Here is a 139,598-nt window from a genome sequence, read left to right on the forward strand (position 1 = left end):
ATCTAATCAAAGTCTGTTGCATCCATGTGCACTTCATCTTCAGCTTTGAAGTCCTCTATGGTGAGATTGACATCTCCACCATCTTCTTCTTCTTCTGCAAGGAACACTTCTTGCTCTCTCAGGTCCCTATATGCCCTGTAGCTTGCAGCTAGTTCCTCGCTTGCCTTGCATTGCTTGAACCAATGCTTACTTGATCCACATCGATGACACTCATCATTGCGGTTGCCTCCCTTTAATTGAGGTGCACGTTGCGGGCGTTCCCTAGGAGGGTTGGTGCCACCACCACGACCCATTGAGCCACCATTACGGCTAGGGATACCACGACCCCCTATCCCACGTGTGGCATTACCACCACGTGTATCCGCACCAAACTTGCGGTTTCCTTCCTGGTTAGGGCGGTTATATGGGCTCATATGTCCCTCATGTCCCCCATTCTTAGGGTACCGCTCCTTGCGCCCTCCTTTGGGTGCATTATAATTCGCCTCATGAACGCTCTTAGTTCCAATGGGCCTTGAATTATAATTCCTCACGAGTATGTTATTATGTTTCTCAGCTACAGATATAATATTAATAAGCTGATGGAACCTCGTGATCCGTCCAGCATTGACTTCAGTACGGTATTGCTTTGATACCACAATGGCTGAAACGGGGAAGGTGGAGAGATTTTTCTCAATTAGCTCTTGCTCTGTGACAGGTTGTCCACAAAACCTCAACAAGGACTGTATGCGAAGAGCTTCTGAATTATATTCAGCAACAGACTTGAAGTCAGCAAAGCGCAGATTGTTCCATTGAACCTTCAAGTCAGGGAGGAGGGAATCTTGGACATTGCCAAAGCGCTCTTCTAGCGCTACCCATAGCTCTCTTGCATCCTTGATCGACATATACTCCAATCTGAGTGCCTTATCCATATGGCGTCGCATCAAGATAACTGCTTGAGCATGCTTTGTAGATGTTCGATTGAACTCAATATCCGGGTTAGGTGCCTGGATTATGGGTAATATTCCCTTTGAAGTGAGATGGTTCTCAACATCGGTTACCCAACTGTGGTAATCCGAGCCTGTTGAGTCAAGCATGGGAAAGTCGAGTCTAGGTTCATTCGACATCCTGAAAATAAGAAGAGAAGATAAATTAGTTTTGGAGTTAAACTTCCACGAAAACTAAAATAATAAGATTTCCGAGCTATGCTACCAAGAAATCAATTTCCAAGAATCTCTTTTGGATTAGACCAACAATAATGTTTTAATATGGTCACAATTTGATGCTTACGGACGCTCTTAGTCCAAGCATTGTGAACGCTCTTAGTTCACACGAACACTCTTAGTTCGTTTAATTATGAACACTCTTAGTTCATACGAACACTCTTAGTTCGTTTAATTATGAACACTCTTAGTTCATACGAACACTCTTAGTTCGTTAAGCGTGAATCCCCACAATTCCGCTTTGTTAAATATCAAACTCATTTGGCAACATATATTCCAATATTTGCAGAAAATAAAAGGAATTTAAATATAAGAAAGCAGCAACCTTAATTATAAAAACTTACGTGATTGTTCTTTGATTGAGGACACGCGCGTGTTGGAGCAGGCGTGTTTTTTTTTTCTGGGCTGTTGTTCTTTGGGCTTTTCTCTTTCCCTTTTTTTTTTCTTCTTTCCTTTTTTTTCTCTTTGTTCTTTTTCTGGCCGGCCTAGTCTTCTTCTTTCTTTTCTTTTTTTTTTTCTTTCTTTTCTTTCTTCTGGGCCCACTTTTCCTTTTCTTATTCTGTTTCTTCTTCTTCTTCCACGTTTTCTTCTCTTTCTTCTTCTCTTTCTTCTGGGGCCCACTTCTCCTTTTCTTCTTCTCTTCCTTCTTCTTCCACGTCTTTTCTTTCTTCTTCTGGGTTTTTTCTTCTTTTGACAGCAAGGGTTGCTGCTGCGGGGGCAGACTGCTGGGGCACGGGCTGCAAGTGCTTGGCGGGGTAGCTGCAAGTGCTTGGGCTGCTGGGGGCAGGACGCAGGGAGCAGCAGGAAGTTGCGGCAGGAGGTATGGCAGTGGGCTGCAGGCTTGCGGCAGGAGGCTGCTTGGATCTGCAAGGCGCGGGGATGGTTTAGCAGGCGAGGAGTTGCGCGGGGGCAGTGGGCTGGGATACAGATAGAGATGGAGGCTGGTGATGTGCGCGGCTGGTGTGCAGCGCGGGCTGGCTGGAGGCTGCGGCTGAATTTGTGAGAGAGAGTTTTTAGGTTTTTTCTTTTTCTTTTTGGGCTAGGGTTAGAACTCGTGCTGATAACGTGTTGTAGGAGAATAGAATTGTGTGTTATCATTGATAATAGGAGCCCTTTAAATAGGGAGTTACAAGGTACCAAAAGGTAATAGAATCCGATTACAATTGAATACCTAAAACACATTCCTATTACAACTCTAAACCCTAGTTTGTAGAGGCACACATTATGTCGATATCCTTCAACAGGTGAGACCTTGGCAAGCAAAGGGTATCAGTATTGTGACATTAATATTGTGGCCTGCGGCCTACCAAAGAATGACATGAATATGCCTTCACCTTTGTACAGATTGCAACACAAGTGGAAGCAAGGAAGTCTTAGAAGATCCCAACTTTTAGCTTCAGAATTGTTAAATCTCTGCTACAAGGCTGGCTGAGGACATGGTTGGCAAAATAGGCCTGGGGATTCTTTGCTTATCTTCAGAGAATAATCCAACAGTAGTTCAACAGCTACAGAAGATGCCAAGAAAATTTCTTTTTGGAAGGGTTCATCATTTTTCAATAGCTACAAGGAGCTGATGTGACTAACAATATGCAGTCCATTTTGAAATGCATATATATCACTAGAGTACTGATGGACATGCTATCACTGAATCACCCAAGTTTGCTGCTGAAAGAAGGAAAATGTGGCCAAGATGGGTGACGTTATCTATGGCCTGAGAATCTCAAGCAAGTCATTGGTGTAAATCATATTATTTCAAGCAGGCATCTACACTTGGTTTTAATGGCAAACTGATAAGAGAAGAAGATGCGAGTTTAGCCCTGCTTTGTGGTGAGCATTACATGGTCGAAGTATGTATTGCTACTTCAGTTAGTTTCAAGTAAATGACGCTCTATGCTGTTTTGGTTCCCAACTGTTTTGGCTTGTGAAAAAGCAAAAGGTGTATCAAGAAACAAATCTTGGTGAACAACAGAAGTCAAAGAGTGCTCCTGCTTGGGAGAAGAAACTACAGCAAACGACCAATTGCCATTGGTGGCAAGAATGTCTAATCCTGGCTAGTATGAAACAATTAACAGATTGAAGGCCAACTTGTCGCCTACTTATTTGCTCCACAAATCTACAGGGAGACTGCACAACGCTTCTATTATGCGTCATCAGTTGCTTATGAACTCCACAACTTTATGAGGCTGCCGATGGTTGATGATGCCAGGTCTGTGGTTTTGATCATGTCCCATCATTATTCTGATGCAGCTGTTATGCTCACAATGATAAACCAAAAGTACCTTTTACACAAGTCCAGTCATTGTTCCATTAATTCTCTGATTATGTACTGCTAAAATTAGAACACGGTGGATTGTGAAACGGCGACTGCTCAAAAGTTGTTGTATCTTGCAATGGAAGGTCTCTTCTTTCCTCACAGATTCGAGAGGTGATCAATTGATCATTATCTTACACATACAATATGGAAATATGCTTGCAGCCTCTTCTGAACATGAAGAGATGGAATACCACAATGCAAACACAATTGTATAGTTATCAATCCATAATTATGATGAGCTCCATGCGTCATGTTGGAATTATATGCTTCACTGCTTGTCGAGATAATTGTCGTCGAGATAACAAATCCTCATGACCTAGCTCGTCAAATTTGTTATACAACTTGCATATCAGATAAATTGAGTAGAAAAGAATACTTCAATTCAAGGTTAATTCGATAATTCTATTCATCCCACAATGAGGGTATATATATAAGTACAAAGGAGTAGTCTAACTGTAATAGGAAACAATCTTTCCATAATTACAGGATATCCTAATTAAATAAAATCCTAATTGCATACAGATTTACAGCGATTCTACACTCCCCCTCAAGTTGGTGCATAGATATCTATCATGCCCAACTTGTCAACTGAGCTGTCAAATACCTTCCTGGACACTCATTTAGTAAGAACATCAGCTAATTGCTCCTCTGAGTTTACAAATGGAAAGCGAATAACCTTTCTATCAAGATTTTCTTTAATAAAATGACGGTCAACCTCCACATGCTTTGTTCTATCATGCTGAACTGGATTATGTGCAATCTCAATGGCAGCTGTATTATCACAATGCAAATCCATAGGCTTTTTAAGCTTGTAACCCAGGTCCTTCAAGACATTACGAATCCACAATATTTCACATACTCCATGTGCCATACCTCGGAACTCAGCTTCTGCACTTGATCTGGCAACGACTTTTTGCTTTTTGCTACGCCAAGTGACAAGGTTCCCTCCAACAAAAGTGAAGTACCCAGATGTAGAACGTCTGTCCGTTTTATCACCAGCCCAATCTGCATCTGTGTACCCAACAACTTCCAATTCATCTTTTTTCTGAAACAGTAACCCTTTACCTGGCGCCCTCTTCAAGTACCTCAAAATACGAAATACTGCATCCATATGCTCTTCACTAGGACAATGCATAAATTGACTAACAACACTCACAGCATAAGCAATATCAGGTCTAGTATGTGAAAGATAAATCAACCTTCCTACAAGACGTTGATACCTCCCTTTATCAGTTGGCACTTGACCAGGATAGATAGCAAGTCCGTGATTCATCTCAATGGGTGTCTCGATGGGTCTGCAGTCCAGCATCCCCGTTTCAGCAAGTAAATCAAGAACATATTTCCTCTGTGAAAGTGAAATCCCCTTCTTAGACCTTGCAACTTCAATACCCAAAAAATACTTCAGTTGTCCCAGATCCTTCATTTCAAACTCCTTTGACAAATACTTTTGTAATTCATTTATCTCTTTCGGATCATCCCCTGTAACAATCATGTCATCAACATACACAATAAGAGCTGTAATCTTACCACTCTTGCGCTTGATGAACAAGGTATGGTCAGAATTGCTTTGTCTGTATCCAAAGGCTCTCATGGACTTTGAAAATCTTCCAAACCAAGCTCTTGGAGACTGCTTCAGGCCATACAAAGACTTCTTCAATTTACACACCTTGCCAACGTCACTTAGGTAATTCTTAACACCTGGGGGCACATCCATGTACACTTCTTCTTCCAAATTCCCATTAAGAAATGCATTCTTCACATCAAACTGGTGCAAGGGCCAATCTTTGTTTGCTGCAAGTGAGATTAGAATCCGGATAGTATTAATCTTTGCCACAGGTGAAAAAGTCTCCTCATAATCAATCCCATAGCGTTGTGTATATCCTTTGGCAACCAACCTCGCCTTGTATCTATTAATAGTTCCATCTGCATTAAGCTTCACAGTAAATACCCAACGACATCCTACAGTCTTCTTTCCAACCAGCATAGGTACTAGCTCCCATGTTGCATTCTTTTGAAGAGCTTCCAATTCTTCATTCATTGCCTTTGTCCATTTTGGATCCGCCAATGCATCCTGCACGTTACTAGGAATAGATACAGTAGATAATTGATCAACAACAAGTGCATGTGACCCAGAAATCCTATGGTTAGACATAAAATTAGCTATAGGGTATTTAGCTTTGGCTTTGATATCTGGTTCATATTGTTTCTTAGGAATTCCCTTGGTAACCCTTTGTGATTTCCTAGGTTCGACACTTTCTAACCCAGAAGACTCATTACAGTTTAGGGGTACCTGAGGTGGATCATTCTGACCGGGATCTTCAGTTGGTGATGCAGAAGGGGAAATATCTTGTGTGTGAGCTTCAGATATGTCTTGATTTTGATTCAAACTATCCAAAAAAGTTGTCTCTTCCGTCTCGGAATTCACAACACTCTGTTCGGCAGTTACATTTTCTATTTCGGAATTCGCGACACTTCGTTCGGTAGTCGCATTTTGTTCGGCAGTCACATTTTCTGTTTCGGAATTCTCAACACTTCGTTCAGCAGTCGCATTGTCTATTTCGGAATTTACAATGCTCTGTTCGGCAGTCACATTGTCTATTTCGGAATTTACAATGCTCTGTTCGGCAGTCACATTGTCTGTTTCCGAATTTCTACCTTCAAATCTATCCTCCAAATTTTCCAAGTCTTCAAAGACATCAAAATCAATAATAGAACGAGAACGAGGATTCCCTTCACAACCTCTCTCCCCCTGAAGGGAAGACTGAGAAGCTCCCCCTGAGTAGTAAGGCTCGGATTCACGAAAAGCAACATCAAGAGAGACATGTATAGTGCCAGTAAGAGGATCATAACATCGATAACCCTTCTGGAAGTCAGCATAACCAACAAAGATACACTTACGGGCACATGGATCAAGCTTGCTGCGTTGAGGCTTGGGAATATGAACATAGGCTGTGCACCCAAACACTCGGGGCTCCAAATTAGGCATAGAAGGGATGGTCAAAAGTGTATGAAGCTTCTGATGAGGATTCTGAAACTCAATCACCCGTGAAGGAGTACGGTTGATAAGATATGCTGCTGATTTTACTGCTTCTCCCCAATAGGATCGAGGTACATTCATACCAAACAAGGAAGCACGAACAACTTCCATCAACTGCCTGTTCTTCCGTTCTGCCAAACCATTCTGTTGAGGAGTATAAGAATTGGAGGTTTGATGACGAATTCCATGTGACCGGCAAAACTCAATCATAGGGCCATTCACAAACTCTCCACCATTGTCAGACTGAAACACTCTGATGGATTGTTGATACTGAGTTGCCACCATTTTGTGAAATTCGGTAAACATTCCAAATACATCACTCTTATTCTTCAGTATTGACACCCATGTCATGCGAGTGCAATCATCAATAAACGTTACAAAATACCGAGCTCCAGAAAGAGAAGGAATTTTCGCAGGACCCCAGACATCAGAGTGAATCTTCATAAAAGGAACAGGACTTTTATTAAGACTTGGTGAATATGAAATACGGTGACTCTTGGCCAGTTCGCAGATGTCACAGTGGAAATCCAAATCACTAATAACTGAAAACAATTGAGGTTGCAGCTTCTTAAGATAACGAAAGGATAGATGACCTAAACGGCGATGCCATAACCATCCAGCTTCCTTCGCATTCTCTACCCCGTTGATATGATTAGCATGTCCCAAAAGATGCTTCTGTTTCTTTCCAGTCTCTGTCAAATCCAGATAGTATAATTTCCCCCTTCTAACACCATAACCAAGAATTCGTCGAGTCAGAATGTCTTGAAACACACAGAAAGACGGATAGAAGGTCACAATACATGCAAGAGCTAAAATAACTTGACCAACAGACAAGAGATTATAAGCTAGTGATGGAACAACTAAGACAGATTCAAGGGTTAAGGTATCAGATAAAGCAATAGAACCTTCTCCGGTGACCAGAGTTGGAGTACCATCAGCAGTAGAGACAATGTCTTGAGGGGAACGTCTAAGGTTTTTCACAAGACTTGGGTCATTGGTCATATGGTCAGATGCACCTGTATCAATTATCCATGTATTATTCAAAGTAGCCTTACCCTTCATACCTGACTGCGCTACATTAGCGGAGGCATTGTCGAGATGCTCTTCCTCTGTAGTAGCAATAGCCGCCTTGCCCGGATTCTTTCGCGGTTTCCTGGTGAAGTCCCACCAATCAGGGTAGCCAATCACTTCATAGCACCGCTCCTTGGTATGACCTACTTCCCCACAGACAACACATTTTTTGTTTGCGTATGGGTTTGGTTTGTCATGAGGACGGCGTGGAGAAGGACCTGAGAAGCCTGGAGGAGGACTTGGTCGACGTTGAACGGCCATTGAGGAATTTGGGGTTTGTTTGTTTTGTTTTTTTTAGGTTTGGTTTTTCTAGGGTTTCAAAAATTCAGGGATGGCTTGATTTTAATGGTGGTGGTACGCAGCGGTTTGTGGTGTGATTTGAGATTCAGGATTCAGGATTCAGGATTCAGGATTCAGGATTCAGGATTCAGGATTTAGGATTCAAAGGATGCAGGCAAGTTCAAAGGATTGAACCTGCTCTGATACCAAGTAGAAAAGAATACTTCAATTCAAGGTTAATTCGATAATTCTATTCATCCCACAATGAGGGTATATATATAAGTACAAAGGAGTAGTCTAACTGTAATAGGAAACAATCTTTCCATAATTACAGGATATCCTAATTAAATAAAATCCTAATTGCATACAGATTTACAACGATTCTACAAATTGAGGGTCAGATATGCAAGATCAGCCTGATGTTCTTGGTTCAACTTTAGTTTCCAGTTGATTCTACAGCCAGTCGGTGGCTAAATTACAGAAGTATTACTACAAAGACAAGGGAATGAAAGACATTTTCACTCAATACTATACTCTGACTTCGAGGTCTTGATATAACAATTCCTCCCCCAGAAAATTAATTCAAGGAAGTCGAAACAACAAATTCTTATCAAAGTTTCACCTGTAGAAGGAATTTTTTTTTTTTTTTTTTTTTTTCCAAAAATACAGTTAATATGAATTTTCTGAGTTGCTTTGGTCATCTTTTTAGTAGTTAATATCATTGCAGAAAGCAAAGATGTTAGCACCTTTGCCTTTAACGAAGAGCTATATTGAGTATGCTGTGATGAACAAGTCAGGCAAGTCGGAAGGAGGCTAAGAGATTAAAAGCATACGGTTAATGTGTTGGAAGTTGGCAATTCAGAGATGCCAATACTTTATTATCTCTTCAATTTCAAATTACATTTGCAACTACTGTAATACATGGTGTGTACTACACTAATACATGCACTATAGCATAAAACTGTACATGTACTTCGCCTATATCATATCTAGCTTACTATTTCCCTCCACATACATCGCAAGCTGTAAACCCAAGACCTTCACAATATGGACACTTTGCTCCTTCATCGATCCATTCCAAGAACTGCTATTCAACGAGAATATTAGAAGTATATGGAGAATGCTGGAAAATAAAATGACTAGAACATACTGTGTGTATTTTGCAGTGTTATGTATGCCTCAGTATGTAAAATCCTCTCACCTGTTCCTCGACGTTAGGTTCACCAGTTCCATCACATTCTGCAACAAAGAAATACGGCTAAGCTAATAAGGATATTGACCATTCTAACTTAAAATCGCGAGGTTGCAATTTATCAAAATCAATAAAAAGCAATGGAAAAGTGTAAAATCAGCTTCCACGAATCCAGTATGGGTCAATGGCCTTCAGAATCCAGTTTTTAGGCATTCTGAATGTTCAGGTGTTCAGGCTTTTAAAAACAATACAATGGAACACAAATCAAGCCAAACTCAGCTGTCAATCATTTGAGAAATACAAATCATGCAGCTGGTCCTTCTTGATAGGTTCAGTCACAAATCCAATCAAACTTAAGCAGCCAGAATGTTAGCTGCACAACTTGTGAAAGCAGTGTTGGACTCAAAAGTGTAACTAACTGTTAACCTCAGTTAAGAGAATGTCTATAATTGGCAAACTGCTAGTCAACAACAGTGGAGATTCTGGCCATTCTAAGACTTGCATTGCAGTTGTACCAGTTCCAACAGGAAAAGGAGAGGTTTCCATGGTGATGGGCCCAGTTAAGACCTCAGTTAGATTTTGCTTCAAATACGATTTTTTCAAACACTTCTCCTAAATGAAGTAAGCAAACAGAAAGACTCACAATTGAACTATTGGAAATAGTAAAGATAATCAACTTAGAGCTAAGATTTTTTGGAGGGAAACCCTGAGAAGTGGGGGATCAGTAAGCATGAATGCATTGCGCAACAAGGAGTCGACAGAGGAAAGAAACCAAAGGGTAAATAGCCAACTTGACCCCTGCCTCAACATAGCATAAAAGGAAAGCTTATGTGTACCAATTATTTTCTTTATAATACTGTGAGAACCATTTCTGTGATTCTGTCCCACAGAGAAACCCAAAAAAAAAGAAAAAGAAAAAAAAAGGCTTCTCTTGGATATATTAGACAGTTCGTACCTGTGCACAATAAGCGACCTTCCCCACGGCAAGTAAGGCATGTTGTTGTGGTACCTGTTGTATTGGTTTCACTCCCTTTTTTCTTGTTTAGTCTTGAAGGTTCTTCCCAGCGGTTTTCTCCTAGAAGAAAAACTCTATGGTGAGATTCATCTACCTCTGCAGCATCTTCTTTCAATACTATTTGCTTCACCTCTGAAATTTCTGTTACAGACGTACCTGCAGCTCCATTTGCATCTTCCTGAACAACAAAACCCACTCAATCATAAATAGAATTTCTATACAACTTATCATAAAGTGGTGACGTTGCTAAAGGCCAACCAAGAAAAGAAAAACAATCAGCCAATCACATTCAGCTGTCTTGTAATGATATCTGAAATATGTTACACAACCAATGCCCCCAATCTGTACATCGTTTCACTAGAAAGACATCAAAGAGTCAAATTAATTGAGATATTCCCAAGTAATTATTGCACATAGAATTGACTTCAACAAGTTTTGAGTGTGCTACTATATTGCACTATGTTTGGCATTAGAAAGATGGCACATTCTACATTACAGATATACAATTTACACCTAATGGTACCCATTGAGATGGAAGACTGTGCTGTCCTAGTAGTCTGCTGCCAGTATCAAGATAAACCATTCAGAAACATGCACATAGTACTTGTTCCCAATAGATCAACCACTTTGGGGAAAGCTAAAAATCATTTGAAATCCCAAAAAGTTAGTAAAGTCTATTAATATGATAGGATTATAGCTCAGCGTAGTCCCTTGTTGAAGAGTGGAACTAGATATTTGGGGAAATAATAGATGCAAAACCTAAAGTTTCAGATTATATGATCAAACCTTAAATGTATAAACTGTTTCTCTTGTATTGTTTTTATATGTTATTGCCAGTTGAAGTGGGTGACAATTGGAGTTGTCCCAGATTGGAGAAAAAAGGCTTTGGTTAAGAGGTATGGGACTCCTATTTGCAATTGGTTTAAATAGGAACAGACTTTCACCAAAAAGATCAAGAGAAATAATACAATATATGGGTCATGGGACAACACTCTTGGTTCTGCATGTAGGGTTTACTCCACCTATTATGAAGTGGGACTTGGTTGGATGCTCAAAACTCTATCAGGAGTCAAGAAACCTCATGTAAGTTAGTGGAACACAGCACATTTCTTAATTCAGTATGCCTAGGATAGTGCTCTTGTTTGGCACTGTCGGTTATAAGTAGTTGCAAATTTGCAATGACTGGTAGGAAAAAAAAAAAGGACAAATTCACAAGAAATGTACAACAATGAGTTCTTTGTCCCTAATGAAGCATACTGTTCTCTGTTACCCAAGTGATTGCTTACACTACTACCACATGACTCCACAGGATGATATATTGGAGTTCAGACTCATGTATGCACTGTATCCAATTACAAGCGGTTGATTGTATGTCATATAGGAATCTCAAGGCTATGACAACAGTGTTAACCACGAACCAGATCAGCCTGACAACTAACTAACATGAATACTACAAACAAATGTATCCTGAAACCTCATGATTCCAACATACCTTTGTTTCAACAGCACCCTCAGTTTGTGGGTCAAATAATCTTTCAAGAAGTTCTTCGGTCATTATTCCATCTTCAGGCAAACCTATGGAGGCCTGCCAAACAAGATATTACCAATTGACCCCATGAGATGAATAGTCAAACAGCAAACCAAAAGCAGCTTTAACTAAAAAAGTTCCATTGCAAAAGTTATATTCCAATGGAGAAGTTTAAAACTTTATACTTCATCATAGAAACTTGAATCTTACTTGCCAAGTCTTGACAGCCCGTTCTGTCCCGCTTGAGAAGTTGGAAAATTCCATGTCTTCTTCACCCGAGTAAAATCCTGATTTTAGCAACGCTTCCTGTCCAATATCACCCATTTAGAACAAGTCAGAATGCAACTAGAAAATGAATGAACCACAGAAACCTAAATACAAATAGCTTAACATGGTATACACTATGCACACATTATACACAATACATTTCTAATCCCCAACATCAATTAGCACTACTTAAAGTTTGTGCAACTCAATTCAACCAAACTAGATATTACCATGATAAAAACAGAAGAGAAAAACAGTAAAACAGAAACCCGAAAAAATCAAAACTCGCCTTTCAAAAGCAGACCTGCATTGCTCGAACATGTTCTCCTTCGGAACCCTTTCTCAGAACCTCCTTTGTCTTCTTCTCCTTCCTCACTTCCGAAACAGCGAACACCTCCTTCACCTGATTATGATCTTCCAACTCCAGCGCTCTGGAACTCGACCCCGTCTCGGCAATCTGGTTCTTCTCCTTCAACGACTGCAGCAATCCGGCAATGTTGGCAATAGTCTCCGACGAGGCCCCTGCCTGGAGAGGGTTCTGGAGCTCCAAGGCCTGGAGTTTGAGCTTAAGGTCGGCGATTTCGCGGAGGAGAGAGTCGCGGTCACGCGCCCAGCGTTGCTCTTCGCGGAGCCAGCGCTGTTCCTCTCGCAGCCAGCGCTGCTCTTCGCGGAGCCAGCGGGACTCTTCGGAGGTGGCGTCGTGGTTGGAGTTGGAGTTTGAAGAGAAGCAAATGTGGGGTTTGAAGGAGAGGGATGAGGTGAGAGGGGAGAGGGAGTAGAGGTGGGGTTTGAGGTGGTTCAGACGAGGAGGATGAGGGTGAAGAAAGAGAGTGAGAGACGAAGAAGACATTTGAGAAGAAGAAGAAGAAGAGATGTGTGAAGAGTGAGAGTGGAGTGGATATGAAGTTGTGAATAAATATTGAACGTGTACGTTGAAAACCACACATTTGCCAACATTTGGTAACCGCCATTGCAACCGTCAATATCACTCAACGGTCAATGTCCTTTTCCTGCGGTTAAAGTTACTTATGCTCTTACTTTGGCTTTGGGGAAAATTTTTAAAATATCATTTTATCAATAGAGGCTCCAATGAAGATCTATACATGTCATCATAGGTTACATATTGTAGAATTTTCTCATTTCATTAAAGAAAAGTTGGATGCAAATATGATTGTCTTTCCTTTCATTCCAACGGAGGAACAACTAGTAGACGTACTACTAAAGTTGTGTCTAGCAAGGTGTTTCGTGACCCACTAGGCAAACTGGATGTTTGAGATATTTATGCACCAATTTGATGAGGAGTGTTGACTTGCGAGTCATTAATAGGAGAAAATCTGTGCTTAGTAGTTTCCTTGTAGGAGTACACTTTCTGTATTATACTAACTTGTAGTGTAATCAGATGAATATTATAATATAAGATTGTACATAACCATTTTACACGTTTCTTGAGTAACAAAATTGAATATTCACCCTCACCTTGACAATTAGAGAGAAAGAAAACCCTAGAAAAAACGCTCTCTCTCTAGGACGCCGTTGGCAGCGCTGGTACCTGTCCGGCTGCGCCCCGGCGTTGGCGAAGGCCTCTGGCCTAGCCGGCGAACGAGGTGTGTGGCCGGACAGGTAGATCGTTTGGTGGGCGTGCCTACAGCTCGGTGGATGGGATCGGGAGGTGTACGGCCTTTTCTCTCTCGGTGGACGGGATTGGCTGAGTCGTGGCTGCAGGCTGGGATAGGTGGAAGACTGGGATTTTGCCAGGTCGGAGCAGTATTTGGTGGGGGCTAGAGGTCGGCGGGCTGGGTTCTATGGATGAGATCGGGTTGGTCGACTGATGGCGGTGATCAGACGATTGCTTCGGATCGTGGGACAAAGTTTCTAGGCTCTGGTTGGTGTTGGGTGGGAACCGCGATGGTCGGCATCATTCGCCGATGGTTGGACGGCGTCGAAGTCGCGTGGATGATCCAACACCAGTGGGGGCGAGGCAGGTTTGGTGGAGGCGCATTGCAGCAAATGACTTGGGCCGGGAGGACTGGGTGCGGCCCACTTTCTGGTCTGACCCTTTGGGCTTGGGTACTGCTTGTGGGCCCGCTGTGGGCAGAAGATTAGGTTGGAGCCTATTTGGGCCCTGCCTTAGGTTATAGTTTATTTAATGTTTTTATTTACTTGCTTTGTTTAGTCATGTCACGTTTTATGCGAGCAATAAGTCCCCACATTGGCTATGTAGGGGTAGTAGGGCTATGTGCCTGTGTGTGCACTCTAAGTGCCTTGTCTGCTCTAGGTAGGCGGCGAGTTCTTTGCTTCGTCAAATGGTCGCTGCCTCCTAGTGGCAGGGTGAAACTTGATGTCACTGGAAGTATTTTCCAGTGGCAACATGGTGGGAAAGCTGTGAGAATGGATATTATGCTATGCTGTCTTCGAGTTGTCGACCAAGTTATCTTTCCGTTGTGTCACCGCTGGGAAGCAAATAGAACCGTCTGGAGCGCGTTCTTTGCTAGTTGGTGTGTATTTGAATACAATTGTTTAGTAGAGACTCAGGATATTATTTCAGGATGTACTCTAGGTGCTTATTGTAATCAGGGGTTTAGGCTCAATGTCCTCCCCTTGTATTTGACGGTTTCATTAATCAAGGCTTGTGGGTAGCCGCACCAGCCCTTTATTAAAAAAAAAAAAAAAATTGAATATTCACCCTCATATTTCTTCTTCTTCTCAATATTTGATTAATTCTTATTGACTACGTATTGCATTATTTTGTTAGCCAGACAATACATTAACTTTTTCATAAGTTACCATATAAAATTATTCCTTGCAAGATTAAGTTTATCACAACTAGGGGTGTGCAAAACATGGTACAAACCGGCCAAAACCGACCAATAAATATGGTTTGGTTAAGGTTTTTTAACTTTAAAAATTGAAAATTGGTTCAATACCCAACCAAACCATTTATGAATTGGGTTGGTTTGGTTTCTCTTGTACTTAAACCGCAAAACCTGAACCGACCGGTATGTTTGAAACATAAGAGAAAAAGTTATATATATATATATATATATATATATAATAAATATATATTTATTTGTCCGGTTTGTTCTAAGTAAGTTTTAAATCTCCAGTTATAACTTTATTCTCAAATGATATACTATCATATTGAATTCAAAGCTCAAAGGCCTAAAACCTTAGTATATAATCGCTACAATTTTTTTTATCCTTTCACATCACATCTCTGATCTCTCAATCTCTCATTCTTTGACCTTTAATACTATAATATTAAGCTAGTATTGATGACTAAGTCGTTAAATAAGTGAATCACTTTGAATTTAATTTAGGTTTTAGTTTTGGACTATATGTTTTTGATTTTAATTATTGAATTTTAAATTTAGATAATTTAACATAATTTCAATTCTTGAGATTGAATTTTTACTATGAATTTTTTCATAAATAGCATGTTAATATTATATAAGTGAAAACTGCCTAACCAACCAAACCAAACCATCTTTAACTGGATTGGATTGGGTCGGATTGAGTTTTTTTTTTTTTTTAATTTTTTTTTTTATGACCGGTTTTCCAAAATGCCTAAACCACTCACTTTGGCATAGAGACGGTTTGGAGTCAAAACCGATCCAACCCAATCTGTGTTCAACCCTAATCACAACATGCTAAATGGGAAGATGAGGATCTTATAATTCAAGATCTTCATAAACAAGCTTTTCCAGCGAATGGTTTGCAAACGAGTCAAGAGACTGAGGAACAAGAAAATTTATCCCTTCAAATTATGTATGAAATATAAGTTTCGATTATCAACTTATTAGTGCTCATCATGTTGATCACTTGAGCTTTGAAATGATTAATTGGTGAGATTTAAATTTGCAGTTAAGAGATAATGCAAGAGTTAATCTGCTTTGGAAAAGTTATATTAGTTCTAGAATGTTTTGGAGAATTAGTGATACATTGGTTTAATTATATTTTTTGGATTATGGTTTGTATTACTAGTCTACAAGGATAAAAGTCATAAAACCTTGTTGGTTGAGACACTGAACAATTCTGCAATATATTACGAACGTACGTTACTTGTATTTTATATTTGAGGAATGCTAGCAACTTTTTCCTCAAACCTTTCTCTTTTTACCTTTTCCATTCATTGCATGCAATTTGTATTCCACTATCTAAAAAATTCAAATAATTAATACAATTCAAAAACAAGTTTTCACTTCCCCTCTTTACCCTTATTTAATTTCACATGCATTTAATTAAGTAATTAATTTTAGCTTTTCAATTTTTTTTGTTTTGTGAATCCTTTTTATTTGCAATTTATATACTCTTGTGGGCTTACATACGTAAATATGTACATATTGCAAATATGTACATATATATTTAGGAACATACTTCAAATTTTTTCCCAAAAAAAAAGAAGAAAATAGAATTGAAACCAAAAAAATAGCCAAACATTTGCTTTACTTATATACATTTATCAAAGAGAATCTTTCAAAGAAAAAAAAAAAAATTTGTAGCTGCCATGTCAGTGAGCTTTATCATTTTATTTTATTTTTCTTTTCTTTTTGGCTTTTGTGGGTTTTATATAAAAAAGATGTTAAAAAAGTCTTAGTATTATGGACCATGACCAAATAAATAAAAGAAAAATTTTCGTTGAAGAACTTAGGAAATATAAGAAATGAAAAAAATGTTAGAAAATCAAAAGAGTCAAGAGCTTTTTATTTTTATTTTTTTTATTCATATTAATAGAGAGCATTATGGAATGAAATTAGTTGTTTTTTCAAGGTAGTAAATACATAAATTGTAATCATAAATGAATCCACATGGCATGCAATGAATGAGGAAGGTAGAAAGGAAAAGGTTGGAGGAGAAAGTTGCTAGCATTCCTCTCTATATTTGTATTCTAATTATCTATCTTGCTCTTGTTTTGCTTTTGCGATTACTAAAAGAGTAGTTTTAAATACACACCCCTATTTTCTTAATACACATCCCTATTATTTTATATTTCAAATCAGATTTTATAGGTAGGTTAAATGACCAAAACAGGCATCTATCATTAGGGAAAAAGAAAAAAAGAAAAAAAAACTGAATCGCGCCCTAGCCGTCTAACGTCTTCTTTTCTACGTCTCTTTTCCTAAACCTAGCTTAGACGTTGCAATACATCTCTTTTCTCCACAATTCATCACCTGAATTTCGACTATTGATATAATCACATGAATTCTCAATCTTCAACAGAGGTATGTATTCTTCATCTTGTTTAACATTCTCATGTTGCTTAATTGTTTCCAATTGTTGAGCACTTGAAAAGTAACCATAGCTTCTGGGTTGATAAATATTCTGCCCGTTTTAGTGTTAAATTCCTTCTAATCATGTGGTTATGGTGTTGCATCGATTCTTGGTCAAATAAGAAAGAAAGGTTCGTTTATAATCAAAAAACTACATCAAGAGTATATAATAGAAAGAAAGGTTCGTTAACAATGCTTCTAATCATTGAATTTTTGCTTAATATGATGAATTGTTCTCTTTTGCATTTTAGGATATATAGAACTTAATTTGGCTCCTTGTTTGCATAGTACTGTAACTTTGTTTCATCCTAATCAATGCTTCGAAGACCTCTGGTCATGCCTCTATGCTTCGAACTTTGTTTCATTCTATTTGTCATGCCTCTGGTAACTTTGTTTCATGCCAAATTCTGCCTCTGGTCATGCATTTTAGGATATATAGAACTTAATTTGGCTTAGAATTTCTAGTGCTGCCTCTAATATAGCAAGCCAACCATACATTAGAATTTGACTTCACCTAAATTGAATACAATACAACATGATTTCGATACCTAAATTAATAAGTTTGTGAGCATAAGCATGATTCTTGTAACATAGTGCTTTCTTTTGCAATACTCTACCTGCTACTATTCGGTCAAGAGGAAAAGTTTTGACATCTAACTTTTATTGTATTATAGCATGCTGAAGTCCAACAACAGGATGTCTCGACCATATATAGCAGAATTAGAGAAGAATGTTCACGTGATTATACCAATGAATTCACGACGTACCAGGTAATAATTGTTCAAGTTGGAATTTGGATTGTGAGTTGTTATGTATATTAGGTAGTAAGTTGAACGTGTTGTGTACAGGTATTTGAAAGCAAAGCCGCATTGATTCGATGGGTCCTTACGACGGGGAAGAGAAACAATTGTGTCATAGTGATACAGAGGTCCAATTTCGGAAACTCGGGCAAGAAAAGAAGGAGACCAAGAATAAGATTCAGTTGTGAGAGGGGTGGAAAGTTTAGAAAGTTTAAGGGAATAACCAAGATGGTTGACAAAAGTACCCAAAAATCTGAAGTAGATAGTAACAAGGCTGATGAACAACAACGCCCGAGGCTGACTTCTACAAAGAAATGTGAATGTCCATTCTTATTAAAAGCCTTTAATATTGGTAGGGATGAGTGGGTACTTGAGGTTGCTTGCGGAATCCACAATCATGTTGCCCCATCATATCTAGAAGGTCATTCCTATGCAGAGAGACTATCTAAAGAAGAACATGAGTTGTTGGTGGATATGTCTAAGCATTTAATGAGACCCAAGGATATATTGACTTCCATAAAGAGCCGAGATCCAAGTAATACATCAACGATGAGAACTATATACAATGCTAGGTATTTTGCTCGGATTATCGCTAGAGCAGGCAGAACTCAAATGCAACAATTACTAAAGAATTTGCGCGATCATCATTATATTGAGCATCATAGAAGCGAAGATCACGTGGTCACTGATTTGTTTTGGTGTCATCCATTCAGTCTTCAAATGCTACGTACATTCCCACATGTTCTTATCATGGATTGCACCTATAAGACAAACATGTATCGTTTTCCACTTTTTGAGATTGTGGGTATTACATGCACTGAGCAAACTTTCAACGTTGCGTTTGTTTACATGTCAAAGGAGGCAGAAGATAATTACAGATGGGCACTGAGTAGGTTAAGAACACTTATGGATGAGGATTCTATGCCTGGGGTAATTGTCACTGATCGAGAATTAGCACTTATGAAAGCCACTGAAAATGTCTTTCCCGATACTCATCAGATTTTATGTAAGTGGCACATTGGTAAGAATGTGATGAGAAAATGCAAAGGAAAATTCACAACAAAAGAAGGGTGGGAAGCATTTAATAATGATTGGCACAGCTTGGTGGATTGTAGCACTGAGGACGAGTATGTACATAGCCTTACAGCTTTTGAATCAAAATACTTTGCATTTCCTGAGGAGATAAATTATTTGAAGACCAATTGGTTGAACAAGTATAAGGAAATGTTCATTGCAGCATGGACAAACAACTACATGCATCTTGGTGCAAAGACTTCGAATCGGTAATATTTATACATTGCCTCATTTCAACTTTGTTATTCTTAATTAACTTTTTTACTTAATCAATTTATTTCTTGATCAGGGCCGAGAGTGCACATGCAAAGCTCAAGCGAGAACTTAGATCTTCCCAACTTGACTTCAATGTATCATGGGAGCACATCCACTCATTATTGTGTTTACATCATACTGAAGTTAAGGCTTCATTTGAAAAAAGTCGATGTTTTGTGCAACATGAGTTTAAGCATGCATACTTGAGAGAGTTGATAGGATTTGTGTCCATTGCGGCATTGAACAAGATCGTCTATGAAGCGAACAAGTAAGCACTCATTGAATTTTAGATTTATTATGTTGGCAACCTTCTATGGAGATAAATTTATACAATGCGAGGTTGTGTTTAGGTCTGATAGTAGGATTTTTTTTTTTTGGATTACATAGGGCTGATGATATTACATCGGAACTTGCATCATGTAATTGTGCCATATGTAAAACACATGGGTTACCATGTGCGCATGAGATAGCTGAATATAAGCATTGTGACAGTCCCATACCAATTACATCTGTGCATCACCACTGGAGAAAGTTAGAGATCGGGGCAATAGTGGAAGACTCGAAAGTGCACGAAAAGGTTCCTTTAAAAGAACAATTAGAACGATTGGCAGAATGGGCTGAAGAACAAAATGAGGATACAAGACGTCAAATCTTAGTGAAGATTGATGAGCTGATAAATCCGACCTCTACTTTACTTAGGGAGCCAGCTGAAAAGAGAAAGACCAAAGGGCGTCCAAGTAAGGAAGACAGTGGCACTCGTCGTTTGCCATCCGGATTTGAAATTATAAATACATTGTTGTCTGAGCGTGAGACCCATTCGCCTCTTCCAAGTGTTCAAAAAGTCTCACGTAAGTCAAATACGAAGACAAGTAATGACCACTCAGAGAAAAGTAAGGTACGGTACAAATATGCTTTTAGTAATATGTACTTGAACTTTATGGATAATTTACTAGTTGTTTTATGTATAGTATTATCTTTTCACAGGAAGATAAGCTGGCTCAGAAGGATATGAGGTTTGAGCTAACTCAGAAGTATACAACACAGTTCATATTTGGCATGCGGCCATATATTATCGGTTCAATGGATGTCGAAAATGATGGTAATTGTGGTTTTAGAGTTGTGGCATCGGCTTTGGGATTTGGTAGAAAACATTGGCGTAAAGTGCGAATTGATTTGCTAAATGAGCTAAAAGGCACGCCTGAGCTTTACGAAGCTCTTTATGGAGGACAAAGTGCTGTGGACAAACTTTGTAAACGAATTAACCATTCTGCGTCCAATATTGCACCTAAACGGAAATGGATGGATCTACCAGACATGGGGCATTTGATTGCAACTTGTTATGGAGTAGTGGTTGTCAACTTATCAGATGGTCAGTGCTTCACATTTCTCCCATTACGTGAATACAGCGAGGGAAAACCAATGGAAGCAAATTTACGTGAGATTGGCCTTGGATTTGTGAACAACGATCATTTTGTTCAGGTGAGGAGTAACATAGATCAATTTGCTGGTAAATTTCATATATATAATTTTATGTGACTAATGAAACTTCTTCTTTTTTTCAACACAGATATGTTTATTGCCTGGGCACCCATTGCCACCGGTTACACCAAATTGGATTTACCATGCAGATGATAAAGCTAAAAGTTTGTACTTGAAATATCAAGACCGTTTCCAACAATATGATCAATTGCCACATCCTGAAAGAGTGACTAATATATCCTCAGAAACAGTGCAACTTGACGATGACAATGAACTTACTGATGAAATTGTTCAACTTGGTGATGCCACTATATCTAGCAAAGAAGAAACAATGCATCTTGGTGATGACTGAATTGTTAGAAACGTACTGTTGGGTTTATTAGCTAACTGTTCAACTTATATTTATTTATTGAATTTGTATAACATTTTGTTTTTTTTTCCTATCAGTTTTTAGTTTTAATCTTGCAGACCATATTGAATATGTATACATGTTCACCTTACAGACCATATTGAAAGTGTGAATTTTGAAGGACTTCCAAATTAATGTTTGAAAGTTTATATTTTCAAATTTCAATTGATTGATGTCGTAATGGAGCTAGGACAAGCCAAAATTTCCAGCAAAAAATAGAACAAAGTATGTAAAAAAAAAAAAAAATTACGAAATGTCAATACACTAATATATAATAATTATATTAAATAATTGCCTTAATATAGTCAAATAATAGGATTAAAAAAAGTAAGGGTATTTTAGATACTTTGGGTTGTGTATCTAGTCAAATATTAGAATGAAAAATTAGATAGGTAGTGTATTAAGTATGGGATGTGTATTAAGAAAATAGGGGTGTGTATTTAAAACTCCTCTTACTAAAAAGTGAAAAGAACTTTTCATACATTCCTAAAAGCTTTAAGAATATATATATAGTAACATTCCAAAATGCTACTAAATAGTTGAAATGTGATATTTTATAGAAACAGCATTTTGTAAATGCTATTGAAGGATTAAATTAAGATAGCATTTCACATATGCTATTGAAGCATAGACAATAACATTTTATAAATGCTATTATAAATGCTATTGTATTATAGACGATAGCGTGTCGTAAATATTATGGAAGTGGAGTTTTTTTATATAGCATTTTCTAAAATGCTATAAAAAGCCTTAAACCTATTATAGTTTGGGCATACATAGCATTTTTCATGCACAATGAATGAGAGTTTATGGTGCAGTGAGTTTTTGATATACATGTACCTTTTGGTGAAGAAATAAAAAGTATTTCATTAAATGTCGCGTAATATTGGTGTTATATTTGTGTAGTTAATGAAGCTAGTTAATTAATATGGAGTTGTCAATATACATGTAAATTTTTGTTAAAGTATAAAAAATATTTTTATTAAATGTGGCGTAATATTAATGCTATATTTTTTCATCTATTACAAATAATTTCACAAATTTTAAGTGTGTGTGTACACAACTACAAACCATATATTCCAAAGACCAACAATAAAAATTGATTAGGTGATTGATATATTTTAAATATTTTGAACCACATAAGTTTTCAAAGAATTGTTCACATAAATGATATCCCACTAGTATATCAATGTAATTACTACATAAAATCAATAGAATTATAGGTAAATCTTGAAGATGTTATTTCGAACTTTTGTAGTTACTACATGGCAACTTGGTTGTAACATGAATACATCTCATGTTGAAGCCAACTCTTACAAAATAATTTATGAGACACAAAGCTATTAGCTAGTCACATCACAAACTATCAATCACAAAAGAAAATGTAATATTCCAAAATTAACCCGAGGAAAAAAAAAATCCCCTCAAAATTTGATTCAAAAGTATCTCGTTGCTTTATTAATATTAAATAGAAAAATTAAAATCAACTACGAAAAAAGGCTCTTGAAAAAGGATGGGGCTCTATGGACTACTCCTAAAGGACCTAAACCAAACTAAACCACAAATATTAGGTTTTCTTTCTTGATAAATAGAAGGTGTTCTTGGTATGACTAGAGGGTGTTATCGTTGCATGAGTTTCTTAACCCATATGAGGCTAGTGATACAGGACCCTCAGTACCATATTTGTGGGGTTTCCTGGTCATCAGCATAGTACTTGAGGCTAGTGAGTTTCACATTTTGGAAGGTGTAACTCGACAAAGTGTGTAATTCGGACGTGTCATGGTCATTCTCAAGAAACCGAAAATACATTAATCTAGTTACAGTTGCCTCCATATTTCAGCATATCACAGACCAAGAACACATTATACGGTGTCGGATATCGCACAGAAGCAGTTTTTTGAAACTTGGATTTACCTGGCGCCTTATTTTTTTTTTTTAGAAGAGATAATGAATTGCATTTATATGCAATTGAGATACAAGTACAGGATATAAGTATGGGAGAGTCAAAAATGATAATCCACAGCCTAATATGAAAGTCAGGAAACAAAAACGCACTCATTACTAACTAACTGCGCTGCCTGTAACTGTCATAAGAATATTTACTTATAACCAGAAAGCGGAAGAAGTGGAAAAATGTCTTCACTTCTTCTCTTAAACCTAATCTAGAAGTCAATTTAGATACATTACATGGGACTACCCACTAGACTAGCATTTGAAACTTTATGTGTGACCATGACCCGCATGAGTTTCGGGTACACACCACATGTTATGGATTTGGCTACTGCTACCTATCTTTTTTAAAGGCATCGCGAAACTTGACTATCATGGTAGGCATGTTGCAGAACAACACCCAGTGGTACTACGATATATATCCATGCAGTTATGGATTCATCCTAAAAAATAATCACTTACGATTCTCTCCCACCTATAGTCTAGACCATCTAAACAGTAAACACCATTACTCGCTTTCCTATCGTCGTTAACTAGGAGATCGACGATAGTTCATGCAGTGCGAGGAATGCATGCGATTTACATAGCCTCTTGTGGAGACACTAGAGGACATCGTGGTGTTCAATTTGCCAGCGACCCCTTTACAGTGAGAACTTGCATCAATACCCCAAGGAGATATTTGTCCTCTATGAGTGATCACATGCAAAAAAGGTTAATATTTTTTTAGGTATATATACATGCATTAAGTTCAGTTTTATGTAATATGTCGAATGTTGTTCTAAAAAAATATATTTATTATAGGTGTAGTTGCTTCACTACTATCATGCGTCATTTTCGTTATTATACGCAGGGGCGGATCCAGGATTCCAAGTTTGGTGGGGCTTGGACTTCTTACCGGTCATTGCTCTCACTGAAATTACCGGTCATTGCTCTACCCAGTTCAAAAGATTCACTCTTGATTGGAACTGTCACAGATTTGGCTACATCATTTACGGAGGTAGTTGGGAAAGTTTGAGCTTTTTTGGAGAACTGTTTAGCAGCTGCTCGTGCACCAGCTATGGCTGCATTGAGACTCAAAGATCTTCCAGCTTCAGATGTTCTAGATTGATCAACGTTTGCAGATATAGACCCCAGCTTGGCAGCTTCAAGGAAAATGGATATTGTGGATTTGGAAGGAGAGGAGTAGTTCCCAAACAAAAAAAAAAAACAAGGCTATATACCTAATATTTTTTTCAGGCACAAAAAGCCCGGTGGGGCTTGAGCCCTACCCAGCCTGTGGCTGGATCCGCCCCTGATTATACGGTTGAGAAGGTTTAGAGGGCTATTAATTTGGGAGGCAGATTATCTAGAGAACAACATTAAATTAGGTTATGTGAATGGTGCGTTGCATTGCAAAATTAAAAAGTTCCAATGCAACATTAAATTATCTAGAGAACAACATTAATTTGGGATTTAAATTTACTCACCACCAATACTTTGGTGGTGATACCACCACTCAATACAAAACTGTCATGTGTTATAAAACACAATTATGGTTAATCATGATGTTTTATTAAAAAATAATTTCAATTAATTCTATATGACGTGACAAGTTTTAATAGGGTGGTGATATCACCACAAAATAAAAGTGGTGAGCAAATTTGAATCCGAAGAAAATGAGCTTTTCTTGGTATATGAGTTCATGGAGAACGACAACCATGATTATCATTAGTTTGGTAAGAATAACTCTAACAGCTTTCCTATAATTTCCATATAATAGGGAAACAAAAGTCAAAGTTTTAGTATCTTTTTCTTCTCCAACTCCAACAGATTCTCTATTTTACAGCAATCTCTAAAATCTCCATATTCTTCCTTAAAATTTTAGAGATTACTGCAAATATAGGAAATTTGGTTTTCACTTTCCTGACTTTCCCTAAAATAGAGATAGTTATAGGGAATCTATTGGAGCAAAAGAAGCTCATTTTTCCTTAAAGTAGAGAAAAATCAAAATATGGGAAAGCTGTTGGGGTACTCTAAGCATAATAAGATAGAAGTAAATTATAGTCGATGTTGTAATTCTATACATAATTTGATTGCTAAAACTAATTTGTAAATTGGCAGGTCTAGGAAACGATCAATTGAAACATGATTGGCATGCAAGGCAGAAAATATGTGTGGATGTGGCAAAAGGTTTAGCTTTTCTCCATGAGGGGTCACCACTGAAAGTGGTACACGGGGACATCAAGGTTGCAAACATACTGTTTGACAAGGACTTTAAAGCAAAAATCCCCAACTTTGGACCAGGGCCAAACTTGAGATTTTTAGCCTTGAGTCGAACTTTAAAAGTTCGACCTCTAATCACAGTATGCATTCAATTTTTCTTTCATAAGAATTTTTTGAAAATAAATCCATAAACTTAAAATCCAACAATGAATAGCAAACACAACATAATATCTAAAATATTTATCTTCGAATAATAAGGCATGAGATGTTCCAAACCAAAATTTCAAAGAATAAGTGAAAAATATTCAAAATTAGAACTATAAAGAATAAGCTAAGATCATCTCCAACAGAGCACTTAAAGCAAAGTTAAATATAACTTTTTGTAAAATGGGTAGCTGTGTATTTAGTTACGAATTTTGAATGGTTATATTTCTATCTCCTATTTTCTTTGCCCTTTATCCAGATGGAAATCTATGATTTGATAAAATATTTGAAATAAATAGTATTGCTGGAGAAAAATTGTTAAATTTATAGTTATATTTCACTTTTTAGTTATTTTAACTCAAAATCTAGCTTGTACGACGACTTGGCAGCACTTTTGGCTGCAAACACCGATATTCATATCACATACAAGGGTAGGAATGCTAATATGGTAGCCCATATCCTTGCTACTCATGCATGCAGTGAGCCCCAATATTTTTTCTTCTTTTCTACACCTTCTTTTCTTCAAGCTGCTATTGCAGCTGATGTTTGTTTGAGGTAAGTTTCTTTTGTTTATCAATAAAGGGCTGACCTCCATTCATTAAAAAAAAACTTAAAATCTAGCTTACATTGTTGAAGATGCCTAAAAAATATTCTACACCAAAAGTCAAATTAATAAAGTTTGAATGGTAGACATAAGGAGAGATTTAATTTTCTATGACCTTTGGATAGTTGTATTGTTGCATATAATGTGTATATACTTTTCTTTATCCTATAAATATAATTAATCTTTTTCTCCTTAAGGGTGATTGATCTTTTATTTAATATATATATATATATATATATATATGGTGTAAAAATAGGATAGAGAAAAAAAAATTATATCATACCATTCAATCTGTTATGTAAATAGACAAATGCTCATTTTGTTGTAAATATTAATGTGGCTATTCATATTATAGCAATTAGTGTTGCATGATTTACACCAATTTAGATTGATTGGTAATCAACAAAATATAATTAGCAATTGATTGATCTGTAATTAGATGAGTGATTGGTGTAATCATTAATACTTATCTTTTTGTATACATGAGGTAGTCCTATATAAACCTCATGGTGAGATGAATAGAAAGACATCCCGTTCTCTGTGTCATTTCTCTCTTCTCTCAAACTCTCTGACTTTATGTTTTACAATACATTTCCATTTATTGATAACAATAGTATGACCGATCATTGTAAGACTAATGGTTGATGCATTGTAAAATATACGAATATGAAAATAGCACAATGGTTCCAGAGAAGATATTTGAACTATTTATGTTGCTCTAACTTATGAAATTATTTAGTCTTTTGTGTGTAGTGGGTACATGGCACCATAGCTTGTTTTGCACAGTCAACTCGATGATAAGATCATAAGATTGATAATAATAGTTTGGACTTTGGACTACTTGCACTAGAGCTCATATCTGGAAGGAGTCTTCACCAACAAATGCTCGTTTCTATTTTTTGTTAAATATAGTATGCTCGATCATTTATAGTTACAATGGTAGACGCATTCTAAAATACGATATGAAAACAGTAAAATGGTTCTAGAGAAGATATTTGAACTATTTTGTTGCTCTTCTCGATCTTTTTTTTTTTGTGTAGTGGGTACATACCAGAGTTTGTTTTGCACGGTCAATTCAATGATGAGATTGATAATTACAATTTTGGAATACTTGCATTAAAGCTGATATCTAGAAAGAGGCTTACAGATTTTTCAATAGGTGAAGGCCTTGTATATATGTTGGGTTAGATATTCATTAGATTTATTTATTTGGTTATTTTTCTTCTTTGTCTTGTTGGATGTTGCATCTATTGCTAATTTTTGCTTAATGTTGTAGGCTCATGATTTAAGAAAAAGGAAAACCTACTGCTGTTGGTGGATCCAAGTTGCAGTGAAAACTACAGAAAATACGAAGTGATTAGTGCAATCAAATAGTGCTCTACTCTGTATTAGTAGATCACACGAGCAAAGACCTGCAATGATCGAAGTTGTGAAGATGCTTTAAGGTGAAGTTACTATGCCTGAGTTGGATATGCATTTTGATAATGATGTCGAGGTTCAGTCTATCTTTGCTGGGATATTGGAGGAGGGTCGTATGACAACTGAATATAGACAACTAGATCCTATCTGCAACACGTCTGATTTTTTCTCATGGTCGTGAATTGTGTTGAACACCATCAAGAGATCAACCATTTTGTATCTATCATTGTAAAAAACCTTTCCAATTCTACTCTTATTTTTCATTTTGTATGTTTCAGTGGTATATGTTTGAGCCTATAATCAATTACTACTTTGATAAAAATTCAGCCATGGTAACTGAGGACGAGAGGACACATGATGACAATTTTCCTTTAACCTCTTGAGCCTAAATTAAGCATTTTCTTTGTGAATCCATCACATTACATCATCTCACATTAAAACACACACACCTGAGGCGAGACTCAAGAGGCAGCTGACTGAGACCCAAAAAATTTTTTAGACCTTGTTAGTATGTTTATATATATATATATTAAATGAAAGTCCAATCTTCATCGTTATTTATTTTTTTGGCCGAAAGTATATAAATTTAAGAGGCTCAGAACTTATTTTTACATCCAGTTAAGCTGTTACGAAAATAGGATAGAGAAAAGTGTATATATAGGAAATGATGATGATTAACCTTTTAATACACACGTGCGCGCACCCACACACATATATATCAAATAAAAGCCTAATCACCATTAGGGGTAAAGATTTATTATATTTATAGGATAAAGAAAATTTTATATACATTAAATTTCTATATGTATATACAAGATTAAAGAAAAGTTAGGATAAAGAAACAGGGCCGGTCCTGACATTTTAGAGGCCTGAGACGAATAAATAAAATGTGGCCTCACATAAAAAAATTATATAATAGAACAAATTATATATATAAATTATACCCCTACATTAATAGTATTTTTTTTATAAAAAAAAGGTGTTTAATTCTAAAGTAATTTTTCTGTTAGAAGTTGAAAAAATTCAAAAAAGAACAAAATATATTTAACTACAAAAGAAACAAATGAAAAACAAAGGGCAAATATATTAGTATTCAATTCCAATATATTCTTTCCATAGAAGCTGGAAAAAGAATGAACAAAAAACGTTTTATTACAAAGAAACTAATTGAGAAAGACAAAAAAAAGAGGTCATTGTGTTTCGAACCTTGGTGCTCAACAGCAGAAGTATGTTGCCACTGCACTAGCACGGCTACATAGGTTAATATGAGGAAAGAACTATATATAATTATACAACATATATATGTAAGGTTAAAAAAAAAAAAAAAAACTAGCGGAGGCCCGCTTGAGAGGGGTGGCCTCAAGCAGCAGCCCTCAGGGCCGGCCTTGTAAAGAAAAGCCATGAACCCTAAACGCGCGCGCATACACACATATATTAAATAAAAGCCTAATCATCATTGGGAGTAAACAATTTATTATATTTATAGGATAAAGAAAAGTTTATATACATTATATGCAACAATACAATTATTTCAAGGTTAAAGAACAGTAAATCTCTCATTTTTGTCGACCATTCCAACTTTATTAATTTACCTTTTAGTGTAAAATATCTTTTGAACATCTTCAACAATGTAAGGTATATTTTAAGTTCAAATAACTACGAATCTAAAATATAGCTATAAGTTTAATAATTTTTATCCAGTAATTGAAATAATGTGATCTCACGGACAAACTGTTGGCATGTTGTGCATTCTTAGTTGTAACATTAACTGTTATTTATTGAAAATTCAACAAGAAAAACTAAGAAGATACTGTTTTAAATATGATATTTTCTCTTTATTGAACATTGAACATGAAAACTCATCAACAAAGAAAAGAAACGGATGATGAGCAACCACCTGTATGATGTTTAATCAATTCCATTTAAATCAATAGTCATACTTCTTGGTGCCTTGGTTAAACTGGCATGGGCCACTAGGTAATATACTCCATGAAACAGTACATCTAGTTGCTGTGCATTCTGGCTTCTCACGGGATTGTATGAAGATATTGAATTTATGAAATACGCTGTCCCACTTCCAATTACAGTAGATTGCGGTGGAGAATCGAAAATCGTACTGATACGAGCCGTGAGGGGGCAACATATGGAGACCGAGATCACCTTCTCTGTCGGAAGTTTCTGCTTGGGAAATGGGACTTCTCCGGTGCACATGCTCATGAATTGGAAGAACAAAATTGTAAGTAACAATAAGAATATATAACATCCAGTGGTGAAAGCCATGCTTAGTTCCTCGATGAAGAAAGATGGTATGTGAAGGAAGAGTTATGGTAATGGTAACATGATTTAATTACTTTGGTTTTCAAAGATTGTTTAATTGTTAGGGTACGTCAACGAAAATATTACATTTATGGTAGTGGTAGTAATATATAATTAATTCATTGTTATATTATCAATGGTCAACAAATTTAGTTGCAATGAATCTCAGCGAATTTAATTCATAACATTAGGCTTATTTGTTCGTTGAGTCTTAAAGAGTCTTCCGAATACAGTGATGAGGCTGAGCTTTACAGAAAGTTTTATGGTTACAAGTGGATAGCGTTTCAAGTAATTGTTAATAAATTTTTATAATTATCGTGCTCAGATCATTCTTGCACCATATAATTCGATTAATGTGGTGATTAGAGATTAATTGATGCATGCCAACTTGCTAAGATAAGTAGTTCACTCAATTTGACCCTTAACTGAGAAATTGGGCTTTATTTGCCTTTGTTTCTGAGTGACATTCAATGTTCTCATTATCATTTCAGCGCGCGGGCACATACATTTTTTTCTTCTCATTACTGTTCAAACTTGCAGAAGTCGGAAGTAAATTCTTGTTCCCTGTTTGATTCGGAAAGTGGGAGGGCAGCTTTAAGAACATGAGGGGCAGCAAAGGGCAGAAAATTATCATCATAATATTGAATCAGTGTGTTTATTAAGAACCGAGATAGATACAATACATGTCCAAATCTAGATTTAAGTCCACCAAATACATGAGTTGAATCTTCTCAAAATTCCTAGTGCCGTAGCCCAAAGCATGCTTTACATAAAAGAAACCCTGAGATGATAACTGAGTAACCGTTCCATGAACCCATTTCCCAATTCACGCCACTAATGCATAAATGAGACCCTCTGATTAGCTAGAGAAACCTGTTCAATATCATGGAATCAAAGCATCCCAGCAACAATGTTAACAGGATACATATCTGAAGACTTCTATAAGAAAACATCATATTAGGTACAGTGGCAACCTTGGCCTCTTCTGCCACAAACACGCATGGATTAATATCTCCTTTCATGCCTAGTCCAGCTTGACATTAGAGTACAGTAACGTATCCCTGGTGATTGGCATATTCAGAAGGAAGTATACCTACACAAAAGCAAAAATCCTTAACCACTAGTTAACTGCATTTCATCCCCGACAGCCAAACATTTACTCTTATTAAAAATACAGGATCAGTTATGAACATATTGAAAATCCAAAGATCAACCTTACAGCCTAGTGTACAAAAGATATTTGATTATATTGATTTGACAAAGATCTGAACTTCTCAATTTTTACCTAACAGCAAATCCTTACATCTATTAAGTCAATAAAGATGCTTCCAGTAGAATCAGTATGAGAATATTAAGTCAATAAAGATGCTTCCAGTAGAATCAGTATGAGAATTTTCGCCTTACTTTTGCATTTTTATTGACGCAAGTCAAGTCAAGTATGATAGACAAATGGTCATGGATCATTTATACTCATTCTTATTTTCCCTTTGTCTTCTTTGGCTGTTACTATAACTTACCCCTAAGAGAGTTGCAATGAGAAGGATAATTCCTGTGATCCAAGCAATTGTTTTTCTAACCAATAGCACTTCCACAACAGTTGTATTTGTTGGGGTCTTTGTTTCTGCCAGCCAACGAGCAGATGGTCGACTGGTAAACACCACATTCAACATCTTCCCTGATTCAACAGGTGCTACTCCATCAAAGAGGATAGCTCCAACAATTTGACCTGCCAAATTGTCAATTTACTGTCACATTCAATGACAAAGGAGAAAAGCTTCAACCAATATATTAAAGAAAGAAAATACAGTTACTCGACAATATTCAATATACAGTACAAAGAAATTTTAACTTCGAGAAGCAATAGTTACACAAATTTTAATAAGTGAAGACTGTTACGTAACATCAAGAGTGAAGACTTTTCTTTCCCAGGCATAGGAAAATCTAAAAATCATAACGCCAGAAAGCATAAAATCAGACAATACCTACCCAAAATAAAAATGTATATTACCTTTGTATGCATGTTCGAGTAAATCAAATATCTTAGTCATTACAGCAACTAGCACTTCCATTCCATGTTGAGCAACACCGTCAGATCCATACTGCTCTTCTAAAACCTATCATAATGTTATAAACTATTTATCAAGCTATGAAATAGTAGTCATAAGAAAATACACTAAAACATGCCCTATCCAAATAAAATAAAGAAAATGGAAAGTGCATATACTTATGATGCAAGTGTGTGCGAGTGGCTGCTCATGTCTGCACATGCACCAAAGACACGTAAAATATGGAGAAAAAGACTATCAGTACTCTGAGCCTCTGTTTTGCAAAATAAGAGACCAGTGGAGAGATGCCTCCTCCTGATAATACCATGAGTATTAACTCAATCTTGAGCATCCAACCTACTTCCATATCATGTGATAGGGTTGAAAATGGGGCGACTTAATCATTAGCATGCTAAAATGAGTAAAACAAGAATCTCAGAGCCTCAAGGTTCCTACACTTCTCATCCAGTCCAAAAACTTGTGGGAAACAGTTTCAAGCTAAAAGAGACAGAGAATAAAGCACCTTGACTATTGCTCACAAAATCTATACCTTCTTCAATCCCTACCATTACTTGAAGCTAAAGATAAAAAATCAATACTCTCTGGAATGTCTTTTCAAGGACTTTAACTCAACTTGATGAAGTTTCAGGCATGCTAAGTGGCAATAGATAAAGATGATGTAAATTCCAAATTATTCGGAAATTTAAGCAAACAGGAAACATCCAAGCTAGAACGTCTGCTCTGCTGATCATAATTCTCGCTTCTGAAGTTTGGCTAGTGGATTGCTATTGATTTTTACCGTGATCTGCTTCTATTTGTTTTCTTCTGACTAATCTAGCTGCAGGTGGGGGAGTTGTTAATGATGGTTAAAAAGTACTCCCTTGTATAATTATTATTGGATTTAAAGATAACGGGCTAATGCCGGGTTGTACTTCCTTATGTTATGATCCTCACGATAACTAAATGTATACATATGCACACAACAACAGCACCCTAGTCACTTAATACTTCGACATAATTCACGCAGGTCACAAATAACATTGTCCTTATCTAAACTCTTAAACTACTAAGCTATAGAGTATATAAGTTTCACTTCTACCAACAAGCACTTTGCAGAACATTTGCTACCATGCGTTCTAAACTTTGAAGTTACAATAAATAAAACAATAGAAGAAAGCAACACCTTGATGCCATCAAAACTGCCTGTTAATAGCTCAGCTGGGCTGTGGATACTATGCAACAAATCTTCATGCAACTCCATTGCCCTTCTAAAATTGTGGATGAGCGCCAAATGGCTAGTAATGAATTTTCTGTCTGCTTCCTGTATACATATAAAATTCAACCCTCCAATATATGAGGTCAAGTTGATTGGCATATGTATGTAGATATAATCAAACACTAGACCATATGATACTGACTGCTAAAAGTACCTTGGACATATGAAGCTTCAACTGATCACCATTGGCCAAGGGGATGGCCAACTCTCCGTTTAGCGCTTCCAATGTATCAGGAACATATGATCCGCCCATCCAAGAGGCCTAAAAGCAAATTAAATTAAAGTGGAAGAATAAGTTCATTTTCATGTAAACAGGAGAAAACTGAGGTTATGGAAGAGATGGACAAAATGGACAAACGAGACAATGAAGAAAAACTCGATGCATGACTTACAAAATTGCTGATTTCATTGTCATTATAGTCTGCTGATTGCTCATCCAAAGAAAACACAGATACTTCACTTTCATCTGCAGTAATACACATTGAGAACAAACTAATGTAATTCCAGATGAGGAATGGTAATGTCTAAGCATTTGTTTGCCAATTTATAAACCTAGAAAAGGATCACATACCAGGAAGCTCAATCTCAACTTTCTTCAAGCCAAGGTCAATCTTGGTTTCATAAGCACTTTTAAACATGGAATTTTGTTTGACAACAAGAGTAGGATCTGCATATATAAGACATCCATCTAGTTATTAAGTGCACAACATAAGACAACATAGCAGACCAATAGAGTCAGGTTAATAGGCCTAAGTGTAAATACCAGCAATTCCTCTGACTTCGAGCACGAAAACAGCGCGAGGTCTATTAAATGGATTGGGCTCAAGAACCTCATTTAACTACCAAAAACAATAAGAAAATATCACGAGTTAGACCTTGGAGTAAGGTTACGATAAGCAACTAGAGAAGGAGTTAAAGCACCTTAGATGAACCAGCAGCTGAGAGTGAAGCAGGCGGCGCAAATCCAAGCAAGACAGACACGGCGGCACTGACTTCCGGCAGCGACATTGAGTCAGGCTGTGAAAGTAAAAGCATCTAATCTTAGCAAACAAACTAAAAACACTAATATAGATTGCGAAAAAAGCTACTTCTTGCAACATGAAATAAACACATCAAATGCTAAAACAGTCCCAATTAGGAGCAAAATCGGAAACAGATCGATGAATACGATTGAATTTGTAGGAGATTCAGCCTGGTTCTAATCCTATCTAGCTTAACAAGTGCATTAAGTGGAAATTCGATGAAAAGAATCAAAATTGGCGAAAACAAACAGGTAGAAGAGAAGCAACGGCATCAGCTGGTGGAATGATTACCTCGACTACATCGTTGCTGCGAAGAAATTGATGAGTGGAGCTATCGATAAAGAAGACGGAAGCAGTACCTTGGGCCTGGATCAAAATCGAACCAATTCTCAGATCAACAACAACAACATCACATCGATAGATATACATATACAGATACACAGAAAGAGACGAACCCTAGCTTGCGAGAAGAAGAAGAAGGAGGAAACTGTGAGCAGATAGAAGCAGACGAATCGTGCGAGCGAATCCATGAGGGTGAGATAGAGAGAGAGAGAGAGAGGATCTGATTGTGGTTCAAGGAGAGTTGGAGAGAAAGAGAACTGAAATTTCGGTTACCGTGGTTTTACCGAAAAGTCCTTATCACTGTAAAAACAAACCGACGTCGCTTTGCTTTTTACCCTTTTTCACTTTACCCGTGGAAAGCGGCGTCGTTTCGGATGCGTTCTGTAGTTCTATAAAGTATAAACACGGTCTCCTTCAGCAGCAACAGTGAGAGAGAGAGAGAGAGAGAGAGAGAGAGAGAGAGAGAGACAGCCCTTGTGTGATTGCTTCCATCTTCAGAGCTTCATATCGGTCGCCAGTTTTACCTTCCAAAAGTTTCAGACTCAGGTTAGAGTAGTTCCGGGCTTCTTTTTTTTTTTTTTTTCGAATTTGGAATCGAATATGCGACATTGTTTTTTTCTATTTTGGATTTCACTTCGGGGATTTTGTAGGGGTTTATTGAGGCTTTTATGGCTTCAAGGCTTCGCAAAGCTTTCATTTTTGAACACTCTATATTGGTTTGTATGATATTCTGCTGATGCTGTTACTTGAAAGCTTTCATTTATTGAGCTCTGTTACTGTTCATTGACTGAAGATGGGATTGGAGTGTCAATTTGATTTGCTAAATGGTTCGAATTTGTTGTTTTTGGTTTTCTAGTACATTCAGTTTTGCTTTCTGATTTCTGGGTAGACCTGCATCATAGTTAGAAGGGATGCAGAATCTTCAGCAAAATATAGTAATGTGTGTTAAAATGCAGTGTATTTGATCGATTCTGGAGTCTTAATCTGATTGTTGACGTTCGTCCTAGTATTCTTTTCGATTTTTGTCAGATTAGGGGCGCATTTTATCAGTAAAATATATGTGTATATTGTATATTGATGCGCATAATATACACAATCAGCAAGAAGTGTGTTTGTTTTTGTACACTTGGGTGGTGTGTGTTGATGGCTTTGTCTCTGCATTTCATTTCTTTTATAGATGGATACACAACGACGATGGGACGAGTTAAACCCTGACTGTTTACTAAACGTGTTTGGAAGACTTGGAATGGAGGAACTGCTCTATGATGTCCCATTTGTGTGCAAGTCATGGCATAGAGCAAGCCACAATCCATCGTGCTGGCAATCTCTCATTTTTCCAGACATTGATCATAATGCTGTTGACGAAGATGAGAATATCAAATATGATGCTTCCTCTGCGGACAATGAGTCCAAACCTCAGAGTTTTGGTGCTTTCTATGACAGATTCATGCATGAATATCAAATTGACAGCGGTCGTTTCTCAATCGGTGGTATTATAAAGGTTGTCATCAAGCGCGGCAACGGACTTGCTACTGTTCTTAAGCTACCTCAAAACTCCACAGAAGAAGTTCTTACGTCTGTTTCAGATGTGTAAGTTTTCTCCGAACCAAACATGTATTCTTTGTAGATTGCATCTTTCCATGAAGTAAGTTTCCATTTCCCCCACAAATACTTCATGGTATACTACTGTCGGTTGCAGGTGTCCTGGACTTAAGTTTTTGTCTCTATCGTGTGACTACAAGTTCTCAATCCTTTCAAAGTACTCCCTTGCAGTTCTGGAACTGATTACGAATTGTACAAATTTGGAGACATTGTCATTGGAAAGCAGTTGCCACCGCTACGGCAACCAGAGATTTAATCATGTTGCACTTCTGGTACAGATCAGCATTCACTGCAAGAATGTTGTAGATTTGCGCGTGTCGAATTCCCAGATATGTAAATATGGGACACGCTCGATTACCGCATTGCTGCCTAAAATAAAGTACTTGAGCTTTAGGAAGTGTGACGTTGATCAAAAAGATCTCATCAGCTTACTGCTGAGGTGCAAAGAGCTAGTGCTTTTGGATATGAGAGATTGTGTAGGTTTTAAGGTTGATGATGAAATATCTAAGCTTGCTTCTCATATCAGTACATTTGTCTATTAAGTGTTCTGTAGACGCAGTTGTCAGCTATCAATTGAACATGATTGAATTGATGGAGACATATAACTCAAGACTGAGGTTAGAGTTTGTTTTTGTGTTGCAATTGAAGATGTAACAAGTACCTCTGTTATGTCATCGGATATGTATCAATATGTATCAATTTGATATTTCTCTGTGACATCTGAGTACATTTGTGAGCAAAAAGTGTGTTTGAGTACAGATCCTTTGTGTACTGTGACATTAGAAGATTACTTTCATTTTATTTCAAGGGGATTAGTGTGATTCTGGCCATTTAACATCTATCCCATGAAAGCCTTCCACATCTGACTTATTTCCTCTGGATATTTAATGGAGTATTGATGTGCAAAATTAAATGACATTGGCACTTGAATAAAACAATTTCTTCTACTGTTTTGATAGAACAAAGCAACACATGAACAATTACCAAGGCAAGAGCTTTTGCAACCCTCCAAGTAAGTTCCTGAAGAGGGTGAAACAAATCCCAATGCAAAATAATAGAGCCCATCACCAGCAGTTGTAAGCATTGTAGAACCCTTTGAACATGAGGTGACACTCCCCGACTTGCAATTCGCATGGGAGCTAAGACCTGTAGGTCACATTGTTGGAGATTGGTTCGCTTTGAAGTTTCATTCCTTCCTGAGACTCCTGGTTCCATAATAGAGTATCAGTTGGATGACTAGAACTCTACCAAACTACTCCATTGTCATCCCCAAGCAGAACCAAATTTCCCGAGTCCTGCAACTCCGTTGCAGTAACTGTTTTGCCACCAGTATCTATAGACCAAACCACACTTCCACCCTTTTGCAACGACACACTACACCCTTATCATCAAACACAAATTTATCAGAATTAGAAACTGGGGAACCCCTATTTGCAGTCCATACTATATTCCTGCTGTCCACGTAGACAATACAAAGCAGGAACAAAGTGAGTGGTGACAAAGCCAAAAGCAAAATCGGATTGATTAGACGAGAAACAACCCATCATTGTCAAACCAATTCATCTGAGCCCCTTGAAACCCCGGACTAAATTTCCCAAAATTTCTAACACTAGCCAGGCATGTTTCCTACTAGAGGAGAACAGACAACAATATGAAGTCTCCCATAGCTACTCTAAGAACCAGTATTCAGCTAAGATTCTGAAAATCAAAGATTGAAGAAGACAGCACAACCAACCAAAGAATAGACTAGAATTCTTCACACCAGAAAAGGAGGGTGTGAAAAAAAAAATATGAGGTAGCTAATCACAGATTCACAGGATCAAGGTTCAGAAACTGAATCTACCCAATTTCAGTATACATATAATCCCAAAGTTTCTAGAAGAAAAAAGTCCATTACCAAATAGAAATTGGGGAAATGAAAATGCATGCACTTTAGAAATGCCATCAATGGCTTCAAGAAATTCTCTTCTCGTGTTCAGCAAATGTTCATCTTGGTCCAGAAAGATGCTCTGCAGACAAATATGCATTACTGTTGCAGCACGTTGGTCCGGAGGAAGTCATTGTTGAAGAAATCATTGCTAAGGAAGTTGGAGGCTGAGGAACAGGACAGACCCCTTCAAAGATTTGGACAACCTTGGCCATCGACGGCCTCAGAGACATGTCTTGCTGTATACACCACAATGCAACAATAATCGCGGTAGAAACCCTCTCATCGGCATCATCTATCTTCAGCTTGGAGTCGACAATGTCCTTCATTTTGCCTTCTTCTAGCATCTTGAAGGCATAGGATGGAAATTGAGATTTTTCAGAACTTTCTGATCGGTCATAGTTCTTTCTCCCACCGATAATCTCTAGCAACAGCATTCCATAGCTATACACATCACTCTTCTCCGATATAGCGCGGTTTGTGATCCACTCTGGCGCAAGGTAACCCCGAGTTCCTCTAAGTGTTGTGAAAACATGGCTCTGCTCCTTGGTCATTAGCTTTGCCAAACCGAAATCTGCGACTTTGGCATGGTAATTGTTGTCGAGGAGCACGTTTTGAGGCTTTATGTCACAGTGAATAATCTTTGAATCACAATCTTCATGGAGATAAGCTAGTCCTTTGGCAGTACCCACTGCTATGTTGAACCTTTTCTCCCAATCCAATAAGCATTCTTCATTTGTTTTCTTGAAAATCCATTTATCCAGGGAACCATTTCCCATGTATTCATAAGCAAGAAGTCGATGGCTTCCTTCCACACAGAATCCTTTGAGCCGGACCAAGTGAAAATGACGGATACAGCCAATGGTGGTTACTTCAGCTCGGAACTCTTTCTGCCCCTGACCAATTCCTTCCAACTTCTTCACAGCCAGTCGGGTTCCATCTGGAAGAACTCCTTCATAAACTGATCCAAAACCTCCTTGCCCAAGCTTCTTTGAGAAGTTATTCGTTGCAGTTTGTAGATTCTTGTAACTGAAACGGATGGGCATACCAGTTAAATTTTCCAAGAAATTATCCTCTTCTGAAGTATCTTCAGGAGATAGTGGGGCATCTCTCTTCCTCTGGTAGTATCGGTATCCTGCAAAGAGTAGGCCACAGATAACAACTACTGTCGAAACAGCAATCACAATATAAGGGAAGTGTTTCTTGCTTCCGCTGCCTCCATCACTCGACACTTTAACATAAGAAACAAAGCCCTTGTCGGACTTTTGGAAGCTGCCTATCCTGTCAAACATATAACAATTTCTTGTACTGTTTTGATAGAACAAAGCAACACATGAGCAATTACTAAGGCAAGAGCTTTTGCAACCCTCCAAGTGAGTTCTTGAAGAGGGTGAAACAAAATCCAATGCAAAATAATAGAGCCCATCACCGGCAGTTGTAAGCATTGTAGAACCCTTTGAACATGAGGTGACAATCCCCGACTTGCAATTCGCATGGGAGCTAAGACCTGAAGGGCACAGGCAATTGTTGTTGCTGAAACATTCAAAATATGGATTACAAGGTTCGGGGGTGCTGCATGGGTCCCCTGGTATTTTCGCCGTTGAAGGACCATTTGAATCTCCATTCTGAAGATTGGAAAAGGAAATAAATCCATCATTTCCCAAAACTGCAATCCATGTGGCATTAACATCAACATTGGATGAGAAAATGAATTGCCATAGTAGCACTTTGGAACTATCATAGAACTTCCATGAATTTGCACTGATAGATGCCGAAGTGACTGCCCCACCATCTGTGTTGATTGTTTTACGGCTTTCCTTCCCCATGGACCAATAAGGCTGTGGTGTTTGGAAACCTGCAGAAAGAATCAAGTCGCCGGACTTGATTTCAAGAATGTAGGTCACATTGTTGGAGCTTGGTTCGCTTTGAAGTTTCATTCCTTCCTGAAACTCCTGGTTCCATAAAAGAGTATCAGTTGGATGACTAAAACTCTGCCAAACTACTCCATTGTCATCCCCAAGCAAAACCAAATTTCCCGAGTCCCGCAACTCCATTGCAGTAACTGCTTTGCCACCAATATCTACAGACCAAACCACACTCCCATTTTTTTGCAAAGACAAACTACCCTTGTTATCAAACACAAATTTATCAGAATTAGAAACTGGGGAGCCCCTATTTGCAGTCCATACTATATTCATGCTGTCCATGTGGACAATACAAAGCAGGAACAAAGTGACATCTTGAGGAGTGGTGACGAAGCCAAAAGCAAAATCGGATTGGTTCGACAAGAGAAACAACCCATTATAGTCGATCCAACTCAGCTGAGTTCCTTGAAACCCCGGACTAATTTTCCCAAAATTTTGAACACTAGCCGCCAGGCAGGTTTCAGATAAAAGGAGAACAGACAAAAGTATGAAGCCTACCAAATGAATGAGATTCCAACCTCCCATGGTGTTTAGCTAATATTTTGAGACTCAAAGATTAGAAAAGAAGGACGCAGCTAACCAAAGAAGAGTCAAGAGACTTCCAGTAGAAAGGACCATAAAGAAAAGGAGGACGTGAAAAGAATATGCACTTCAACTGTTTGAATAGGTACCCAATCATCTAGGTTCAGAAACTGAATCTAGAACATCTCCACTGTAAACATAAATTTAGCAAAATGACAATACAGTACCAAAAAAAAAAGAAAAAGGAATTACAGCACCAAAAGAATTATAAGAAAAGACAAACCAAGCTGAATCAAGAGAAAAGGTGTTGTAGCATACAGGAGTAGAACATAAATGGCTAGCCGATGGAAAAGAAGGAAGTTTCACGACTTCACCAGTAAGAAACGAAGCCAGAGAAGAGGAAAACCAGACCTTATATCATTCTGTGTTGAGAGTATATATAAATTCAGCATTAGCGATATTAGTCTTTAGCTTCAATCAAACTAGTGGCGGTCAAGGCAATACCCGCCAACGCAGGGCCCGGTGTTGAAGCAAAATTCAATGATGGGCCCTAAATTCCAGAAAGGAAAACTAGTAGTGTCCTCTTCGACAAAGATATGTGATCTCTGTAGGGCGTCTATTTTTTCATTTGGTCGAGGTAGGGGATGGTTTGGTGCAAATTGGGTTGATGAGGGAAGAGACGAGGATGGTGGTTTTCATTTTGATCCATGATTTAGTTCTATGAGCCTATGATAAAAATGTTCATGCATAACAAAAAGCTGATTTCTCGAGGTATTGTTCTACCTACCTCCAAGTATTTCAGCACCTTTTTGATGTCTACATGCTATAACCTATTGATCTACTTTTGAATACATGCTATGATGCTAAGCAATTGAACATGTAAAATGTGTGCAATAAAGTAAATTCAATGAAGTAAATGAGACAATTGAGGCTAAAGAATCAGTTAAGAGGTTTTCCTACACTGAAATGATGGGGAGTGTGGCTCAGTGCTTCTCTCTTGAAAAAAGTAGTGGAATCGATATCTCTATAAATCGTTTTGGGAATAAAGATTTTAAGTTCTTAGGGTCTATAGACAGTAACTTGATCTTTTTTTTTTTTTTGAGAATAAGATCCTTTATTAAAATGAAACGAAGTTACATAACACGGGAATGACCGGTGGTGGACAAGAATTCCCCACTCTCCTCCCTAAAACCTAAACCAGTTACGGGTCCGTCACCATAAATGACTTCCATGAGCTGAAAGAGCCCAACCCCTAACCACCAATACCGCCCAACGACTCGGGCTACCGAGAATCCCGAGAATATCGATTCCACCTCATAGACAACCGCTAAAACAACCAACGCCCTTTTCCACACCGTGTCCCAAAAATGCCAGACCACGTGCAAGGATCGCTCGTCAGCACATTGACCATAAGACAAAACCAACAATAAACCAATTCGTCCCCAGGAAAAACACCACATCCATGGCACCTCAATTTGACCCAACCCTAGCTCAACAGAGTAGGGACATGCTAAAAACCAGAAAAACCTAACCAAACCCCTAATTGAAATCTTGACCAAGAAAACTACTTTAAACAAAATCAAAAACCAGCCGCCGCGACCATCTTCCTCCTCTTCAGATGACCCGCCTGCAGACCACCCCCATAAATCCTTCCCGTCGAACTCGCACCGCCGGAAAAACTCCAACCACGCAGCAAGCCACACCAACCTCAACTTTTGTCGGCCAGATCCAGGCGTAAAGCCAGATCTCGATGAGCCCACACCGAGAATCAGAGAGAAACTCGCCGTGCCTTGTCGCCCGGCTTCGTCCTTCCGCCTGAAAGTTCGACACCCTTGTACTCTCCTTCGATCGACCAACCCCGGAGATATAGTCAGCGCTGTACGATCCATGGAAAACCGCCGCCACGATCCAGCCTCTGACCACTTGCTCCAAGCCTGCGTCGATCGCCAACCATCCATCCTGCCCGCCTGCACCGCCGCCTGAGAGGGACGAAAAATCATACACGACCAAGAAGGTCGAACCGGATACCAAAAATTGGAACCCCAAGCCCCCACAATCCCGTCCGGCAACATCCTCCACTCATCGATGAGGCCTGGACCTATGGTCGATGCTGGGACGCCGCCGGACAGGCAACAGTCGCTTCTGTGCGTTTCCAAAACCCTAATTTTCGTCCCTCTATTCTCGGAGCTCTTTTTCCGAAATTCTTCTATACCATAAGTTCACAGTCTGTAGAAAATTATTTTTAGAGTATACAGTAACTTGATCTTGATGGGCCGACTACGAGTGTGTTATTATGTATTATTTAATTGCCCTCTTAACAACGTTTTTATGAATTGACACCTTGATCAAAACTTCGAGAAAATTTATAGTTATAGTCATTATAATTGAACTAAATAAATAAATTCAATTCCTGATTATTTTTAAAAAAATCTGTCAATGAAGTGGCTTACTTATTTGCCTCCCATGCTTTAAATAATAGTTATAGCCAAACTGAGTTTGTAAGTTGAGTTGTAACAGCTCCAAATACCATTCGAAACAATACTAATCATTTTATTTTATTTTTTATCACGGTGGTAGAGGAAAATCAGATATTATAGTCATTAATTGATTTAATGAAATTATTTTAAAAGAAAAAAAAAAGAATAATCACTTTTTTAATATATATATAAATATACAACTGAACTGGGGTGCAACTGCTCAGTCATCCATCTCTTCCCTTGTGATGGTCAGAGATGGACTCGACAGTTGTGCCGTCGTCTTATTTTCACAATTGAAGCAGCGGGATTCCGTGGGTCGTTCGCGTTTCTTAAGGTTTGCTTCCTCTTTCTCTCTACATTTACACTTCTATGAGATTCTTACTTGACTTGACTTGTCTAATCTCAACTTGGTTTACTAACCAAGGCCAAGGATGATTCTTGGTCTTTTTTTTTTTCCTCTGAAAATTATAATGAAGTAAGTGGTAAACCTCTAAAACATTGGGGACGCTATCCGGTACCCGCTACGGTACTCGGATCGAGGTATTCAAGAATTGAGTGTTTAAGCTATTAACCCTTCATTTCTGTTAAAATCTCTCTGTTTTGAGTATCAAATGGCATTCATTTATGGGCATTGGGTGTTTAAGATCCACTCAAGCACTTGATACAGTAGCCTATAGCGTTAACCATTCTGGCAAAAGTCCCAAATCAATAAAGAATGATGCATGGGGTTTTAGAGTCTTCAAAGATCAAGTTTTTGGACTAGCAATATGGTCCTCTTGTCTTGTTGATGATAGGTTTAGCCTTAGAGTTTTGGTAAGTATCAATCTTGCATATCATTAAAAAGAGAGATTAATGGGAGGAGCAGTTCACAAAAACTTTGAACAAAAGACACTCAGAAGAGATAGTGAGTTCAAAGAGCCTCCCTTTGTTTTGAGATGTTGTTGGCAATAGCAACCCCATGGCGATCAATGGATTCTTTGAGTTTAGGGCGAAATACAGATGAAGAGAAATGAAGAATAAGAAGGCTTTACCTCTGTTTATAAGCTTAGTAGATCTCTTCTCCCCTCTTCTGGACGTTCTCTTTCTTTAAGGAATAATTATTTCTAATGTAGCAACACATAATGGATTTTCCATGCCAAGAATATATGATAAATGAGTCTCCTTTGAGTTTAGAACTGACATAAAGATGATTGGAAATGAAGAATAAAAAGGGTTTACCTCTATTTCTAAGCTTAGTGGATATCTTGTTCTGTACATTCTCCTTTTTTTATGAATAAAGTGTTACCTAATGTTGAGCACCTCACATTCATTCTATTAAGGTTCGACAGTGAGCTTCGTTAGCCTCCATTCTCTTTTATTCTAAGATTGAGCTTGTGAGGTGCTCTGAAATTGCAAACAGGCCCTTGTTGTATTCTTCCCTTATCCCAGCTGCATCTCAAAGTCAAAGTGGTGGAAAGGTCAATGGATACTCCATTTGGCGTATTCTGGCTGCTTTGGTTTCTCTTCCCTAACTTAAATATATGTTGGCCGTATGCTCCTTAGCTAATTCCAGAACGAGCTTGAGTAAAAGATGTGATATGGGGTTTTCATATTTTTTAGACTACAATGACCGATCACATTTGGCCACCATAGTGTTTGGACCTACTCAAGATCATAGTTGGGAACTGGAGTTCAAGCGAGAAAGTCAACTTCTGACCTAAAGGAAGGGATATTTCGGCCGGTATCAATTCTCTATATTAACTGCATTGCAGAAATTCAGCACCTCATCTAAGACTTTAAGTCTAGAAATTTTTAGGGGACTTCTGGTTCTCTTCCTCTTTAATTAAATTTGGAATTAGGTACTTCTATTATTTCTGTTTTATAATTGATTAGGGTGTTCAATTTTCTTATCCTCTACTGGTCCTAAACTGTCTCACTCTCTCTTCCTCCTTTGTGAGTTGTAATGAATGAAAAAAGTGCCTTGTAATCTCCCATATTGTCCTCTTTCCTCTTCCCTTTTGTTCTCTATCTCTCATCGTGTCTTGAAAAAATACAGCAACTATAGAGCTTCTTCAGGTTCTAAATTCGTTGAAAGTTTGTATCCATCTTAAGCTCACCACAACCCTAGACAACAAATAACTGTTCTTTGTGTTTGGGTTCTTTATCTTATTAGTTATCATTGTTATTGTTATTGAATGTCATCAGTTCATTGGAGATGCTATTATTAGAAAGCAGCACCTGTGGAACCAATTTTTACTATGTTTTTTTTTGTTCATGCTACAAATTGCGATGCCTATATTTACATTGAAATTATTAATTTGAACAGATGTGTTGCATTTTTCCAGATACAAACGATAAACTTCAAATTGAACAGAATTCTTGATTGGATTTTGGCTTAAAGAAATTATGGCTGAATTAAACCTGGGTATACTAATAGATGTTGTGGATGAAGAATGGATGAAAGACACTCTTCCTGATGACGGTATCAAATTTGCTTTTCCTTTTTGTACCTGCAAATGCATTAAATCAAAAAAGTCTTTATCATGTTACTTCAATTGTTGAAAGTATTTTGTTTGTTGCAGATCTTCCCCTGCCTCCAATGCTGGTTATAAGGACTGATGACACCGAGGATTCAAGTATGTCTTTTACTGCACTATACTTTTTGTTCAAAACAATACCATTACCATCTGGAGAAACATACGTTGAAATTCCATATATATCTGGCCTAGTGGCCTTGTATCCTTTGGAAGCTTTATTAGCTGAAGTATCTTCCTCTTTAAATATAGTCAATACTATAGCAAGTGAAGATATTCTCGTGTTCAGCAACTATAAGGAGAATCACTTTTGGCTTGCTCATTTGAAATATTTCGGAGGGAAATGAATGATAAGAATAGCTTAATTATCATTCTTTTTATTGCCGTGGCGAATGCAATTATGTTGGTTCATCTTCCACTATAAGAAAACATACTCCAAAGGATTGAGAGGGATTTTGGACTTTGAGCACTATTGTTTAATATATTATGCACTTTGGAAAAGATTTTATCATTTTTACTTATTTCTTTTTCCATACTTTTTCTCAAATGTTCAGATCAGGAGACTCGAAAAGTTGAGGGAGATGGTTGGCACGATCTTGCATTAGGTTCTCAATAAATTTTCTTGTCAAGGAATTGTTTAAGCAGGTGCTTCATTCAAAGTACTTGAACTGTTGTTGTATGGATGTGTATATTTTTAATTGGATTATGAATGTCATATAGATTTGTTGGACCTCAGGCTGTGGAGGCTATGTTCCTTTCCTGAAGTTGTTGTGTTAACACTAATTCTGTGAATTTGTGAGCCGCTACTAACTGGTTTTGATGTGGAGGCTAGGTTCCTTTCCTGAAGTTGTTGTGTTAACACTAATTCTGTGAATTTGTGAGCCGCTGCTAACTGGTTTTGTATGTTATCATTTTTCCTTCACTATAATATTTAGTGGCCAAATTTGGAATCTTAGTATTGTTGTTATGCCAGAAGATTTTCCAAAGTGCATAATATATTAAACAATAGTGCTCAAAGTCCAAAATCCCTCTCAATCCTTTGGAGTTTGTTTTCTTATAGTGGAAGATGAACCAACATAATTGCATTCGCCATGGCAATAAAAAGAATGATAATTAAGCTTTATGTGAGGTTGCAGAGCCAATTTAGCTAGCGTGTGAGCTGCTGAATTCGATTCTCTGAGAGCAAGAACAGACGTGGATCCAGGAAGGGACACTTTGAGAGCTACAATTCGTCCAATGCTTGGCAAATCATCCTTACCATACTGAATGGCTCAAACAAGCTTTTGACAATCAGATTCAAGGATGACAGGAGCTAATCTGTGCTCCACCACAAGCTATTGTATTTTCCGACTCCACCTCATTAACGTACAATACATGCAAGAAAACTAATATCCCACCGATGGTATATCTTCGAGCCAAATTATGAATCTGCTAGTTGATTGTGTGTGAATTTCACTAATTTGTGGTATCAAGATAATAGACAATATATTGACGTAGTAATTAATCAAGGTCCAATGATGAGCCACACTTCATACTCTGCGCAAGTGGCCTGTGACTTTATTTTAATTAAGCTTACTCTTGAGATGTTTTGTATAGATGTTTTGTATAGCAATAGTTCTCTTCATTTCTTAAACTGTAATATCAAGCTCGATCAGTAGCTGTAAGAGCTAGTTGTGGAGAAGCTTGATCAGTTGATGGTGAAGCTGTAAATGCACTTTGTTGGTGATGGCTTCTAAATTACGAGAGTCGAGGTCTTTTTCATTGAAAAGTTTGAGCACAGCCCGAATCCTTCCCCATGTAGATACTCTTGAATCAGGGTGGATCAAGACGTGCTGGTGCTTGTATATGAATGAAGCTACAAAGCTGATGAGAGCGAGCACCGAAGCCAATCCGACTATGAGGAATAGGCCCCAAAAGCTGGCAAGGTCAAGACTGATGCCAGAAACTGTTGGTGTACTCAATTCTTGGCATGTGCTTCCCTTCTTGTATTGTTTATTTTCGAACTCTAGTATATTCTCTCTCTCAGTCACACTTCCGACCGCTTAGGAAATATCATGTAGAAGAGGGGAACGTTTTGGAAATACCTGTAAAGTCATCTCAGCAATTAACAAACAACATATAGTGAGGAAATTTTCACACTCCACTTTCAGAATTTTTGACATTAATTTGCACTCCCTGATATATATTTTACCATTTTTACATGTAAAGTGTAGTGTTTGGTATGAAAAGTGTTAAAAATAAGGAGAGAAATCTTACGAATCCAAACCCAACGGTTTTGAAGATGGGTCCTATCATGGTATATTTAGAACAATATTTTCAAGAAAAAGCGTCATCGTAGGCTTTTCATCAACGATGGCAGCAATTCCACCATTTTTACTTCCTCTCGAAAGAGCTTCATCAAATCCTTCCATAGAGCTGAAGCCTCAAGCTTGGAATCGTCAAAACCCAACTGTTTCAAGATACCATACAGATACGCATCTGTTGCGTAGCCAACACTCCCCGTTCCTTAAAATGTCCCTTATAATGGTAACAGTTGGTTGTAATTGTTGGACCGTTAATACTGATGCCAAATTCGCTGTGTAACTTTGTGTCAGCATTAACATAACAAATACCCATATGATCATCACGAATCTTGCCAAGTTAATGATAACTCTTTCACCTGTACAATGTGCAAGGAAACCGTTATTTCAAAGAATACAAGGAGTTACTATATGTACTAGGAGAACTATTGAAATTCATAACTGAAATAAAATTAGAGAGAGGTTACTAGATGATTACTGTGTGCAAAAACCATTGTTGAGAATGAGAACCAGAGGCTAGTGCCAACTTGATGGGAGGGAGTCCCACGGAAGTCTTCATTAATTTGATGTTCAAGAACCCAAACCACAAAACCAATAAAGATGAAGAAACAAGAGGTCGTCAACCGAAGATCCCTTGTAAGAAAACCCATGCATTTCTTTTCTTGGTATCTGTAATTGGCACAACCATTACTATACTAGAATCTGTAGATGGCATTGTAAAGTCCACATATAGAGACTTATTTGCTCGAATCGTTATATCTCCTACTACCGCATCGAAGTTCTGTAAAGTAATATTAATTAAGCTGAATCAGATTATAGAATTCAGATATATCAATATTGAATATACAGAGCAAGTGATATATGGGTTGCAATCAATTAAAGATAGGACAAGAAAACTAGAAAAGTTACCCCATGATGTACTTGATATACCAAATCATTGTCAGTGTCAGCGCTGGTGCCATCAGGCTTGGCAAAAGGAATTAACTCGTAAGCTAATAATTTTGTTGCAGCCTTAAAGACGTCAACGGCATACCCTCTCACTTCTGTTGTGTTAGTATTTGGATCTTTGATGATCGTAAGGAACTCTTTGAATTGAACATTTAGAGGAACACCTATTCTCAACTTCTTGCCGTGAATTGGGATCTCTCATCCCTTCGGCACAGAGCTAGAGTCTCCGGGCCATACAATGGGTTCAAGTTTGGTCTCAGAATAAGTTGAAGGTATGGTTCTATTTGCTGAATTCAATTTGTTCTCAAGACCATTTTTTGTTGTCCAAATCCAATTGCTCTTGCTCCATCGTCATTTATGTTTACCATCTGAAAAGTTGTTGCTTGAAGTAGCCCATGAATGAGATTGTAATGTCCAGCAATGCCTTCGAATCTAGAAACTAGAAAGGCTTGACTAAGTTTTGTACCGTATTTGGAGACCTCAAAACTATGAGGATCGGCTGAGTTCAAGTATTCATTCGTCCTTGGGAAGCCAACGCTTGTAGTTCCAACTTTTTCAATTGCCATGGCTAGTGCAATAGTTGCATCATACGCCTAAAGTCCAAAAAAATCCAATTCAACATCAATATTATTTATTGTTCGGTTGTTTGGTTAGATTCGCCTTTTCCACGGTAGCATTAATTTTTCAAGCAGTATTGTTTTGCAACATATGTTCGTACACCTAATACACCTTTCATGGAATTGATGGATAAGGAGTTCATCAACTGCAAGCTATTAGTTATCCCATTGGTGAATAGCCAAATATAGCCTTGGCTCATCATTCCAATCTGATCTTTTGCTTTGGAAAATATCCTTGTCGCTAGATTGGTCGTCATGTGGACAATAAAGACTCTGGTTTGCATCATCATTAACTTGCGAAGCTCATTGAGAATTCGATCATCATTAATTGATGGGGAAATAACACTTCGGTAGAGAACACGAGCATCAACTTCTAACAAGGCATCTGTTAAATAAGGTATATATGACTCCTCCCCCAAACTCATCATCTATGTAGACGAGCACAACTTGGAGAACGAGCACAACTTGTCTCCATCCAAAAGCTTTTACAATAGCAGTTAGGGCTGTTACTTGAGATGCATCATTTTGTGTAAATTGGAAGAAGTAGGAGCTGCGAAGCGAAGTAGACTTGTCGCAGAAAATGATATAATGGGCACATGAGCTTGCTCTCCGAGATTGATGGTGAACCTTGTTTGCATTGATGTCATTGGCCCCAAGATGGCTTGTACTTGTGCATTCTTTATCTGATCTATAGCTACTTTTTAAAAGAAAAAGACAAATAGGTAATTAGTTTGACATAATGTCATAATTAATCCAAACAGATCCAAAAGGTGAAAGTCCAGATCGCCATTACGCCGGTATATTATACACATTCCAAACTGCAGACACAGCTCTAATTAACTAGGGACATTAATAATCGATTTGTACTGTTAGGGTAAAGGGCTCTAGCCGCTCTAGCGTTGAAGCTGGAAATAATGACAGTCATTGTAGGTAGAACTAGCCGTAGAGCCTTAAGAGGGAAAGTGAATATTGTTAGAAATTTTGTGATTTAAAATTAAAATATATTTTATTTATTTCTTTATTTATTGTGGGGGTTATTTTTAATATTAGCCTATTTAAGGGTGCACGGCTAGAGTTGGAAGGCACAATGTGTAGTTGGAAAGCATGTGTAGTTGGACATATTGTCGGATATGATGGTCGGATACATATGAGGGATATCGTGAGAAGAAAAGACACTCTAGAACATCACCCTATCTACCCAAACTCCTCTTATATATTATACGATATATCTATTTTAAGTATACACTGTCTTGAGTGCACAGGTGATTAAAGTTTAATGCGGCTTCTTAGCTGCATGACAAACCTCAAAGAATTGTTGTATATATCTTGGGAGAAGTTATCATTCAACCATGTGCAGTAAGGGACAATTATTCTCTTAAGACAATATGCTTGCACACCTCAACTCGATAAATTTTTCCTCTATAGAAATCTATATATTATATTTCTTTTTTATTTTATTTTATTTCCTATCTATATCATTGAAAAATAACAAAATATATATTAAGTTTTGTACCGTATTTGGAGACCTCAAAACTTTGAGGATCGGCTGAGTTCAAGGGTTCATTCATCCTTGGGAAGCCAACGCTTGTAGTTCCAACCTTTTCAATTGACATGGCTAGTGCAATAGTTGCATCATACGCCGAAAGTCCAAAAACATCCAATTCAACATTAATATTATATATTGTTCGGTTGTTTTGTTGGATTCGCCTTTTCCACCGTAGCATTAATTTTTCAACCTGTATTGTTTTTGCAACATATGTTTGTACACCTAATACGCCTTGCATGGAATTGATGGATGAGGAGTTCATCAACTGCAAGCTATTAGTTATCCCATTAGTGGATTGCCAAACATAGCCTTCGCTCATCATTCCAATCTCTTTTGCTTTGGAAAATATCCTTGACGTTAGATTGGTCGGCATGTGGACAGAAAAGACTCTGGTTTGCATCATCATTAACTTGCGAAGCAAATTGAGAATTTGATCATCATTAATTGATGGGGAAATAACACTTCGGTAGAGAACACGAGCATCAACTTCTAACAAGGCATCTGTTAAATAAGGTATGACTCCTCGGGAGTGTATTCCATGCACTGTCAGTGCATGGGTACTTGCAATATAAATGGATGTAATTTTTTTGATATTAAAATATATAAAGGAGTGGATTAAATGAGTGACTGTTATTTTTTTAGAGATTAAAATAACCGTCAGTGCACTTGCACTGTCGGTGCGTACAATCCTCTCCAATGACTCCTCTCCCAAACTCATCATCAATGTAGACGAGCACAACTTGTCTGCATCCAAAAGCTTTTACAATAGCAGTTAGGGCTGTTACTTGAGATGCCTCATTTTGTGTGAATTGGAAGAAGTAGGAGCTGCGAAGCGAAGTAGACTTGTCGCAGAAAATGACATAATGGGCACATGAGCTTGCTCTCCGAGATTGATGGCGAACCTTGTTTGGATTGATGTCATTGGCCCCAAGATGGCTTGTACTTGTGCATTCTTTATCAGATCTATAGATAGTTTTTAAAAGAAAAAGACAAATAGGTAATTAGCTTGACATAATGTCATAATTAATCCAAACAGATCCAAAAGGTGAAAGTCCAGATCGCCAAACTGCAGACACAGCTCTAATTAACTAGGGACATTAATTATCGATTTGTAGTGTTAGGGTAAAGGGCTCTAGCCGCTGTAGCATTGGAGCTGGAAATAATGACAGTCATTGTAGGTAAAGCTAGCCATAGAGCCCTAAGAGGGAGAGTGAATATTGTAGGAAATTTTGTGATTTAAAATTAAAATATATTTTATTTATTTCTTTATTTATTGTGGGGGTTATTTTTAATATTATCTTCATTTATCTTCTTTATGATTTTAACTATTTTCTATATTAATATGTAATGATTATTGACCGTTATATGGTTAATGAGGCTATTGATGATCATAGTAAGTATTTTACGTGACCTATTTAATGGTGCATGGCTAGAGTTGGAAGACTCGATGTGTAGTTGGAACGCATGTGTGGTTGGACATATTGTTAGCTGTACGACGAACCTCGAAGAGTTGTTGTATCTTGGGAGAAGTTATCATTCAACTCTGTGCAGTAGGAGACAAATCTTCTCTTAGAACAATATGCTTGCACGCCTCAACTCGATAAATTTTTCCTCTATAGAAATCTATATATTATATTACTTTCTTATTTTATTTTATTTCTGTTGTAGAGAAACTGAATTTGGGAGAAATTTTCTGTGTGTTCTCATTGATAATAGGGGCCTCTTTATATAGAGGATTACAATGCATAGAATCTCAATCATACAAGGAAAGTAATTCTACATTGATTAGGATTCTAGATCCTTCTAATTAAATCCTATTACCACTAGGTCAAGTAACCTAGAGTTTGGGCTAAACACAAATTAGGTTTTCCTTCAACACTCCCCCTTGTGTTGCCTAAACGCGGTGCTTCTCTCGTTGCCTCGTTAAAAACCTTGCCGAGTAACAAAAACCCAGTGGGACAAAAATAACCTCGGTCGAAGGGGAAAAAGAGCACAACACACCCTTCACGATTCGAGACAAACATGTAGATATCTCCCCCTGATGTCTGCACCTCCCCCTGATGAATACAATCATGGGAGTTCAGATAATTTCCGCAAGCCAATCCTTGCCACATGTTTCTCGAATGTGGATTTGGGCAATGACTTAGTAAACAAGTCTGCCACATTGTCCTCAGATCGAACCTAGTTCACTTTGATCTCGAGGAGTGTCTGTTGTTGCCGATTATGCTTGGTGTTGTCGCTTTTGATGTAGCCTTGCCTCATTTGTTCAAAACAAGTAGCATTATCCTAAACGCTTGTAGGCTCATCTGTGGTAGACTTCAAACCACAATTGTTCGAACATGCGTAATTATGGATCCAATCCATATACATTCACGAACCACTTCATGAAGAGCAATGATCTCTGCATTGTTTGAAGATATAGCGACTACGGTCTGTTCTGTAGACCTCCAAGATATCACGGTCTTTTCCCATGGTGAACACTTAACCGGATTGGGAATGACCATTGTGTGGGTCAGAGAGATACCCAACATCAGCAAAACCTTCCAAAACACATGTCGTTTTGGGATGGGGATAGAGAACGCAGGCCAGTGTTGGCGGCGTACCTGGTGTGTGATGGGTCCGAATCCATCATCTCTTTGTACGGATAGAACAAGCCCATATCAATCGTACATCTCAAATATCGAAAGATATCTTTTACACCAATCCAATGGCGTCGCGTTGGCGCAGAGCTATATCTAGCTAACAAGTTCACAACATATGAGATGTCCGATCTTGTGCATTGAGATAAGTACAATAATGCGCCTATTGTACTAAGTAAGGCACTTCTGCCTCTAGCACATCTCCGTCATCATCCTTTTGACGAAGAGGATCCTTTTCAGGATCAAGACTTCGGACGATCATGGGGGTGCTTGAAGGCTTGACCTTGTCAAAATGCCTAAGCATCTATAGACACGATGCTCAAGTTCCAAACTGAGACATAATCGTGTTCTCCCAAAATCCTTCATCTCAAACTCAGATTTCAAGTGTTCAGCGGTTTCTCTTAACTCTTTAAGGGCTTCTAATGAAGATCATGTCCAACATGAACCGCGATGGAATCCGAAACTTGTCATAGAAACGCGTGGGCATATCCCTTCCCAATCAAGTAGTCACTTTAGTGAGCGTTTCAACCTCTTTGTAAACGCGCTCCATGGTCTAGAGCCACTTGATTTGGGTAAATGAAGTTCACCATGAACCTTCATGTATATTCCGTATCTAGATCCCTATAGAGATACGTAGTGACCATATTTGTAAGCTGCATGTTCAGTTATTCGGAAACTACCAAACTGACAGGGTAGTGGAGTGCAATGACATCCATTACGAGAGAATATGTCTCATCGTAGTCGATTCCAGGGCGTTTTGTGAGAAGCCTTGCGCCATAAGGCGAGATTACCATATCTTTTTCTCATCACGCTTTCTAACGAAGACCCATTAGTCAACGGGTTTTATGTTAGGAGGTGTTGGCATCTCTAGCTCGAAAACCTTCCTCTTCGTTAGAGAATCCATCTTAACCTGGATCGCATCTTTCCATTTAGGCCAAAAACTCTCTACGTTGGCATTCATTCATCAACGGAGCGTGGTTCGATATCATCGGACTCAGCAAACTCACGCGCAACAAAATGCGTAACTACATCATCAATTATGATGGAGTTTCTATCCCACATCTCATGTACACTAGTGTAAGTTTCATAGAGCTCTATATTCTCAGGAATAGGTTCTGACGTTGAGGCGTCCCCCAACGATAACCATAACCCTGAAGATACTCATGAGACGGATTTTTGAGTCTTGATGATCAAAGGATTGGAATGTGCCAAAGTATCCTTCGAACCCACGGGCCTCTCCACGCATCCTAGCTGGGGCCATGGCCTATAACGCCAAAGTGCCACATTCTTTGGCATTGGCGCCATGCCTACCTCCGTGTAGGGTGGCGCTACGTCCTCCCGTAGGGACGTCCTTCCTTGCAGACGTGTTTGCAGCATATTTGTGTGATCTCGTCACTTTAACAGGGATCAAGATGAGACATAGTGGGGACAGACTACGACAATTCCTGTCGTTCCTGTTGAACATTCGTGTTCTTATCTCCCCCCTAACGACGGGAAGACTGTCTCATCAAAGTGACATCCGCAAATCTAGCGGTAAGGAGATCGCCTAGCAAGGGCAGTGAAGTGGCGGACGATTGTTGGAAGTTCAAACCTAACGTAGTTGCCCATTCGTCTGTAAGGACCCATCATAGAGCGTTGTGGCTACGCAATTGGCACATAAATGGCTCACTCAAATGTGCGTAAGTACAAAAGACGTGTACCCAGTCACTAGCTGTAACGCAGAGGTACATTGAGTGGCGGTAGGTCGTAGACGAATTAGCATAGCTGCATGCGATATTGCGTCACCCCAAGCGGATGTAAGAAGATTGGTGCGCATTACCAATGTTCGGACTACCATCGTAGTCGTGTCCGCGAGACCAATTGGGTGTGTACATGGGAATGTGATGTCCAACATCAAGCCCATTGCAATATCCATCGAAAGTGTTCGATGTAAACTCTCTAGCATAGTCAAATCCAATTGACTGAATAGGATGATTCGGGGAGTGAGCCCGTTGTCACATGATATGTGCTAGGAGTGTAGCATAAGTAGCATTTATAGGTGGACAATGGCAGAACACGTGACCGGCGTGTTTGCGTGTCAACCAACATCATAAAATATTTAAGCGTCCGCAAGTTGGTTGAATCAATCCACAAAATCCCTACAGATTCTTTGTAAGAACATAATGAGTATTGTCATATCCTTTGCATAGGACGGTCTCAGTCCTAATTTCCCTAAGGGACGGGCTTAGTAAAACGAGCGAGAGGCTTTAGAAGCAACCAATGAGAATTATGGTTAGGCCTGAGCGTCTGAAACGCTATTTTGAAGCAAGTTGGTGATTGCAGCATCACCTAGGGTGCCATCACCATGATGGACGCCATCCATGGAGTCATGGATAGGGACTACGCCAGCCCTAGGCTGGTGGTGGACGGAGGCGGTGCCCTAGGCAGCAACGTCGGTCACACTTAGTCTAAGAATCAACTTTTGATTCATGCTTCATTTCGCTCGAAAGAAATGATGTCCATGTGAAGTCTTTTTGTAGACGGATCATCATATCATGACTAGAATGATCTATCCTGTCGTGACAAAGCCAATATGTGTCTAAATCCAAGAGATCTTCTCTCATAACTTTATTGGATTTAATAGCTCGAATAGTAACATAAAGTCCACTAGAGCGACACATAAACTTCTCTAAGATGCGTCTTTGTTCAAAATCATTAGAGGTAATGCAAAGGAACTCATTTCCGTTCTCTACATGCATTTTCGCATGGAATTCGTTGGCTATTCATAGGGTACTATTTGCCCTAAGAGCGTAGAGAGTTTCTGTGACAACTGGAATCAAGGTGCCATTTGGCAAGTGGAACTTGGGCTATTCCATGTCCTTGAATTAATATTGATGGCCTAGCCATCGTAGTCACAAAGTCATATGCTCAGAATCAAAATTGAGTCATAATGAAAAGAACTCGAAATTTTATTCATAAGCCAACGAGATACATCATTGTTTCTATGATCAAAGAAAATCTAATCCAATAAAAAGGAATATGGCAATCGCCTACATCTCTTGAAAATAAAGACTTAAACAGAATTGGCGATCTATTGATCCCAGCCAGATTTGTAGTCTTCAACCCTTCACTCTAGATCATCTTCTTGATCTTCTTGTTCCACATAGTGAGCTTCTCTTGCTTCACAATATGCTTTGTAGGCTGTGACCAGTTCTTCACGAGCTCTACAAATGTGTGCCCAATGCTCAGACACTCCACATCGAGAACATACATCTCTTTGCTCGAACTCCATTGATTGAGGCGCTTTGAAAGCGTCATTTAGATGGCTCTTAGTGTTGGTGGCGCCACCAACATGGCCAGAGGCATTGCCTCCCTCTCTCTTTCCACGTTTACCTCTTCGGTTCCGTGTTCGCCTATTTTGGCGGTTACCTTCCCAAGTAGAGCAATTATATGGATCAGAATGTCCAGGAGTATACCTAAGATTAGGGTTTTGCTCTTGGCGCCCTCTCTTAGAGGTGCGACTATAATTGGATTCTGGAATATGCTCTGTTTCCACGGATCTCGAATTATAGTTCTTTACAAGGATATTGTCATGCTTTTCAGCGACATTCATAGCTCCAATGAGCTCATGAAATCTTGTGATCTGTCTTGCATTTACATCGATTCGATAGTTCTTAGCAACCATCAATGCAGAGACGGGGAAGGTAGAGAGAGTCTTCTCAATCAACATCGCATCTGTGATCTCTTTACCACAGAATTCCATTAAGGATTTAATGCAAAGTGCTTCCGAATTATAGTCAAGAACTGACTTGAAATCACAGAAGCGGAGGCTATGCCATCTCACTTCTAGGTCAGGAAGCAAGGAGTCACGGACGTTGTCAAATCTTTCTTCGAGTGAGACCCACAGCCTTCTGGGGTCTTCTTCATTCATATACTCGTACTGGAGCGAATCATCCATATGACGAGTCATTAGGATGATGGCTTTCGCCTTATTTGCCTCTACGGCTGCTCTATTTGCTTCTAAAGCTTGAGCTTGCTCAACAGTTAGCACGTCCTGGCTAGGCTCGAGAATCATATCCAGGATTCTATCAGCCTTGAGATGTTGGCGGATATCACGAACCCACCTGTGATATCTAGAGCCAATTGTTCCCAATGGAGCAAAGTCCAATTTGTTCAGGTTACTCATCCTGAAAGAGAACAAGAAATTAGGGTTAGTTTCGGAGCGAAATAGGCTACCACGAAAACATATGAAATTTCTGAGCGTAATCGCTTCCAAGAAATTAGATTCCAAGAGATATTGGATTAGATCGAAACAATGATGTGTTTGTGGTCGATCATAACTTCTCAACAAACTCTAAGTTTGGAGGACTCTACAAGCTCCAAGCTTGGAGTGAGCGCGAACCCCCACAGTTCGGCTTTTGGTCTCCCCTATGTAGAGAAAGGGGGGTAGAAGAAGGGATTTCGGAAGTCCCCGAGAAAAGAAGAAGAAATTAAAGGAAAAAACTTCAAAAACGGGAACTTTTAGAAAAGTTTACCTTAAAAGATGGCCGGGGAAAAATGTCACCGAAAAGTACTATAGCAGTCGGAAGTACTGTAGCTGACCGAAAAGTTGTCCAGAAAAGTCGGCCGGAAAGTTGTCGGAAAAGTCGGCCGAAAGTACTGTAGCAGCCGGAAGTACTGTAGCACATACTGTAGCTGACCGAAAAGTCGCCGGAAGTCGGCCGGTAAGTGGTCGGAAAAATCGCCGGAAGTACTGTAGCAGCGGGTACTGTAGCAGCCGGAAGTACTGTAGCACGTACTGTAGCTGCGGAGGTTTCTGGGATTTGAAGGCTACGATTATAGGGTTTCAGGGTTAGGGCTCGTGCTGATAATGTGTTGTAGAGAAACTGAATTTGGGAGAAATTTTCTGTGTGTTCTCATTGATAATAGGGGCCTCTTTATATAGAGGATTACAATGCATAGAATCTCAATCATACAAGGAGAGTAATTCTACATTGATTAGGATTCTAGATCCTTCTAATTAAATCTTATTACCACTAGGTCAAGTAACCTAGAGTTTAGGCTAAACACAAATTAGGTTTTCCTTCAACAATTTCCTATATGTCTATATCATTGTACTTATTTTTCAAAATATATATTATGATATTATTTATGTTTTAATTTTACAGAAATTTCGTCCCATATTTTTTAAAACAAATATAAATAGGTGTTGATTATAAATTGAATCATAGGTCTGTAAACCAAATTTTAGAGTCACTCAATTGAGCGATTAAGGTTGTAAATCTTTCTTCTCGATTATCACACCAACAACTTCATCATACTTCTCATTACTATTTCACTATTGTGTGTGTGTGTTAGTGTGTATCGTTAACCTCAAGCATCAATTAAAATACAGCTACGAACAGTTGACCAAAAATAAGAACAAAACAGCAATATATGAGGAGGTGTGAACCTGCAGCTGCTCACCAAGAAAGTTTTGGTTAGAGTTCCTCGTGTTCAAAACCATCCTAGTCTTGTAAGGAGCATGCGAAGCGTAGAAGTCTGGTGAGGCCGTTTTGATTCACCTCAACCAAAACTTCTCATATTGCGTATTAAGGTCAAGAACGACTCCCACATTCACAGGGATGATTTCAGTTTGGACCATGGAGCCTAAGGAAATCGATGACCAAAAATAGAAGATCACAAAGATAGAGAAACCAATCCTAAGGTTCGGATGGTAATATTTCTTGATCATATTTGATGGAATGTTTTGAGAGTAAGCTGACTGATCGATTTGTCCAGTTAACTTCCATAAAAAAAAATTGGGGAGAATTCTACAAATGGTCACTCAACTATGACTCATTCGATACTTTGGTCACTCAAGTTTCAAATATATCACTTTGGTCACTCAAGTATTACACTGTCATTCACAAAAGTTACTTTATTGTGAGAAAAATGCCCCTTGGGTGACTTTTGTGAATGACAGTGTAATACTTGAGTGACCAAAGTGATATATTTGAAACTTGAGTGACCAAAGTGTCGAATGAGTCATTGTTAAGTGATCAAAGTGACTATTCTCCCAAAAAGTTATTTATACGTGAAAAGAAATCCATGGATCAGATACTTCTATTTTCAATTAACGCACGCGGAAATAGACCAAACAATATTCACTAATACATATACGTGTGTGTCTATATATATATATATATATATAATCTAATTCGAAACATAAATGAGTAAGTAATGCATGTGGACAATATAGTATTTTTTTTGTTTTTTTTGATGTAATGCATGTGGACAATATAGTATTACATACACGATATGTGGGATCTGATTCAACCCTAGCCTGTAATATTATTGTATATATATGTAGGTCATATACTCATGAGATTTCTCAGAATATGTAGGAGTATAAGACCCGCTATATGTTTTGAAATATATTGCGGTTCAATCTATTTAATTAACGTAGAATGAAGAAGTCATCATTACAAAATCCTTTTAATTAACTAAACTCTTTCAAATTTATTTTATTATAAAATACACTTAATAAGGTAGTAGACGATGGTGGGTAGTGTTGGTAATATAGCCTAAGCTAGTGGTTAATTAATTGTGTTTTGTTTGCTAAAGTTTTAGTACGTATTAAAAGAGAAAACATTCTCCAAGCCTCCAATGTAGCTTTGGTGTTCTAGATATTGTCTGAAGCATTTGGATTCATCTAGGTACTCTTTATTTTTCCTGACTGAAGAAGAAAGATTTATTAAAGGGCCCTTTATTAAATTCCAATTTCAGAAAAAAAGCAGAAATCTCCTTTAAGATATTTGGAAGACACCACCTCGATCCATTCCGGGCCTCGATTTTCTTTTCACACCTAGGAAAAACAATTAGGTACGGTGTATCCCACATTAGATGAACCACATTATTCTCAGCTCTCTTATTTTTAATAATGGATGGCAATTTTGAGTATCAATACTATTTTTAACACTCAAACATTTTGCTCTTTTTTTTTTTTTTTTTTTTTTTGAGTTCTTGTACACCACCAACTCGATCACGTTGAGATGATGACCTAAAAGATTAAGGTTGTTACTGTTGACATGGGATAAAAATTTGCTAAATTCATTTAAGGTTTCGTTTGGTTCGTAGAATTGATGACTCAGGAAAGGAAAGTCATTACTTTCCTTTGTTTGGTAACCACAAACTCCAGAAATATTTTTCCCCTGTCAAGAATGTAGGGGGGGGGGGGGGGATCATTCCACTTAGACCCCATATGAGATTGATTTTCCCTTCCCATTTCTCAGCATTTATTACAAAAATTTTGGACAACAATACCTTGTCTTGCATAAAAAATTGGTGTACTTTTGAATTTTTATGATGTTTTTATTTTAAAATACAAGGATCTTATTGAAACATTGATATATTTTTATTTTCCTTTCCTGCACCAACCAAACACCGGAAAGGAAATCAAATGGCCTTTCCTGAATGGAAAATGATTTGTGGCCTTAATGAGGCCTAAGATTTATGGCCTCAATATTAGGTGTCATGCCATGTCACCTACACACATCACCTATTTGTCAAATCATGCCATGTAATTCTTGAGAAAAATACCATTTTAGCCTTCTAAAATCTAATGACTCTAAGTTATTTTGATTTTTTTTTCCAAAAGAAAAAATTATTTTGCCTTTTTTTTCCTTTTCTTACACTCATGCTTAGATTTAAATAACAATGTCAAGAATAGAAAAAATTTCATGTAATTCAATCAATAGATTTGCACATACATTTGATCAATAGATTTGCATAACACATGTATATGAGTTCAACCTTTGTTGCGTTTCTGTAAATTTTGAAAATATAATGTGAAAAATACATAGTTATATCATTATATATGTTCTTATGTTCATTCTTTTCTCTTTATGTAGCTAGGGTTTAAACGTTATATTTTAGTTTATTATTTTCTGTTTGTTTATTTTCCTTATATTTAGATTGTAGATGATAATTAATGAATGCTACTAACATGAAATTTTTTTTCTTACCTCTTAATTTAGACATATGTATTTTCCAAATTCAATTTATTAATGCTATTTTTTTGGATGAAATTAATCAAAAAAGTTAGAGCATCTCCAACAGAATACTTATTTCAAAAAAAATTTGAAATTTAACTAGTTTTAGACTAAGTTTGATCTCCAGCAGACTAGCTAAACAAAAGCTAAATTTAGCTTTCGCTAAAAGACCTAGCTATATTTAGCTAGAGAGGAGAGAGAATTTAACTAAAAGTTAAATTTAACTTGAGATTTAGGTATTTGCTGGAGCATAACTCAATATTCAACTAGCTATATTCCAATTTTAGCTACTTTTAGCTATCAAGATAGCTATCACTGTTGGAGATGCTCTTATTGCCTATTTCTTGACACCTAATTCAATATATTTATGCTATTTGGAAAGAAAAATTATAGGAAAGAATTTAAATAAATGAAGAAAAATATTGGTTAAAGAATTTGTAGACATATCTCTTAAATTAATACATAATTAATAGGTGATTTTTTTTCGTCGCCTAATTAAATTCATTAATGTAATTCATTCACCCCTAACATCTAAAAAGAAATATATATAAAAGGATAAAGTTGGTGTTGCAATAGTATGATGTGACAAGATATATTATGTGAAATTGAAAATAAAATTAGTATTTGCTTATATGGCATGACACCTAAGATTTGATGCCATAAATTTTAGGCCTCATTGAGGCTCTATATCATTGCCCTTCCTGAATATTTTCCCTGCTTTACCAAACATATGAAATGAAACCTGACAGGAACTTTAGTATTTCCCTTCTCCATGGGAAAGACAAGAGATCAATTATTTTGTGAACCAAACGAGGCCTAAGTGTTTTATTCCTTTAATGCGCTCATATATATAAACGTCATCTTTTTAGCAAAACCAAACTGAATTCTAAACATGCTTAGCTAGTTACGATAATGGAAGTCTGGCAATTGATCACGTACGTACACGGTACACCACCGTAATGAACACTTATCTTCAGTTTAAAATTAATAAATTGACAGTGCTAGATAATGGGGAAATTATATGTAAAATAACAAAATGATTCCCATGCACAAAGAATACACTTTTCTCTTCGTTTGCATGAAGATTGAAGAGGACATTCATAGATTGAACTAGAAATTGCAGTACTAAAGAGGAAAGAAGAATAAAACTCCAAAATAAGGAACATTTATAAGGAACGTAGCTAACGTAGCTAATCAGCAGTCGCAGCAGAAACTCGCGAGTTAATTAGCTAGTGACCGCCGCCACCTCCGAATCCAGCTCCACCACCGAAGCCAGCCCCACCACCAGCACCAGCACCAAAACCACCTCCGCCACCTCCACCAAATCCCCCACCTCCACCGCCACCAACACCTCCTCCGCCCCCTACTCCACCACCAGCTCCAAACCCTCCTCCAGCACCGGCTCCACCACCAACTCCTCCACCACCCCCAAACCCACCCCCTCCACCAGCACCACCTCCAACACCTCCTCCAGCCCCGCCACCTGCACCACCGCCAAAGCCTCCACCTGCACCACCTCCCGCTCCACCTCCACCTCCAAGTCCACCACCTCCTCCAGCTCCACCGCCAAGGCCACCACCTCCTCCAGCTCCACCACCAAACCCACCACCGGCTCCAGCACCGCCACCGTGGCCAAGTCCACCTCCTCCACCTAGACCACCACCGTGGCCAAGTCCACCTCCGCCACCTAGACCCCCACCATGTCCAAGTCCACCTCCGCCACCTAGACCCCCACCGTGGCCAAGTCCACCTCCGCCACCAAGACCCCCACCATGTCCAAGTCCACCTCCACCACCTAAACCTCCACCAGCACCTCCGCCTAAACCACCTCCAGCTCCTCCGCCTAAACCGCCTCCTGCACCGCCACCAAGACCTCCACCGCCTCCCAACCCACCTCCAGCACCACCCCCAAGACCACCACCACCCCCTAACCCACCTCCTGCGCCACCGCCAAGCCCACCTCCGCCTCCTAGACCGCCGCCAAGTTTACCTCGAGGAAATTTTCCATGCCTAAACCCCTTCCTATAAATCCCATGCCCTAGGCCACCTCCTCCACCGAGGCCTCCTCCTCCACCAATGCCTCCACCGAGACCTCCTCCTCCACCAATGCCTCCACCGAGGCCTCCTCCTTTAACAAAATGCGGGACTGGGCGCTTAAAAAACAAGTGTTTATCGTCCTTAACCTTAGGATCTTCATCACCCACAACCGAATCGCTCACAAGAAACACACACAGGAGAGCCACCACAACACAGCCAGCTGAAATGTTGACCCTCATTGTTACTTATCAGCGCAGAGCTCACTAGCTAGTTTCAGTGCAGAAGCTAGTGCAATGAGGTTAGGGTTTATATAGTGAAACGAGAAAGAGAGGCGGGTTAGATTAATTTAATAGGTTCAAAGTGGATTAATTGAAGGAGATCGAGGTCCACTACTAGGTACAATAATATTGACCCAACTGTCACGCTTGAATGGAGTAAATGAACCTCATCTGCCATTGGGGCAGCAGGTAATAAATTTATTTATGTCTCCAACTGTCCTTCACCCTCCAACTCAAACATAGAGGCCCTCTTCTTCTTCTTGTCCATTCGATTTGGGTTTCTTGATGACTCTGCATATATAAATTATATGCCTGAATCTTATCTCCCAGCTAGCCTCTTCTTCTTTCCCCACACTTTTCGCTTGTAGGATACATAAGGATCTAGCTAGGGTCAACTCATTGCAGCAACAATTTCCAAGTTCGAGCTGGAAATTTGTAAAGTGAAAACTCGATCAGGGATACGTTGTTCACTTATTCTGGGTCTTCGCTAGCTTCTAATAATGTGAATGTGATTTCATTCAATGGGTTACTTACGGTACCATTAATGCTGCAACCAAACATTTACTATACCCTCTCATATATCTTGCACCAGAAATAACTTCATCTCTCTCTCTCTCTCAATGAATTAAATAAAATCTATATATTTGTGATTTTCATAGTAGATTGATCACATTTAATAGTTGATAAGTCTCCCACTTATCAACAATTTAGTTCCCATTACCACAACTTAGCGTAATTAAGTTCTAAACTGAGATCACAAACAGCCCTGCATTATATATCATATATATACACGTATTAGGGCTAGCTTATGTGTGTAAAAGGACTTGCTAGGGTTTCATGGTCTCTTCTCTCCACATGCAGCAAAGGCATTGAGACTGTTCTCTCATCTGGGTAACTTGTTATATTGAAGGCCGGGGATGATCATTTGGGTTGATCGGTCGATTAAGAATTGGAAAGGGATGGTTTGGGTTTGATGAAACAACCAAGTTGAAGATGCAAATTAGAATTATAGTGAGATTTTATGTAAACATGGAGCCATGGAGGAGGACATTCGATCAGGGCCTCACAGTGTTGAGATGCCGGCTATGTTCCACGGGGTTGCAACAGTACTCAACATCATGATTATAATTCTCTTCCTTAGTAGCTAGGGTACTGAAAGACAACATATATAGCCATCACCACTATCCCGGATGGATAATTTATCCCCGAGTTTTGAGAAAGCCACGTACGCCATTATTTCTATATAAATCCCAACACCTCTTTTGGGCGCAATGAACGACCTACCAGGTTCATGACCTATTCTCATCGGCAATTGGTAAACATGGAGAAGTAGGCCGGATTGGTCATTAGTGGCAGCCAAGAATGCACCTTATTTGGACTACTTGTGTTTCATAACCAACCTATTAAAACAGTACAAATCACGCACCACATAAACTGATCAAAGTATAAAACATCAAATGTATCTATAGCATGATTCAGGCCTGTTTTTACATTAGTGTAGACTTTTTTTTTTTTACATTTGAAATGGAATTTGATTGAATAAATATATTTAGTTTTGTTTAAATACAAAGCCAATGCCAATAGGTACATTCTAACAGATATTAATATCCAAAAATTTTTTTGACCTAACCGCTCCTACGCTAGGTTTACTTTCTTGAGCAAGAAAGACAATTTGAGCGTCCATGGATTTGGATATACTTAGCTGGAATTGCAGAGGGATCTGCAATGATGCAACGACGAGAGCGCTGAAGGATTTGTATTCTCAGAATTGTCCACAGATTGTATTCTTATGTGAAACGAAGATTAGCAGAAAAGATGATTTCGAATGTCTACGTCAAGCATTAGGGTTCGCTCATGCAGAGGAGGTGTTGAGCGCTGGTCAGGCTGGGGGTTTAGGGCTTTTCTGGAGTGATGATGTGAAGATTCAAATCGGGACCAAATCGGCGCATCAATAGATGCAGTGGTAGCGGCGGAGGCTGGGTTGCCGTCATGGCGTCTGACTGGCTTTTATGGCTTTGCTCGTACTGGGGAGAGAGATAGGTCATGGCAATTGCTGCGTGATCTCTCCGATCTTGATACTTTGCCTTGGGTGGTGATAGGGGGTTTTAACGAGATTCTGAATAGCCGGGAGAAGATAGCCGAACCGGTGCGACAGGAGAGGCAGATGCGTGGATTCCGGGAGGCGCTAGGGTACTGTGAATTACTGGATCTAGGGTTTCAGGGATCCATGGCCACGTGGTGGAATTCTGATATTTTGTTGCGACTGGACCGAGCCGTATGCACCCCTTCATGGATTGACATTTTTCACCATGCTAGGGTTATGCATCTGGCGCCGTCTGATTCTGACCACGTCCCGGTTTTACTACGAGCGAGTACTACTGCTCTGATGGCCACATGAACTAGGTCTCACCGCTTCAAGTTTGAAGCGTTTTGGTTGCAGCATCCTGACTGCGATGGAATTGTGAAGGAAGCCTGGAGTACAGATGTTGTGGGCACTCCTATGTTTTGTATTATGAAGAAAATTATGCATACTAGAATTCACCTAACCAAATGGAAAAAGGAGGTCTTCAAGGGTAGGCAACTACAGATGTTGGGCATCTGTGCTAGGTTGGAAGAGCTACTAAATGTATTCCCATCAGGGATTGTACAAGATGAGAAGAAGGAGCTGACAGATAAGCTTCAGGACTTGTTGTTTCAGGAGGAATTGTTTTGGAAGCAGCGCTCGAAAATTACATGGCTCAAGGAAGGAGATCGAAACACCTGTTTCTTTCACCGTAAAACAGAGAATAGGAAGCGTAAGAACTCTTTGCAAGGTTTGTTTGATGAAGCGGGGCAATGGCAGGAGGATGATAACGGGATTGAGAATGTGATCACTGCCTATTTTTCTCAAATGTTTAAAGCCTTTGAAATAGATTTTGATGCTCTGAATTTAACCCTGGAGGCTATTGCTTCTTGTGTTACTCAAGAGATGAATGATCAGCTTTGTAAAACGTATACCAAGGAGGAGGTGCGCTTTGCTCTTTTTCAAATGTATCCTACTAAATCCCCAGGTCCTGATGGGATGCCTCATCTTTTCTTCCAGCACTATTGGGACCATATTGGAGATGATATTTTTGCCGCAGTTCATAGTTTTCTTCAAACAGATCAGTTGTTGAAGCAAGTCAATTTCACTCATATTTGCCTTATTCTGAAAGTGAGTAATCCAGAGAACATGTCAGATTTGAGACCCATTGCCCTCTATAATGTGATTTACAAGATTTGTGCTAAGGTTATTGCTAACAGACTGAAGCTAATTTTACCAGAGGTGATTTCCCCTTTTCAAAGTGCCTTTGTCCCAGGTAGGCTAATTACTGATAATATATTAGTGGCAAATGAGATTGCACATTTCGTGCATAATAAGCGGGATGGAGATGATGGATTCATTGCTTTGAAACTGGATTTAAGTAAGGCCTACGACAGGATGAAATGGTTTTTCCTAGAAAGGGTGATGATTCGTTTTGGTTTTGCAAGAAGTTGGGTTTCTATGGTTATGCAATGCATGAGCACGGTGCGGTATTCTTTCTTGATCAGAGGTAAACCACATGGATTAGTTACTCCTAGTCGGGGAATAAGACAAGGTGATCCATTGTCACCTTATCTTTTCCTCCTGGGAGCGGAAGGCTTTTCAGCTTTACTACAGTAGAAGTTGGCTGCAAGCTTTCTACCAGGTATTGTGGTCTGTGCTAATGCACCTTCAGTAAATCCTTTATTATTTGTGAATGATAGCATGCTATATGCAAAAGCTTCTTTGGAATCCTGTGGTGCCATACAGGAAGTCCTAGATATACAGGAAGTCCTAGATATTTATGGGAGAGCTTCAGGCCAGGTGGTTAACTTTGCTAAGAGTTCGGTGGTGTTTAGCAAAAATGTACCAGTTGAGGTACAGGCTGACATCTCTGGATTTTTGGGAGTGGAGGTTGTGGATTCACACACAAAATATTTAGGCCTACCCACTTATGTAGGTCGAAAGAAAACTGCTACTTTCCAGAACATCAAGGAGAGATTGTCAAAAAAATTAACTTCTTGGCAAGGCAAGTTGTTGAGTGGAGCAGGAAAAGATATTCTGATCAGGGTGGTGGCTCAAGCGTTACCTAATTATGCGATGAGTGTCTTTCAACTTACTAATAGTTTTTGTGAAGATCTGGAACAGTAGTATGCAAGGTTTTGGTGGGGGAGTACCTTAGATAAAAGGAAAATACATTGGAAGAATTGGAATGCTCTTTGCAATCTGAAAGAAGATGGCGGGTTAGGCTTTCGTAGTCTATCCAATTTTAACTCTGCCATGCTTGCCAAACAAGCTTGGAGGATCTTGAATAGCCCTTCTTCGCTTGTTGCAAGGATTTATAAAGCAATATATTTTCCGGATACTTCTTTTTGAGAGGCCATTCCTCATGCATCTCCCTCATATTCGTGGAGAAGCATTTTCTCAACTCGGGAAATGCTTAAAGAAAGTTGTTATTGGCAGGTAGGTACCAGAGAGAATATTAGTATTTTTTCTGATAATTGGGCGGTGGCATTACCTTCTGGGCGACCTATCTATTCGGGGTTGGCTGGGATTGAGTGTCGAAAGGTGAATGAACTTATGAGTGCAACTGGTAGGTTCATGGAACTTACCCTTGTTACAGGAGGTGTTCACAGTGGAAGAAGCAGCTGTCATTACTGCCATTCCCTTGAGTAGGAGAGCAGTGAATGATCGGCTTTGATGGAAGCTTTCGAAGGATGGAAACTTCTCAGTTAAGACGGCCTACAGGTTTGCTTTCTCGAAGTCTTCCTACTATCATCCACTGCAACTCCCAGTGGGTCCGGTTTTTTGGAAAAAATTGTGGAAAGTGGTCATTCCTAATAAGGCCAAAATCCATGTCTGGAGGGCGTGTTTGGATATGCTCCCTTCACTGGATAGTTTGGCTTCGAAACTAGTGGTCTTGGACTCGCAGGTGTGTGTCTTATGTGAGACTTACAATGAGACGACTCTTCATTTATGCAGGGACTGTCCCTTTACAAGGATGGTGTTGCACAAGAATGCCTTGCTTCACCAGGTATGTTATAACCCTCACAATATGTTGGGGGATGTCCTTAGCTGGTTGAATCGGTGTGCTATGGACTTGTCGTTATCTCAGTTTGGTGAACTCTTGTTCTATCTATGGGGGATTTGGAAGGAAAGAAATGATCGAGTTTGGAACTAAAAGAGGTGTGAGGCTAGGGATTTGTTTGGGGATTGTTTCCAGGCTGCAGGAGTTTAGGTTTCATAATTTGAAGCCTTCCTAGCCCAAAACTACATGCCCAGCTGTGTGGAGAGCTCCTCCAGTGGGGCTGGTTAAGATCAATGTGGATGGTGCCTTCCATCATGCTACTAGGAAAGGTGGTTTGGGTTTTGTGATCAGAAATGAGTCTGGGATGATGTTAGGGGGAGGTGCTTGGCCCTTGAGTGGTTTGATTTCTCCGGAGCATGCTGAAATCTTGGCCTGTAAAGCTGCGCTAGTGTTTGTGGGGGAGCACGATTTTGGTCAAGTTATATTGGAAACCGATGCTATGGAGGTTCGCGTCAACTTTCATTGCATGACACTGCTATTCTATCTTTACTGGGCAGAATATATGAAGATGTAGTGGCTCTGTTGGAAGCACAGAATGTTGTGTAGGTGCTACACGTAGGTCGCCAAGGTAATGGAGTAGCACATTTGTTGGCTAATCATGCCCATTCCCTTTGGCAGAATGCTTTTTATTTTTCAGTCCCATAATTTTTACAAGCTGCGATTGCAGCTGAGCTTTGTACTGTGTAATTTTCTTTTCTTTTAATAAATGGCTGACCTCCGTTGATTAAAAAAAAAGCCAATGCCAATAGGGATAACGAGTGTATGTGCTAACCTATAGCTTAGCGGTAAACATGAGAAATTCCAAAATTAGGATGTGCTTGCAGCAAAAACTTTAACTTGTGCCATTTCTAAATTACAGATTTCAAAGATATTTTGAAAAATATATATATTTTTTTATCAATAATTTTTTTTCGTTATTGTTATTTTGACCTCACTGATCCGATATGCTAATGAGATTCGAACTTATGAATCATGAACTTCACAATCTTGATTGTATTAAATAAATGGATGATTGATCATTAGACTGCTAACTTCACAATAACTGTTCATTTTTTAATGCAATCGAATAAGTAAACGATTTTTGTTTGCATTCATTTTTTGCAGCCATGATCTTTACAGGTTGATTTAATATTTGAACGGTTAAATTATAGATTTACGTTGCTATGCAAATAATTAAGAGAGAGTTCAGATACTCACATACATACTGGTTTGGATGTAAGTATTTTCCTATTTCGACTTGAATATTAAACCATGGGGATAATGGGGATACACACATATTTGGCTAGTAAACATATTTAAAAACTCCCTTGGTCCAGTCGGAGTGAAGTCTGCAGGTTGAAGGTATTGTTGTCCAGGGCGCTTGGAGAATTTAATGGCAAAGGAAGGCAGCGGGGTGATGGTGTTGTTGTTCAGGACGCTTGGAGAATTTAATGGCAAAGAAAAGCGGCAGGTAGATGGCTGGAAGGCAGGGCGGGAATTTCGAGGCAGTGTCGTCGGATCAGAGGTCGTAGATGGTGATTACCGTATGGTGGCATTGCTGAGATCCACTAGGTTTAGATCGAAATTGTTGAAACTGATAAGCTTTGGTTGGTTTGGTTCGAATATGAGGAAGGACGGTGCGACTAGCTAGCGTGAGGTGGGTGGCGATGATGCTACTGCTGGCGGAGGTGCATGCGGGATGGTGGCATGGGTAATATAGATAGTGTTGGATGCACTTTATTGTTTTTCAGAAATGTTGATTTTTCTTAGAAGATAATTATTTTATCAGCCAGAGAGGTAAGTCATTTTGTATAATCTTCACTGGATTACAAATAAGTTTACATTTTTTAATAATTAAAAAAATAAAAATAAAAAAAACTCCCGAAGCCAGAGGTGCCCTGGGTCAAAGGCTCCAAGGCTGAGGTTCGGAGCTAGCGAAGCTCGGCTAAGGTTCGGAGCTATAGCGAAGCTGAGCTTCGGTTGATGTTCAAATTGCCCCTGCTCACTTCACTCACTCCCTAAAACATGGGAATGTTTTGGAACTCCATGGACTTAGTAGTAGTCATCACAATTCACTAACCCCACCTCACCTCATCTCAATTCCCAATTCCCAATTCCCAATTCCTCAACACTTGCAATTTTGGGCCACCAAAAACAATTCCGGCAGCAAATGCTTCATCCACGACGACGATCGTCCTTCCTGTAGCCTCTGATCCATCAATTTCCTCTTCCCCAGGTTTGTTTCGATCAATGCAATCCACTTCGAATTCATCGAATCGCCAATTCAATTCATTTCAACAACCAAATTTCAATTCTTTATCTTTCTGATGATAGTCTTGGATTTCTTGATTCCGGGCAGTTTGGCTTGTATTTGACCTCAAGAAATGGCCCAGAGTAATTGGGAAGCAGATAAGATGTACCTACTTCACTGTGTTTAGATGCTTTTAAGTTAGGTTTATGGTGTTGGTTTTTGCTGAATTTGATAAATTTGATATCTTTTATAGGCTTGATGTGTACATTTACGATTATCTGATGAAGAAAGAATTGCATGCCACTGCTAAGTCTTTCATGACGGAAGGGAAGGTTGCGCCCGATCCAGTAGGTAATGAATATGCTAATCTATAGCTGAAAGATTCCATCTTTACTTCTCGTTTATGGTTCTAGTTTACTTTGGTAATGTAATCCAATCAGTGCGAATGGTCCTATTCTCTATTCTGCTCAGTTTCGGTTATTGAAATGCAATGCTAGGAGTAGAGAGTTTAATTGTTATGTATAATGTGCAGCCATTGATGCACCTGGAGGGTTTCTTTTTGAATGGTGGTCTGTCTTCTGGGACATTTTTATTGCGAGGACAAATGATAAACATTCCGAGTCTGCGGCAGTTTATATCGAGGTGACTTTTTAGATTCGATGGTATAGATGTGGCCGCTAGGTTAATTGTTGTGCTGCTAATGTTGAGCTTTCTCTTGACCTTTTTTATCCGCTCATATGGTGTTGATGTGCAGGCACAACAAATTAAAACAAAAGAGCAACAACAGCTGCAAATGCAGCAGTTGCAACTTATGCGCCAAGCTCAGTTGCAAAGAAATCCTACTAATCCTCCCCTTGGTGGTCCACTAAATTCACTAAGTTCTGAAGGAATGCTTGGGCAATCTACTACTAGTGCATTGGCTGCAAAAATGTATGAGGAACGTATGAAACACCCCAATCAAATAGATTCAGAGACATCCCAACCACTCCTCGATGCTAGAGTGGCCCTGCTGAAATCAACAACAAACCATCCTGGGTAACAACTTGAAGATCTTATTTGTGGACAGTTTTCTGATAGTTTTTTTCATTAGCTTATTTCTTTTCTTGGTTTCATTTGCTAAAACAGTCAGTTGGTTCAAGGGAACCCTGGTAGTGTTAATGCGGCATTACAACAAATCCAAGCTCGAAGTCAACAGACCGCTGTAACTACTCATTCAACATCATGTGTACTGCTTTTGTTCCTTTCTTTCCTTTTTTGTATTATAAAGCTTTCTCTCTTTGTCTACAGGACATAAAGAGTGAAGTTAACATGGTTGCCTCTCAGAGATCTTTGCCTGTGGATTCTTCAATTTATGCACAAGGAATGATGCAGCCAAAACCAGGAATAGGAAATGCAGGTATGATTTGCTGGATCCTTAAAAGAATCTCAGAATTTTGAGAAGAGCTATAACATTTCATAGTATACACGGTAGGAGATGAAGAACTACAGACATTTTAGACTCTTTTTGTTTGCTTATCTCACTTTCTTACTTTGTTTGGTTCTTTCCTCATCATTCCTAACACCATTTTCCATTTCATGTGAGGTAGATGTGATGTAGGACAAATCAAGGGAGGGTGTCAGTATGGTTAGGCTTAGAAGATAAGAAGATTTACATTTAGAATAGTTTTTCAAGAAAGAGAAGGTTTATTGCTACTGTAATTTCAGATTACCTTTAAGATAACTTAATTTTTGTCTATTCCACTCTAGTTTAGTCTAAAAGATGTAGTCTTATTTATAGGCTTCAGATACATCTCCCTTTGACTCATAAAACGCCAAAAGAAGTATTAAAGAGGCGTTAAATAAAGAGACCCTTGGAGTACTAAATGTAGTTAGACTTACACTAGGAATTAAGACTCTTAAGAGTACATTACTAAAATAGATGATCTTAATAAAACTCTACATTAACTATTATAACATGGAGACTTCATTTTGGATTAAAACGGCCCAGGTTTTACTGCTATGGGATTAGTCTTGTGATTCCATAACTTCTCTTCTAACCAAGAAGAGAATACTTTCAAGTACGACTATATTGCTCAACTGATCATTCTGTGTATAGTCAGCCTTTCTTTTATAACAAAAGTAATTAGAACAAGTCTTAGAGACTTGTGGAAAATGTAGATGAATTTTCCTAGAGATCCAGGTGACTTACTAGCTGACAATCCCTCATATTTATGTCTCGATGCTGTGGTACCAGCAGTAAATAGTAGGCCAGGCTCTTATTTGGCATGTCTTGGTCCCCAAGTATCTACTCTGAACTAGACAACGTTCATTTATCTTATGTGAAATTGAGTTAACATGCAACATGCTTCTAGATATGTTAAAGAAGTCATATCTTTGTGTTGTTTCATGTCACAATTGACTGTATTTCTTAATTTTCTCATTTTGATTGAAATAACTTTTTCTTTTATTCTTTTCTTTCCTTTGAATACAGGTTTGAACCCAGGAGTCGGTGGTCTTCCATTAAAGGGATGGCCCTTAACAGTGAGTTTGATTCTGCATCTTGTGTCCTAGGGATTCATGCCATAAATATGAGTCAGGACTGATTTAAAACTGAGATATCTGCTGATATATACAGGGCATCGACCAAATGCGGCCAGGGTTAGGTGCACAAGTTCAAAAACCTTTCTTGCAAGGTGCAACACAGTTTCAGATCCTCTCACAGCAACAACAACAGCTTTTAGCACAGGTTCAGACACAAGGCAATGTTGGTAGCATGCCTGGCTATGGAGATATGAGGGGATTGCCCAGGGGAAATTTAAATTCTAAAGATGGCCAATCCATCACAAACAATGGATCTCTAGGTTCTCCTATGCAAACAACTTCGCAGGTAAGATGTCATCCCATAATTCACCTGAAAAGTTTAAGAGTATTCTCCTTCTGTCGGATTAATCTCAATCTCAGTAGAATCTTCATGCCCTCTTCTCTTGCCGTCAATGCAGTTCATGACTTATGCAACTACTGATATTTTGGGCCTTTTTTATATACGAATCTAATCTGGCTAAATCCTATGTAAGGCATATCTAGATAGAATGAACTTATAATCTTTTGTTTGTAGTGTCAACAAAAGATGAATGCTGTCATCCAACACAAGCAGTCAATAATTGAGCATGAGTAAACTCTCTACAAAATTTGGGTCCATAGTAAATAACTAAATACTGTGTGCCAGAGAGAGATGTGTGGAAATTCTTTTTCTTGTTGAGAGGACTGGAACAATATTGAGATTAGGTTTTAAGGACAGGGTAACCTACAAAATGGGTGTATATAGACTTGAGCTGTGATAAAAAGCAGGTTGAAATGCTAGTTGTCATATTGTTGATTTATGATTTAATATGTGGACTTTACAAAGGTTAGTGAAACCTAAGTGGAGTTTGGAGTAGAGGCTTGAGAGATACAGGAACGAGAAGACGGGGGATTCAAGACTTGCTCGCTTATAATTTCCTTTGGCATCAATCTAGGGCTGATCCATCAAAATGAGCCGTAGAAAGATAAAATCTGCTAGGAAATTTTCTCAGACTTGTTCTCTTTGAGAAGATAGAAGTGCACTATTTATGTTTATGTAATAGTACCCTAATATGTAACGGCTTGAATTTGACTACTAAGCTGGAACCAAACACTAACACTTATATGGAACCTGATGACAAATAACCCATTAAATATCCTTTGAACATAGTGGTGATGTTTCTCTGAACTCTTGTTGTGTTTCAACCAGATAAACATGCCACAGATGCAACACTCTTCTTCTCAACAACAGGATCCTTTGCAGCCTCAGCAAGTACAGCAGGTTATACTTCCTTTTCTTGAATAATAATTCTTTTATATGCCTTATTGCTAGAACTTAAAGAATTATTAAAGGTCTTCTCAAGAAAGAAAAGAAAAAAAAATTGATAGGTCATGTGTTGAATATATATATTGTCTGAGACTCTGAGTTTATACATGAACCTCATTATATTCTAGCAAGTCTACACACAAAAATGCCCTCAACTAATATAGGATAAAGTAATGACTAATGGTTTTTTTTATCACTCAAGAATAACCGCAAAAGGAAAGGGCCTTCATCCTCTGGAGCTGCTAACAGTACCGGTACAGGAAATACAGTTGGTCCTTCATCTAATTCCCAACCATCAACTCCATCCACTCATACCCCTGGAGACGGAATTGCTATGGCTGGAAATTTTCCGAATGCTAGCAACGTTCCGAAAAGTTTGATGATGTATGGCACGGATGGAACAGGTGGCCTTGCATCATCCACAAATCAGCTGGTAAATAAAATTTAATAGATGTAACTTTCATGATCTACAGCTGGAAGGATAATCTGGATATTCATGACACCACACATGTTACTTTCCAGTTTAGATCCAACAAGCACTACTCTTTGCCTTAGATAATTGTTTAATACAAGAAATTAACACTTAATTTCATACCTTTACAATAATATATTGATTGAAACATGTATGAATGATGGTAAAGAAACATAGTCCAATTATTTGGGTATGTTTATTTGGGGCCCATGTTATGCTGGGTGTCAAATTGGTAAAACTGTTTAGTGTAGGGAGTTATTAGCAGGAATTTATTCTTATCTGAGATTTTAAATGACATTTCTTAAAACGCTTTATCCTGTGTTTCACTACAAAGGTTGATGTCCAGATTACCCTGCATATCCATTTTTTTCCTTCATGTATACCTCTACTATAACATTGTGTCAAATTGGGATTCTCAGTTTAATGGCTCAAGTCTGTCTTCTACTTGGTTTATGTAGTATGGCTGCTTTAGCATATTTTCAGATATTTGTACTTACCACTGTGAAATAGGTTTCTCCAATTCACTCTGGAAAATCCTTTTGACTAAATTTTCAATTGCAGGAAGACATTGACCAATTTGGAGATGTTGGTTCCCTAGAAGACAATGTGGAATCCTTTTTGTCACATGATGATGGAGATGGAAGGGATTTGTTTGGTACATTGAACCGGAACCCTGCACATTCCACAGAAGCTTCAAAGAGTAATATATGACTTCATGCTTTAAGCAGTGTTAATTAATCCAAATGCGTGCAGCAATGACTCTTTTCCTTTCATCTCAGATTTTTCCTTCAATGAAGTCAGTTCAATATGTAAAAGTAATAGCAAAGTTGTCTGCTGTCACTTCTCTTCAGATGGAAAATTATTGGCTAGTGCTGGACATGACAAGAAGGTATAGTTTTGTTATAATGAAATTATTTATTTGTGAAATTGGTTTAACTACTTCTAATCTAATAATTGTTACAAGCTGGCTAGAGGTTAATATTATTTCGACAAACAGAAATAATAATCTAAATTATCTTTTCCAAAGGCAACAATCAGATGACAAAAAATGGTTAACAAATATTCCATAACAGACTCTGCATACTATTGACTTCGTGACTGAAACAACTAGAAATTATACTAATCAAAAACTTCTTTAGTAATAAGAAATAGAATGATTTAGACTCTGATCTTCTTTTTTTTTTTTTCAATGTTAGTAGGTTGTTGTTTGGAATATGGAAACACTACAGACTGAAAGCACACCCGAGGATCACAGCCTGATAATTACTGATGTTCGATTTAGACCAAATTCAACTCAGTTGGCAACTTCTTCATTTGACACAACTGTGCGACTTTGGGATGCTGCTGAAGTAAATTCTATGCTTCCATTACTTTCTAATGTTGTTAATTTTACCATGAATAATTTTTTGTTGCTCCACATGGTTCTTCATTTCTTTTCACAATTGAAAACCGGGATTGTGACTGAAATATATTGTTCACCTTGGCTGAATATTATTTTCTTTGATTTCTGAAGTGTTTGAGTTCATTATTGCAGCCAAACTTTTGTTTACAGACATATAAAGGACATACCTCGCATGTAAGGTCACTTGATTTCCACCCTAAGAAGACTGACCTTTTCTGCTCATGTGACACGAACAATGAGATTCGCTTTTGGAATATTAATCAGTATTCGTGCATTCGTGTTTCTAAGGTCAAATTCTGGGCTCTACTTTTCTTTGAAAGTTGCAAGTAATTCTGGTTTCTTTTTGTTACTAAATCTCAGTAATTTAATGATGCAGGGAGGTTCTTCACAGGTGAGGTTCCAGCCAAGAATTGGACAATTTATGGCTGCAGCATCTGGGAATGTTGTGTCAATATTCGATGCTGAGAGTGATAGGCAGACACATTCACTGCAGGTATGATTAGCTGCTCTTTATTTCACTAAATTCTTAGCGGTTTCATTGATCTGTTTACATGCAAAAAGTGTGTTATACTGTCATAAGTTACTAATCAGACAACACAATATTTTGAACTTTACAGGGCCACTCCACGGAGGTGCACTCTCTTTGTTGGGATACAAATGGAGATTATTTGGCTTCAGTCAGTCAAGAGTCTGTTAGAGTGTGGTCATTATCCTCTGGGAAGTGCATTCACGATCTCAGTTCTAGTGGAAACATGTTCCATTCTTGTGTTTTCCATCCAAGCTACTCCACTCTCTTGGTCATCGGAGGCTACCAGGTGAGTTCTGCTTTGTTTTGGTGATGTGAATGAAATTTGATTTGCTCACTAATTTTGTCTAGGTTTGAGATATCTTACATTCTTAGGATATCATCTGGCCACTGTTTAATTGCGTCAAGAGATCATACAGAAATTAAACAAATCGAATGTGATTTATTTATCCAAATTATGTAAAATAAAGTGGAAACTACCTATGCTGTTCCGTATACATTTGTGGGGGGATCATCTCTCTCAATCATCCAGACCAACTTGTTGATGCTGTTTTTTCTTTATGCTTGCAGTCAATGGAGCTCTGGAACATGGCTGAGAACAAGTGTATGACGGTTGCTGCTCATGACTGTGTAATATCAGCTTTGGCACAGTCACCAGTTACAAGGATGGTCGCTTCAGCCAGTCATGATAAATCCGTCAAAATCTGGAAATAAAGAGAAATATTTTGTGCAGTGTAGATCCCGTGTTAGATGTCTGCGATCATTTCAACTGCAGAGAAAGTCGGAATAAACTTCAAAACATAGAAGCTCATTATTATTATTCTTTTTCCATTTAATACTTGTTCGTCGGTATTCATGTAATAAGTTTATGGTTAAAATTAACTGTGTTCAAAAGCGATTTATACATGTAATTTCCATACTTTTTACATGACATCTCCATTTGAGAAGCGTGATTAGGAAGAGAGTTGTAATGCTGCTTTAGGTGAACTGGATAGAGGTTCCTACATAACAACGCGACGAATCCGAAAACTTTTGTTCAGGGTGATCAAGACTAAAATTGAACTGCATGTCCTTCAATACAAATAACAATTTGGTACCTCCTCTTCCACTTTACCTGCCATCTTTTGCTTAAATATAAGAAGAAAGTCCCAAGTCATCATCTCCGAATAAAGAAAAAGAAAGAGGAAAAAAGGGTCGTCCGTCAGAAGATGCCATATGATTCGGAGTATAGTAACTACATTTTTAAAATAAATTTTCTTTTTTTTTTAATCAACACCAGATAATTTCCTTGTTCCATCAAAGCATCAAAGTAATGATTATCCAAGTCTTCTTAGTCATCGCCTCTGAGAAAAGAAAAAGAAAAAACAGAGTTCCAAATGCAAGTCAAAACGTAGAAGTGAAAGAAGAAGCTGCCTGGCAACTTGGCAAGTGCGCCTCGCCTCATTCACATTGCAGCAGGCACTCAGAAACTACCTACTTGAAAGTTGAGATCTCAGATGTACAATACAAAAGCACTCTAGGAAGGCAACATTCTACAGACAGATGTGTAAAATATGGCTTCTCTGACGAATGCCAGTTCTTCAACTGACCAAAAGCATTACAGATACGAGGTCTTCCTGAGTTTTCGAGGCGAGGATACACGCTTTAATTTTACGGACCATTTGTATACCGCTTTGTGTCAGAGGGGAATCAAGACCTTCAGAGATGATGGGCTCATAAGAGGAGAAAAAATATCAGCGGCACTTGTCAAAGCAATTGAGGAGTCCAGAGTTTCAATCATCGTCTTCTCTCGAACTTATGCTGCCTCAAGGTGGTGCTTAGATGAACTGGTCAAGATACTTGAATGCAGAAAATCAAAAAGACAAGAGGTCATACCGGTTTTCTATGAAGTGGATCCCTCAGTCATAGGTCCGAAGCTGAATTTATCAAGGAGATTGTTGGGGACTTGTCCGCCCGAATAGTAAACCCTTCATGTGTGTTGCAAGTAGCTGCAAACCCAATTGGAATAGAATCTTGTAGACAAGATGTCAACAGACTTTTAGATGTTGAGGAAAATAACATGCTAGGCATATGGGGGCCTGGTGGAATAGGAAAGACCACAATTGCCAAAGATGTGTTTAATTCAATTCGCCCTAGGTTTGAAGGTAGCTGTTTCTTGGCAGATGTCAGATCAAAATCAAGTTCAAATTCAAGTTCAATCGACCACCAATGCCTAGCCCAAGTGCCCAACTGCAACAGACACTTTTGTCTGATATTCTAAGGGACCCAACTTTGAAGGTGAGTAGTGTTGATCAAGGAGTCAGTTTTATAAAGACAAGGCTGCGACATCTAAGAGTTCTCTTAATCCTTGATGATGTGAGTGATTCGAATCAATTAGAAAACTTAGCTCCATTCTCTGATTGTTTTGGGCCGAGCAGTAGAATTATCATAACAACAAGAGACAAACATCTGTTAACAGCTCATCAAGTTCAGTCGATATACGAGGTCAAGATGTTAAAGGATGCTGAAGCTTTGGAGTTGTTTAGTTGGAATGCATTCAAGTGCAATGGACCTCCAGAGGATTTCATGAAACTTGCAAAGCGGGCATGCAGTACGCTATGCCCAAGGCCTCCCATTAGCTTTGATAGTTGTGGGCCGTCATCTATGTGGTATAAGGAAAGAGCAGTGGGACGATGCATTGGATAGTTACAAAAGAGTTCCTCACAAGAATATTCAAGACATTCTCAAAATCAGTTTTGATGCTTTGGAAGAAGAGTATGTAAAAAAAAAATTTTCTTGACCTCGCTTGCTTCTTTAAAGGTGAGTATGTAGAGCACGTGCTACCAATACTAGTAGCTTGCGACCGCAATCCAGTGATTGGTATTGAACTACTCGAAGAAAAGGCCCTAATAACAATGGTCGGACGTGTGATCTGGATGCATGACTTGATAGAAGAAATGGGTAAAGAAATAGTGCGTCAAAAGGGTGAGCTCGGTGAAAGCAGTAGATTGTGGAACTATGACGATATCGACCATGTTTTAACAGATAATACAGTAAGTATCTTATCCAATAAGTAATATTTCTTATTGAAATCTTGATCGAAGCTAGGAAATTTTGAAAGACAGTACGCTTATGTACTAGCTTGTGCTTTCCTAATTGCTACATATGTTAATAACTGCTTTCTTTCATTTTGCAGGGAACAAAGAAAATAGAAGGCATCCAAGTAGAGGGGCAGGAAAGAAAAAGGATATGTTTGAATGCTAAAAGCTTTTCTAAGATGAAAAATCTCAAATACTTGGTTAGCAACTATCCTGTAGAGTATTCTGGAGACATTGACTATCTATCCAACGAGTTGAGGTGGCTTGATTGGTCTAGATTTTCAATGCAGTCATTTCCTTCAAATTTTCATCCAAGAAAACTTGTTGCGCTCAAAATTCCTGATAGCCCTCGCATCATACGGTTATGGGAGGGACTTAAGGTACTTTAATCTAATAATCTATTTTTGTTTTAAGGAAATTGTTTGTGTGTGTGTTTTTTTTTAAATAATTATATATATATATATATATGTATATATAAATAATATGTTGTAAATTACTAGTGCTTTAGGTTGGTTGATCTTTTCTTTTTTCCTTGCCGTACAGAATTTTCCAATTCTAACATCTATGAGTTTAGAAGGTTGTAAATCCCTAAGAGAACTCCCAAACTTCACCAGAATCCCCAACTTAGAAGAGCTGAATTTAGTTGGTTGTGAAAGTTTAGTTGAGGTTCATCAGTCTGTTGGATCCCTAGATAAGCTTGTGACCTTAGATCTTGGAGGCTGCTCTAACCTTGTTAAGTTGCCAACCGAAATTAGCTTGAAATCTCTCCGTGTTTTGTATCTTAGTGGTTGCACTAGCTTGAAATATCTACCATTCAGCATTTATGGGTTGCAAAATCTAGAGACTCTAAATGTGAGTGGATGCACAAAGCTTGTTACATTACCAACAAAAGCAAGCATTTCACATGATCATGACAGTGGTTCACTAGTGCTTCCCAAGCTCCGTGTACTCAGAATCAATGGATGTAATTTATCAACTGCTGATTTCATTGTGAGTCTTGATTGCTTGGAAACATTAACTGAACTTGATCTCTCAAGTAACAATTTTGTTAGTGTTCCTGCACTTTGCAAATTTGTCAACTTGCCAAGGATTGACTTGTATTGTTGCAAGAGACTTCTAGAAATTCCAGAGCTTCCACCAAATATACTCGAGGTAAATGCAAGGGATTGCAAATCACTGGAGGGATTTTTTATATTGCCCAAGTCTTTGAATATGCTAGAGATGCTCTTGTGGAATTGCCATAGATTTAGTTACAGTCTGTGCTATGACATGATGGAAAATATTTTGCTGAATAATCAGGTTTGTTTATTCTCTCTCTCGTTTTGGTTTATGTAATTTCAGTACTTCATGATGCATACACCTTATTAATATGGGGTGCGACCCGCCTATTGCTGAGAGAATACGTGCAGTATTGACAATAGTTGACATTTTTATTGCAGAACAACTCCCCGTTTAAGCTTGGATTACTCGGTTGTGAGGTTCCGAAGTGGTTCCATTTTTCGAAGGAGGTTGCTGCTTATGAATACGGCCTGTCGAGTGCCTGTGCAATTTCTTTTGAAATCCCTAGCAAATTGAATTGGGAGAACATAGGAGTGGCTTTTTGTTCTGTTGGGATAATTTCCACTTTTTTTATGGACCATCGAGCTGATATTTCTATCAAGGGGTTTTTCATAGATGAGAGATTCTATTGGCGCTGTCCCCGCAGTCCAACGCCAATTGGCCATATGTGGCTAACTTATATTCCATTAGCCAACCTATCACAAACGATGGATATCTAGATTCTCCTATGCAAACAACTTCGCAGGTAAGATGTCATGAGTATTCTCCTTCTGTCAGATTAATCTCAATATCTGTAGAATATTCATGCCCTCTTCTCTTGCCTTCAATGCAGTTCATGACTTATGCAACTACTGATATTTTGGGCCTCTTTCATATACGAATCTAATCTGGCTAAATCCTATGTAAGGCATATATATCTAGATGGAATGAACTAATAATCTTTTGTTTGTACTTTGTAGTGTCAACAAAAGATGAATGCTGTCATCCAACACAAGCAGTCAATAGTTGAGCGTGAGTAAACTTTCTACAAAATTTGGTTCCATAGTAAATACTGTATGCCAGAGAGAGATGTATGGAAATTCCTTTTCTTGTTGAGAGGACTGGAACAATATTGAGATTAGGTGAAGGCGGGGTAACCTAGAAAATGGGTGTATATTGACTTGAGCTGTGATACAAAGCAGGTTGAAATGCTAGTTGTCACTTGTCATAATGTTGATTAATGATTTAATATCTGGGCTTTACAAAGGTTAGCCAAACCTAGTTTGGAGTAGAAGCTTGATAGAAATAGGAAAGAGAAGACGGGGGTTCAAGACTTGCTCGCTTATAATTTCCTTTGCAATCAATGTAGGGCTGATCCATCAAAATGAGCCTTAGAAAGATACAATCTGCTAGGAAATTTTCTCAGACTTGTTCTCTTTTGAGAAGATAGAAGTGCACTATTTGTGTTAATGTAATAGTGTACCCTAATATGTAATGGGCTTGAATTTGACTACTAAGCTGGAACCAAACACTAACACTGATAAGGAACCTGATGACAATTAACCCATTAAAAATCCTTTGAACATAGTCCTGATGTTTCTCTCAACTCTTGTTGTGTTTCAACCAGATAAACATGCCACAGTGGCAGCACTCTTCTTCTCAACAACAGGATCCTTTGCAGCCTCAGAAAGTACAGCAGGTTATACTTCCTTGTGCTGAATAATAATTCTTTTATTTGCCTTATTGCTAGAACTTAAAAAATTATTAAAGGTCTTCTCAAGAAAGAAAGAAACAAAAAAGAAAATTGATAGAGGTCATGTGTTGAATATATATATTGTCTGAGTTTATACATGAAGCTGATTATATTCTAGCAAGTCTATACACACAAACACCCTCAACTAATATAAGATATAGTAATGACTAATGATTTTTTATCACTCAAGAATAACCGCAAAAGGAAAGGGCCTTCATCCTCTGGAGCTGCTAACAGTACTGGTACAGGAAATACAGTTGGTCCTTCATCTAATTCCCAACCGTCAACTCCATCCTTCAATGAAGTCGGTTCAATATGTAAAAGTAGTAGCAAAGTTGTCTGCTGTCACTTCTCTTCAGATGGGAAATTATTAGCCAGTGCAGGACATGACAAGAAGGTATGTATAGTTTTGTTATAATGAAATTATTTATTTGTGAAATTGGTTTAACTACTTCTAATCTAATAATTGTACTGAGCTGGCTAGAGGTTGATAGTATTTAGACAAACAGAAATAATAATCTAAATTATCTTTTCCCAAGGCAGCAATCAGATGACAAAAAATGGTTAACCAATATTCCATAAGACTCTGTATACTATTGACTTCAGTTGACTGAAACAACTAGAAATTATACTAATCAAAAACTTCTTTAGTAATAAGAAAAAGAATGATTTAGATTCTTATCTTCTATTTTTTCTTTTTTGTTCGATGTTAGTAGGTTGTTATTTGGAATATGGAAACACTACAGACTGAAAGCACACCCGAGGATCACAACCTGATAATTACTGATGTTCGATTCAGACCATATTCAACTCAGTTGGCAACTTCTTCATTTGACACAACTGTGTGACTTTGGGATGCTGCTGAAGTAAATTCTATGCTTCCATTGCTTTCTAATGTCGTCAATTTTACCATGAATAATTTTTTGTTGCTCTACATGGTTCGTCATTTCTTTTCACAATTGAAACCCTGGATTGTGACTGAAATATATTGTCCATGCACCTTGGATGAAAATTATTTTCTTTGATTTCTGAAGTGTTTGAGTTCATTATTGCAGCCAAATTGTTTACAGACATATAAAGGACATACCTCGCATGTCATGTCACTTGATTTCCGCCCTAAGAAGACTGACCTTTTCTGCTCATGTGACCCGAACAATGAGATTCGCTTTTGGAATATTAATCAGTATTCGTGCATTCATGTTTCTAAGGTTAAATTCTTGGCTCTACTTTAATTCTTTGAAAGTTGCAAGTAATTCTCTTTTTGTTACTAAATCTCAGTCATTTAATGATGCAGGGAGGTTCTTCACAGGTGAGGTTCCAGCCAAGAATTGGACAATTTATGGCTGTGGCATCTGGGAATGTTGTGTTAATATTCGATTCTGAGAGTGATGGGCAGACACATTCACTGCAGGTATGATTAGCTGCTCTTTATTTCACTAAATTCTTAACGGTTTCATTGATCTGTTTACCTGCAAAAAGTGTGTTATACTGTCATAAGTTGTTACTAATCAGACAACACAAATATTTTGAACTTTACAGGGCCACTCCACAGGGGTGCACTCTTTTTGTTGGGATACAAATGGAGATTATTTGGCTTCAGTCAGTCAAGATTCTGTCAGAGTGTGGTCATTATCCTCTGGGAAGTGCATTCACGAGCTCAGTTCTAGTGGAAACATGTTCCATTCTTGTGTTTTCCATCCAAGCTACTCCAAGAGGTCATCGGAGGCTACCAGGCCTGGGTGCAGTAAATATCTTTGGCCACTCTAGCAAATCATTACGGTGAGACATGGAAGCCATTCTTGTTTGTATTTTATTTTGTGGTTTATATTTTGTGTTTGGCATTTGTTTGAATAAGCATCATGTGCAGTATTGGAATGTTTGTAGAGAATATATGTATGAGACTTGAAATGTTTTAACACTAACTTTTTGATGTCCTGTTATGATTTTTGGTTTTCTTGATAATGTCTTCAAATAATCGTTGATATATTTCTTTTACGAGATTGAAATTAATTTGTTTCTGATGTGTCTCGGCCATTGTGGGTTTTGAAAACAGGTGAAGGAGATGTATGTGCAACTGCATCTGCATCTGCATAGGCCTCCAGTTTTGGTCAGGTTACATGGTATGATGCTTGAAGATTTGCGGAATGGTATTGTGGATGAGGTGCTTTAATCTACACATTATTTTGTAAATGTCATGTTTGGATATCTTACATAATTGAATGCATAGGTTGCTAGATAATACTTCACAGTGCAAAATTTAATTCTTCTTTTCTTGAACTTCAGGTACTGTGAGCACGTTGCCATTTGCTTTGAAAGAGTTTGTCCATATCAAAGAAGGGTTGCAATTGTGGAGAAGAAATTTTTCTATTTCTGGATGTATTGGGAAATTTTAGTTGGTGAAGTTGTTGTATGATGCATTTTTGAATATAGTATACGGCACATGAAATGTAAAGGTGCCAAATACTAGTATTTGCTAGTATTTGGCACATATTTTTTTAATCCAGCTTAATGATTTTGCCACTGATATCAGTGGAATTCCTAAGCCACTGATGTTTGGATCAGTTGCTTTGGCACTGATTGAGATGTAATTTTGCTTTGGTTAGAGGGATGACACTGTTAAATTATTAGTATGTAATGCCCCAATAGCACCTGCAATAGAGGGGACTGATTCCTCATTAGTGGCTGCACAGTGGGTAATCTCAGTAGCCATTCTTATCAGTGTGTATTGGGACAAAGGGGACTAATTCAGATCAGTATGGAATGGGGAAATTTCTAGTAGTGAGGTGAGTTCTGCTTTGTTTTGGTGACGTGAATGAAATTTGATTTGCTTGCTAATTTTGTCTAGGTTTGAGATATCTTACATTCTTAGAATATCATCTGGCCACTGTTTAATTGCATCATGATATCATACGGAAATTAAACAAATTGAATGTGATTTATTTATCCAAATTATGTAAAATAAAATGGAAACTACCTATGCTGTTCCCTATACATTTGTGGAGGGATCGTCTATCTCTTTCAATCATCCAGAATTCCAGACCAACTTGTTGATGCTGTTTTTTCTTCATGCTTGCAGTCAATGGAGCTCTGGAACATGGCTGTGAACAAGTGTATGACGGTTGCTGCTCATGACTCTGTAATATCAGCTTTGGCACAGTCACCAGTTACAAGGATGGTCGCTTCAGCCAGTCATGATAAATCCGTTAAAGTCTGGAAATAAAGAGAAATATTTTATGCAGATCCCGTGTTAGATGTCTGCGATCATCTCAACTGCAGAGAAAGTCGGAATAAACTTAAAAACATAGAAGCTCATTATTATACTTTTTACATTTAATACTTGTTCGTCAGTATTCATGTAATAAGGTGATGGTTAAAATTAACTGTGTTCGAAAGCGATTTATACATGTAATTTCCATACTTTTTACATGACATCTCCATTGGTGAACTGGATAGAGGTTCCTACATAACAACGTGACGAATCCTAAAACTTTTGTTCAGGGTGATCAAGACTAAAATTGAACTGTCCTTCAATACAAATAACAATTTGGTACCTCCTCTTTCACTTTACCTGCCATCTTTTGCTTAATAAGATGAAACAAAGGTTGGTGTATGGATTTTGGAATGAGCCAAACCAACAATAATAAGGCGTGCATACATGCATAAACATGATGCCTACATTACCTACTTGTCAAATCTATCACAATAAAATCAATAAAACTTGCAAATAAAAGTTGACAGAAATCTAAGAATTCTCGAGTGCTCGGTAGCTCTTCTTTTTCATAAAAAGAATCATAGCGTCTTCTTCTTCTTGAACAGTGTTCTTCTTCCTCTTTACCCCGTTTCTGCCACTTCTACAGAACCAAAGGTCCTCCGGTCTTCCCAGGGCCGTATTTAGAGAGATCATCCTAATAATTTTTTCCATTGACAAAAAAAATTGTCAACAAAGCAAAGTTCAAACTAAAACATAGCAAATTATATAAACAAAATAAAACAATGCCAATAAAGAACAATAGAACCTGATTTTTAACTACAAAATTTTAGACTTCAAGCTTTGACGGTTTGTTACAATTGTATCAATTATCTGAATTCTGATTACGAAATTAGAACAGAGGATGAAATTCAAAATTGAGTGAAAGGAAGAGAAAGATTGCTTCTATACATCTGTGAGAGTCTGTCAATAGCTTAAATAGACATAAAAGGAAGAAATGTTACCGTTTATCTTTGAAAGAATTAGCGGGGAATCAAAAATTCATGTTTTAGCAGCCAACGTTTCATTTTTGCCAAAATTTGTGAAGTGAGAGCAAAACTTTTGGTTATCTTCTTTTCTAGTCCTAGAGTGATGGAGAAAGAGAAAAGCTTGGGGTGTTTAACTTACAAATACAAAAGAAAAAAGAGGAAATTTTGAGGCCTCACGGAGTCATGGGTTTGATTTCAACGGCCTCGGCATTGTCTTCTACAGACTGTAGTTATGCATTTTTTTAAAATATATACACACACACACACTTTGAGACGGAGGCCTTTCCCAAACTGAGGCCCAAGGCCACTGCCTTGGTTGCCTTGGTCAAGGGATGGCTCTGGGTCTTCCCACCCTTAAACTTCTTAACCAACTCAAAAATCGAGGTTGGACGATCATACAATCTTCTCTGGCACCGTCGACCACTACTACTGTAAGTCCCACGGCGACTGCAACTTTTGAGAGATAATAGTTTACTCGATCGGCTCCTTTGGGCTTTCAGGTGAGTTGTTGATTAATTACTTTTTATATTTGGTTTGATGCAGTTTGTCTGATTGTGGGTGGGTTGAGTTTTGGTAGATTGCAAAGTATCTGAGGTTAACTGAAGAGTTGAGATATCAGAAGAGACAGAGCCGGCCCTAGGGTAGGGCAACTGGTGCAGCTACACAAGGCCTCGGAGGCCTCCAATCTTATAATTAATTTAGTAGATATATAATAAAAGAGGTTCATTGAGGCGATTATTTTTAAATTTTTATTTTTTTTAATAGGAGTTTGGAACTCAGCCTAACTGGGAGGCTCTGCCCTACGTCTGTACATATTATTAATAAATGAAATAGAATACACCGGGGAGGACATTAGACCAAAGCCCCGTATAGAATCAACGACATCCTCGTAGAACACATCCCGAATAATAACGGGTGGCTTATCTAACCAAAAATCATCTACACATCTAACACTACCAAGGTGTGCCAAAAGACTGGCCGCACCATTTGCTTGTCGATATATAGGGGTGTGCAAAACACGGTACAAACCGACTATACCGGTCAAAACCGTCCGGTAAATATGGTTTGGTTAATGTTTTTTAACTTTAAACATTGAAAGCCGGTTCAATACCGAACCAAACCATTTATGAATTTGGCTGGTTTAATTGGTTTCTCTTTTGCTTAAACCGTGGAATCCGAACCGACCTATATGTTTGAAATATAATAAGAAAAAGTTCTAAATTTATATATATATATATATATATATATATATATATTCATTTGTCCGGTTGTTCTAAGTAAGTTCTAAATATTCAATTATAACTTTATTCTCAAATGATATGGATATCAAATCCAATTTCCAAAGGCCTAGAAGTCTAATATATAACTGCTACGATTAATTTGATCCTCTCATATCAACTATCTCAATCTCTCATTCTCTAACCTTTAATACTACCATATTAAGCTAGTATTTATAGCTAAGCCATCAAATAAGTCAATCACTTTGAATCTATTCTAGATTTTGGTTTTGGATTTTATTATTGTATCTTAAATTTAGATTATGCTTATTTAATATAATTTTTATTATTTAGATTGAATTTTTCTAGAATTTTTATCATAAATAGTATGTTAATATAATATAGATTAAAACCGCCTAACCGACCGAACCAAACCATCTTTAATTGGATTGGATTGGATTGGGTTAAGCTTATTTTTTTTAATGACCGGTTGTCCAAAAGGCTTAAACCACTCACTTTAGTATAGAGACGGTTTAGATTCAAAACTGATCCAACCCAATCCGTGTGCAGCCCTATAGATATATATGGCGGAAGTGAACCGCCATACCTTTTACAAACATCCACTATCCGACCCAACTAATTGGTGAGAAATCATCCTCCTCCTTTGACATGAGGATAACAAGCGTAGCACAATCACTCTCGAATTCCACTTCAGTGAAGCATTCATGAATAGCAAGCAATAATCCAGCCCGAAGAGCCTCGGCCTCCATATGTATTGCAGAGCTTGCGTAATGGATAGTCCTTGTCATGGCCACAACAAAACTTCTCAAATGATTACGAGTGACAATACCAATTCTTGATGCCAAATATTATTCTAAGTGGAATTGACATCGCAGTTGATAGAAATGGTTTTGGGTTGTACATGGGTTCAATTCACTACCCCAGCACTCTCCTCTCAATTTTGTTTACTTTTTCTTCTTTTTTCTCACTATTAACGCAGTTGATAGTATGTTGAAGCTTGTTTATTTAGTTATGAATAAATAGTGAACATGTTAGTTCAACCCTAGCCAAACTTGATTGTAATTGATGTCTTGTTTATGATTTGATGAAATTCATGTTGTCACCTTCACATGCTAAATCAAAAAGTAAATAATTATATCTGAATTTGATTAGTTTAAGTACAATGCATTTGTCATGTCATGATTAGTGTTTTGGGATTAGTCATCTCTAGACAATAAGAGCATGAAAGCATATCATGTGCGCATGTGAGGATAGTGAGCTAGAGATAGAATTAGTTGCTTGCTTGGTTATCTAAACTCTAATCTTTATGCATCTAGAAACAATGAGTTGAGACTTATCTGGTAATATGATTTGTTCTTAGGTAGTTCTAGACTTATCTAGATAGAAGCGATAAAACCAAAGGAGTTTAGACCTTAGTAGTCATATTAGGATGCTAAGAGGGTAATTGGAGAGTAAGTGCATCATTTATCTTCAATTGCATTGTTGCATGAAGGGAGGTTGGTAGACAGTCTAAACCCTAACTCCTATCCATTTAATAACAACTTCAGCTTAGTCTAATATTTTATTTTCATTGCATTTAGGCTTTATTTGTTTCGCGAAATTGTGGGCTTGGGAAAAGAAATTTATTCCTTTCCTATGTTTGGTGTGCATAAGAAGAGAATATATGGGGGAAATTGAATCCTCTCATCCTCCAAAGAATTCATTTCCCTTCCACTTTCCCTACATTAATTGTGCATTAATTACACAGTATAAGTACGTACATTTATATCTTTCTTGAAAATTATTATTGACAATTTTATTTAAATAGTTTGTGAGATTTATGTAACTATATATGAGGATATAAATGGAATATTGGTATGATTTTGTTTCATTTCCTTACACAAACCAAACAGTAGAATGGAAACAAACATATATTTTCTCCTTACTTTCCCAACGTTTCCAAACAACGGAAAAGAAAGTGGGAAATTTTTTCTCTCTTTTTATAGAATTTCCTAAGGAATTGATTTCATTTTCGCAAACCAAACGAGGCCTTAGGTCTTGTTTGGTTCGCGGAATTGAGAGCTTGAAAAAGGAAACTTATTCCTTTTTATGTTTGGTGTGCATAAGGAAATGAACAACTTTCCTTTAAGAAGGAAAAATATGGGGGTAAATGAATCCTCTTATCCTCCAAATGATTCATTTTCCCTTCCACTTTCCCTGCATTAATTACATAGTATAAGTACATTTATATCCCTCTTGAAAATTATTATTGACAATTTTATTTAAGAAGTTTATGAGATTTGTGTAACTATATATGAGGATATAAATGGAATATTAGTATGATTTTGTTTCCTTTTCTTATACAAACCAAACACTAGCTAGAATGGAAACAAACATATAATAAATGAAAATTAATGGGAAGTTTGTTTTCCTTTCCCATATGATTTCCTAAGGAATTGATTTCCTTTCCACAAACCAAATGAGGCATTAGTGCAACCTTTCAACCAAAAATCTCAACAAACAATTCACTAATGATTTCTGCATATATCATTCTTCACATGCCATGCATATCTTGTCATGAGTTTTGGTTTGGTGAATTTGCAAATTGTGTGCATTCTTTCTAGTTTTCCTGAAATTTTCCCTAGTTAGAAAAGGATTTGCCAATCCTTCTGGGTTCTACATATTTACGTAATCTCCTATTCTATAACTTGTACATCTTGTAGTTGAGGGTGGCTTTAATATATACTAACAATACCTAAAAGAACAACAATCCATCACCTATGTTCGCTCATAGAGTAGAAGTAACTATCCAATGTATTGATGCAAGTTCTCATTGTACGAGGGTTTTGTTTGCACTCATCGAAGTGGTCATTTTCTGCAATGAATGCATAACTACATGGGTATCTTTTGTAATACCACTAGGTCTCGGTCTAATCGATTCCCACCCTAACGGTCAAGTTCTGCACTGCCTTAGAAATGGATAGGCGACAACAACCAAATTCAGAACACATGGTGCCCTTTCGTAGGTGGAAGTCATCTAGGCTATCATCACATCTAGAAGTGCAATAACTATTATAATTGAATTTCCATAAGCCATGTCTTTAGTAGTTATCATGTTCATCTCTAAAAGTTGTTGTGTACCATACTCGACGCCGAAGCTGCTATTCTTTGCCTGAGATGTCTTGAAATATAAAGGCTATTCTTTGTGGTACCATACTCGGTTTTCTGATCAATAGCTCACTGAGTCTCGTTCTGGAATGTCTAAGTTACACCTCCTAAGATGTGTGACTCACTTGCCTTAGGAAGTATGTTAGTAACTTGACAGCCCCAAAAGCATGGTATCGGGGGTCCTGTACCACTAATGAAACAAAAACTTTGGAGACTGATAATATCCTTTGGTTACATCAAAGGGATACAGTATGGACACACTACCATACCAATCCTAGTAATGAGGTAGGGCTTGGGGCAGTGTTCCTGAAGTTTCTAGGAGTAGTAGTAACAAATCTAGAAGAAATAATCTCATTCATTCAAAGCGGAATATGGGTCAATAATAAAACACATAACCAGTAGAATATAAATAGACCAACACACTAATTTTACGGTGTGAATCTATATAGATGGATCAGCACTCTGTTTTTCTCAAATTAAGTATATTTTTTTTCAATAGACATGTGTATGAAGGGGGTATGGTTTGTATAAAAATAGACTAATTTTACTGCCCTAATTTTGTGGTCAAGATAGATTTTGGGTCATTAAAATGAGAGCTGAAGCAGCACATAACTAGTTGAATATAATAAGACAAAGTAACCAACCCAAAGTAGGTCTGAAACACATGAACTGAAACAAATATACATTAAAAATATATCCAACTAATTACAAACATAAATAGGTAAATATATCCAACTAATTACAAGCATAAATAGGTAAATATATCCAACTAATTATAACTGAAAATCACCAACTAATTACAAACATATAGCTAAAAGTATCCCTATTAATGTAATGGTATATCGAAAATGGCCAACTCCCACAAATAGGTAATTATCCCGCTAAAAGAAACCATTGACTGCTACTATGAATAGCACACAAATAGAAACAGAAGGTTGAAAGTTACCTCAGCTTCGGTGATCAACGCCAAGATCTGGTACTAATGACAATTGACATAGAACAAGTTGGGGAGGGGTGGGGCGGGGGGTGTGGAAGCTATAGATCGAAGCTAAAACCTGTGTGCATGTTTCTATCCGGCCACTTCTTTACCTTTGCGATCAGCTACTTTTGAATGACCTGGAACACCTTTGACAACTTTCATATTTGGAAACCGGTTATGAGATCATCCTCAGGGCACCTCTTCCGGCCAAGCAGGCCTAGACCTGAGGGGAGGCCAAGAGGTTGCTTCCTCATGCTCAAATTTTAATTTTTTTTAAGATGTTATAAGATGTTATATAATATATATATATATATATATATATATATATATATATATATATTAGTAAATGAAACCCCAATCTCTCATTTTTTGTGAAACCCTAGAAACTTAGGGGTCCAAAATTCTTTTTTATACCTTGTTAAATAGAAACACAATCACCATTAGGAGTAAAGATTTATTTATAGGATAAAAAAAAAGTATATATACATAATATGCAACAGTACAATTACCCCAAGATCAACAATACTATATATATCCCCCCATATATTCTACAGTTTCATTAATGATCAAGACCTAAGGGCAGCCGTTCCAACCTTTCCTCAAAAAAAGAATATGCAACAATACAATTACCCCAAGGTCAAAGAAAAGTAAAACCTCTCCTTTTTATCGGCCATTCCAACTTTATTAATTTAAATTTTGAGGTAAAATATCTTTTGAGCATCTTTAATAACGTAAGCTAGCTATACAATTCAAAAAAAAAAAATAACGTAAGCAATATTTTAAGTTAACAAAACTAAAAAAGTGAAATATTATAGGTTTAACAATTTTGCTCCAGCATTACTATTTATTTCAAATGTTTTATCAAACCATAAATTGTCGTCTAGATAAAAGGAAAAGAAAATAGAAGATATAAATATAACTATTCAAAATTCCTAGCAAGATATAGCTACCCATTTTACTAAAGTTATATTTAACTTTGATTCAACTATTTTGTTGAGATACTCTTAACTTATTTTTTATAGTTCTAATTTGGAACATCTCTAACTTAATCTTTTAAAATTTGTTTTGGAACATCTTTGGCCTTATTATTTGAATATAAATATTTTAGATGTTACATTTTATTTGCTATTTAATTGTTTGATTTTGAGTTTCTAAATTTAGGGGGGGGTGTATTCAATCTAGATTTTAAATGATTTTGTTTGACTTTTTATAATCCTTGTATTTTGAAAATCCATAGATTGTTTTAATTCCATATGGATTTTAATAGATTCTAATGTATTGTATTAGCAAGATTTGTTTGGATTCTGTTAAGTGCATAGATTGTTTTAAACCTACAATGCACTAGAAAATATTTGTCTAACAATATAAAACATTTTAATTAACATGTTACACAAAACCAACCAATTGATAAAAGACACGATATTCTATATACATAAGATCATTGTTAATCATCCACACAAGGAGTATAACATGTTTTTTCAGTTTGTGGAACTGATAGACTCTGCTTAATCAAACATTGACAAGTCTTAGTAGACAAAGCAAGCTTTTCAATTTTTATTTTTTCCTTTCGGTACACAAAAGGCAAGCATATGCATACTGCTTAGCTATGCTGAGATCCCATTTCATGAGACTCCCAACAACTGTCTTTATGCCATGCTGCACAAAAAGTATGATATCAAAAGGTTATGTTGCGCAGACACAGGAAAACTCATGATCGATCAACTACACTAGACAGCAGAGGCAACATAAAAAAATTAAAATTGGGAACCAGACATCTGATTTTTACCTTAAGGCTAAGAGTGACAGTTGTAGGGTAATAGCGATCAGAAACTTTCTCATCTGTCAACTAGAAACTTGGAAAAGTTCCACTGAATATCATCTCCAAAGACACCCATTTGCCTAACTTCAAGAACTTGTTGAAATGACTATAGGGGAAAATCAGGTATAAACTTTCTAAACTTGCAATTGTCAAAAGGAATTACAAGTAAGCGGTCATTTAGTACAGTCATTTGTTACTACTATTCTAGTACTCTGATCTGACCTAAGACTTATAAACAAGGCTATCCTCTAAATAATGGGAATGAGTTTTGCATGCTCATAGATGGAATCATGGAAATGCAGTTCCACATCATTCACAGAAACAATAATGAGCTTGTGGTTGAAAAACCATATGACTGGCAGAAAATTGTAACATGTGTGAGCAACGAGAAAGTTAATGTTACAACATGTTCATGATCAACATTGTCAAATATCGGAAATTCTGATCTGAAACGAGGGGAAGACAAACTCTTCAATCTGTTCATTACTTCTGGGTTCCTGTGCAGCAAACTTATTGCAAGGGAAAGCCAGTATCTTGACTCCTACATCAACCCACAGCGAATCACACAAAAAGGACAAAATAATGAAAAATGTGGATTCATAACTTTTGAACTAGAATACTAGATATAATACATTTGAAAATGAGATTTCTGATTTACACTAGGAGGATTATTGTTTCTCTAATAAAATAAGACTATTCCATATGCAAAACAGTGAAAATTTATATGAAAGTTAAACAAGCAGCACAGCAGTTGTGCACATTCTAGAGAGGAAGTCAATGGAATCAAGAAATGTAACCCACATGATAAAAGTAAAAAATTCGATGGTGTCACCTCAAGAACACAGTTCCTAAACTAGTTACCATATTACAGTTTAACTGTCCTCAAAATGATAGGCATGAAAGAACAATAGTAGTTCAAAATTCAAACCTTGATCTTTATACTTTTTATATAGTTGATTCAGCTAGTTTGAGTTTGTTGGTCCACTGCAGCAAATTAGAGGAAAAAGAAGTGAAAAGATAATAACTTTCCTATTTCTTAAAAATAAGAGAAAATGTGAGAAGCTACGGATGTGAAGATACCATTTGGAAGCAACTTTGACAATGAGCAGAACTTTCCCTTATAAACGCTATGATCAGCATCATTCTCCTTTGCATCCTGTACTAACATTCAAATGAATATAATAAAAGAACATTAGTTTCTCGACTCAACCTAATTAACTTCCTACATAGATTCAACAGAAACCAAACTGAACTCTCACATCCTCATCCCAATTCTCTTAATGTTTCCAATTTCAGGAACTCAATGGATCAAACACAATTGTCTATCGTCCAATTGTTTCCCTAGACCTGCCGACATCCACTCCTAATCACCAACTGAGTTCTTAGGCATCTAAGAGTAAAATTGAGCAACAAGCTTCAATCTTGTGCATAATTGATTGGTTCCAATATTTGCAGAATCTAAAAATTGATGAGAAATTACCTTGGTTCGTAGAGAATAGAGAAAGGTTGAGGTCTGTTCGTCTTCTACATCGAGGCCTTTTCATCTTCAGAATGAAGAAAGAGAGCAAAAACAAAAGACGTCAAAATCTCACGTCTAGATAGAGGATTTCTAATAGGGTTTGGTATTTATACCAAGCACCCTAGAATCCTACACAATCAAGTATTTAATAAAATTCTTGAAAATCTTTGGACTTTTGAATACCACCAGATTTGGAAGGACTTTTTAAAATCTAAATTGAATACTACAAGATTTTAAAGGACTTTTCAAAATCTTAATTGAATACCACATGATTTTAAAGGACTTTTAAAATACAAAACAATCCAATAGAATCCTAATTGAATACACCCCCCTTATTTTCAGAAAATTCTTATGAACATAGGTGGAACTAGGATTTGATTTTTTTTTTTTTTGAGTTTTTCTATTGGAACCTCTAAATTTACTTACTTGACCTCTATGCTTTTTACACCTCTTATCAAATTTTCAAATACTAAATTTACTCATTAAACCTCACTAAACTTCCTCAAATAACCTCACTCATATAATTTGCAAACAAATTATTAACTTTAAAATAAAAAATTTAGTCATTTCAATGATTTAATCACTCTATAAATCTTAACTAAATATAAATTTCTTAATCAAACTTGAGTTTCAAAAATTAATGTCTAATCAATAAGAAATTGCCATGAACTATTATGTTTTTTTTTAAAAAAAAAATTTCTATTTTAGCTGTGCAAAAAAAAAATGAAGAAATCATTTGTTTTTATTCTCAAAAAAAAAATCATTCTCTTTTTAATGTTTATTTTTTTCTGTATTTTTTGTACCACATGATTAATTATTTAAATATTTTTATTATTATTGTTATTATTATTATTATTATTTTTGCAAATATAATGGATTGACTTAGATTTAGGTCATAAATCATAAGAGGATTTATTTTGTTTTCTCTCACCAATATGCGTTCAACATATATATCATACATTTTTATGTCACATGATCTTAATCATATTTTTAATTCTTATTAAATATATATGAATGCTTTAATGAGTATGTAGTGAAATTGGAAAATGAAAATAGATAAGGAAAATAATAAGGAATACAATCTAATATTATTGAATTGGAAAGCCTACATAACATAAATATAATATTTTTTGGGTATAATTATTGTCCTTAATAGTCATTTTATAGTAGGTTATATATGTCATTTAATAATTCATAATAGAGTGAGGTCAAATGAGCAGATTTGGAGGTCCCAATAGAAACTCTCTTTTTTTTTTTTTGGGAGGGGGGGGGTCCGAAATATTACATTAGACCATTAGTGTACAACATCGCAATGTTAAAATTTAATAATATAGTATTAAAGAAACTATAAACAAGGTTCTAATCATTAAATCAAGTAAAACCTATATTTTATACTCCTTCTAACATCCGAAAAATACTAAAAGAATTCATATAAATACTAGTGAAGAAAATATAATGTCAGATAAATTTTCTTCAGAATGTGATCTTTGTTACAAATGGAGTAATTTGTTCATTTATTACTTTAGCTTTTTTTGGTAAATAAATTAACTAATGTACCTCTTCTGATTGGTTAAAGAAATCAGACTTAATTATTGATTGACAAAGTTTTGCACTCATATTTTTGATTGGTTACGAGAGAGAGAGGGGGGTGGGGGGTCCAATGCTTATGAAAACCGCCCCTGCTTGTGAAAACAAATTGAATGCATGGTACGATTAGATCGCCTCAGGTATGAAAAATCTTAGGTTTGACCTTGTTCTAAACAAACAGTAAGATATAATTGATTCGCTAAGAAAAGCAGCAAGAAGTGATAAAGAGGATTAAACATAAAGATGTTGCAATATTAGATCAACAACAAGGTGCTGCTTTAGTTTAGGCGGTGCATCTACAAGCAATATCTCTGACACTATATGATATCGTTATTGAAGTGAAAGTCAAAAATGCAATGTTTAAACTTCTCCTTAAAGATTTCAAATTCACAATGGATTGCTTAAAATCGGTGATAGAAGAGATAGCCAAATGTAGAAAGGTATCGCAAGTTTTCCAAATATTCTCAATGGGTCAAGTACAAGTACGTCAACAAATTTTTTGCGCTTGATGAAACTCTTCAGAAGCTATGCGATATAATGAGATTTCAAATAGAAGAGGATGTGAGGAAGGCATTGGTTTGGGTTAGTAACTTAGAAAAGGAGATCAAGGAAATTGAAGGGAGTGGTGTGTTGCGACATAAATATGGAGTTGCAGTAGCATGAATCTTCATCACGTACAATTGCACACGATGTACTTAACACTATTTAATTTTAGTGTAGAGCATCTTCAATACATAAGCTACATTTAAGTTAACATGCATAACTAAAAATATTATAGGTTTAACAATTTTGCTCCAACATTACTAGTTATTTTAAATATTTTTATCAAACCATAAATTGCTGTCTGGATAAAGGATGAAAATAGGAGATAGAAATATTCAATTTTTTTTTTTTTTTTAGAGAAGGACGACAAGCTTTTGTTGATGAAACTAGTTCATACAATGAGTAGCAACATAGTTGCTGATACTGAAGGGAACTTGACCACTCCAAGAAACATCATAACTAGAACTAAGAGCTAAATATATATAGCTACAAATTTTAGTTAAATATAGCTACAAATTCTTAGTTAAATATAGCTACAAATTTTACTGAAGTTATATTTAACTTTTCTTTAACTACTTTGTTGGAGATGCTATTAGCTTATTTTTTTATAGTTCTAATTTGGATCCTCTTTAACTTAATCTTTGAAATTTTGGTTTGGAACATCTTCGGCCTTATTATTTGAATATAAATATTTTGGATGTTACATTTTGTTTGCTAATTGATTGTTTGGTTTTCAGTTTCTAGAGTTATATTTAGAAAATTCTTATGAAAAAAAAAATTGAATGCATACTACGATTTGATAGCCTAATTTCTAAAGTTCGCTTCAGGTATGAAAATCTCAAGTTCGACCTGCAACATAAGTCGAGTTCCTCCTACCAAGTCTAATCTGGATACATTACATCATATGTTATGTTTATGTTTATGTTAGTTTCAATACATATTTGTTTTTATTCATTAATGGAAACTCGGTTAACCTTTCTTATGGATAGCAAACATTTGAAGGAAAGGCTAGCCGCGCGCTGGCTCATCTCCATCAACTCAGGAGTACTTTTTGATAGATTTGGATTTCAGGGTGGCTTTTACTCTCATATGTGAGCCTCATCTTACCCAAAGATTTTAGTTTTAGATCAATTACAGTCAGTTCTAACAAGCATTGACTTTCAGCAAATGTAGCCAGGAAATCAAAGTTGCTAACTAAATTATCTCCAGTGGTGCTTAACTTCACAATAGCCATATTGAGTTTTCTTAATCGAACAATAATACACTTCTTTTTTCTCTTAATTAGTTGTCATATATGTGCAGCATGATATAGATTACCATTTAATGCATAATTAGTAACTTATTCTTTTGTTATATTTATGATGTCATTATTTCCAAATTAACCACTCTTTCTAAATCTTTTGATTACTTATCTAATATGAAACATATGTGGTAAATAGAAGTGATTGAGTTTCTTTAGACTTCTACTATGAGTTTCTTGATCAAGCATTTTATATTAAGGAAAATATAGTAATGAATGTGGATTTTTCAATTTATGCGCAAGGAATGATGCAACCAAAATTAGGAATACAAAATGTGGGTATGATTTGCTGATCCTTAAAAGAATGTTAGAAGTTTGAGAAGATCGAGCTATAACATTTCATAGTACACAAGGCAGGAGATGAAAGAACTAGACTGCTTGGGTTTGCTTAGCTTACTTTCTTTTCATCATTCCAAACACCATTTTCAATTTTGAGTTCCTACATAATATTTAAAATTTCATGTAAGGTAGATGTGATGTAGGACAAATCAAGGGAGGGTGTCAGTATGGTTAGGCTTAGAAGGAATAGAAGATATAGAATTACAGTAAAGCCTCGATAAATGAATGTCCGATAAATTAATAACTTTGATTAAATAATAAATTTTTCCAGCCCCGATCGACTCGGGACTAGTGTATATTGCTACGTACCTCGCTAAATGCAAAGATAATAATTGTTATAGACATCTCTAAGGACCCAGTGAATATATAAAGTAATAATTTATAAACTAAATGAAAGAAATATCTAAAAAATTATTAATAATTGATAAAATACATAAAAGAAATAGTATATAAAAATTTAAAATACATATTAATTAAGGAATTTTTAAGAATTTCTATTTTCTCAATTTAACTAATTCTCAAAGTATCATTTTATAGTCCTTTGCTTTTTTCCTTGTGTCTTAACCGAATTGAACTTCACCCTTAAATTATTGCAATGCATGTACCAGATTTGGTATATTATTTTACATTATGTAGCAAGTTGTTATTCAAAGTCATCACTACTTGAAATGTCTCATTTGAAAAAATATTTGGTATAGCATAATTGTCATATGGATCTTGATTATCTTCGATAGACAACCTAATCAAATTAGACTGTTATATAATGGGGAGTGAAATCTACACTCCTTATTTTCCAATCCACAATTCACACTCCATGTTTCTTCTTTTTGTAACTTAAATTTAGTCTTTACTAACTTAAATTTTGTCTTTCTATGAGAATTCTGACTAAAGAAGGAAAGGAGTGTGAACTATAAATTAGGGAGTGTGGATTTCACTCCCCTCTATAATTCAACTAGGAATAACATAGAACTCTCTCTAAAGTAATAAATATTCATTTATCAGTAAATAAATAAATTATTTATTTATCGATAGTATAATTTTTGTAGTCTCAACATTATTCATTTATAGAGGTTTTGCTATAGTTTTTGAAGAAAGAGAATTGGATCAACATTAATTGGTTTCACAAACCACAAGACTAGAATTAGACATTTTAAAACCACTTGGACAAGAATAAATATGACCCCAAAAATAGAGGGACCATTTTTAATATTTGCCCCAAAAAAAAAAAGTAACGTAGGAGAATTTTGAAACTACCCACATATAGCAGAGTCTCTCGTTAAAAGAAAACATGGACTGCAACCCCGACTAGACAAAAATAGAAACAAAATATAGAAACTTACTCAAGGTCCCGTGGATCAAGGAGGTTGCTCTATTCTGGTACGCTGGCTTGATAGCTCTTCGATCAGTCTTCATGCAACAGTCAGTACTCAGTAGAGGGCAGAAGGTTGCTTTGATCTGGTACGCTGCAAGCCTGGACCTGAGGTGAGGCCTAAGAGGCAGCTGACTCAGGCCTAAACCATTGTTTCTACACCTTGTTAGGATATCATAAGTCCAATATGTTAGAATAAACATAATAGCCATAAGATCACCTCACAAAAGTATATAGATACAATTGTATGAAATAGTGAACAAGAATTAAAATAGATCATGAGCCATAACCTGAATGGCCACTCAATCCAGGCCTAAGTTTTCTGCGCTTCTCTCATGTGGTATTCTCTTATGGGGCAAGAAAACTATATTACCGATGATCAGAGAGCACAGGGACCTAAGCCTTATATAGAGGGTTAGATATTCTGTATCCTCCTATAAAAGAAACAGAATCATATTCCAATTAAACCTCTATAGATACATATCCATTTTGACTGACTAACTTAATAGCCAAGTCATATATTAGATTTCCTCTACTTTATTCATTCAGAATCCATATAAATAAAGTCTCTAGGAGCTAGATTCTCAATGATTCTCTAATTTCTTATTCTACAAATAATAACAAGTTGTTGTGCCAAACGTGAACTTAGGATATAGTCCAAATATTCTTACAATCTCCCACTTGGACTATCGTAAGTTCACTCAACAAGAATATTATTGAAATCAGATATAGCAATCAATCTGAAGTGTGCACCTGAGAAACATGAGTTCTATGAATCTAATTCAAGACTCGGTCAAATTGCAACTGTGGCATGGAGCTAAGGAAAGAATCATGCTTAACAAAACACAAGCACTCCAAAACTACTAATGTCATAATTGCAATCCACATGAGTCACCAACAAAGATATGACTGAAGAATACATGTGCTTATGTATGAGTCTGCGTCTTAATGCAACATGTATATGGTCCTACCTAATGGTTTTGATCACCAAAACCTCAAATACAAATTTCTAAAGAAATTTAATGAAAGTGTTTATCCATCTAAAAGATGCTGAATTGTTGCCTCAATAATCCGAGAGCAACGTAAAAGCAATTAAACAGCTACTTAATCAAAGGCCTTTATTAAAATAACATTGCAGTAGCAATGCACCATGTTAACCATAAAATTAGAAATTAAAAGAGAAGTCTAAGGGTCAAAATACAAGAAGATCATTATACTCCCTCTAAACCTGCCATAATTTAATGACATTCCAAAGCAAACATTTATTCAATACAACTTAATTTGCAAATAATAACTTAATAACATATTAGGAGAAAACCTGAACTTGAGTTCATGGAAAACTAAATTTGATCTGAGATCATAGCTTCAAGTAAAACAGTAAAAAACTTAATTAAATATAAAACTAATTGCTAAATGATCCTTGTAGGAAAAATAGTCCTACTGACCAAAAGGTTTCAAGAACTCTCATCGTAGTGCATCCAAAACAAAATGAGAAGTTGTTATTCAATCCATAACAAAATATAAAAGATATCACCAACTTCAACAGCCGTTTTGAAATAAGACTGCCAAAATATTTCCAATATCCAAAACTAAAGGTTAAGAACTTTATAGGCTGCAAAATAATATTTACACACGTCAATTATTCTTCATTTGCCAAAGTACATTACTTCTACTATTCATACATATGACAATAATGGAAGCCAAAAGGTTGCAGATTTAATCAATCGTCTAATAAACAGAACAATATCAACCTCAAGTCCAAATCCTTATAAATTTTTTTTAAAAAAAAACATAGACATGAACATGAAAATACTTTCTCCCTTTTTTTTTTTTTTTTAATAAATCTCCCAATCAAAATTATCTCATTAAGTTATATAAAAATGGATCAAAATTATCACTCGTGAAATGACCAAAAGTCTACAAACGAAACCTTTTGTAGGAAATATTTGCAAAATATCACATATGATACAACTTTAATAAATACTCTTATGTATATCTAAAATCGCAACCAATTTAGAAGAAATGTGATATGTAAGAAGGTATTTTCCTTTCAAAAGTGATATCACAATATAATTTTTTGTCCAGTCACAATTAATTTGCTTTTTGAAAATACCACAATTTTCTTTAAGTCATTCAATTTGAGAATTTAGAAAAACATGTATGCAATCTTTAATCGAAAAGTGTAGCACATAATAATCTATAAGCCACATGTATGTCAATATTTCAACTCTGAGCTGTTGTTACAATTACTATTGTAATTTATCACATTAAAAAAAAAAAACTTAAGCAGACAACCATTACATTCTCAAAACTAATTTCCTTAATTTCAGGAATAGATTAACTAGCAGCACTTGAAGATAAATGTGATACTATTTGCTATGTCCTACAAGTAATGGGAAGACATCTAACACTCTTAACCAGTACTCACAAAATAACATGGATTATACAAACAATGATGTACTGTCATAAGCCCCATAAAATTTAACAATGTCAAGCAACACCTGTTGGCACGAAGACATGACATTCTGAAGTTTCTTATTCACACAACCAAAATAAAAGAAAACATGTTATCCCTAACACAGTCAACACCTGTTGGCAAGAAGAAAATATCAGTTCTCATTATATGCTTTCCTTTATTTTGTGGTGTGCTGTTTTGCATTTGAGAACATATATGTAAAGTCATTCCTCCTGTTGGAGATACAGTCATGATCCTACCATGCAAAACACAATTTTTGATCTTATAACCTTTATGATCAATGAAGGATCCCAATGGCAGTTTGCTGTCTGCAACATGTACCACTAAGACACCCCAGAGACCTAAGATCAAAGTTGGTTATTTTTGTCTCAATCAAGAACAAACTTTGCGAAACACCAACTATGCTTACAGTAAAATTTAACAAGACTTAATATTTGGGAGATATTTTCTATATTTTCTTGTCACTAAAATTTTACATGAGCAATTAATATAATGATTATCAACATATGCGAAGAACAATGTAGGATGATCAAGATCATATAGGAGTAATAAGACAAAAATGTATTCATCAACATATCAACATATGATCAACACTAAATATCCTGATTAAATACCCAAGGCAGCATGCTTTAATTATAAATTATAGCAACTTGTGGCAACACCCTCAAACACAACACCCAAGCTGAACCAGTGGGCAACTCCATGATTTTCAAAAAAAACCTATACTTCCTGTTTTAATCTCAGTTTTTGATACCTTAAAGTAGACTATTTCAGTGATCATTTTGAACTAGTTTCATGAAAAATGGAGTTGAGATGAGGTGCTTATGCTATTTTGAAGTTAGTACAGTGTTTCAGGAAATCAGCATTTTCTGTTACTTTGGATTCTTGTTTGACCATTCATTTGAACTGCGAATAACATGAAATTTTGCGAAATAGTAGCTTTATATATCTACTTCAAATCTGGAGAGTTTTGGTTGAAATCACTGAAAGAATAGTTGTTGGTGAACGTTTCTTTGCTACCAGTTTTCCTAAAATTTCTCAAACTTGTAGCAACCTTGTTACAAAACAATCGATTTGAAAAATGTACATACCTCCACTATTATGGAGGAGTTGCTATGTCACCAAGCATGTGCAACACCCTCTTTGGAGGGCCCACAATCCATAGTGGGACCCAACCGCGACATGCATCCTGTAGTCCGATGTCCAAGCTACGCCACGGTAGTTGGAAGCGGCCAATACCTCGCCGGGAAGTCACTTTCCCGGCCTTGCCAAGTTGCCTCCATAATGAGCCTTTATGCACTAGAATAGTGGGTTTTGCATCCCATATTGAAGAAAATGTACAGGCAAGGGGTTCCCTTACCTATAAAAGGGACCCCTCCTCCCACTTAAACTCTATCCCATTACATCTCTTGTAATCCCCAAGGCCCAAATACACTAGTAAAGTTTTCAAATGAACATAGTATCCCGCTAAGGTGGGAGATGAACAACTAGACTTTGTGTGTGTGTGTGTGTGTCTCTCTCTCTCTAAACGTTAACTAGAGTCATCGGTTCTAACGTTAACAAAAAACTTTCACACCTTTGTCAGCCCTTCAACTTTAGCATGTTAAATTAGACATTAAAGCATGCTTTGAAACATAATCTTTAGTATGTTAAATTAGACACCTGCAACAATATTCTCTCTGGCAATTTTTTTTTTTTTGTGAGATCCAAGCAGCAACATTCTCTTAATGGATATTTTACCTATTATTGTTGGCTAGAGCTCTGTGGGTGTTTGGATCTTCTTCCTTTGTTCTTTCAAATCCATATTTCAGAAATATTCTTTATGGATCCTTGAGTGTGTCTCTGATTACTCATTAGTCATCAGTAATTTATATCTTGGACAATTTTAAGTTGAGAACTATAGGACTATTTATGTAATATGCATCAAGGTAAAGCCTTGCACACCGGTAACGTTCTCTCCATTATGCTGGAAATTTTGCCATCTCAAAATCAGAAATAGCAAGCATCGATAAGAATATGTTCACTCAGTCAGTGTATTGCAGTGAAATACTTTCTTTTTTTGTGTTGTAATCAATTTGTTATATACTGCAAAGTTCAAATCCTGGTCTCTACCTCCTGTTGAGGGAAGTTAGGAACATTGCTATATTTTCAACCACTTTTAAATCCAGGATGTATGTTATGTATCATTGCTTTTCTAGTTGCTATTCTAGAAATAGTAGCAATGCTTTAGTCATGTTTTGTTGAGCTTGAAAATTGGTTTCTGTGCTGAGCATTTTTTTTCCCCTTCTTCTGCAAGATAGAGGTTAACTGAGAGTCAAGAGATCAGAAGAGATTAGATAGTACCAAGGACATGGCTTTCACCACCAGGACCCGGTTGTTGGTAGCGATTTTGTTGCTCCAGTTTATATGGATGTGCACTGCAGATGTCACATTTCCGAAGCAGAAACGCATTATTGTCACTAATAATTTGGGCAGGAGCTCGAGCCTTACAATGACGTGCAAATCCAACCAAGAAGGTGATCTTGGCCTCCATACATTGCCCCCTCACACCTCGTATGAGTACAATTTCCGATTCTCCACTGAAATATACTGCAACTGGAAGTGGCCAAATGTATTCCACCGATTCAATATCTTCATACAGTCGAGAGAGAAACCAGAATGCACAGATACCAGATGCACCATTTCATGGAGTACATTACCTAGTGGCCCATGCCAGTTTAACCCCAAGACGAAGAAGTATGATTACTGTTTCAAATGGAGTTGATTAGGATCTTAATAGTGTTGCTTATCATGAGAGTTCGTCTTCTTCTTCTTCTTCTTCTTCTTCTTCTTCATTATTATATTATTATTATTATCATCATCATCATCATCATCATCATCATCATCATCATCTAAGTTTGAAGCAATTTAGGGTTAATGGATTGTAATTTGTAAGTGAGAAGACTCAATTTCTACGTGGATTGTCACTTTCCTATTTAATATTCAGATATAAAAAATTTAGTGTATTATTGTGGAATGTTCATACTGTCACGTCATGTTCATAATCAGATTGCAATGAATTAGACATAACTTTAGAGAATAACAGTATAGAAATGACACAATGATAGGACTAGGACTTAAAAGCTCTTGGTTCGATGCGACAATTCTCTAGTGGTTACTCACGGTGGGGATTGAATCCAGTGGGCAGTTGATCGGTAGACCCTAGATTTCGTCACACTTTGTTATTTGATGCAAACCCAGATAGCATGTGAAATAGACCGAAGAGCCGTATATGCTTATAAAGTCAGAATAAGATAGTACATTCAGTCACACTTCAGTGTATTTGTTATGATAGTTTATACAATAAGATGGCCTTCTCAAAACCAAGTTTCTGCAGTTCATGACAGAATTAAATCTTACTGCGAATCAATTATCCTGTGAACAACTCTATATCTTCGGCCCATTGCAAAACCAAGTAGAAGTGTAGAACTTTAGACGGACATCATTTCTCCACCACCAGACAGAAATACAGAAATGCCATGCTTTGGACTGTAGATCTTTACATTTCTCTGCTTTTAAAAAGCAACTATTTTAAATACCAGGATCATTATGTAAAGACGATAAAGCTTCGTAGTCTTCAAGTAGAATCAGTCTTGTTACACGATATCTTTTAATCAAACAAACTATAGCTCCAGGTTCCACAAACTTCTCCATATTGGAAAACATCACAACAAAAGAGAAAGAAAAAAAAAAACGAAAGAAAACCACATGAACAAAGCCCTCACCAGGGAGCAGAACTTCAGATAACAAGGTATGAAGGGAAGGGAGGCGGGTTATGAACCCAGTCCAGGGAGAACTCCAACACTGAAGCCAATGACACAACACAATCGGCTGCAGCATTCACTTCCCTACTTTGTCATCTATTTGAAGCCTCAAATTGATGTTTGCTGAATAAACAGTTCTGTTTTAGCTTTCACTATAAACCCAATAGCACAAAAAAATATCCTTTCCGCCACCAAGGCTTTCGGCGACTGATTCATCATAGGTAAAAAACAAATTGTGTGCACAGACCAATCACTTCAGGACGATATTTCTGATAATGTAAGATCTTTATGATTAGGTGCTCGCTTAAAGCATGTAAAGTTTGTTCCTCACTCTAGCACGTATATCCCAGGATAATCAACTAAGCAAGACTGGTGCTACTTAAAGAGAAACATGACGCTAACAATGGTTCTCAATTTGTTGATTTGAACTTAAAAATAGAAACATGATATGTTATAGAAGGTAGTATATCAGAAACATTTGTTATCGCGTGTGTTCTAACTTGAGACCAATATATGACCCGACTCTTTTGACTTCTATTCAATATGGCAAAGCCATCAGACCCTTAGCCATAACTGGCCGAGGTGACACTCACTGTAATCAATGAACTGGTGACCGTGCAAAGGCTGATATTGAATCTTCATACACTTCTGCCAGCCATGTTCCAGCACTCCAATGACTGCAAGAGTATAATTGAAAAGAGAAAACTGCATTAGCATCCTACATACATACAGCATAATTTTATTGATTTAGAAAAGAAAAAAGGGACTTATGTTCTCTTCACAAATTATTTTGGAAGAGCATGCTTGAGACTGCTGCAGTAAATTCTTTTCTCCTTTCAAAACAAATGAAGTTACTTCCGGCAACATTTGAATAGCCTGTTGTATACATAAATGTTGGTCTAGACCCAATTCCTTTTTTACGGCATTCCTAGTTCTCATTTGGATTTTATTAAGATCTTCTGACACATTAGTTGATGAAGATGTAATCAATTTTATCCTAGTTTTCCTTAAGGAAGAAACCTAGATAGCACAGAAATGTAGAATCATGCTAGGTACAAGGAAAAGAGAATGTAAATTCGAAAAGCATTTAAAACTTTGGTGGACTGTAAAGGTAAATTGTTAGAAATTAGAAACTCTCATTTGATAACATTAACTGAACAGCACAACCTTATACTACGGTTCAAAGTAGCTGCTACCATTGAGTATTTGAGTTAGTGCAGCATCAAACACCAATCAGAACTCGAAGCTACCCAAAAGATCATACATCCTGCAAATCAAGTTCCCCTTCATACACACTCAACAGGTTAGGCACTTGGCTGAGATATCTGGTCACAAACCTCTCCAAGAATTGCTTCTCTGCGGGCAGCACCGCATAAGCCAGACTCACATTTTCATCTACCAATCCTTTCTTCATCAAAACTTTGACAACCGAACACCTCGGGATGATCCTATTCTCCAAACTGAAACACAAAATTACAGGATATGTGGGAATCATTGATGCAGACCATCCCATCTTATTCACCAGAAAATCCATTGTCTGCATAATCTTCTTCTCAGACAAAATCATACACTGAGGGCTCTTCCTAAAAGCAGAGATAACATCATCATCAGACCAACCCCAACTCCTCTTGTAAATCTCGCGATTTCGATTCCATATGGCCCTACTGCTCTTCCCACACAATGCTCTCAGTGCAACAACAAAAGTTGACTTCTTCAAATCAAATCCCATCCCCCTGACCTCATTCACAAGCTGAACAAGCTCATCATGATTGTGCATCAACACTTGGGTGTCATGAGCAAGCAACAGAGAAATGCATGCTCTGGGCATACCCAACTCTCTCAAAGCCTCAATATTTGGCATCACATTCCTGGAATGATTCTCCAAGAACATCCAAGACCTGCGCTTCAGAACCGCCACAACATTCTCCTTGGAAATCATATTCCTGAGGAAATTATAGGAGGGCACAATTTGATTCTCCAAGCTTCTTGACAAAAGATGTGGATTAAAACTTAGAACTCTGGCAAGGTCCACCCTTGAGAGCCCAACAGAGCTGAAAAACTCAATCTTGGGTGAAAGGGTTTTCTCAGGATCAGCTAAAAGGACTCTTGGGTGTGACTTGACCACCTTTGAGATCTGGGTTTCAGAGAGGCCATGGCTGCTCAAAAGAGCCAAAACAGAGTCCGCTCCTTCTTGGGATTGCAACTCTACCTTACTAGCTGCCAACTTTGCATCTTCTGGGGACAACCCACATGAGTTTATGAGGTAAGTGACAGTGAAATTGGCTTGCTTTGAGATTTCTGAGCTGACGGGTCTGTGAAGCAATTGACTTTGAACAGAAAAATTGGAGGGTTTTAGATTTCCAAGACCCAGACTTTTGGTCCTGGAAGAAATCAATCTACAGATAATTGGGTACCCTAATCTGAGCGCCGCCACCATTTTGGATGATCAAGCTTCAATTTTGACAGCTAATTCTAAAACCCTAGTCTCTCTCCCTATCTGGGTTTTAGTAAAGATGCCACCTTTACCCTATTTTTCGGTCCAATCAGAAAACTACGTTATCTGAGATTATTCTGAGACAAACATACGGTACTATTCCCACGCGCTAAGATGTCACGCGCCACTGTGGAGTTTGGGTACCAACCTGGCAGTTGGGGTGGGTCCGGAGTCAGTGGATGGGGCCGGCGCGTGAGCCTAGCAGAGCGGGGACAGTGTTTCAATTTGCGACCCCTTTTTTACAGAGAGTTACAATGATGATGAAGGTAAAAAGAACAAAAGGGACCATTTTGAAGCCTTTTTCTTTTTGCTTTTGGAAAAGCAGTACCCAACCCACTTCCTTAGATTCTTCTTCTGCTTCTTCCTCTTGTTGTTTCTGGGCTGTCTTATACTTTCTTGTGTCTACCTCCCACATATGTTTGAGAACAACAAGAAACAAAGGAGGATCTCTTAAGCTTCTACCAGCATTTGTTTTGGTCACACTTTCTGTTATGATCTGTAAGTACAATTACACAATTTACAGCTGCATTTATGTTTTTTTTTTTTTTTTTTTTTTTTTTTTGAGGGGGGGTACTCAGCTGGGTTTTAGTTCATGCATTGAATCCTGAAAGTATTTGATTTAGGCTTTACTGGATGAAGTTGCATGTGTTCTAAATTTGGAGTTCTGGGTTGCTCTTATTTTCATTTGTGAGCTTCATATTGCATAGTGATTAGCATAATGTTTCTACTTTAATGTACCTTTTCGGAAATTTTTGTGCTACTTGATGAAGAATATCTTGGTGGAGAAACTTTGAAATGTAGTTTACAATGATGGTTTGGTTTGGAACTAGTCAACTAGGGATAGATGATTGTTGTGGCTTAGACTATCTGATCTAGATGGATGACTGAATCTCATTTTTCTATTTCTTTTTTCTTCTTTGTTTTTTTTTTTTTTTGATTGAGCTTCCATGACATGGTAGAGTCTGGGAATAAGTGGGATGTCGAACATGTATGCATCTGCTGTTTTGTTCATTAATTGCTGTTGATGGTTCTTGTTAAGAAGATCTGATATTTGTTAATATTGCTGAGGTCTAAGTTTGTTTTGGCTTTGACAGAGGACTATAATCTGAAGCAATGACGAAGATAAGTCCTGAATTCGAAGAGAATCTCACAGCAGAGGGAGTTCTTTCAGTTTCAGCTGATGTCAGCTTCATTTCTAATGGTTTCCCAAAGTACAGACTAGGACCTGATAATCAGATTCTGGATGAGCCGAAGGGGGGTAGCGATGGTCCAACCTTAAAAGAGGTAGTTGAAGAAGAAATGACCCAACTGTCAGAGCAGCATAAACGTCTTTCAGTTCGTGACCTTGCCAGTAAATTTGACAAGAACTTGGCTGCTGCTGCTAAATTGTCTGAAGAGGTTTCCTACATTTTCATCAGTTTTCATTCTAGATGTACTAAAGCTCATACAAATAGTAAAATGATGACAAGTTGCACTCTTCCATTTTGAAAAAAAAAAACAGGCAAAAATTAGAGAAGTGGCTTCTTTGGAGGGACATGTTCTTTTGAAGAAGCTGAGAGATGCATTGGAATATTTGAGAGGGCTTTTAGCAGGGAGAAACAAGGAGGATGTGGAGGAAGCTATTTCTATGGTTAGTTTTCCATGAACTTTGGTTTTAGTTGCCTTGCTTATATTAACAGTCTGCCCCTAGAATGTGGGATATGTAGAATTTCACCCACTTCAACTATGAAAATGCTTTACAATTAAAGGAAGTAGCCTTGTAACAGATTTGCTTGTATTTGTTATGTTTCTTCAAAACCCAATATGAGCAAATTATATTGGTGACAGTCTGGTGGTTCGGAGATCTTTTGCTTGTTTCAATTTTATTGAGATAGATTATATTAATTAGTATTGTGGTCCTCTCTTAAGTCCGAACACTTCGATAGACCTTTCAATATTACAATCCCCAGAGCCTAGATCTCATCTCATTTGTGCTTTGCGCTTCTGATGTCCTTTTTACTTTCATCATAATTATGTTTCTGAAGAAAAATGATTTCTACATGGGTACCACCTTTGACTACAGCATTTTGTTAGATGATATGATATGCTGTCTTTGGTTTGTTTCCTCATGTTCTGAAACTACATAAAAGTTCATATGAGAACTAAGTGATGAATGATGCTGCAATTTGTTGACTAAAATACACCTGATCTGGACCTGGATGTGCATTGTAAATTTGTCATTCCGAGGTTCTAAAGTAATTCATTATTTGAATCTTGGAACATAGAGAAAGCCAAATGGCAGCAATTAGGATCCGAAGTGGGTTGAACAAGTGTATACTTCAGCCTTATGGTATATTATTGTAACAGAGTCCAGATATATCCTAGGAAATTGTAGACCATTTATGATGCGGCTTTCTTAGGGCTTGTTTAACATCAAAAGTAAAGTTGTGCAATCCCACAGACAACACAGGATCTAAATAATACAGCCTTTTGCTACATTCTTGAGTGAGATGGTATAGTTCTTGTTGGTTCAAGACAAAGTTATAACCCCAATTGCTTAATCAACAGCAATTCCTTCCTCTCAATTTTGGCCCTCTCTCTCTGTCAAGGAAACTGCTAGGGGAACAAAATATAATTACGTGAAAGCTTACAAGCTAATCTGGGAGTGCAATTTTACAGTATGAATTATTGTATACCAAATTGCTAGGTCAATAACAAAAATACCTTTCCATCCAACACAGAAAACCTTTTATCTTCTGTCATGTTGTATTCCCATCCATCCCCTGCTTTCTTTCGTGACCGTGCTACTTCTTTTCACTTGTTTAGTGTATGTAGTGTGGAACAGCTTCTTTTTCTTTTTTCTTTACAAGGGCATTACTTGACCTATTAATATATGATAACTCTATGTAGCAATATAAAAAAAATAAAAAAAGTTGATTATGTAGACTGCTTATACTTTTGGTTTCTTTCCCTTTGTTATTGTGTTTCTTTTGTTGTGAATAGGAAGGTTAAATATACCCAACTGTCTTCTTTCATGCAGGTGGAGGCTTTAGCTGTTAAGTTGACTCAAAAGGAAGGAGAATTGATTCAGGACAAGTTTGAAGTGAAAAAGCTAGCCAGCTTTCTCAAACAGGTCCTTTATGCCTTTTGGAATTTGCATATGTATTTTCTAGAAAATGATTTCTGTAAGGATTTATAGTAACTCTAAAGAATACAAAGGTCATAGAAACTCTTGCATCTTAAAATTCTACAATCAAGCATTCAGATGTGAATGTGTTTCAATTGTGAAAACATGCATGCAACTGAACAACCAGCTTCAGTTACCCTCTTCCTTCAGCTTCAGTTTTCTCCCAGATGCACCTAAATTGTACCAGCTCACCCATTAAATTATTATATTTCAAGAAAAATGAAATTGGTTCTAATTTTGTTTGCATTTTTATATATAGACTTCTGAAGATGCTAAAAAGCTGGTTAGCCAAGAGAAATCTTTTGCCTGTGCTGAAATCGAAAGTGCAAGGGGAATAGTCAAGAGAATTGGAGAGGCTCTTGAAGAACGAAACAGAACTACAGAAGATCCTAAAAAACAGGTTTGTATGAATTCCATATGGTTCTATTTTATCCAACAGGACTTGTTACCTCTTTCAATGATGGGCCAGCTTTTTATGGATAGCAGGCTTAGTTAGGAAAAAAAAAAGTTTCTTAAGCATTCAATCTGATTTATCAATCAGTATCTGGTTAAGTACAAGTTATTTCTAGGCCATTATTAGAAATCCATGGGCACATCTCATCCTTGAACCCTAACTAAGAAGCACAGACTGCCAATGTGTTTGTACACTGCACATCTTAAGGGCACCCATTTAATGTGGTACTGTGCTAAAACTCATCTTTAGAGTTAGACACATTCCTGATCAGCAGGATCCGAGCTTGACAAACAGTAACCCTTGTCCCTTTTCAAGATGTGCTTGTTTAGGATGTATGTTTTAGCTCTGGTGTTTTCTGTGCTCAAATCATGAGATTTAAAATCAAAAACTAAGCCTTAATGGGAATTTTTACCTCTTAAAGGCCTTCCATCTGGAAGGGAAAAAGGTTGTCCTATGACTTAAACAATGGTTAGGCAGACAAGATCCTGCTCCTAAAGGAATGCGCACGCACAAGAAGTTTCAACGGTGGATGTTCTCAGCCCCTCCACCCTTCAAGGGTTTTCCCTCAGAAAATCAGCCAATTCAGAAACCATTCTCCTACAAATTGAGCAAACAAACTTAAGCTGCTCAATGGATTTGAAATAAAGATGATTACTGATTAACATGGTATTAGGTTAGGTGCCTGGTTATCGACGAGATATTCTAACCTAATACTTATTTAGAAAAATTAAATGATAATTACTTATTTGTCTTCAAATTGGAAGATTGGTTTTCTCGATTTTTATGGCAGTATGTCTTCATGCCTTGCCAGGAAATTACAAAACCAAACTTTTTTTCGTTTGCCCTTCATATATTTTTCTCACCATGTTTTACATCTTTTCATAGTGATGGAATCTGGAAGTCACATCAGAGAAAATTGTGATCAAAAGAACCTTTAAATTCTACATCAAAGGAACTGATGATTTCTTATTTTGTATTTGGAAATGCAGGATGTGGAGGAACTAGTTGAGGTGGTCCAGGAAGCTAGGAGAATTAAATTGATGCATCAGCCAAGCAAGGTGTTGTGCTATTTTCTGAATTTCGAATTCTTATTTTAATATCTGGTTTATGCTTGTATTTCTTGATGCTACTTGTTTGAGTTGATACATGACTTTGTAAATTGTAATTGAAAGCATTACATGTGGGTCTATGAAAGGAGCGTAATCTTTAAGATTAAACTGTTTAATACAGCATATGCCTCACTTACATATTCAAAGATTTCAGTTTACAAACTTTCATTTTTTTAGTGTTGTAGCAGCTTTAGTATTGATGAACCATTAGATCAACACTTGAAGCATATGTAGCCTCATTCCTGCTTTTATAAAGGATGTATTTTCTTATCCCTTAATTGTCAAATATAGTTCAGATATCTGGAAGAATATGTAATTTTTAATGTCCAAAATATTTTTCTTTTCAGTCATCTTTCTAGTAGTACTACACTACTAATTAGTTTATGATTGAAAAACTATTCATCATTATGCGTTGCAATTTTTCTATAACTTATAAACCAGAATGCTGTTTTTTTTTTTTTTTTTTTTCACTTCAACATGGTAGACCTGCCTCTTTCTTATCATTGCAACACCTACTGATCATTGATTTAATTCTAGTCATACTAGCCATCATGTTTAATTGTATATTTGGATTACATAATTAATCTTGATGCAATTAACTTTAGGTGATGGACATGGAACATGAGCTTCGTGCATTACGAACACAGATTCGAGAGAAATGCATAGTTTCAGTGAAGCTTCAGAAAGAGGTTTGTACAATTTTAGAGATTCTTATCTTCTTCAGATATATACTCAGATATACCGTATTCTTTCTGGTCTGCATGACTTGCTTCTCTACTTCTATTTTCCAGATAAATCCCCAAGTAATTCTGAATTAGTGAAACTTGAATTTTAGAACCTTAAGTTTAGCAAATAACTTCATGGCAGAACCAAAGTGCTGTTGGAGCCTGCTGTAGAAAATGCCAAGCATTAAAGAACATTATTTAAGAGACCTAAAGAACCTGTAGGAGATATATTGAGGGTTGGATCTTTAATAGAATGTGGAGGAAAAAAGATCTCCAAAGTTGTCTTTTATTTCCAAGTAGTATTTGATATCAGTATCATTTTGGATATCCACATAGGCGTCACTGTCATAACAAGTACTACAGGTCCTTTATCTGCACCTAAGACTCTCTGTTCCCTGAATGTTCGAGCCATTTAGAATTTTATTCCTGAGAATTTTTTAGTGCTAAATGTTCAATTTCTGTCTGCTAAATACTATCCAGGAAAGCTGTATAAAGTCAATATTATGCATTCATTGACTCAGATATTGTCTGAGATCTCTGCACACTTTCATTTGTTTCCTATAATTGTTTGTAATTATTCCCTAATACAGCATTTCCTTTTCATTTAGTCAATATCTCTATTGTTTATGCAACTTCCAGAAATGCAGAAGTTATGATTTTGCCCTACCTTATTTCCCTATTCTTCCCAGCTGGCAATGAGCAAGAGGGCAGAGGAGAACAAATCTCGCGGATACACTATAGTTGGTTCTGAAACTCTAGGTTCGTATCTACAAATCCAAACTTGCTCAGAAAATGCTCCACAGCTTTCAAACTGTTCAATCCAGTGGTATCGTGTTTCACCAGATGGCAGCTGGAATGAAGCTATTTCAGGTATTCATGCGACCAATGTATCAAATTTGAGCTCTTACAAAAGAATTTCAAGCTGGAAGTTTTTGTTTGGTCAAGTCCAATGATACAACTCTTTGGCTTTCATAGTGAAATTTCAATCTAACATGGTATCTATAGTTTAGAGAGTCATAGGTTTGTAATCTAACATGGCAAAATTGAAATCTATCAGCACTTGTAGTCCTGAGTCATAGGTTTGAAATGTCTCATTCCGATACCCCCATTTATCAATTAAAAATGCCAGACATAATGTGTCTATCCCCTTGATGAGGCTGCATGTGCAGCATGTGAGGGTCAGGTTGTTCTCCCTCACTGTCGTTCTTAAACCTTTTTCTCCAACTGCTCTATGACTACTTCAGTAATGAAATTTTAACTCCTAAAGTTTACAGTCCTATCTGCTTGCCTGTTGTAAGTTTACTTGTTCTTGGAGAATAATTGTAAGTTTTAACTGTTGTTGGTTCACATGTACAGGGTTTCTTCACAATAATATGAAAATAATCAATAATATCTGAATCATGCTATAGTTTTTTATACGATGTCCAACTTATATGGCTGAATTTCTATCTCATCAGGTGCCAATAAATTAACTTATGCTCCAGAGCCCTTTGATGTTGGAAGAACCTTGGGTGCAGACATTATTTCCAATGGTCAAAAAGTGACAGTTACAACTGCTGGTCCAATTGATCCTGGTTGGTTTTTTCTGTTTTATCTCAATTGTTATTGATGTGCAATTTACTTTTCTCATTGTAATCTGAGTTGATCTGTTGACTTGCACAACCTTATAGATTATCCATAGTATTAGAGAAGATGAAACAAAAATCTAATTACTTTTAACAGCTGCAGGACTTGAAAGCTACATAGACACACTTTTGCGAAAATCTAACACGGAATTTCATGTAAGATCCTACTTCTTTCTTCTATTTCATTGTTAACTATTTGATGATTCTTATTCTGCTGGAATAAGTAACTTCATGCATACCAAATGAAGTGAAACAAAGGTTTCTTAGTTCTATTGGTCACAGTGACGACTCCAAACGTCTTTTACACTCCAAACAATCTTATTAGTATTCATTATTATAATCCAGCAAGAAATTTAACTTGAATCTTCAGGGCAATAAGAAAGTGAAGTGTTGGGTATGTTTTGGTCAATGATTAAAGACGATATCCATCTGCTCCTAATTCAAACTGATTAGCATTAATCTTTGCTATCACATGCTTAAGGTTTTTATTCAAATCTTGAGTGACGTGTCATTTGTGTTGGAGCCTCAACTAATAATGACTATTGTACAATGAGTTGTAGTAGAAGATTATAAGTACTAGCCTTTGGTTGTATGGTTTAAGGTTGAATGATTTATACATTTCTTGTTATTTTTACCATCATGTGCGTAACCCCAAAAATGAAAAGATACATGGGTTATCCTAGCGCGACACTTCTTTCAGTCCTTATGTAGCTTTATATGTGATGATTTTTGTAGGTTGTTATTTCACAAATGAATGGGCGTGATCATCCATCACGTTCTGTTCATGTATTTCATGTGGGGAAGATGAGGATGAAGCTTTGTAGAGGATGGATTACAAAGTCTAGAGAAAATTATTCCTCGTTGATGCAGGTAAGGGTCTCTATGTTTTAATAAAGGATAGATTATTTGAAAACTACCACATCTATTTCGTTCCCAATAAAAACTAAAACGTATAGATGACTGTGAAGCATGATGCAGTTACTCTTTCTTTGCATAATTAGTTGCTATGCATTAGTTTCACAGCGGAAGGGCTGTTTACACCTACTCTTTCCTATGTATAGCTATGTGGCGCTAGAGGTGATGTTGCTAATGTGGCCAAGGGAGTGTTTTGGCAACCAAGGAAGGGTCTTTCATTTGTATTGACCTTTGAAACAGAGCGAGATAGAAATGCAGCAATACTTCTTGCCAGGAAATATGCTCTTGATTGCAATGTGAGTTTTTTCTGCCACTTAATATCAACTTTCCCTTGCCCTAGTGAAGTTGAATCTCTTAGTAAGAAGTTTGATGTAGAAATATTCAAATGACAGGTCATGATTGCTGGACCAGATGATAGAGTATAGAGCCGACTGAGTTTTGCAAATGTGTGTACAATCAGGTCTCACAGCTTGAGTGTGTATTTGTGTGTGTGTGACTGCATGTGTGTATTTGTTTGTCATGAATCATGATGAGAGTTAAAATGTATGTTATAGTAATTAATTGGGTGCCTACTAATCTGGGTTGCATCATTTAGGCAGTGTTTTTGTTTGCCTAATTAGCATCGGGTTGTAACAAGTCTCTCTCTCTATTCTTTTGTTTTGTTGGTAAGAGGTTGTAACGAGTTTCCAATTCATTATTAATTGGTTCTTTGTGGCTGATTTGCTTATATATCCTTTCATTGCACTGAATGTGTTACCTATAGATATGTTTCTCAGTACACATTGAACTCCAAATTTATTTTTTTATATTTTTTTATTCTCACCCCACCTACTCGTAGATTTGAAGTCATAACCTCCACGGTATTAGTTAGACCAGCTAGCGAAGAGGTCATGGCTCATCGGCAAAAAGAGCAAAAGATTCCGCTGCAAATTGAACTGAACAATGAATGGTGGTTTCCTCTACGGCTCTACATAGAGTAATAAAAGAAGTAAAACTTAACTGAACAATGGGTGCTTGGTTACCTAAACCCTAAACGACAAGGGAGTCATTGCTCAAGTAATCAAGGAAGAAGCTTGTGATGATAGCTTTTAGTTACAGAGTGCTCTCTTTTTATAAGACTTATCAACCAAACAACAAACTCATTGAAGACCCTACTGACCAAACGGCAACCTCAACGATCTACTAACGACCTCATTGATCGACCCATCGGTGACCTCATTGACCGAACAATGATCTCAATGACTAATCGACAACCTCAACGACTAATCCACATGCGACCATACACATTTTAGAATCTTGAAAATGTGAAATTCAATTTCTCATTTTCGTTTTGCAATACAGTTTTTTTTTTTTTTTTTTTATCAAAAGAGGTCAGCCTATTCATTAGATTCAAAAAGCAATACAAAAACAAAACACCTCTATGGAGTCGTTCATTAGAGCATCCTAATATCATATCCTAAAAAAGCATAGGAACCCAGCATACCCTCAGTACATCCACCTTTTAAGAAATTCACGCACCATTATTCTAACAAAAACCTAAAAACCTCAAAGCAGACAAAAAATAGTTTCAACTGAGACACTGATTTTTGCAATACAGTTTTCAAAACATCATTCCATTAAAACTTTATCAGACTAAAAGAAAAAAAGTAAAAAACCCCTTTTTCAAGTAAGCCTCTACTCCTCTGGTGTGTAAAACGAACCGTTTCAAGGATTGCGGGTCAACTTTGTAATTGGACGAAAAGTTGATGGTCCACTTTGTAAGTTTACTAAAATTGAGAGTTCAGTTTGTAATTTAACAAAAATCGTAGTCGAGCATTCAGTATTCACTAAACCCAGCCTTGTGGCTCGAATATTCAGATCAAAGGGCGCCTTGCAATTCTCTCTTCCTCCGCCGCCAGCGGCGAACCACCACCGCGACCTCCTCTTCTAATTCGCTTCAGGCTATTGTGCAGCTCATTCTAAGCCATGGTCGGTTGGCAAAGGAATTGTATACAATCCCTAACTCGACATTTTGGGAAAGCAACACTGGTCGAGGCCACTTCAACTCCTCAGACCCAACAATCACTCTTGCGGCGCCCTTTTTATCACTACTCTCAACACTTGGTAAAACTCTTCCTTCCTTCCTTCCTTTCTTGTCATTCTTGCTGTTGTTGTTGTTGTTGTTTCAATTCTCACTCCCCCACTTAGTTTGTCTTGTCTTTTGCTCCCACCGCAGGGAATCTCCAGTTCAAGGAACTTACTTTCGGATTCCTCGTCTAATGTCCCATCTCCCAATACCTTAAACCCACCGCCTCCGTCTTTGAAACAAGTTCAATATGTCTTAAAGGGCGTAACTCAGGTACACTCACTAACCCTTGATTGATTGACATTTGTTTTTGGGTTAAGACTTCAACTTGCTTTTGTTTACAATGCCTGTAACTATCCGTAGCTCTCTATCAGAGTCAGTGTCTCACAAAGTTTGTTTCTTTTTTGGGAAAAGATAGGCACTTCGAATAGGACTGCACTCGTAGGAAATTTTTATGCACAAGTAACTATATATGTTTCAGAATAAGTTTATCTCCCACTTCTAGTTTTGGGACATAGTTGTATTTCCTTTGAATGCATCGTCCTTTTTGGACTCTAGACCATTGTGCCCAAGATCACAGCAATTATTGCTTTAGTAATCGTCATAGCATTCATTGAATGCAATGTGACACCAGAATACGTGCACTATGTAAACGCCTAGCAATGGATTAGCCAAGCACAGCATATGGTGTTTGAATGAAAGTCATCTTCTCAAGGCTCGTCTATTCATGTATTTGGAGAATGGAGAGAGTGGGAATGCAAATGCAGCATGTCCAAGCAATATTAGTGAGACTATCTTACTATAGATGCTCATTGCTGCCCCAAAATTCAGCTTAGTTATTCTCCTCATCATTGTGAAGAGTATGCGAATAATTCCCACATAAAGAAATATGAATGTTCCCGGACATCATTGAAAATACTTGCCTTGAAACGTAAAAGTGTCTTGAGCACAGTTGAGTTGACTGATTTAGTTACTTTAGGATGCTTCATTAGGAGAGAGGGCTTGGAACCAACTACTTTCATATATTCTTATTACTATTCTGTGGGTGTAGTGTAATCTTTGCTGCAAGGGGACCAATGCCTTTTTGTAGATTCTATGCCTTTAGGTTGACTGCTAATAAAACTCGATAATTATATCTTAGTTGTTTGATCTTCAAACATAAAAGATCTTTCATCGCCTAAATGGCTTCTCAATAACTTCTATGTATGGTGTTATTCTCAACTTTCCCCCCTTTTTTCTCAGGACCCTAACAAGATCGACCTGGTTGGCAAACTGGTTCGTGGTATGCGTGTTGAAGATGTGTTGTCACAATTGTCAGTGACAGACAAGCAAGCTGCAAAAACCATGTATCAGGTGAGTCGGCCATTTTGCACTTTGTTTGGTTAAAAAGCTTGTTAAATGAAATAAATTCCTGGTATACGTTACTTGTGTTATATAAAAGCATTTGTATTGAAGGCAAGGAGTGAGTGGAATTAATTGATTTTTATATTATTAAATTGTTATGTGCTATATGAACAGGAATGCAGTATCCTGTGATCAACTATTTCGTCTTTTAAGAACATTACTTTCCTCTATTACATTGTATGAATGATTCAGCATTTTGAACATTGGAATGACTTTAAGTACATGATTCACTAGTGCTTTGATTACTCTCAAGTCTCAACTCTAACCAACAGATGAAAAAATGTCTAATGCTTGAATGTGTGTGTTTCAGACCCTCCCTTTATATTTTATAACAGGATGACTTTATTCAAGGAACTACTCTTTGCAGGCTATTTACTCAGCTCGAGCAGATGCAACTTATAAACATGGGTTGGATCCAGACCGTCTACTTGTTGGTGAATAATGCATTTGAAATAAAGTTTCATTTGTCTATTTATATGTTGTTAAAAGTTCTGCCCTCCTTATTATGGATTCTCTCCTAATTAACAGCTGGGGCATCTATTGGAAAGGGATTCGTGGGATTCAGCAAGAAGAGACTGGCCTACCATGGTAAAGGCAATGGAATTAAAGTGAGACCAAAACACCAACTGGCGGTGGTTTTAAGGGAGATTGCCCCTGAAGAGGAGGCGGAGATAGCCAGACAAAGAGCCGACAATTTTCTTTATCTCAGTAAGCGCCTCAGGCTCACCAAGGAGGAAAATAAGAATATTCCTCTCCAGCTTATTCGGAAAAACAAAGGCAAATTTAGTGATGGTGAACCAAGTGGTATGGCTTCATGAGCAAGCTACTTCCTTCCTGTGCCTTAGCATTCTAAAAGAAAGTTTTGAGATGCATTAGAGAGCTCCTCCTTGGTCTTTAGAATTCAATAAAATTGTCTTGTACAACTGCTAAAGACCAAGCTTCTTTGTTGTTTCAGTTTCTTGTAGTGGCTGTGTGGGATTTAGGTTCTTTACTGTGGAATGTCATCAAATCGTTTGCATCACTTTTCTTCATTGAGAGATAATTTTGAAATCTTTATCCATATGTCCTTGGCAATTCATTGAAGCCGGGCATGGTTCTTGCTCTGATGTGACAACAGATTGATTCCAGCAAAAGGAAAGGCTCAGTAGTTTATGTTAGGGGCACTTGTTGCCATGATTCTTAATGATTCAATATGGAAAATTTCCACACCCAACTGTGGACGAAGACATGACAACATGCACAGAGAACCCGATGTTGATGTTCGGAATTCTTTTCATATACTCAGGGAACACAGGCTTCCCTACATTAGGGTTATTCCAATCTTCTTGATGTTTGCCTTCTGTAGGATGAGATGTTTTGTTTTGTTCCTTTTATTCTTCTATTAAATTTACCTCAAGGAACACAAGCTTCCCTACATTGGAAATCTTGTTGATGTTTGCCTTTTGTTTTTTTTATTGAAAAGGATGTTTGCCTTTTGTAGGGATGAGATGTTTTGTTTTGTTCCTTTTCTTCTTCTATTAAATTTTATTTTTTAAAACAAAAAAATCTTGACAAAATCTGTACAATATTGTAGAGAAAAGAGATTCGGGAGACAATACATGTTTTTTATTGATAATAGGAGCCTCATTACATGTACAGTCGTCTTACTTAACAAGGAATCCTTATTTTTTTTTAATAATCATATATTTTTCTATATATGATTATACATAAGTACGAGATTGCATATGTAAATCTAGGGTAAATAACCATGTTTTGGAGATTTCCTCCAACATACAATTTATTTTTCACAAAGAAAAAAAAAAAAGGAGTTAAGGAGTGAACCGCCATGTGGGTGTCGAAGATAATGAATGATGATGCTGATATATAACAGGAATCAGCTTTTCCTGTCAGTCTGAAAACCTATTCTTTGCCAAAAAAAAGTCTTGAAAACCTATTCGACATGGAAAACAAGGAAACCTTAATAAGACAAGAACAAGACCTTGAACCTGAGGATTTCCCTGAAGAGTTCCAGTGCTGTGTTTGCCTGTCAGTACTTTCTTTCGCCATCTTTCTGTCTTTTCAATCCCTGAAATCTTATCCACATATACCTCTTTTTTTATTCCATTCTTTGGTGTCTAAAATTACAATTCTTTTGAGATTGAAATCATTCATTTTCTTTAATGGTGGCTGCGCTTGGCTTGTTGTTGTCTTAAAGATTCAATCTTGTTCTATGATTTAGCACTTCGTAAGGTGATTATGAGAAAATTTCAATGACTTGATCTCTGTGTTTGAAATAGTTCTTATTCAAATTTAGCTAAATAGGAGGAAAAGTTTGAAGACTAATTTCTATCAGAACAAATGGGTATGTGTACTAATCAGATGGCTAACATTCACCATGACTCAACATGAGTGCTCATTGCAAGTCTCATGATATGGTGTTAAACTTCATATTCTGTTATCTTGTTTACCTTCTATCTTCTTTGGTAATAACATGTCTAAAGACTATTCATTTACTTTGCAGGGATCTTCTTTACAAGCCAGTTGTATTAGGTAAGAAATTACAAGATAAAGACATTATCAAACTTTATCGACTTGGCCATTAGCTTTAATGAATGCTTAGGTATCCCTGTTGAAGCCGTTGTGTTGTTTGCAGGATGTGGCCACATTTCATGTTTCTGGTGCGTCTTCAATTCCATGAGTGCTTGTCATGAATCCAATTGTCCAGTTTGTCGATTCCCATATAATCATTTCCCTAGTATCTGTAATTTGCTGCATTTCATACTCCAAAAGTTGTATCCAACAGCATATCAGAGAAGGGAAAAGCAAGTGGGAGGTGTGTTTCGAAACTTTCTTTAAGCTGCTTGAACATTTACTGGGTTTACCACTCTTTATTAGTTCTCTGCTCTCTAGATAACACATATAACAGATATATGAATTTTCTATATATGTAATATAATATATGTGTGTGTTTGCATATATATATATATGCTTTGAGTCTTTGAGATGGTGAAAATATGTTTGTATGCATTACCTCTGTGTCTTAGAGAGCATTTAAATAATACATGCTTTGCAAATGAAAAGTAACGTTTTTCTTACGACATCAAACTTCCATGTATGCTTCTTTTGACTCTTTGTAGACTATGGTATGCATATGTATGCATTAAGATATTCTTTCTTGGGAAATTGATGTGATCTGTCTCCAGAGATGTAGTATCCAATGAAACACAATGCCTGTAGATATGTAGGAATGCAAGAATCGTAGTTGGTTAGATGACCTTCAGTTAACTTGAGACTCATGGCGTATGACATGATGTTGCCTCATTGAATAATTCCATGTATTCTCTTCCTTGGCTGTTCCAGAAGAAGAGAAGGAAGCTGGCTTCTTTTCACCTGAAGTTCAAAATCCGCTAGCCGGACCACAGCCTACTGAGTCAAATATTCCTGGAAATGTTGCACATTCTCCCCCTTGTCCAAAGTCAAAGAACTCTGAAAGTTGTTCTTCTGGGGTAGGAGAATCTCCTTCACTTGTAAATTCACCAGAAATGTTAGACCATGAAGCCAATAGTTCAAGCGTTTCAATATCTTCAAAGAATGTTGAACAAACTGAAAATGCAGCCATCCAAGAGCATTGTTTGCATGGTAATGATCTTGAAAATGGAACTCACAAGGAGATTTCTGTTTCTGATCTACTATGTGCTGCATGCAAGAACCTGCTCTATCAACCTGTTGTTCTCAATTGTGGCCATGGTAATCTATATCACTTATAACTGGTATGTTGACCTAAAAGTCAAGGTATATACCAGTATATACTAATTTAAATTATTTCTTTGCAGTATATTGTAAATCTTGTATAAGCATCCCAGAAGATGGAATTTCTAGGTGTCAGGTTTGTCAAAGCATGCATCCAAATGGATTTCCAAGTGTGTGCTTAGTTTTAGAGCATTTCTTGGAGGAGCAGTACCCTGAAGCTTATGCACAGAGACAAGCATCTTCACTAAAACAAGCTGACAGTCAGTGTAAGAATCTTAAAAACTTCATTACTTTGGTGCATTTATTTGATTTTTTCTTATACAACATTTGTATTGTTAGGGTTGATGGATTATATCTCAGTAATTAAGATTGCTTTAGTAATTGTTTTTCTTCAAACTCGACTGGTAAGCTATGTATCTGTAAAAGCTCTTTTCAATTGTGAAAAACTTATAGCGCCAAGATGATCTTTGAGATTCAGAATTTTGATGAACAACATTCTTCTTTACTATGTTGTCCTCAACTCAAACTTTTGATTGTAAAATAGCACTTCAAAGTCTATATTAGCATCTTTATTACAAAAACATACTTTAGTCTTTGAGTTTTATGAAATACAGAAGACATACATTTTTAGAGACCAAAACTGAAAGAACGCAAGCCAACATTATAAAAGCTCACTGAGGTTTAAGGATTGGATAGAACATCTTATACAAGATGAAAGATTTGATTCTTTCTTTTCTAAACAAAGAAGAATGAGGTTATAGTTTTAGCAGGTATGCAAATATAGAAGACCACATGGCTAAACACAAAAAATGAGCTGACCCTTGATGGAGGGTGGACCTAAAAATACAGTTTCACACATTGGATTGCATGGTGGAGGGTGGATATTTGGATTTTTCAAAGTTGCAGACATCCACACTAGAATGGTCAAGCTCTTTGTGTTGTTCAACTATGCCGAAGATATAATCAATTGCACTGCACACATATTACTATAGTACAACATATGTTTTAAGTTTTTCATTTTCCTGCCTCTTTAATTTTATTTGTTCTATGCCTGGTAAATTTCTGGTGTTCTTATGAGATTAAATTGATTTGATATCCAGTGAATGTTCGTCAACGTGCGGGCCGATCATCATCAACACTTTCTGATGAGTACTTATCCTGCTGGTATGGTGTCGGGCCAAAAGTTCACTTTGGAATTGGTTGTGACTACTGTGGGGTAATGTCTTTTTATACTCCTCCCAACTTCTCATTTCTGAATCTTAGCACCTAGGGACCTGGCTTATTGGTCAGTCTTTCTCTGAATGAGTAATGCACCCAACTTAAAATCACACCACTCGCTAGAGGCCACACTCAAGGGTTTTTTCCTAGTAGCTAGTCACATAACCGCATTGGACAGAGGAACTGCATCTTGCCTGGGGGATTAGTTATATGTTTTATTCTTTCATGTTGCTCATTGTTTCCCCAACCAATCTAGGCGATTCCCTTACAAATTTTTTTTTTCAAAGAAAATTTCTCTTCTATGTGGTCAAAGTTATTTATATGATATATTCTGCAGAAAGAGGATTCATGACTTTACTGTTAGAAGACTTTCACTATTATTCCAGCACATGGTTTTGTAATTGAGGCGGTTACATTATAGATATAGTAGAGATACTAATCATTATAATAGGATAATCGTAGTCGCAAGATGTATTGCATTTTCTTCTGCGCTACCTAACTCTATTCTGTTCTTTGCAGATGTCTCCAATTATTGGAGAGAGGTACAGATGTAAAGATTGTGTGGAGCTAATGGGTTTTGACCTATGTGGAGCATGCTATAAAGCCCCTTTTAAGATGTCTGGTCGATTCAATCAGCAACATAAACCAGAACACAAGCTTGAGATTGTACAGCCAGAGATGATAGATATCGTTCCCTACCAGTCAGATGAAGATGGTGCGGAGGTTATTGAACACCTAGGAAATATCCCTCCTGTTCCCATTCCACAAGAACCAGAAAATGGCTCTAACAATCTGTAAAATGGTTCTGCTGCTTTTGTGATGTCAATTGATACTTCACGAGATCCAGATAATGATTTTAATGATTGTTTACCGGATTTGACTCAAGAATGAGAAGATACCGCGCTATAATCCTAAAATCTAACTATTGTCAGATCCATTTTTATTCAATGCAATAAGTCATGTGGTTTCATTGTTCTTTTTAGTATCATTATTCAATTTTCTTGCATGAGAAAAATGTCTATTGAACTTGAGATACGCTTTCGATAAGGATATGGCTACAGAGCTACCAGTTGCAAATTACTTGTGTTTCTTGATGGTCGAGAACAGTTCTGTTTCTTTTGTTGGTGTCAAATGCAGGGAACAGTTCTTTTTCTTTTCTTTTCTTTTCTTTTTTTCTGTTCATCTTTGTTGCTAAATAAATAGGTGGAACTTCTTCCCGTGAAGTTCATTTTCATAACAGTTGAGTTTTGATTAGATATCCTTGCCTAAAGTTTTTTTACAAGTTAACAAGTTTGCTGCCAAATTCGGCGGACAGTTGAACACTAATAGGAAAGATATTTGCTCTAGATCCCCTAGTGGTGAATGACAAGAAAAGTGCAATGCGTTTTGTTGCCAATGCCATAGGACTATACTATCGCTTCTTCATGAAGTCTATGCTATATGACTGTTGATTGTGCCTGTTTTCAAGAAGGCTGTGCTTTTGAAGCCATATGAGCCTTTTTTCCTCCCTGCTTTTTTCATGTATCAGAAGAGAAGGGGCTCTAAATCTGAAATCTTTGCAATATAACTACTTGCCCCGTTATGGATTATTTGTCAGTTCATCTTGATCAAGGCCTAAGGGCCGCTGTGCAAGCCCTCTTTCAAAAAAAAAAAAACAGGATGAATTATTTGAGTAACCCCAATCTAACATGGTTGTTGTACATTTGTACAATATATTTGTCTCTCCACCTCCGCTGTCACTCACATCCATCGGCAGTTGACTATTGGCATCACTCATCTCCGGTGAGGAACTATAGGGTGATATCTATTATGCACTGAAAAATTGTGTGAAATTGGTAGAGTGCCACATTGTGTGAGTGATTTCACATGGGGTTAAAGTATGTTGGTTTAGGTGAGAAGCCATCGATTAGCAATAGTTGCTTCAGTGAAATTTTACTGATTGTTCATTAACGAGAATTCAAATAAGTAATGGTCATGTTCGTGCTTGTTGAAATATTTTATATTTATCGATCTAAGAGTGTTTATTTTTCCAATACTAATTTGTTAAAAGGTGTCTTTAAAAGATACCTTTGCAATCCGATCTCAAAAACTACGATTTTTTTGTCGCCGATTGACCATGATTCTTTTTTTTTCCTTACCATAACGGGTCAGCGACCACAAGCAATTAATCCAATTCAAACTTCTTAGTTTTTCATGACTGGTTAGACGAAAATATATTTGATATTATAGCAAAAAATACACTTTTTTTTAACAAAAAAAAAAAGTGAATAAAGTAAATAACGAAGTTAAAGTTGAGTTACCAAAATGATATATTTAAAAATTAAGTTACTAAATTGTCGAACAGGTGAAACTTGAGTAATCATTTGAGATATTCTCCCTAAAAATGGACATAATAGAAAAAAGCCTCTCATCTACGACAGTCAGCAAGCTAAACCAAAACTAGAAATCCTAGTTTCTTCTTTTCATGTTCTTTCCGCTTACAACCATTGATTTCATCACAACTAACTTTGCCTAATCCTTGGCTTTAGTTAGGGATGGTGACCACAAAGGAATTGACAAGGATTGAAGGCATCCTGGTTCAAAAAACCTCTCAATCTTTTTCATTGGGCAAGCCTTTGACCTATAAGACGTTTGAAGTGGCTGATCTTCGCTTTCATTTTCAACAAACTGGGTGGTTGACAAACCATTTCGGATTCAAAAAGAAGCAAGGAGATCTATTTCTCATCTCTTTCAACGAAGCTCTTGTATGTTTGGAAGACTATGGTGGGATTGCTCCCCTAACTTACCATGCTTCTGATGGTTTGGCTCGCTCTAAATACAAGGCCAAGTCCAAGATTTAATTCTATTTATGCTTTTGTAGACCATTCAGCTAGAAGTTAGGTTTTTCTACATATTTATCATTGTTTGTAGGTTTACTTTGAAAATGAGCCCCCAAATTTTAATAAGCGGTGTTTATCAGATTTGGTTGTTATTTGGTCCACATATTTGAGTTTGAAGAACTTATGTACGTGTCATTCTAACTTTATAAATGAAAAGACATGTATGTTTCTCTATGAACAAAAAAATTAATAAATACCTAACCATTATCTTCCCTCACTTATTTTCCGAAACAATACCCTCGATAAAAATAAAATTCTAAAGTGCCTCAATCCACCTCATATCAGTCTTTTCGTGTTTTCTGTAGTTGCGAAAAAGAGTACAATTTGAATTTGTAGTTTCCCCAAAAGTAAAATGAATAGTAAACCCTAAACCCTAAGTTGGAGTCTTGCATATATAGACTTGCCCTTTTTCCAACATGAGCAAGCAAAAGTGATTGTTTTTACTTTTTACCCGATTTAAGTGTTAAAAGACACTGCTGAATTTCATAGATGATTTAAAGTTATAGGCTCATAGCCTTGTAGGTGATAGGTCTCATAGGACGGGAGTATTTTGTTCCTACTAGAATTTTTGGTCACTTTCCAAATCGATGCACTGCCACCAGGTTCTAACTTCTAAGTGTGCGTTACGAACACAACACAGACCACTCTCGCGAAAGAAAGTGGACCGCACTCTCTCCCTTTCTCCGTTGAGCTACTTGACGCGTGGGTTGCAGGTGTCGACGAATGGCGGGTGTGGAAGGGGAAAGGATTCTTTATTGGGGAAAATAGGTTTTGGAAAATAAAAGAAATGAAAAAAATGTACTTTCCACGTGGCCACTGAGAAAGGGAATCCAATGACTTGTGCCTTTCAGCTCTATAGCTTCTTCTCTTCAACTCGTATCGCGATATGAAGGAAGATATACAAATATCATATTAGGCTTCTTATTTTTATGAAAAATGGAGTCCTTTATCTATTTAATCTTGGAAGAAAATGAAGTAATTTTCAGTTTTTTTTTTTTTTAAAAGAAAACCTTAGTCCATTTCACTCTTACATATGTCAATAATTTTCAATTAAGATGAAATGCAATTGCAATTTTGAAGAAAATCAATTTGAATGATGGATAACAAATAAATCGTTTATACTCATTAATATATTTTTTCCGAAATTGATTCAAACTATTAGTGTAGTGTTGATGTCCAAATTGCATCAAACCGACTACATTAATGACGGAGTTGGTTCAGTTTGAGAAATCACTCATTACCGTTCCAAGTCGGTTAACCCAACCTATTGCTACAAACCGCTTCCTCAATCTCTGCAAACCAAATTTTCCCTCCATCCTAAATCTAGACAACCGATGTGATTCATATAATTACGGTCAAAAACCCCCCGATGACATTGATTCCACACCTAATTGCTATAGTAAACCATAATTAGAGCTCGAAGCTAATAACTAACTAAACGAAAATTTGAAGTTCTATTCAATTTTTTTTTTTCATTAGGTAATTATTTGAAAAAACTATATTTCAAAAATAATTCAAAAACATCATTAATTTTGGTAGTAATTCAAAAGCAAAAGTGCTTTGGTAATAATCCAAATGCTATTTTTTTGTGATAATTTGAAATACTAACCGACATTATTTTTCACTTTTATTCTAAAATTGACCCGAACTGCTAATGTAGTCTTGGTGTCCAAACCATATCAAACTGACTATAATAATGGTAGAATTATTTCAAGTGAGAAAATCACCTAATACCGTACTAAATCCCTTACCCCAGTTATCACTTCCTCAACCTTTACAAACCAATTTTTCCCTCCACTTAAATCGTAACAACCGATGTAATTGGTATTATTTGGATAAAAAAAAAACCCCAATTGCTATAGTAAATCATAATTAGCCCTCAATGATCATACAGTAACTAACCTAACGAAAATTTGAATTTCTATTCAAAAAATTTATTTTGGTAATTACTTGAAAACACTATTTTTTTGGTAATAATTTGAAATACAAACATGCATTGTTTTTTTTTCCTAAAATTGATCCAAACTGCTAGTGTAGTGTTGGTGTCCAAACTGCATCAAACTGACTACAATAATGACGGAATTGGTTCAAATTTGAGGAAATAACCTAATACCGTCATGAATCGCTTACCCCAGTCTATTGCTCCAACCTACTTCCTCAACCTTTTAACAAACCAAATTTTCCCTCCGCCTGAATCTAAGCAACCAATGTAATTGGTATTATTTGGATAAAAAAAAACGCCAACTGCTATAGTAGATCGTAATTAGTGCTCGAGAATAGTACAACAACTAACTTAACCAAAATTTAAATTTCTATTCAATAAATCTTCTTTTGGTAATTATTTGAAAACACTCTATTTTGGAAATAATTCATTTTAATCATTAGTTGTGGTAGTAATTCAAAAACAAATTGCTTTGGTAATAATTTGAAAACGCTATTTTTGGTAATAATTTGAAAATACAAGGTGGACAAAGTTTGGCAATAAAAGATTTCCTTTGTAGTAATAAAGAAGCAAATTCATGGTTTGTTCATTGTATCTTATCCAAAATGCATCATCCCCCTATATATGTTTACAGAATGATCTCTCAACAACAGAAAAAAGCTTTGTAATAAAAACAAGAAGAAGAAAAAGAAAAAAAAAAAAGTTGAGAAGAAGAAGAAGAAAAGGAGAGAGAGAGAGAGAGAAATTGAGAAATTGAGAAAAGAGTAATTGAGAGAAAAATTACAAATACCCCTCCACTCACCCACCCTTCACTTTCTTCTTCTCCTTCTTTCTCTTCTCTCTCCTTCCTAATTTTTGCAATTTTTCAATTCTCTCTCTGTTTCTCTCCGGACTCGATGAGACGCAGCAGCAGCAGCAGAGGAGCTTAACCAGAAATAACGACGACTAGAGGAAGAAGAAAGAGGAATGGGCAAGTACATGAGGAAGTCCAAGGCCACCGGTGACGTGGCAGTGATGGAAGTCTCGCAGGCCGCCTCTCTCGGGGTTCGCACCCGAGCCAAAACCCTAGCTCTCCAGCGCTCCACCACCTCCTCCGCCTCCTATCTCCAGCTCCGCAGCCGCCGCCTCCAGAAGCACCCGCCGATTCTCCCGCCTCGAGAGCCCCGCAGGCAGAAGCACCACCACCACCACCACACTCCCAAACAGCCAACGCCGGAAAACCCTAACCCGCCCGCCGACGAGGGCTCGCCGGAAAAGGAAGAGGCGCCCGAAGAGGGGCAAAATAATAATGGCGAAAATGGTGATTTCGGTGATGCAGAAGAAGCTTCGTTCGGAGAGAATGTGCCCGAGTTTGAAGGTAGAGAGAGGTGGGTTTTCTCTCTGGGATATATGCTTTAATTTTTTTTTTCTGTGTTTTTAATTTTTCTTTTTCTTTTTAAATTTCGAAGAAATGAAGGAAATTGGAAAAATGGGGGATATGGGTTTTTCAGTGTTCTGATCAAGTTGGAATTTTTTTGTTCAATTTAAACCGTCGGGTGGTTATTTCATTTTAGGGTTTGTTTGAAATGATGAGAAATTAAAGGAAATAGAAGAGTATTTAAGATTTAATTTTTATGGATTTTGAAGTTTTGAGTCAAAATTTTACTGAATTGAACACTAATTGCAAGTTTTTCAGCTATGGGAAAAGCTAATAAAAAGTTTGTAAATTGAAAACTTGATGGTTGCTTTTGCATTACTTTCCTGTTTGATCATGGATTTTCTTTTAAGAAAAGCTGCTTTTGTTCTTTTTCGCTCTTCTTTAGATCATTATATCCTCTTTGGTTGCTGAGAGAACAGAGATTTTTTTTTTGTCCTTCTCATTTTACAACTGGATTGTAATCCTTCTTCGAAAGAAGGATTTTCTTCTTTTTCTTTTTGGGTTGTCTTGCATGTACTGTTTGGTAGCACTGGAATTAGGAAAAGAGGAGAAGAAATGTATGACTTAGTAGCATAGCTTGATAGAACTACTTGTCTGGCTCTTTGTTTTCTTTGAGGAAATCAAATGAAAACTAATTTTTTGATCTAAAAGTTATCTGTTGCAAACAGAGCGAAAGGTTTATCTAAGAAACAAAAGTTGGGACTTTTGATTCACTGGTTTCATGAAAAACAAGATTTAATTTTCCCTAGCAATGTTTTTTTTCACAACTGTTACCAGGTTGTCTTTTAATACGTTTCTATTGTTTTCCTCTCCACTGGAAAATGAAGACATCTACGAATTCGAGTGTTTTCGCTACATGTCATTCTCTCCTAATTTTTTATACATGATTGCTAATTGAGTGCATTATCTTTCTATTTTGAGCTTCTGTTTTTCAAACTTTAGTGTTTATGCCCTGATCTTTTTTTGAGTGCTCTGCAAACATGGTTCTTAAACATTAAAATAATTCTGTTATCTCTTGTGTTTTCTAGTTGTTAGATATCTATGGCTCAATACAGTTCAGATTGTTTAACTCATCTTGGAGCATAGGACCTAATCTCTTCAACGCCTCAATTTACAAATCTACGTACAGAATTTTGCATCTTGGATCATGTGGCATATAATAGCAATCTTGGCAAGTATCTGTTTACTGGTTTTTGATGCATTGAACGTGTAATGATTGAAAACAGTTCAGTGTCTGTTTGATACTGGGAACAGAGAAAAGATACAGGATATAAAACGATTGATTCATTGGGGGGGGACCCAAGTTAGAGAGCTTCAGTAAAAAAATATGGGAAAGCTGTCAAGTGAAAATTTTCTCCATACCATGTGGTAGCAGGAATGCATCTTGCAATATTTTTGAGTTATTACAGCATATGGTTGGCCAACTCCTGTTTGCTTGACCATACATGTCAGATATCCTCCATGTTTGAGTCGGATAAGTAATAAGGATAATATTAGATGTTGTCTGTAGCTCCTGAATAAAAGCTCTTGCTCTTGAAAATTAGAATTCACAGTCACTTTGTTAGTGATGTTCTTGCATTAAGCTTACCTATATTTGACCACCATTTGAGATGCAGAACTTGTATGCTGTTTTTAATGAATTTCTGTGTCATCTTATGTTAGCTTGGCTTGCTTGGTTGTGATATCTAATGAGATTGACTTTTTTATGACAGAACCACAAGGGAATCTACACCTTGCAGCTTGATAAGGGATCCAGACACCATCAGAACCCCTGGTTCTACTACTAGGCCTACTAATTCAGCAGATGCTAACCGGAGAGTACAGAACTCATCACAGAGACACATACCAACAGCACATGACATGGATGAGTTCTTTGCTGGTGCTGAAGAAGAGCAGCAGAAGCAATTCATTGACAAGTTACTATTACTCTTTAACTACTTTAAACTGCTTCAAGTTTGAATTTGAATTTCCATGCATATTATCCAAAAACAAGCATGGTTTTGTTCTGTCACCATTCAATCTAATGTTACTATTGTGGGTTTATCTGCAGATACAACTATGACCCTGTGAATGATAAGCCGCTACCAGGACGTTATGAATGGGAGAAATTGGATCCTTAGAAGACACACTAGCACTCTGTCAGGGCTTCCTTTCCTCCCCATTCTGGGTTGATCTTGGGCTTAGGATATCTAAACTAGCAGGTTTTAGTTTTAGTAGTTGTGGTGATGGTGCTATTTCTATTTTCCATTGCCCTTCTTTTACTTGTAAAGAAGTAGGACTGGCTAAGATGTGTAGACTAATGGTCTGTAACATAACATATGTTATGAGTACACAACAGATACAAATCAAAGTCCTTTGTCTAACAGATCATGTGAGAGAGGAGGAAGGGAATTAAAGAGGGTTCGGGATGTAGTAGGGTTTAGGGTTTAGGGTTAGGCTGAGTCGATTAGGTGGTCAATCTATGTGGTACAGAAAATTACTTAGATTGGTCCTCTTTTTCTCTTGCACTGTACTTTCTTCCTCCCTTCTTTGTCTATACTTGTACTGATGCAACTTTAGTGAAACTCCTGGAATAAATATGTCCCTTTTTCCCTCATTTCATGTTGTAATATTTTCCATGTGAACATATTATATCACTGTTCTTGAGCAACATTATTAAGTACCAACTGTTCTTTTCTTATATTCCCCGGGTGATTCGTTTGGTGCTTTTGACGGTAGTGGTAGGGTACCTTTGATGCTTTATGGTGGTTATGTATTGCAAGAATCTTTTCCTCTCCAATGCACTTGAAAATTTAATTTGTATGCCAACCAGAAACGTGGAACACTAAATTGAGTGAGTGTAATGAGATTACAGATTACTAAGTAACCTGTAACCTCCATCTTCCTGAATTCTAATGTGGACGGATGAGTCGAGAGGGTGAAAAATTGTGACAGTGAGGAAGTGAACTGCAACCATTTGTTGCTTGAAACTGAGTTTCGTTGCTTTAACAATATGCAAGGCAGATCATTCATTTGCTGGATGCAGAACTGTATGCAATAAGATGACAGTGTAGAACATCCTTTAGCTTATGTTATGAGGTTTATGTCTCCGTTTTGAGCGTTTTAGGAAAAACAAGTCTAGCGGCCCGCTAGGCTAGGCATCCAAACCTCAAGTCTGTAACGCAGAGCCACAGATTTTCCTCAAATGAGGCTGCACAAAGATGTCTTAATGATCACACGGTTTATACGTACTAAATGTCATTTACTAGGGTAAGATACAACCCTACAATGTATTTTGATCAAACCTCAATTTTGTGTATAGTCAAGTTCTAGGGATTATTTCTTGTTCATTTATCTTTCTGCTGGTAATAAATTTCAGTCCAGAATTCTAAACACAAATTTCAGTTAATAGTGCCAATCTTTGCAGCATAAACAGTAGAATGAAGAAAGAAAAAAGCACCTACTTTGATACTGAACTTTACATTCTGATACTTTATCCGTTGTGATGATTTTCAATTTTTCATAAAGTTGGAGATTGCATCAGAAAAGTAGGAGTCAGAACTTGGTAGGTTTCGATAGCAATGCAATAGGTGCTATATGTTGCCTCATTTAGAAGGAATAACAAGCATCGTTAAGTGTTAATATTAGGCACTTGAAATCACAAGCTAGGAGTGATAGGAAAGATGATGGTGGTTGTTACGGTTTAAATGGTATTGGATGAAACCGAGGAATCTTCAATTTCCAATGAAAGCGTTTCTGGTTTTCATGGAGTGAGGAAGGACTATTATTGTTGTTATGTATTCAAGTGTGTATTCATTGCTTTGCTTACCAATGGAAGACCAAACAAGGAAGTTGTCTCCCACATGCACCAGGCCTTTTTGGTGTTTATTTGTACAATCCAAAAAAGAATTGTTGGAGTGAGTCACATTAAGAAATAAGAATAAATAAAGAAGCAAAATGATGCTTTCCAAGAATCTTATGGTTGAATTATCTCTAACCAATCCCTCCCCCTTATACAATTACCAATTAGTTTGAGAAAATTGGATACTGTTGTACCTACTTTTGTTTGCTCATGTCTTTATGAGTTGATATTTGATGATATACACCCTCACAAGAATGTGATGATTCTACCACAGAATGAAGACGAGAAAACCCCAACAAAGAAGTTGGACTCTAGCCAGAGCATTGGTTACAGTTATACAATGGCGGTTCATAAATTTCTTCATATTAGATTACTTGCTTTGTTTAATGTTCTTTAATTTTTTTTAGACAATTAGTTGAATACTTTGTCTTTATTCCTTACACTTTAAAAACAACAAATAGTAAAACGAATATCTAGAATTACTATACATTTATGTGTGAACTTGTTTTGAAGTAAATGTCTTCATTTCATGATAACTTTGAATTTGCGACTAGAGATTTTACATAAATCCCTTATGAGTCAAATGTTGCCTTTGGCAAGAAATGCTTTTTCAAATAACATAATCAACCCACCAAAGAAAATGCCCCATCAATTCCACTAATAATTTCCTTCATCAATCTGTGGCGGTGGAGGTTGGTGTGGAACTGTGGATGATGAACTTGAAAGAATTGAAGACGAGCACATGAGACAGGCTGAGGGGTTGGTAGGGTACCATTCCATGTTATCATGTAATATGCATGCTTCTGGAGGAGCCAATACCACTGCTTATTAACTGGGATGATTCACTGTCTGGGCATTTCTGCATATATAACTATAAACTGTATAACTGTAAACTGTAAACTGTAAACAGTATTCCTTCTGATGCACACATGGACACAGTCACAGAATCACTGTTGCAGAGGCTCTGTCCACTCCTCTCCTCCCTCCTGAGCTTTGCTTTTTAAATTTGAAAACATCCCATCTCATCAATGCTCAAGGTACCCATGCATTTACAAATAGAAGTACTACTTAGCATTGATGATTAGCCTCTGCATTGATCAATGATTATGACAACCATAGGATGCTCTTCAACAATATTAAAACCTAGGTCCCATTAGGCTTTAGATATCATGACCAGGCTACTACTGTGTTTGAGATGATTATTGTGTTATATACCCCAGCAAGTCAAAGACAAATTTTGGTAAAAGATTTGGTAATCCCTTCTCCATCATGGTTCTGAATCTTTTCAAGTTCGAGCACAATGCTAGATGGTTAATAATTGTGAAAAATTCTGCAGATTTGCTGAACAATTAATCTTACTATTGGTAATTTGCAAGTAAATAATTCGGGATATTCGGGTGGTGGTGTTTCATTCTTACTGTGGCAAAATGCTACTTTTTCCCTTACTATGATGAGGAAGTTGAGACTTTTTAAACAATGAGATGCAATGTGAAAACTAAGCTACACACATCCAAAGGTTATTCTACATAATCAAACATAAAATAAGATGTATTACGGTGTCATACCACATAAATCTTCAATTGGAGAATAAGTTGGAGACGACATCAAAAGTTAAAGAATCAAAATTTTCTTTCTTTTCTTTCTGTTTTCAAACTCCTACCTACAAAACCTCGTTTATCTTGAAGATTTCCAACTTTTTTTGCGTCTAGATCTTAAAGAATTTCTTTGAGGACAAGGTGGATACATATCACTGTCAATGCTCTTTGCAGGAGCAGAAAAAAAGTTTGACAGAAGTGGGGATCATGCTGTGATTTGCTTCCAGAACATGCATGGTTCAGGGTTGATTTCAAAAATCCAAATTAAAAGGGTTACACATAAAGAGAAGTAGCCTGGAATGGATCCACCGCCGACCCCATCTTTCCATGCTCTGGTGCATGTACTTTCTGGTGATGGGTCTCCCATACCCTTGCCTTTAAAGTTAGCCATAAGCTCTGGATTTTTCAATTTTGACTCCTGTGTACTTGAAGAGTCGTGCTTCTTTTCTCTCCCTTTTTTTTTTTAACATTATGAAACTTTCCTAAAAACTGCACAGTAGGCAGCAGCAAAACAGTGATTACAGTCTAATAGTGTATTCCTTTCAGTAGTCTCCAAATCCATCACCTTTTTCACTTGCCGAGCAAGCAAATCCGCAACTGTGTTCGATGATCTCTTCACTAGACACATTATACAATTCAGCAAACCCAGATTGGCCCTTCTGACGCATTTAACAAGAGGGTAATCACCAGCAGGATAACCCCTCACAACTGCATTATATAGATGTTCAGACTTCAGAGTCAGATTCCAAAGTGATATTGAAGATTAATTTCCTTAGCTAAGGGTAAACCCTCCAGATTTGCACAAGCCTCAAGATTGTAAAGCTGATCCAATGCCGAGCTTTTAGTTTTCCCAGCCACCACAGAACCATTGGAGTCATGAGCTATAACACCAATTCCTGCAGATCCACTCCCAACATATCACAGTTGATCTAAACTTACCCAGAGGAAGGAAGAGACCAACCTGATGGAATAGCACCGGAAGATAAAGCAGTGGCTTCTTCTTAAAAGAGTCACCCTTCTACATTTTCTGATTTTCTAACCAAAAAATGACTTGGGGAAGGGGATTTCAAACTTGAAGATCAACTGTGGAGCTATATGCTGTCACGTCTCAACCACTTGTAGGCTTATAAGAGTACACCCCAGATCCAAGACAGAGTTTGAATTCTCCATTTCCTTCTAACTCAATGAAGAAAGAAAACGGTACATAGTGCACCGGTCTAGTTTTACTATTAGTTGTATTAACTGATTGAAACATGATGGACTA

The 139,598-nt window shown here is 37.1% G+C and overlaps 16 protein-coding genes and 2 long non-coding RNA genes across 34 annotated transcripts; 13 read left to right on the forward strand and 5 right to left on the reverse strand.

Moving 5' to 3' along the window:
- Window positions 1–8,735: 8,735 nt before the first annotated feature.
- Window positions 8,736–12,781, reverse strand: LOC112196415 (protein disulfide isomerase pTAC5, chloroplastic). 6 transcript variants are annotated; one of them, XM_040517355.1, is made up of 7 exons: window positions 12,207–12,781; window positions 11,846–11,941; window positions 11,600–11,692; window positions 10,264–10,285; window positions 10,048–10,167; window positions 9,102–9,158; window positions 8,736–8,984 (listed from the first exon to the last, which is right to left on the reverse strand). In XM_040517355.1, exons 1-6 carry the CDS (start codon window positions 12,750–12,752, stop codon window positions 9,133–9,135), a joined length of 903 nt encoding a protein of 300 aa, XP_040373289.1. In that variant the 5' UTR covers window positions 12,753–12,781; the 3' UTR covers window positions 8,736–8,984; window positions 9,102–9,132. The 6 variants fall into 6 exon arrangements, 4 of the variants coding, with proteins under 4 accessions (XP_040373289.1, XP_040373287.1, XP_040373288.1 ...); XM_040517353.1 differs by having other exon boundaries at window positions 9,102–9,139; window positions 12,207–12,780; XR_005809003.1 differs by having other exon boundaries at window positions 8,883–8,984; window positions 9,102–9,139; window positions 10,264–10,302; window positions 12,207–12,780.
- Window positions 12,782–19,234: 6,453 nt separating this feature from the next.
- Window positions 19,235–19,746, forward strand: LOC121052715. The gene is made up of 3 exons (XR_005809875.1): window positions 19,235–19,252; window positions 19,333–19,566; window positions 19,686–19,746. It is a non-coding gene; the product is annotated as an uncharacterized LOC121052715 (long non-coding RNA).
- Window positions 19,747–20,170: 424 nt separating this feature from the next.
- LOC112197200 lies at window positions 20,171–21,129 on the forward strand. The gene is made up of 3 exons (XM_040518130.1): window positions 20,171–20,188; window positions 20,283–20,777; window positions 20,866–21,129. Exons 1-3 carry the CDS (start codon window positions 20,171–20,173, stop codon window positions 21,127–21,129), a joined length of 777 nt encoding a protein of 258 aa, XP_040374064.1.
- A 9,360-nt stretch (window positions 21,130–30,489) lies between these two features.
- Window positions 30,490–34,839, reverse strand: LOC112200772. 2 transcript variants are annotated; one of them, XR_002936446.2, is made up of 12 exons: window positions 34,680–34,839; window positions 34,516–34,590; window positions 34,124–34,219; window positions 33,966–34,041; window positions 33,774–33,869; window positions 33,595–33,668; window positions 33,357–33,464; window positions 33,110–33,247; window positions 31,890–31,995; window positions 31,399–31,607; window positions 30,856–30,974; window positions 30,490–30,754 (listed from the first exon to the last, which is right to left on the reverse strand). XR_002936446.2 is itself a non-coding variant. In XM_024341790.2 (11 exons), exons 1-11 carry the CDS (start codon window positions 34,752–34,754, stop codon window positions 30,906–30,908), a joined length of 1,122 nt encoding a protein of 373 aa, XP_024197558.1. In that variant the 5' UTR covers window positions 34,755–34,839; the 3' UTR covers window positions 30,490–30,905. The 2 variants fall into 2 exon arrangements, 1 of the variants encoding a protein (XP_024197558.1); XM_024341790.2 differs by having other exon boundaries at window positions 30,490–30,974.
- Window positions 34,840–35,021: 182 nt separating this feature from the next.
- Window positions 35,022–36,928, forward strand: LOC112196129 (F-box protein FBW2). Its single transcript, XM_024336432.2, has 4 exons — window positions 35,022–35,064; window positions 35,099–35,112; window positions 35,744–36,156; window positions 36,266–36,928. Exons 3-4 carry the CDS (start codon window positions 35,744–35,746, stop codon window positions 36,708–36,710), a joined length of 858 nt encoding a protein of 285 aa, XP_024192200.1. The 5' UTR covers window positions 35,022–35,064; window positions 35,099–35,112; the 3' UTR covers window positions 36,711–36,928.
- Window positions 36,929–37,033: 105 nt separating this feature from the next.
- LOC112196128 (G-type lectin S-receptor-like serine/threonine-protein kinase SD2-5) lies at window positions 37,034–41,197 on the reverse strand. Its single transcript, XM_024336430.2, has one exon. It carries the CDS (start codon window positions 40,543–40,545, stop codon window positions 38,155–38,157), a length of 2,391 nt encoding a protein of 796 aa, XP_024192198.1. The 5' UTR covers window positions 40,546–41,197; the 3' UTR covers window positions 37,034–38,154.
- Window positions 41,198–43,231: 2,034 nt separating this feature from the next.
- LOC112200794 (anaphase-promoting complex subunit 13) lies at window positions 43,232–46,978 on the forward strand. 4 transcript variants are annotated; one of them, XM_040517891.1, is made up of 4 exons: window positions 43,232–43,353; window positions 45,344–45,480; window positions 45,581–45,634; window positions 46,087–46,978. In XM_040517891.1, exons 2-4 carry the CDS (start codon window positions 45,405–45,407, stop codon window positions 46,146–46,148), a joined length of 192 nt encoding a protein of 63 aa, XP_040373825.1. In that variant the 5' UTR covers window positions 43,232–43,353; window positions 45,344–45,404; the 3' UTR covers window positions 46,149–46,978. The 4 variants fall into 4 exon arrangements, with proteins under 4 accessions (XP_040373825.1, XP_040373822.1, XP_040373823.1 ...); XM_040517888.1 differs by lacking the exon at window positions 46,087–46,978 and adding an exon at window positions 45,785–46,080; XM_040517889.1 differs by lacking the exon at window positions 46,087–46,978 and adding an exon at window positions 45,785–46,080 and having other exon boundaries at window positions 43,246–43,352; window positions 45,338–45,480.
- Window positions 46,979–62,551: 15,573 nt separating this feature from the next.
- LOC112197201 (glycine-rich cell wall structural protein) lies at window positions 62,552–63,960 on the reverse strand. Of its 2 annotated transcripts, XM_040518918.1 has the most exons (2): window positions 63,174–63,960; window positions 62,552–63,143 (listed from the first exon to the last, which is right to left on the reverse strand). In XM_040518918.1, exons 1-2 carry the CDS (start codon window positions 63,868–63,870, stop codon window positions 62,824–62,826), a joined length of 1,017 nt encoding a protein of 338 aa, XP_040374852.1. In that variant the 5' UTR covers window positions 63,871–63,960; the 3' UTR covers window positions 62,552–62,823. The 2 variants fall into 2 exon arrangements, with proteins under 2 accessions (XP_040374852.1, XP_024193572.1); XM_024337804.2 differs by having other exon boundaries at window positions 62,552–63,960.
- A 1,631-nt stretch (window positions 63,961–65,591) lies between these two features.
- On the forward strand, window positions 65,592–69,552 carry LOC112197202. Its single transcript, XM_024337805.1, has 7 exons — window positions 65,592–65,787; window positions 65,832–66,265; window positions 66,350–67,461; window positions 67,675–67,864; window positions 68,574–68,633; window positions 68,933–68,984; window positions 69,233–69,552. Exons 1-7 carry the CDS (start codon window positions 65,592–65,594, stop codon window positions 69,550–69,552), a joined length of 2,364 nt encoding a protein of 787 aa, XP_024193573.1.
- Window positions 69,553–71,016: 1,464 nt separating this feature from the next.
- Window positions 71,017–78,466, forward strand: LOC112198023 (transcriptional corepressor LEUNIG_HOMOLOG). 2 transcript variants are annotated; one of them, XM_024339031.2, is made up of 18 exons: window positions 71,017–71,253; window positions 71,352–71,433; window positions 71,522–71,619; window positions 71,801–71,910; window positions 72,023–72,303; window positions 72,394–72,469; window positions 72,556–72,664; window positions 73,739–73,788; window positions 73,883–74,134; window positions 75,017–75,088; window positions 75,336–75,566; window positions 76,167–76,305; window positions 76,385–76,494; window positions 76,805–76,954; window positions 77,140–77,295; window positions 77,384–77,500; window positions 77,625–77,822; window positions 78,104–78,247. In XM_024339031.2, the coding sequence occupies exons 2-18, from the start codon at window positions 71,402–71,404 to the stop codon at window positions 78,245–78,247; spliced, it is 2,325 nt and encodes a 774-aa protein (XP_024194799.1). In that variant the 5' UTR covers window positions 71,017–71,253; window positions 71,352–71,401. The 2 variants fall into 2 exon arrangements, with proteins under 2 accessions (XP_024194799.1, XP_024194800.1); XM_024339032.2 differs by having other exon boundaries at window positions 71,018–71,253; window positions 71,377–71,433; window positions 78,104–78,466.
- A 620-nt stretch (window positions 78,467–79,086) lies between these two features.
- Window positions 79,087–79,494, forward strand: LOC112197203 (disease resistance protein RUN1-like). The gene has a single exon (XM_024337806.1). The coding sequence runs from the start codon at window positions 79,087–79,089 to the stop codon at window positions 79,492–79,494; it is 408 nt and encodes a 135-aa protein (XP_024193574.1).
- A 1,680-nt stretch (window positions 79,495–81,174) lies between these two features.
- Window positions 81,175–82,388, forward strand: LOC112197205 (disease resistance protein TAO1-like). Its single transcript, XM_024337807.2, has 2 exons — window positions 81,175–81,909; window positions 82,050–82,388. The coding sequence occupies exons 1-2, from the start codon at window positions 81,175–81,177 to the stop codon at window positions 82,386–82,388; spliced, it is 1,074 nt and encodes a 357-aa protein (XP_024193575.2).
- Window positions 82,389–82,399: 11 nt separating this feature from the next.
- LOC112195740 lies at window positions 82,400–86,827 on the forward strand. Its single transcript, XR_002934751.2, has 11 exons — window positions 82,400–82,414; window positions 82,629–82,680; window positions 83,276–83,347; window positions 83,592–83,798; window positions 84,118–84,267; window positions 84,457–84,609; window positions 84,696–84,812; window positions 84,941–85,180; window positions 85,455–85,562; window positions 85,685–86,184; window positions 86,478–86,827. It is a non-coding gene; the product is annotated as an uncharacterized LOC112195740 (long non-coding RNA).
- A 20,396-nt stretch (window positions 86,828–107,223) lies between these two features.
- LOC112197738 (transcription termination factor MTEF18, mitochondrial) lies at window positions 107,224–110,388 on the reverse strand. Of its 2 annotated transcripts, none has more exons than XM_024338550.2 (2): window positions 108,953–110,388; window positions 107,224–108,433 (listed from the first exon to the last, which is right to left on the reverse strand). In XM_024338550.2, exon 1 carries the CDS (start codon window positions 110,191–110,193, stop codon window positions 109,015–109,017), a length of 1,179 nt encoding a protein of 392 aa, XP_024194318.1. In that variant the 5' UTR covers window positions 110,194–110,388; the 3' UTR covers window positions 107,224–108,433; window positions 108,953–109,014. The 2 variants fall into 2 exon arrangements, with proteins under 2 accessions (XP_024194318.1, XP_024194317.1); XM_024338549.2 differs by having other exon boundaries at window positions 108,924–110,388.
- Window positions 110,389–110,592: 204 nt separating this feature from the next.
- LOC112197737 (stomatal closure-related actin-binding protein 3) lies at window positions 110,593–118,975 on the forward strand. Of its 3 annotated transcripts, none has more exons than XM_040518247.1 (13): window positions 110,593–110,748; window positions 111,345–111,648; window positions 111,752–111,880; window positions 113,270–113,362; window positions 113,676–113,816; window positions 114,860–114,928; window positions 115,585–115,668; window positions 116,394–116,574; window positions 117,162–117,278; window positions 117,433–117,485; window positions 118,065–118,199; window positions 118,391–118,540; window positions 118,637–118,973. In XM_040518247.1, the coding sequence occupies exons 2-13, from the start codon at window positions 111,364–111,366 to the stop codon at window positions 118,667–118,669; spliced, it is 1,470 nt and encodes a 489-aa protein (XP_040374181.1). In that variant the 5' UTR covers window positions 110,593–110,748; window positions 111,345–111,363; the 3' UTR covers window positions 118,670–118,973. The 3 variants fall into 3 exon arrangements, with proteins under 3 accessions (XP_040374181.1, XP_024194314.1, XP_024194316.1); XM_024338546.2 differs by having other exon boundaries at window positions 110,594–110,748; window positions 117,427–117,485; XM_024338548.2 differs by lacking the exon at window positions 110,593–110,748 and having other exon boundaries at window positions 111,326–111,648; window positions 117,427–117,485; window positions 118,637–118,975.
- A 1,074-nt stretch (window positions 118,976–120,049) lies between these two features.
- LOC112195982 lies at window positions 120,050–122,775 on the forward strand. The gene is made up of 5 exons (XM_024336242.2): window positions 120,050–120,347; window positions 120,460–120,582; window positions 121,552–121,662; window positions 122,081–122,147; window positions 122,242–122,775. Exons 1-5 carry the CDS (start codon window positions 120,210–120,212, stop codon window positions 122,529–122,531), a joined length of 729 nt encoding a protein of 242 aa, XP_024192010.1. The 5' UTR covers window positions 120,050–120,209; the 3' UTR covers window positions 122,532–122,775.
- Window positions 122,776–123,576: 801 nt separating this feature from the next.
- LOC112196365 (E3 ubiquitin-protein ligase PRT1) lies at window positions 123,577–127,731 on the forward strand. Of its 3 annotated transcripts, none has more exons than XM_024336686.2 (7): window positions 123,577–123,738; window positions 124,214–124,242; window positions 124,346–124,525; window positions 125,053–125,439; window positions 125,526–125,708; window positions 126,543–126,658; window positions 127,180–127,731. In XM_024336686.2, the coding sequence occupies exons 1-7, from the start codon at window positions 123,653–123,655 to the stop codon at window positions 127,456–127,458; spliced, it is 1,260 nt and encodes a 419-aa protein (XP_024192454.1). In that variant the 5' UTR covers window positions 123,577–123,652; the 3' UTR covers window positions 127,459–127,731. The 3 variants fall into 3 exon arrangements, with proteins under 3 accessions (XP_024192454.1, XP_024192452.1, XP_024192453.1); XM_024336684.2 differs by lacking the exon at window positions 123,577–123,738 and adding an exon at window positions 123,762–123,942; XM_024336685.2 differs by lacking the exon at window positions 123,577–123,738 and adding an exon at window positions 123,981–124,054.
- Window positions 127,732–132,282: 4,551 nt separating this feature from the next.
- Window positions 132,283–135,494, forward strand: LOC112200114 (cyclin-dependent kinase inhibitor 4). Its single transcript, XM_024341130.2, has 3 exons — window positions 132,283–132,848; window positions 134,611–134,814; window positions 134,949–135,494. The coding sequence occupies exons 1-3, from the start codon at window positions 132,448–132,450 to the stop codon at window positions 135,016–135,018; spliced, it is 675 nt and encodes a 224-aa protein (XP_024196898.1). The 5' UTR covers window positions 132,283–132,447; the 3' UTR covers window positions 135,019–135,494.
- The last annotated feature ends 4,104 nt before the right edge of the window (window positions 135,495–139,598 follow it).

This window comes from Rosa chinensis, chromosome 4 (assembly GCF_002994745.2).
Source record: "Rosa chinensis cultivar Old Blush chromosome 4, RchiOBHm-V2, whole genome shotgun sequence".
Taxonomy (NCBI): Eukaryota; Viridiplantae; Streptophyta; class Magnoliopsida; order Rosales; family Rosaceae; genus Rosa; species Rosa chinensis.

Excerpts from the sequence above, each read along its gene's own strand:
- LOC112196415 (XM_024336766.2), bottom strand. The coding sequence starts at position 12,752 with ATGTCTTCTTCGTCTCTCACTCTCTTTCTTCACCCTCATCCTCCTCGT. Across the intron at positions 11,942-12,206 it reads AACATGTTCGAGCAATGCAG|GAAGCGTTGCTAAAATCAGG; the intron begins GTCTGCTTTTGA and ends GATATTGGACAG. Across the intron at positions 8,985-9,101 it reads AACCTAACGTCGAGGAACAG|TTCTTGGAATGGATCGATGA; the intron begins GTGAGAGGATTT and ends GTTGAATAGCAG.
- LOC112197200 (XM_040518130.1), top strand. Across the intron at positions 20,778-20,865 it reads ACAACGATCATTTTGTTCAG|ATATGTTTATTGCCTGGGCA; the intron begins GTGAGGAGTAAC and ends TTTTCAACACAG.
- LOC112200772 (XM_024341790.2), bottom strand. The coding sequence starts at position 34,754 with ATGGATTCGCTCGCACGATTCGTCTGCTTCTATCTGCTCACAGTTTCC. Across the intron at positions 31,996-33,109 it reads GCAGTTTTGATGGCATCAAG|GTTTTAGAAGAGCAGTATGG; the intron begins GTGTTGCTTTCT and ends ACATTATGATAG. Across the intron at positions 31,608-31,889 it reads ACTCGAACATGCATACAAAG|GTCAAATTGTTGGAGCTATC; the intron begins GTAATATACATT and ends ACAATTTGGCAG.
- LOC112196129 (XM_024336432.2), top strand. The coding sequence starts at position 35,744 with ATGGATACACAACGACGATGGGACGAGTTAAACCCTGACTGTTTACTA. Across the intron at positions 36,157-36,265 it reads CTTACGTCTGTTTCAGATGT|GTGTCCTGGACTTAAGTTTT; the intron begins GTAAGTTTTCTC and ends TGTCGGTTGCAG.
- LOC112196128 (XM_024336430.2), bottom strand. The coding sequence starts at position 40,545 with ATGGGAGGTTGGAATCTCATTCATTTGGTAGGCTTCATACTTTTGTCT.
- LOC112200794 (XM_040517888.1), top strand. The coding sequence starts at position 45,405 with ATGGCTGAATTAAACCTGGGTATACTAATAGATGTTGTGGATGAAGAA. Across the intron at positions 45,481-45,580 it reads AGACACTCTTCCTGATGACG|ATCTTCCCCTGCCTCCAATG; the intron begins GTATCAAATTTG and ends TGTTTGTTGCAG. Across the intron at positions 45,635-45,784 it reads TGATGACACCGAGGATTCAA|TCAATACTATAGCAAGTGAA; the intron begins GTATGTCTTTTA and ends CTTTAAATATAG.
- LOC112197201 (XM_024337804.2), bottom strand. The coding sequence starts at position 63,870 with ATGAGGGTCAACATTTCAGCTGGCTGTGTTGTGGTGGCTCTCCTGTGT.
- LOC112197202 (XM_024337805.1), top strand. The coding sequence starts at position 65,592 with ATGGATTTGGATATACTTAGCTGGAATTGCAGAGGGATCTGCAATGAT. Across the intron at positions 68,634-68,932 it reads TTCCCTTGAGTAGGAGAGCA|GGACTGTCCCTTTACAAGGA; the intron begins GTGAATGATCGG and ends TCATTTATGCAG. Across the intron at positions 68,985-69,232 it reads AGAATGCCTTGCTTCACCAG|CTGTGTGGAGAGCTCCTCCA; the intron begins GTATGTTATAAC and ends CTACATGCCCAG.
- LOC112198023 (XM_024339031.2), top strand. The coding sequence starts at position 71,402 with ATGGCCCAGAGTAATTGGGAAGCAGATAAGAT. Across the intron at positions 72,470-72,555 it reads CTCGAAGTCAACAGACCGCT|GACATAAAGAGTGAAGTTAA; the intron begins GTAACTACTCAT and ends CTTTGTCTACAG. Across the intron at positions 72,665-73,738 it reads ACCAGGAATAGGAAATGCAG|GTTTGAACCCAGGAGTCGGT; the intron begins GTATGATTTGCT and ends CTTTGAATACAG.
- LOC112197203 (XM_024337806.1), top strand. The coding sequence starts at position 79,087 with ATGGCTTCTCTGACGAATGCCAGTTCTTCAACTGACCAAAAGCATTAC.
- LOC112197205 (XM_024337807.2), top strand. The coding sequence starts at position 81,175 with ATGAGTTTAGAAGGTTGTAAATCCCTAAGAGAACTCCCAAACTTCACC. Across the intron at positions 81,910-82,049 it reads ATATTTTGCTGAATAATCAG|AACAACTCCCCGTTTAAGCT; the intron begins GTTTGTTTATTC and ends TTTTTATTGCAG.
- LOC112197738 (XM_024338550.2), bottom strand. The coding sequence starts at position 110,193 with ATGGTGGCGGCGCTCAGATTAGGGTACCCAATTATCTGTAGATTGATT.
- LOC112197737 (XM_024338546.2), top strand. The coding sequence starts at position 111,364 with ATGACGAAGATAAGTCCTGAATTCGAAGAGAATCTCACAGCAGAGGGA. Across the intron at positions 117,279-117,426 it reads TGCTGGTCCAATTGATCCTG|CTGCAGGACTTGAAAGCTAC; the intron begins GTTGGTTTTTTC and ends TACTTTTAACAG. Across the intron at positions 117,486-118,064 it reads AATCTAACACGGAATTTCAT|GTTGTTATTTCACAAATGAA; the intron begins GTAAGATCCTAC and ends TGATTTTTGTAG.
- LOC112195982 (XM_024336242.2), top strand. The coding sequence starts at position 120,210 with ATGGTCGGTTGGCAAAGGAATTGTATACAATCCCTAACTCGACATTTT. Across the intron at positions 120,583-121,551 it reads TCTTAAAGGGCGTAACTCAG|GACCCTAACAAGATCGACCT; the intron begins GTACACTCACTA and ends CTTTTTTCTCAG. Across the intron at positions 121,663-122,080 it reads CTGCAAAAACCATGTATCAG|GCTATTTACTCAGCTCGAGC; the intron begins GTGAGTCGGCCA and ends TACTCTTTGCAG.
- LOC112196365 (XM_024336686.2), top strand. The coding sequence starts at position 123,653 with ATGGAAAACAAGGAAACCTTAATAAGACAAGAACAAGACCTTGAACCT. Across the intron at positions 124,243-124,345 it reads TTACAAGCCAGTTGTATTAG|GATGTGGCCACATTTCATGT; the intron begins GTAAGAAATTAC and ends TGTTGTTTGCAG. Across the intron at positions 124,526-125,052 it reads AAGGGAAAAGCAAGTGGGAG|AAGAAGAGAAGGAAGCTGGC; the intron begins GTGTGTTTCGAA and ends TGGCTGTTCCAG.
- LOC112200114 (XM_024341130.2), top strand. The coding sequence starts at position 132,448 with ATGGGCAAGTACATGAGGAAGTCCAAGGCCACCGGTGACGTGGCAGTG. Across the intron at positions 132,849-134,610 it reads GAGTTTGAAGGTAGAGAGAG|AACCACAAGGGAATCTACAC; the intron begins GTGGGTTTTCTC and ends TTTTTATGACAG. Across the intron at positions 134,815-134,948 it reads CAGAAGCAATTCATTGACAA|ATACAACTATGACCCTGTGA; the intron begins GTTACTATTACT and ends GTTTATCTGCAG.